Source organism: Zootoca vivipara, chromosome 8, assembly GCF_963506605.1.
Source record: "Zootoca vivipara chromosome 8, rZooViv1.1, whole genome shotgun sequence".
Lineage (NCBI taxonomy): Eukaryota > Metazoa > Chordata > Lepidosauria > Squamata > Lacertidae > Zootoca > Zootoca vivipara.
In genome coordinates, this window is record NC_083283.1 from 1,505,389 (window position 1) to 1,627,284 (window position 121,896).

The following is a 121,896-nucleotide window of genomic DNA, read 5'->3' on the forward strand; positions in this document are numbered from 1 at the left end:
CAACATCCTGCAGACCTCCCCCTCGGACCCCGAAGCGAGAAGTAGAAGCCTCGAGACCTCGCCCTGCTCCTGGGCATCCCTGGACTGTGGGGGCAACTTCTTCCCAAGCCCGGACCCCTCCCTGCCTTCCCCTCGGCAAGGTAGTCTGATGGGCCCCGCAACCCCCCCTGCCTTGGCCGGCCCCCTGCAGACCCCAGGTTCCCTGTGTGGCTCTCTGGTCATGTACCCCACAACGCCCATGTGCTGCAACAGCACCAGGCTACCCCCTCTGGCAGGCCATGTCTGTTTCCAGGGATTGTTGAGCTACGTGCCCCCAGCAGCCCTCCCCTGCCTCTCCTGCTGCCCCCAACCTCCCCCCCAGGCTACTTCCTGGGGCCCCTTGGCAGCCCCACCCGGCCCTCTCCCCTCCCACCCCTTCCCCTCCTTGCCCCCCTTCCTTGCCCCCCCTCCTTGCTGTGTTCATCATCAGACGCAATCGCCCCCACCCCGCTGAAGGGACAGGCTGCTCCCCTTGGAAAAAGGGTCTGGCCAGCTTCCTCCCTTGCCTTACCTGGGAAACATTGCATTTTATTCTATATGGATTTTAAGGACCTTAATATGAATGGGAGGGGCGTAATTTAAATAATAAAAGCCGTGGTGGACACCTGCACACACACCCCACTTTTTTCCTTTTATTTTGAAAGCGGGTCTCAAACCGCTGGAAGAGATTGGGGGGTCCATGCAATGCTTCAGTCGATGGAACCACTGGGCTAAGCTGGCTCCATAAATATGTTTTTAGCTGTCTGTTTTTAATCTATAAGCTGCCTGGAGTCCTGATCTGGACTCAAGAAATAGTATAAATAAATTATTATTATTATTATATTTTGTTGTTGTTGTTTGTTTGTAAAGAAGAACCTCGGGTAGTATGTGAAATTAATATGTTGTTGTTGTTTAGTCGTTTAGTCGTGTCCGACTCTTCGTGACCCCATGGACCATAGCACGCCAGGCACTCCTGTCTTGCACTGCGTCCCGCAGTTTGGTCAAACTCATGTTCGTAGGTCGAGAACACTGTCCCACCATCTCGTCCTCTGTCATCCCCTTCTCCTTGTGCCCTCCATCTTTCCCAACATCAGGGGCTTTTCCAGGGAGTCTTCTCTTCTCATGAGGTGGCCAAAGTATTGGAGCCTCAGCTTCACGATCTGTCCTTCCAGTGAGCACTCAGGGCTGATTTCCCTCAGAATGGATAGGTTTGATCTTCTAGCAGTCCATGGGACTCTCGAGTCTCCTCCAGCACCATAATTCAAAAGCATCAATTCTTCGGTGATCAGCCTTCTTTATGGTCCAGCTCTCACTTCCATACATCACTACTGGGAAAACCATAGCTTTAACTATACGGACCTTTGTTGTCAAGGTGATGTCTTTGCCTTTTAAGATGCTGTTTATATATTTTATTTTATTTTATTGCAGGGGAAGCCCCCCTCCCCCTGCAATAAAATAAGCACTATAACTGGACTTTCTTGGGTTGGTCCCTGCCCGTCCCCCGTCCCCCCGTGAAGCTGCTTCTCTGGCCTTAAAAAAATGAAAAAATGAAAAAACACCTTTATTCTCTGTCCTTTTAAGCAAGGAGATCAAGCTGCTTTTAACTCCTTGGTCATTCACAAAGTTGACAGCCAGCCTTTGCCAACCTGGAAGGGGTGGGGGTGGGGGTGGAATCTGAAAATGTCCGGAAAGCCTCAGGTTGGCCAAGGCAGGCTTTCAAGGTGCCCCTGAGCCCTGCTCCTACCCCAACTACCTGGAGGAAGGCTGGCAGGAAGCTAAACTCCTTTTTCTCGCCCTCCCTGCCCCACTGCGACAATCTCTCATTGTGGTGAGCTTCTGGGACCAAGCTTCTCTTCGTGCGCACACCACGCACCCAAACAAGACACCATGCCTGGTTTTGTGAAAAACAATATCCCTTTTGTTTCCTCCTTCTCTGGCCTTTAAGCAGGGAGAGTGAGCCGCTTATAACTTTTTATTTTACCTTTTTCTGAGCATTTCCTGTGTTTGGTGGCCTAGCTGCATTTTGTTTGTGGTTAATTGCAAAGGAACGGGGCTGCTTGGGGCCCCAACATTTATTTGGAGCTCAAGGTGGCATGCATACTTCTCCACTTCATCCTCACAACAACCCTGTGAGGTAGGCGAGGTTGAGAGGCAGGGACTGGCCCAAGGCTGCACCCACTAAGCTTCATGGCTGAGTGGGGATTTGAACTCAGATCTCCCAGGTCCAAGTCCAACACTGACCACAATACCACATTGGTGCTCGTCCAAAGGTTGGCCTTTGTTTTGTTTTGTGCATGGACTGCTAAAACTTTTTGAACATCCCTGTTGCTGTGTTCCTTCAGTTCATATTTTTGCAGGCTTTTTTTTTTTACTTGAGCAGGTGGTTGGATCTTAAAGTGGACATACCCCCACCTAGGCTCCAAGGGGGTGGGCAACTTGTGGCCCTCTAGATCAGGCACCCCCAAACTTTGGCCCTCCAGATATTTTGGACTACAATTCCCATCTTCCCCAACCACTGGACTTGTCAGCTAGGGATCATGGGAGTTGTAGGCCAAAACATCTGGAGGGTCGCAGTTTGGGGATGTCTGCTAGATGGACAACCATAAATATCATCCCTGACCATAGTCCTTGCCTATGTTGGCTGGGGCTGATGGGAGTTGAAAATGTATTTTTCAACAACAAAGCGGTGCTTATTCCCATATAAATGTGATTACCGCCAGGGTTGCAAAAGCAATCGCCATTTTATTCCTAAATAAGAATATAAGAGCCTGCTGGATCAGGCCAATGGCCCATCTAGTCCAGCATCCTGTTCTTGCAGTGGCCAATCAGATACCCATTATGGGAAGCCAGCAAGCAGGATTCGAACACAGGAGCGCCTTCCCTTCCTGTGGTTTCTAGCAACTGGGATTCAGAAGCCTTGCTGCCTCCAGGGGTGCAGGCCGAGCAGACCCACGATAGCCTCCTCCTTTGTGAATTTGTCCAGTCCTCCGTTAAAGCTATCCAAGTTGGTCACTGCATCCTGTGGCAGGGAGTTCCACAGTTTAAGAAGGGCTTTCTTTTTGTGTGTCCCAAACCTTCCAGCATTCAGCATCATGGGATGTCCTCAAGTTCTAGCGTTAAAAGAGATAAAATCACCTGGCAATTAGTATGGATTGTACGGTTATCTAATCCGTCTGTGTCTTAGTTAATCACATTGGACGTCTCCATTTTAAAAATTGGTTTCCTGAAACCGCTTCGCCCATTTCTCATTGTGAACCCTGAAATTTGGGGTCCCCTCCGAACCTGTGCCAATGTTCTTCAGCTGTTTTGTAGGGTCTGGTAGCGTGAGCACAGTGTTTTGTAGGGCCCCCTGGTACTCAGACTGGAGTCCTAGGGATCCCCCAAACCCGACCCAATTCACTCCGAACCTGTGCCAAAGTTTTATAGTCGTTTTGTGGTGTGAACCCCATGTTTTGTAGGTCACCCCCCAAGAAAAACCAACTGATACTCAAAGCAGGGGTATTTTCATTAACTACAAACCGCAGAATTTGGGATCCCCTCCAAGCCTGTGCCAACATTTCTTAGCCATTTCGTAACAACTTGCCTGCTATTTCATTTGCTTCCAATGGCAGCTTCCCCCCACCCCACCCCATTCCACATCATAGAATCAGAAATGTAGAGTTGGAAACAGTCATAGTCCAGGCATCCCCAAACTTCGGCCCTCCAGATGTTTTGGGATTACAACTCCCATCATCCCTGACCACTGGTCCTGTTAGCTAGGAATGATGGGAGTTGTAGTTCCAAAACATCTGGAGGACCGAGTTTGCCTATGCCTGATCTAGTCCAACCCCCTTTCTATGCCTCCTGCCCCCAAACCAGCTCTGGATATCAGGAGTCTCAGGCCAGGAGGCATTGAGCTGGTCTTGAAACTCCACAGTTTGTGAGGCAGACACCCACAGAGTCGAGACACAGGGCAGAAGAAGGGGGGGCTATGTTTCACTTTATTGTCCTGGTCAGCATCCAGGAGAAGCAGGAGGGAGAAGGGTCCCTGAGGGGGGAGGGGGGAGGGAGAGGCAGTGTGATGTATGTGACTTTAAGTGTGGAATCTTATTGTTGTTGTTTAGTTGTTTAGTCATGTCCGACACTTCGTGACCCCATGGACCATAGCACGCCAGGCACTCCTGTCTTGCACTGCCTCCCGCAGTTTGGTCAAACTCATGTGCATAGCTTCAAGAACACTGTCCAACCATCTCGTCCTCTGTCGTCCCCTTCTCCTAGTGCCCTCCATCTTTCCCAACATCAGGGTGTTTTCCAGGGAGTCTTCTCTTCTCATGAGGTGGCCAAAGTATTGGAGCCTCAGCTTCACGATCTGTCCTTCCAGGGAGCACTCAGGGCTGATTTCCTTCAGAATGGAGAGGTTTGATCTTCTTGCAGTCCATGGGACTCTCAAGAGTCTCCTCCAGCACCATAATTCAAAAGCATCAATTCTTCGGCGATCAGCCTTCTTGATGGTCCAGCTCTCACTTCCATACATCACTACTGGGAAAACCATAGCTTTAACTATACGGACCTTTGTTGGCCTGGTGATGTCTCTGCTTTTTAAGATGCTGTCTAGGTTTGTCATTGCTTTTCTCCCAAGAAGCAGGCGTCTTTTAATTTCGTGACTGCTGTCACCATCTGCAGTGATCAAGGAGCCCAAGAAAGTAAAATCTCTCACTGCCTCCATTTCTTCCCCTTCTATTTGCCAGGAGGTGATGGGACCAGTGGCCATGATCTTGGTTTTTTTGATGTTGAGCTTCAGACCATATTTTGCGCTCTCCTCTTTCACCCTCATTAAAAGGTTCTTTAATTCCTCCTCACTTTCTGGTGGAATCTTATTATGTGCACCTGAATCCTATTAGCTGGGATACAGGTATTTGAGTGGTAACCTGTTCCCCGCCCATTCATTCATCTTCTGCATTTCCTCCCTTTCCGGGTGATTCTTTAATAAACTACGACTGCAGTTTAGTAAAGACTGTTTAGCAGCGTTGCTTCCTCATTGCCGAAGTCCAGGGTTTCCCGGAGACATTGCAGGCAGGAAGAAAGTCCAGCAGCTCCCCTTCAGTCCAAGTTTCATCCTGAACCCAAAGGAGAAAATGCGGGGGGCACGACGCCTCTCTCTCTTAAGAGGAAGCAGGGCGGCAACACGCCTCTTCCTGGCTTCCAGGGAGGGTGGCAGGTGATGTGGTGCTGTCACATAAACGACCTCGGTCCAGTATACCTGAAGGAGCGTCTCCACCCCCATCGTTCTGCCCGGACACTGAGGTCCAGCGCCGAGGGCCTTCTGGCGGTTCCCTCGCTACGAGAAGCCAAGTTACAGGGAACCAGGCAGAGGGCCTTCTAGGTAGTGGCGCCCACCCTGTGGAATGCCCTCCCACCAGAGGTCAAAGAGAACAACAATTACCAGACCTTTAGAAGGCATCTTAAGGCAGCCCTGTTTAGGGAAGCTTTTAATGTTTGATGGATTTCTGTATTTTAATATTTTGTTGAAAGCCGCCCAGAGTGGCTGGGGGAACCCGGCCAGATGGGCGGGGTATAACTAATAAATTATTATTATTATATATTATTATTTGGACATTGTTGGGCAACCGTCCCGGAGTGGTCACAGAATCATAGAACTGCAGAGTCGGAAGGGACCTCAGGGGCCATTTAGTCCAACCCCCTGCAATGCAGGAATCCGAAGCACCTGCTTTTCATGCAGAACGCCCTAGGTCCAAACCCTAAAGCCACCCCCAGGTATACCTGAAAGAGAGACCTGCCTGAAACCCTTGGAGAACTGCTGCTGCTGCTGCTGCTGCCGGTCAGTGCAGACAATACTGAGCTATGTGGATCGAGGCTCCCCTGGCTCACAAGAAGGCAGTGTTCCTAGTGGTCAGAGCCATGAGCCAACTGCACCTGCAGGGAACCCTGTGTGCCACCCCTGTGCCACAGCTCCTTCCAAGCTCGAATCAACAGAAATCGGGGCATGGCATCCCCAGAGTTGTGGGGATGATTGTGAGTGCAGCAGCAGCGGGAGGACACAAGAGGAGCCTGCTGGATCAGGCCAATGGCCCATCTAGTCCAGCGTCCTGTTCTCACAGCAGCTGAAAAAATGCCCGTGGGAAACCTGCAAACAGGATTCGAACACAAAACCGTCACTCTTCCCTCCTGCAGCTTCCAGCAGCTGGTTCTCAGAAGCATTGCTGCCTCTGGCTGTGGAGGCACAGCAAAGCCCTCCCGGCTAGTAGATATCAATAGCCTTTTCCTCCTCCATTAATTTGTCCAATCCTCTTTTGACACCATCAGAGCTGGCCATCACTCAAGACAGACGGATGCCAACAAAGAAGTCCTTGTCAGGTGACCTGAGAGTTGGTTCAGGACCCTTGTTCCCTGCCCAAAGCTTACAGTGAGATCTCCCTTTCGGGTCGACATCATAGAATCATAGAATCGTAGAGTTGGAAGAGACCACAAGGGTCATCCAGTCCAACCCCCTGCCAAGCAGGAAACACCATCAAAGCATTCCTGACATATGCCTGTCAAGCCTCTGCTTAAAGACCTCCAAAGAAGGAGACTCCACCACACTCCTTGGCAGCAAATTCCACTGTCGAACAGCTCTTACTGTCAGGAAGTTCTTCCTAATGTTTAGGTGGAATCTTCTTTCTTGTAGTTTGAATCCATTGCTCCATGTCCGCTTCTCTGGAGCAGCAGAAAACAACCTTTCACCCTCCTCTATATGACATCCTTTTATATATTTGAACATGGCTATCATATCACCCCTTAACCTTCTCTTCTCCAGGCTAAACATACCCAGCTCCCTAAGCCGTTCCTCATAAGGCATCGTTTCCAGGCCTTTGACCATTTTGGTTGCCCTCTTCTGGACACGTTCCAGCTTGTCAGTCTCCTTCTTGAACTGTAGTGCCCAGAACTGGACACAGTACTCCAGGTGAGGTCTGACCAGAGCAGAATACAGTGGTACTATTACTTCCCTTGATCTAGATGCTATACTCCTATTGATGCAGCCCAGAATTGCATTGGCTTTTTTAGCTGCTGCATCACGCTGCTGACTCACACAGGAAAAGCCTCCGGTCCAGGTTCCTGTGTTTTCACAGCGGCGAAGCTAAATCTAGTTAGCCCATCGAGGAGAAGGAAAAATCAGCCAGCCTGATTTGCAAGAGCGATTAAATAGAGCCTAAATTTTGCCCAGGGTGCAGCTAATCCGTATTAAGTCATTCTGAAGGTCTGCAAATGGGGGGGGGGGTTGGGGTGCCGAGATTTGGGGGTGGGGAATGTATGCATTCAGACACGCGCATCGAGATCCATGCTTGCTGGGTCAGGGAGTGGGCTGAGATAGGGGCACAGCTCAGAGCCGGCCGGATCCACCTGGCTCTGCTAAGAGATGGTCGGAGAGGGCCGCCCCCTCATCTCACCACGGCTGCTCCCCAAAACTGTTGGAAAGAAAGAGGGGGGAGACCGGACAACTCCTCTGGGTTGCAACAGAGCATCCTCCATTATGAAGGAAGGACCCAGCACAGAACCTCAGGAGTGGGAAGAGGAGACCATTGAAGGGCGAGGCACAGGGAGGGCAACACCGCAGGGTCGTTGTGGATATGACAAGCATCAAAAGCAGGGAAGAGCTCAAAGGACAATGGCATTGCAAAGCAGGAGCACGGCTGGCTGAACTACAATCCTAAAGCAGCCTTCCTCCACCTGGCGCCCTCCAGCTGTTTTGGGGATGTGGCCCCCATCAGCCCCAAATGGGGCTGATGGGGGCCACATCCCCAAAACAGCTGGAGGGCACCAGGTGGAGGAAGGCCATCCCAGAGTCAGTGCAGGGCTGCTGTCTGTCATCCGAACCCCCGGAAAGCTTTGTAGAAACTGGTGCTCAGGTAAAGGGGGGGGGCAGAGGGACGCTTTTCCGATCTCCGGCCCAGCCTGCTTGGGAGAAGAAGGCTTGTCTGTTGAAGAGGAGGCCTGCGCCCCCTGTCATTGCACTTGCTCCAAGTCCTTCTCTTCCTCACGGGGTCAAGGGCAGCTCAAACCTCTCGCTGGGCAGAGGAGTCGATGCGCCGGGAGGCTGGGCCAAGCTCCACTTTGCAGACGCGCTGGGCGAACTTGAGGGAGCAGATAGACTCGCCCACGTTCTTCTCCAGCGGAGAAATCTGCAGGGCAGAGAGGAAGGGTTGAATGTAAGGGCACAGGAAGAGCCTCCGGTCCAGGTTCCTGTGTTTTCACAGCGGCGAAGCTAAATCTAGTTAGCCCATCGAGGGGAAGGAAAACTCGGATCCTAAACCTACGTTGCCTTGCGGCTACCTTCACGTGTGAGAACGCCTTCGGAGTAAACCCAAGGAGAAATCTGTACCCACTGTCTTGCGTGAAGAAAAGGCTACAGGAGTAAACTCTACACCAGGCGTGTCCAACAGGTAGATCGTGATCTACCGGTAGATCACTGGATGTCTGTGGTAGATCACTGGTAGATCGCTGGCTCCCCCCAAAGAAGCTCAATAAGTTTTGTTTCTCCCCCCAAAAAAGCTCTACAACTTTTATCCGGAACCCAAAAAAACAGGGCTTCCCTTCCTTAAAAAAGTTCAACAACTTTAACCAAAAAAGGGGGGTAGATCACTGCCAGATTTTAACTTTGTGAGTAGATCGCAGTCTCTTGGGAGTTGGCCACCACTGCTCTACACTATTCCAGAGTGGAGTCCCCAAGGCCTTTGGATGACACCTTGTACGTATGGCTCCTTCTGGCAACTCCTGCAGCCCAACTGAGAGGGAGGTCTTGTCGTCTGGGCAGCCCAGGACCTCCAGGCACATTGCCCAGGCTTGTGCCCCCAGGATGCGGCAAACACAGCAGAGACAATGTGGGTGACAGCAGTTTCAGCCACAGCAGGTGCTGCAACAGTCCAGACAGGATTCAAGCACAAGCGCATCATTCTCCCCTCCCTTTGTTCCTGGCAACTGGCCTAGCTCCCTGTCAGAGACCAGGCTGAGGATTACAGCTCTGATGAGGAATGGTGAGAGCCTCCCCCTCCCCCTGCTCCTGACCAGGATCCTGAAGCTGCCCAGGAGCAGTGGCGCAGTATAGATTTGGAGCAGTGGTTTGCGGAGGGGCATAGTTCTGAAGACAAAAGTTGGGACAAACTGGGGGGTGAAAAACAAAGTGAAGAAGAACAGGAAGAGAGAGAGAGAGCTAACAGACTCTCTCGCTCGAATGTGTCCAGCCTATCAGTCCAAGGTCACGTAGAGCAGATAAGGGGGCTAGGTTGCGAGACCAGGTTGCAAGACGGAAGTGACAGGGGCGACTAGCGGGGAAGAGGGGGGAAACCTTAATTGGGAACACCTTCATTCTGAGAATGGCTGCTTTGCTCTTTTGCTGTGATTTAAAGACTCTTTAACTGGTAAGCGACTTTTTTTCGCTTTGCCATGCTTATCTATGGCCGGGGGGGGGGGGGGGAAGCCTATGGGATGTGATACATAAGTAGCATTCAGTCAAATACAACATTTCTTGATTTCCTAGAGTGGACATGCAAGGGGATGTTTGGTCCAGCCAGTCGAAACTTCCTGTTTCCTCCTGGGCTGGAGCATCCTTCCTTTTGCATGTGACTAGAGTTGGGCGTGACCTTACCTGTCCAGGTAACAAAAAGGACAAGGCAGGAGCCATCTTTCTCTCTTTGACTTCCTCCGCCTTTGGAGCAGCTTTTAGCTAGAGATGCTCTGTTGGCTTTCAGCCAACGCAGGACACTGGGACTATCTCCATATGGGATAGACCCATATGTATATATATTCTTTGTAACTAAGTCTGCCTTCCGGGATCCAACTGTGAACTGATGATGTGAGTAAACTGTTTTCATATACTTTACACAAGATTGTGGCGTGTTTATTCTTTTAAGAGGGAAATAAGGGAACTTACCAGGAATCTGATATTAAGAGCCTTAAACAAGCCTGCAACCAGCTACCTGCTGTAGGTTTAAAAAGGGGAATGTAAAGCTGCTAAGTTATAGAACTTGCTAGCACAAGTTAGGAAGGATATTAATAAACAATATATCCTCTCCTGCCTCCCTGAACATTCCCACAAAGGCGAGTCCCCAAAGCCTGACACTCCCTCTTGACCCCTATGAGAGCAGGATGCTGGCCTAGATCCAGTTGGTTTCTCTTCTGACTTCTTTGCCCTTCATTGTGTGCCTGGCATGGCTCTTTGCCCACCTTGCCCTGCCCTGCCCTCTGCTCTCACCTGCACCATCATGATGGTCTTGCTGCCTTTGCCCAGAGAATCCTGCAGCAGGTAGGTGAGCTTGGAGTTGCGGAAAGGAACGTGCGCCTGCTTGGTGCGGAGGGCCTGGATCACCTCTCCCAAAGCCAGCAGGGACTTGTTGATGCTCTGAGCCTCCTTCAGGCGCTCTCCCTGTGCGCCAGACTTCCACACCCGCTCCGAGCCGGCCAGGTCCACCAGATTCAGCTTCCCTGCAGCAGAGGAGGAAGGAGGAGGACTCATTTGTTTGTTATTTCCTCTTTAACACATTCACAGGGTGAAATAAGACGTGGAAAGAGGGACAAATAGAAAAAGGGGAAAGAAGGGAAAAACGAAATAGCAGCCTCCATCTCTCCCCACATCCTTGCATCTCCCACCTTTGACAGGTGCCCCGCCCCACCCCAAGGAGCTCAGCAGCCGCCGACAGGGCAGGTTGATAGATACCTGTGACTTGTCTTGCCCAGCGATGGAAAGAGGACAAGATGCCGACAAAGGCGGACTGGCAGATGAAACTACAAGGCTATGCAGAAATGGCTAGGTCAGGCATCCCCAAACTTCGGCCCTCCCGATGTTTTGGACTACAATTCCCATCTTCCCCGACCACTGGTCCTGTTAGCTAGGGATCATGGGAGTTGTAGGCCAAAACATCTGGAGGGCCGCAGTTTGGGGATGCCTGGACTAGGTTGACTGGGAAAATCAGAAATCAGGAGGACCAAAACTTCAGTAGAGAATGGGACGGATATAGATTGTATTTGAAAGAACTCTGCAAACACTTGAAATCTTTGGCAGGCTTAGAATAACTCTTGCAACGTTATAAAGACTTTGGATACTTTGGAGGCCTGTAATTCAGATGAACTATAATATGCAGCTGATTAAAATATTTAAAGGACCCATGGAGGGGAGGAGGGAAGTCCTAAGATTCGGAGGAATCTTGTTTTATTTTTGTTAAGTATGCGATTTATCTTGTAAAACCAATAAAAATTATTTCAAAAACAAACAAACAAACAAACCCAAAAAAGATACCTGTGACTTGGGTGCCACTGGCCAGCTCAGTGCCAGTGATGTTGACGGTGAGGAGGGCGTGCGAGCGGGAACTGCGTTCGTTCATGTTGGTGGCGTACGTGGCCCGATTCCGCTTGCCCAGCGAGAGCATCTGGAGAGGAGGCAAAAGGATGGAGAGCCACTTCAAGCAGGAATTCATGTGGGAATGTTCAGGGTGGCAGGAGAGGATATATTGTTCATTAATATCCTTCCTAACTTGCGCTAGCAAGTTCTATAACTTAGCAGAGTTACATTCCCCTTTTACATGCACAGCAGATAGCTGGTTGCAGGCTCGGTTGAGCCTCTCACTTATATTATACAATTCTGTCTGTCTCAGATTGAATTGTAGGTTCCTGGTAAGTTCCTTCTGAATCCCTCTTAAAAGAATAAAGACGCCACAATCTTATTCAAAGTCAATAAAAGAAGTTTACTCACATCAGTTCGCAGTTGGATCCCTGAAGGCAGATTTAGTTACAAATATGTACATGTGGATCTACCCCATTTGGGGGAACAATCCCAGTGCTTCTGCTAGCTTGAGAAGCTAGCAGAGCAGTCCTAGCTAAAAGCTGGTCAAACAAGGAAGGAAGTGAAAAAGAGGGAGGTGTGCTGTGTGACTCGTCCTTTTGTTACCTGGACAGGTAAGGCCACGCCCACCTCTGGTCACATGCAAAAGGAAGGATGCTCCAGCCAGAAGGAACAGGAAGTTTCGACTGGCTGGACCAAACATTCCCTTGCATGTCCTCTCTAGCATTACAAGGAATGTTGTACTTGACTGCCTCTCATGGATCACATCCCACAATTAATTCACTGGGGCAAAACCCACAGGAAAAGTAAGGGTGCCCCCTGGAACACAGAAGGCTCCCCCTAGATGTTGCAGCCAGGATCGAAGGCAGTCTCCCTCTGGATGAGGCCTTGGTCTCCTCTAGGTAGAGCCCCACCCCTGGGCTCATGCTCAGCTTTGCCCCTTTACAGGTGCTCCCAACACTGATGTCCAGTCCAGCTACCTTTTTGATCTGGCGGAGGCTGTGCACCTCCACGCTGGTCAGTCCTGGCACGTGCAATTGGCCACTCCCGTCCGGATTCAGCTTCACATCCAGTTTCTCTTGGGGTTCCCTGGCAAGGAGGTCCCTAGAAAGAGGGAGGAAGAAGAGGCGCTAACACAGTCCTCTCGCTAGGTCCTGACAGGCCTGGGGTGCCGCTGTCTGGTGAGAAAAGTCTTCTGCCAGGAGAAGATAGAGTGGGGTGGATTTCTTAATTTCTTACAGGGACAAATGCAAGGTCCTACACTCAGGCAGAAAGACCCAGATGCAGGAATATAGGATGGGGGATACCTGGCTTGGCAGCAGTGCATGGGAGTAGAGGATCACAAGCGTTACGTGAGCCAATAGTGTGATGCTGCAGCAAAAACGGCTAATGCTATTCTTGGCTGCCTCAACAGAGGTCGAGTGTCCAGATCAAGGGAAATAATAGTCCCACTCTCTTCTGCCTTGGTCAGACCACACCTAGAATATTGCGTCCAGTTCTGGGTGCCACAATTTAAGAAGGGTGTTGACAAGCTGGATCGTTGGCCTAGCAGGGTGGTCCTCCTGTGGCGCAAAGGGTCAGTGAGTCTGGCTGTTAAGCAGAAGGTTGGCAGTTCAAGCCCACCCACGAGTGGCTGTGGGCAGAATTCCTGCATTGCAGGAGGTCAGACTAGAAGACCCTCAGTGTCCCTTCCAACTCTACATTATATGATTCTCCTTTTTGTTTAATCCCCACAACAACCCTGGGAGGTAGGCGAGGCTGAGAGAAGACAGTGACTGGCCCTGCCCCCAAGTCCAACCAGTGAGAGCTTCATGGCCAAATGGCGATTTGAACCTGGGTCTCTCCCAGATCCTAGTCCAACGCTCTAACCACTACACCGCGCTGCTTCTCTCTCAAGGGCAGGATCCGCATTCAGGGGCGCCTCTCACCTGATCACCTCGTTGTATATCTCCACCATGCTGAGGCTGACCGAATACTTCCAGGCGTCACGCTTGGCCTCCATCTCCTGGTAGAGGCCCTGCAGCGCCCGCTGGTTGATCCCGGGGTTGTCGGAAACACCCTGGAAGCAGAAAGACCCTGAGGGTCCCACCCGAAGCTCAGCATGCAGAAGGCCCCGGGTTCAAGTCCTGGCATCTCTGGGGTGTGTGTGTGTGCTGGGAATCTCCCCAGCCTGAAACTCCACTGCTGCCAGCCAGTGTGGGAAATACTGGATTAGATTGATCAGTGGTCCTACTCAGTACTGTGGTACCTTGGTTCTCAAATGCCTTGGTTCCCAACCACTGAAAACCCGCTAATAAGTGTTTCCAGGGCACCTGCACCAATCAGAAGCCACGCCTTGGTTTTCTAGCATTTTGGAAGTCAAGCGGGCTTCCGGAACGGATTAAGTTTGGTACTTTTGTTTTTGCTATTTATTTTGCATTTTTTGTTTTTGAGGCTTCTTTGATTAATTTGTTTTTGTGACTGTGTGGAACCCAGTTCAGCTCCTGAATGATGGATTGTGTGACTGCGGAAATGGATAAAAGCCCCCCATCCAAACAATGGCTATCATCAGTGCAGGTAAGGGAAAAATAATAATTTTTTATTTTTATCATCTACAATACTGTCATATTTACTTTATAGTACAGTGCATTGATTATTGCTTTCATTTTATGGATCAATGGTCTCATTAGATAGTAAAATTCATATTAAATTGCTGTTTTAGGGGTTGTTTTTAAAAGTCTGGAACGCATTAATCCATTTTGCATTACTTTCTATGGGAAAGCATGCCTTGGTTTTGGAACACTTTGGTTTTGGAATGGACTTCTGGAACAGATTAAGTTTGAGAACCAAGGGATCACTCTATATCTCCCAAGACGAAGAAGCAGCTAAAAAGAGGTTGTTGTTTTTTAAGGGAAGCAGTCACCCTTTGACTCCCCATTTGTCAATCTGTCACTCAAAGAAAGGACTCAAACTGTCACTCAAGAAAGGAGATTCCAATTAAACATTTGCAAGAACTTTCCAGCAGGCAGGAGGCAGAGCTGCTTGGCAGTGGGATGGACAACCTCAGAAGGTGGTGGACTCTCCTTCATGGGGAGTTGGGTTAAACCAAAGTTGGATGGCCACCTGCCAGGGATTCTTTGGCTGTGATCCCTGCACTTTGTGGGGTTGGACTAGATGACCCCCAGGGGTCCCTTCCAACTCCACAATTCTAGGATTGTAGGATTGTTGTAATGAGAACCTTGGAAACCCACTAAGGAGCTCCACATGTCTTCTGCCCAGCACCTGCCACAGACTGGCAACCCAAAAGGAGCGTGAGAAGATGGTGGCTTCATGAAGGCATGGGAGGGAGGGACAAGGCTTCTTGGGTGAGATCTGGACTGGGCAGCTGTCCCTCTTAGTGCCCCAGGATACGTGCCTCCGCCTAAGCACCAGGGCAAGGGCAAAACTCTCCCTCCAATGAGAACCTTCAACTTATCCTGCTGCACATTAAACCCAAGGTGAGAGGAGATAGGAGAGCCATCTTCACTTGGAAGGTGGAGCAAGCTCCTCCTCATCCTGGAGAGTAGTGACTAGTGGGGTGCCACAGGGTTCTGTCTTGGGCCCAGTCTTATTCAACATCTTTATCAATGACTTGGATGATGGGCTTGAGGGCATCCTGAGCAAGTTTGCAGATGACACCAAATTGGGAGCGGTGGCTAATACCCCAGAGGACAGGATCACACATCAAAATGACCTTAACAGATTAGACAACTGGGCCAAAGCAAACAAGATGGATTTTAACAAGGAGAAATGTAAGGTACTACACTTGGGCAAAAATACAGGATGGGTGACACCTGGCTTGAGAGCAGTACATGTGAAAAGGATCTAGGAGTCTTGGTAGACCACAAACTTGACATGAGTCAGCAGTGTGATGCAGCAGCTCAAAAAGCCAATGCAATTCTGGGCTGCATCAAGAGGAGTATAGCATCTAGATCAAGGGAAGTAATAGTACCACTGTATTCTGCTCTGGTCAGACCTCACCTGGAGTACTGTGTCCAGTTCTGGGCACCACAGTTCAAGAAGGATACTGACAAGCTTGACCGTGTCCAGAGGAGGGCAACCAAAATGGTCAAAGGCCTGGAAACGATGCCTTATGAGGAACGGCTTAGGGAGCTGGGTATGTTTAGCCTGAAGAAGAGAAGGTTAAGGGGTGATATGATAGCCATGTTCAAATATATAAAAAGATGTCACATAGAGGAGGGTGAAAGGTTGTTTTCTGCTGCTCCAGAGAAGCGGACACGGAGCAATGGATTCAAACTACAAGAAAGAAGATTCCACCTAAACATTAGGAAGAACTTCCTGACAGTAAGAGCTGTTCGGCAGTGGAATTTGCTACCAAGGAGTGTGGTGGAGTCTCCTTCTTTGGAGGTCTTTAAGCAGAGGCTTGACAGGCATATGTCAAGAATGCTTTGATGGTGTTTCCTGCTTGGCAGGGGGTTGGACTGGATGGCCCTTGTGGTCTCTTCCAACTCTATGATTCTAGGATTCTAAGCTTGTTTACTCCTGCTCTGGAGGGTAGGACTCGAACCCATGGCTTCAAGTTACAAGAAAGGAGATTCCGACTCAACACCAGGAAGAACTTTCTGAGGGTTAGAGCTGTTAGACAGTGGAACAGTCTCCCTTGGGAGGGGGTGGACTCTCCTTCCTTGGAGGGTTCAGACAGAGATTGAATGGCCCCCTGTCAGGGATGCTTTAGCTGAGATCCCTGAATTGCAAGGGGTTGAACTGGATGACCCTTGGAGGTAATAATAATAATAATAATAATTAATAATAATAAATTTTATACCCTGCCCATCTGGCTGGGTTTCCCCAGCCACTCTGGGCCGCTCCCAACAGAATATTAAAAGCACGAAAAAACATCAAACATTAAAACAAAAGCCGCATTTCTGATTTAATCAGCAAAATCCAAGTGGTTCGCTTTACAGGCTGCATTTTACATGGTGGGGAGGTGTCATAGATGCCTCCTTCCTCACTGGGTCACTAGAACCTCCCTTGCACACTGAAAACTGACATTTCAAGGAGAAAAATTGAGCCTACCCCTCTCCTAACGCCCCCCATACACATGGATCCAATTTGCTCTTCTTCCACACTGGATACAAGCCTATAGCTACAGTCTAGCACTAATGTCCAGAAGAAGCATTATACTTGATTCTGCTGAAGTCATAAGGAGCCCCTCATCTTTGGGGAATTCCTCTCCGGGGGCAATTTGGTTTCAGCACTGCTATTTCTGCTATTTTAAAAAATAGAGAAGCTATTGGGGCAAACCATCTCCTTCCGAAGAGACCACAGAGACAGAACTTCTATGTGTGTCTATATCTGAAAGGAGATGCACAGCCAAACTCTACGGTTCTGTGGTTCCAGGAACATGCAGAAGTGCCCATCAACCCGCCAGGTGAATTAATTCAGGCGCATTCGGTGCAAGAAACCCCCTTGCTCGGGCGTGCCATGCACGTCGGTTGCATGTGCCCCAATTCCCCCGAAGTGGAGAAGGATTTGCGGGTGAGCAAGCTCCTACCTCCATGGTGTAGGTCTTGCCAGAGCCTGTCTGCCCGTAGGCAAAGATGCAGACGTTGTATCCATTCAGGCAGGCCATGACCAGCGGCTCGATCTCCAGGAAGACCTGCAGAGGGGGCAGAGAAGGAAGCCGGCAGAGTTGAACGAGGGGCGCCCGAGCCAAGCGCACAGGCACAGGCGCACAGAGGCTGTGAGGCAGAGGGAAGGAGGTGCAGTGAGGGCCAGTGAGGACGTGAGCGGCGGGTCTGTCTGTGCTGGGGCGGAGTGAGGGAGTTTTACCTGCTGCTGTGGCAACCAGGAACTCGGGCTGACCAGCGGCTCCCTGGGAGGCACCTAGACATTGAGGGGTCACAAAGCAGCGACGGGAGGGTCAAGCTGTGTGCCAAACCAACAGAGCGCCTGGATCCCAGGAGAGAAAGCACCCCCTCTGACCTTGAAGACGATTCCCAGGCGTGCACACACAATGTCCTGTCCCAGAAGTGGCATCTGGGTGACGCAAGGCACTCCCAGGCCAACCGGCTGCCGTGCCACTTAATTCCCATTCCACGTTTCTAAGGAATCAGTCCACCCAACCTTCGGAACTCCCTGCCTATTGACAGCAGGCAGGCCAGGGGCGTAGCAAGGGGGCGGTGGGGGCGGTCCGCACCGGGTGCCACCCTGGAGTAGAGTGCCACTTGGCGCCTCCCCCCCCCCCCGCGAGCGAGCAGCCAGCCACCGCCCTGTAAAAAGCCTCGCTCAGCGGCTGGCTGCTCACTCACTTGCTTGGCTGGCACACGCTTTGCTTCTTCCTGCTCGGGAGGAGGCGAGGGGCGGGCCAGGGAGGCCCTCCCTGGCCTGCCCCTCACCTCTGCCCGAGCAGGAAGAAGCAAAGCGTGCGCCAAGCAGGTGAGCGAGCAAGCTGCGGAGAGAGGCTTTTTACAGGGTGGCAGGGCAATGGCGCCTCCCAAGCCGCCCCGTAAAAAACCTTGCTCCGCTGCTTGCTCGCGGTTTGCCAGCGGTGGCGCTGGAGCACCGTCACTGGCACCCCGCTCCATAGCATGCATGGGCTGCATTGCTCCGTAGTGTGCATGCGCAACAGTGCAGCGCATGTGCACTACAGAGTGGGGTGCCTTCAGCTGGGGCATTTCCCCACGTTCTGGTGTGTAATGAGAGAGGAAGGGAAACCTCCCGCTATCCACATTCTCCATGCCGCATAGAATTTTATAAAATTCTAGCTGAAAAATCCCACACGCTGCACGGGGGAGTCGTTTTCCCCACCACCACCTCATCATTTGGGTTGCTCTTTTCTGAACCTTTTCAACATCCGTTTCGAGGCGAGGCAACCAGAACGGTGCAGAGCATTCGAAATGCTGTTTGACAGGGGGACGGACGACCTCAAAAGACAGTGGCGTCCCCTTCGTCAGAGGTCTGATGGCCACTTGCAGGGGATCCTTCAGCATGGCAGGTGGTTGGACTAAATGACACCCCCCCCCGAGGTCCCTTCCAACTGGGCACTTCCAGGATTCCAACATAGCCCCCCCCCTTCTGTGGCTGCCACTCAGCACCTGCTCACCACGCTCAACTGCAAAGGCCCCGAATCCTCACCCTCCACTGTGCCAAGTGCCCGGTCTCCACATGCCGCTTTCCGAGCCAGTGGGATGCTGAGATCCTCCTCGTTTTGAGGAGGGAGAGGAGGCGCACGGAGCATCAGACAGAGGCACGCTCCGAGGGCAGGGGGTCCTCACCTCCTCCTGGGTGGCCTGCGGCAAGAAGACCTTGTCCAGCTTGAAGGTGCGTGCCTTGCCTTTGTAGGAGGCCGTGACGCAGCCGTCGTCTGCCGGGTCTGCAGCCACCGTGGTTCCCCCTTCCCCTCCCTGCTGCTCATCCTGGCTCAGCGGCTTCAGTCGGCACAGAACCCGGATGTTTCCTGCGGGGAAAGGTGGGGTGTTCAGGGAACAGCTGCACCATCGACATCACCACCCATTCGCTTGCATGCGCCTTCTTCCCCACCAAACAATGGCGATGGTGACAGCAGCAGTTGCAGTTTTTAAAGTGCTGTCACGGGACAATCCATTCCCGGCCTAATCCATTCGCCGTTGAGCCACAGCTCAATTGCGGCTGCCTCAGGGGCGAAGCGTGCAGACGGAGTTGGCCGAGTGATTGGAGAGGGCGAGAACAGCGGCCTGGGATCCACTGGACCCATATTCAGAGATCTTGTCTTTTTCCTTTTTTTACTGTTAAATTCCTTAGTAGCCTTGTTCTTTTTCAAAATAATAAATTAGTTTTTCAGTTTAAAGTTTTACAGTCAACTATCCAACAACCAACATAAAAACAAGATTCCCAAGAATCCCCTCAATTTCTCTCCTCCCCTTTGTGGGTCCTTTTGTTAACCAGTTCCTCCTGCATCTTTTATAATAATCCAAATCTTTTACATCTCCATTATATCCAAAATTCACCATTAAACTACAAGTGTTATGCCAATCCTACTAATGATTTTAGCTGTTTGCAATGGTTTTTAAGATAAATGATAGATAGATAGATAGATAGATAGATAGATAGATAGATAGATAGATGATAGATGATAGATAGATAGATAGATAGATAGATAGATAGATAGATAGATAGATGATAGATAGATAGATAGATAGATAGATGATAGATAGATAGATAGATGATAGATAGATAGATAGATAGATAGATAGATAGATAGATAGATAGATAGATAGATAGATAGATAGATAGATAGATAGACTGTGGCATCTTTATTCTTTTAGGAGAGATTCAAGGGGGTCTTACCAGGAAAATATTAGGACACATTTCAATCTGGATGAGCCAGACTGAATTGCGAATTGTCTTAAGAAACTCACACAAGTTTGGAACTAGTTTCCTGCTGTGTAAAGGGGAATGTGATGCTTTTGAATGCCAGTTGCTGCGAACTGCAAGAGGGAGAGGGCTCTGATGCTTGGATCCTGCTTGCAGGTGACAATAGGATGCTAGATTAGGTAGCCCATTGGCTTGATCCAGCCGGCTCTTTCCTAATGGTCCCTTGCCTTTTCCCCACAGCCTCCACACGCTGGTTCCTCCCCTTCCCCCCTCCCCACCTGCCCACCCCCTGCGCCCTCCCCACTTGCGGGCACCGCACCTTTCAGCTCCAGGAGTTGGTCGTGGTACTTCTTCCGCAGCTGCACTTCCCGCTGGTACCTCTCTTCCAGCAGGCGGTTGGCGTGAGACACTTCGCCAATGGCTGAGCACATCTGGGGGCGAGAGGAGGGAGGGTGGGATTTCGGTACCAGCGGGGCCAGCGCCACACGCCTGATCACAAAACCAGGAAGAACCAGTTGAGAGGGAATCTAACGTCTGAAGTGGGAAATGACTCCAGATAAGGTGCAAGGAGGGTTCCGCATGTACAGTAAAAGAAAAGGGTTGAGTCAGTGTTTCAAAGACTGCAGTTAGATGAGAGATGAGGGGGTGACAGAAGGGGGTTGAGGAGAGGATGAAAGTGCCAATATATATTTTGCCTGTATTCCTTGCCTATATAGTATTATAAGCACAAATGGCTCCATATACTTGACTGTAAAGGAAAGCAACACATTATACTGTATATTGAGTGGGGGGGAGGGGTTATATATTTGTCCTAATGGAAAGTGCTTTTAGACACTTCGGACTCTGCCTGGTAGTGCATTTCTGAATAAACCAGTTGAGAATTTGGTGAAAGCCTCTGTTCTAGGACTCTCAAGGGGAATTTCTCCCACAGAGGCAGCTCCAGAGCTCTGTCTGGGCCTTGTCCTGTCTCCCTCCCATCCTCCTCCACCTTTTCACAGAAGCACAGAGCTGGAAGGGAACCGGGGGGGTCATCTAGTCCAACCCCCTGCGATGCAGGAATTTCAGTTGAAGTATCCCTGACAGGTGGCCACCCAGCCTCAGCATAGAAACCTCCAAGGAAGGAGAGTCCACAGCTTCCCGTTCCACTGTTGAACAGCTCTTAGCATTGGAAAGGTATTCTTGATGTTTAGTTGTCACTTGATTACAAGCTGTGAGCACGGGGTTGGTCTAGATGACCCTTGGACCCCTTCAAATCCTATGATTCTAGGATTGTATGAATTCATTGGTCCTCCTGTCTGGAGTAGCAGGAACCCAGCTTGTTCCATCTTGCAGGTGATGGGCCTTCAGATATTTTAAGATACCTCTCAGATCATCCCCTTGGTCTTTTCTCAGTTTTCCTGCTCTATCTCCCAGTGGGGGCTGGAGACAAGCCAATATTTGCTTCCTGGCTTAGCAAACATCCCAGGCCAGGCCACCAGGATCCCGCACTGAGCAAAGGATACCCAACCTTTTTGTTGGCTACCTCTTGCTTTGCTTCGTATTTATATGCTTACTAGTGTCATTCAGCCCGTTTAATAAACGGGCGCTAGAACATCCCGCTTCGTCGGGGCGCTCCGCTGAGCCCATCTGGCCAGCGGGCGCCCAGGAGAAGGCCGCAATTCTTCTGAGGACTGCGAGGGAAACGGTAGGCAGAGGGGTGGGGGTGGGGAGAGCATGCGCGTGTGTGTGCGCGTCAAGTCTCTGCGTCCAATCCCTGTGTCCGTGGGGCACATGCGCAGTAGCGCGGACACAGGGACTGGACGCAGAGATACTTGCACTTTATTATATAGGATAAGCAGTGCTTTTTTTCTTTAAAGTATGTTTAGGGGTACTCTCATTTTGACTCAAGAAAATCACCATTTCATAGTTCAAATTGGGAAACATAAATACAGTAAATAGACAAAAGCACAAAGATTCACAAAATGTTCAGGGGTGTGCGTACCCCTGTTGTCCCCCCAGGGAAAAAAAGCACTGCTTATAAGCTTAGATTTTCCCTCCCCCAATTTTTTAAATTGGTTTTCATGTTAAAGCAAGAACAAATAAGCCTAGAGTTTATGTGTTAGACAGATCCTGGATTTATTCTGTGTCTGCCCCATTGCTGATTTTTGCCATTTTTAAATTTGCCAACATGTTCTGTATTTTGCATAAATTCCCTGGGCTCTGTATTTTGATGCTTTGAATGTTTGCCACAGCTTGTGGTAGAAGAGAAGCATCACTCTGGTCTGTCAGTCTCAATCCATCGGCCCAAGCAGCTGCTGGTCCTGCCGCCCCCCCCCCATCCCATGCCATCACATAGACTAAAGAGCAGCCCCCCAAGACCCCCCGCTTGGAGCCTCCGCTGCTGCCCCCCCCCCCCGCCCCTGAGCCTCACCTGCTGCCGAGCCTCGTTGAGGGCTGCCTCGTAGCAGTCTGCAAAACTGCGCACCTGCCCGCGAAGGCTGCCATAGTCCGATTTCATGCCCCTGAGGAGAGGCTGGAGGGTGTCCAGGCGCTGGCGGACTCCTGGAAGGGGAAAGGAAGAGAAACATTGGTGTGCGATGTTCATAGACTGCCCTTCCTTGGAGCAGCAGCGTGCCGTGTATTGACCTCACAACAACCCTGCGAGGCAGACTGGCAGGCCAAGAGAGAAGGCCACACGGGGCAAGCCATTAAAACTGGATTTCCAGCACCCAAGCCCTTATCTTCTCTAGAACCTGGATGTAGTGTGGAGTGGCAGTGGTTAGAGTATCAGACAAAGGACCTGCGAGAGAAAAGAGATCAAAGTGGGATTATTGGTTCATTTCTCTTCTTATTTTTTATTGTGTGCTTTGTGTTTTTTATTTTGTAATGTCAATGTTGTGGACCGCCCCGAGTTCTACGGATGAAGGGCAGTACACAAATCAATCAATCAGTCAATTAAATTCACTGGGTGACTTCAGACCATCACACTCTCTAAGCTTAGCCTACCTCGCAGGGTTGTTGTGAGGATTAAATGAGGAAGGGGTTCCTTGGAGGAACAGGTGCAATGAATAAATATAATCCTTACCCAGTTCCCCATCTCTTGCCCCAGCCCACAGTCTGAAATGGTTTTTGGGGACACACACACACCCCAGCCAAGACCTTGCTCCCCATCCCAGCTACCTGCCAGCTGCTCTCGCAGGTGCTGGAGGTGATTCTCAGAGCACTGAGAGGCTTCCCGGATGGCCTGTTCCTTCTGCGCCTCCAACTGGTTGATCTCACCCAGCAGCTCCCGACGCAGACCGGCAATCTCAAAGTCATAGTCGGAGATCTGCCAGGGAGAGATCCCGCGTGAGAATCTGGGGGTTCAGGGGACACAGTGCAAGAACCACACAGATCAGGGATCACAGAATTCTAGCATTGGAACAGGACACGCCCCCCCCCCCCCCCGCCCAGGTAGGGTTAGCTAATGCCATTGAAGACAAGATGGGAATTCAAGATGACCTTAGAAGATTGGAGAACTGGGCGCAAGCTAACAAAATGAATTTCAGTAGGGACAAATGTCAGGTTTTGCACTTAGGCAGGAAGAGCCAGATGCACAAATATAGGATGGGGGACATCTGGCTTACTAGCAGTACCTGTGAAAAGGACCTAGGAGTCTTGGTGGACCACAAGCTGAACATGAGTCAACAGGGTGATACAGCAGGGGGGAAAGCTAATGTTATTCTAGGCTACATCAACAGAAGTCTAGTGTCCAAATCAGGCACAGGCAAACTTGGCCCTCCAGCTGTTTTGGGACTACAACTCCCATCATCCCTGACCACGGGTCCTGTTAACTAGGGAGTTTGCCTATGCCTGGACCAGATCAAGGGAAGTCATAGTCCCACTCTCTTCTGCCTTGGTCAGACCACACTTGGAGTACAGTGTCCAATTCTGGGCACCACAATTTAAGGAGGATGTTGACAAGATGGAAGGTTCGCAGCGGAGGGCAACCAAGATGATCAAGGGTCTGGGAACCAAGGGTCTGGGAACCAAGCCTGATGAGGAACAGTTGAAGGAGCTGGGTATGTTTAGCCTGGGAAAGAGGAGAGGATATGGGATGGTCGTATTCGGATACGTATCTTCAAACTTCAAGAAAGAAGATTCCACCTAAACATTAGGAAGAACTTCCTGACAGTAAGAGCTGTTCGGCAGTGGAATTTGCTACCAAGGAGTGTGGTGGAGTCTCCTTCTTTGGAGGTCTTTAAGCAGAGGCTTGACAGGCATATGTCAAGAATGCTTTGATGGTGTTTCCTGCTTGGCAGGGGGTTGGACTGGATGGCCCTTGTGGTCTCTTCCAACTCTAGGATTCTATGATTCTTCATTTCATTACCTTGTGCTTCAGGCTTGCTGTCATCTCCTCGGAGCTCTGCAGTTGCTCCGTCAGCTGTTGGCACCTCTCCGCCTGGGTGTTCAGCTGCTCCATCAGGGCGCGGTTCCGCTCCTCGGCCTCTGCCACAGCCCGGAGGCTACGGGGGGAGTCCACCTCCACCGTCTTGGTGATGTACTGCGGGGTGGGGGGGCAGGGGGAGCTAGTCAGGGTCTGTGATGAGATAAGACCCTTTCCTCTGCAGGGTGGGGGAATGTGGACAACAGACAGGCAAAACACAAGTAACTGGGTGTTGTCGATGTTCATCACTATTCCAGGGACGGACTTTTCCCTCCTGAGCGAGGACGAAAATGGGCACCTCCTCCTAAATATTTCGTATTTTCACAATAATTCTTTTTAATGCAGCTGCTTTTTATGGATCCTTTCGGCAGGTACCCATATAAATATAGGTTTTATTCTTATCTTTTTTATTTTAAAATTTACCTATTTGGTTTTTCAAATTACAATTTTACAATCATATATCCAACATAAAGACAAGATTCCCGAGAATCTCCTGGACTTCCCTCCTCCCCTTTGGGGGGCCTATTGTTAAACATTTCCCCCTGCATCTTTTACCGGTACTGTATTATAATCCAAATCTTTTACACTTCCGTTATATCTAAAATTCACCATTAAACTACAAATGTTATTCCAATCCTATTAACGATTTTAACTGTTTACAATGGTTTTTAAGATAAATTATAATTTCCCCCCCATTCTATATTAAAACTTTGGTCTATCCTGATTTCTGAATCTTCTGGTCATTTTTCCAATTTCGACAAAAAGGTTTTTTACTATAATCAGTGCTTTTCTTCTAGAGAAAAAAGCGCTGGTACCATGTACCCTTGAATACCCCCCCCCAAAAAAAACCACATTATGATGCTGCCCGCTTGACTCGGCACTTTGTGCGGGGCAACAGCCCACACAGCCCTAAATCAGACGCTGCCCGTTCTATCCTTTGTCCTCCTCCTCTCTTCCCCTCTCTGCCACTTCTCCTTCCTTCTCCCAGGAAAGGGCCCTTCCAACAGGGTGAGAAGAGCAGAGACTCGGCCTCTCTCCTGGGGGGAGAACTCTTTCAGAACCCCACCCACCCCCCAGCCCTGGGAGTGGCGCTTGCCCTCTAACAACTGGAAAGGGGTCCTTGAGAGAAGGGGCTGTTGAAGATTCATTCCCCGTGTCTGCTGTCATGGGATTGTAGTTTATCACATGATGGTGTATGTTTTCATTCCACAGTGGGAAGTGACGAAGACAGGATGTTTGTGTTACCGTGTTTCCTGAAGTGGGACTTTTGTCCTTTGTCCTTTCTCTTTCTCTGATGCTAGAGAGAGAGGGAGCCATGTTGCAGTGCTCCATGTGTGTTTATATGTAAATAAAAGTAGAAGCAAAATAAAAAAATTCCTTCAGTAGCACCTTAAAGACCAACTAAGTTTATATTTTGGTATGAGCTTTCGTGTGCATGCACACTTCTTCAGATACACACGAAAGCTCATACCAAAATATAAACTTAGTTGGTCTTTAAGGTGCTACTGAAGGAATTTTTTTATTTTGCTTCGACTCAGACCAACACGGCTACCTACCTGTAACTAAATAAAAGTAGATTAGCCAAAATGCTGAGTTGCTGAGCTCTGTTATGCAACTGCGCAAACTCTGTGGATCCGTAAGTGTGCTGATGTTTCTTGGCATCAGTCGCTGTGATGTTCGGGCTGGAGAAAGCTTTTGAAGCTCCCGATTGACCGGGAGGGAGGGAACATGCCAGCCGGGCATGTATCTCTGCCAGGGTCCTACTTGTGTGTAGGAGATCCTAAGAGGGACGGCACTCACCTGCACTTCAGGGGGCCGGCTCTTCTGCGCCTCCAGAGAGAGCTGGAGCCCTCGCAGGCGTTCGTCCAGGTGGCGCACCTCCTCCTCCTTGCGCCACTGGAGCCGGTCCATCTGCACCTCGAGGGACATCAGCTCTTCCACCTTCTGCTGCAAGGTGGCCTCCAGATGCTGCACTTTGGTGCGGAGGTCCTCGTTCTCCTGGGAAGAGCAGTGGGGGAATGTTCAGGGAGGCAGGAGAGGATATGTATATTGTTTATTAACGTCCTTCCTAACGTGCTAGCAAGTTCTATAACTTAGCAGAGCTTTAACATTCCCCTTTAAACGCACAGCGGGTAGCTGGCTGCAGGCTTGTTTAAGCTTTTCAATATAGATTCCTGGTAAGATCCCTCTTTGGCCACCTCATGAGAAGAGAAGAATCCTTGGAAAAGACCCTGATGTTGGGAAAGATTGAGGGCACTAGGAGAAGGGGACGACAGAGGACAAGATGGCTGGACAGTGTTCTCGAAGCTACGAACATGAGTTTGACCAAACTGCGGGAGGCAGTGCAAGACAGGAGTGCCTGGCGTGCTATGGTCCATGGGGTCACGAAGAGTCGGACACGACTAAACGACTAAACAACAACAAAAGATCCCTCTCAAAGAAATAAACACGCCACAGTCTGATTTAAGATATATAAAAGTACAGTGATACCTCGGTTTAAGTACACAATTGGTTCTGGAAGTCCGTACTTAACCTGAAGCGTACTTAACCTGAAGCGAACTTTCCCATTGAAAGTAATGGAAAGTGCATAAATTAATGCCTTATGAGGAACGGCTTAGGGAGCTGGGTATGTTTAGCCTGGAGAAGAGAAGGTTAAGGGGTGATATGATAGCCATGTTCAAATATATAAAAGGATGTCATATAGAAGAGGGTGAAAGGTTGTTTTCTGCTGCTCCAGAGAAGTGGACACGGAGCAATGGATTCAAGCCACAAGAAAGAAGATTCCACCTAAACATTAGGAAGAACTTCCTGACAGTAAGAGCTGTTTGACAGTGGAATTTGCTGCCAAGGAGTGTGGTAGAGTCTCCTTCTTTGGAGGTCTTTAAGCAGAGGCTTGACAGCCATCTGTCAGGAATGCTTTGATGGTGTTTCCTGCTTGGCAGGGGGTTGGACTGGATAGCCCTTGGGGTCTCTTCCAACTCTATTTTTCTATGATTCTATGAAATCCGTTCCAGACGTTCCGCGGAGTACTTAACCTGAAGCGTACTTAACTTGAAGCGAACTTTCCCATTGAAAGCAATGGAAAGTGGATTAATCCGTTCCAGACGGGTCTGCGGAGTACTTAAAGTGAAAGTACTCAAACCGAAGCATGCTTAAACCGAGGTATGACTGTAGTTTACTCACATCATCGGTTCACAGTTGGATCCGTGAAGGCAGGCTTAGTTACAAATATGTAGTACGTATGGATCTACCCCATATGGGGGTTGATCCCAGTGACTGCAGACTGGCAGCCACTGCAGTTGACATGACGAAAGGAAGATGGAGAAGAAGAGAAAAGAGAGAGAGATGGCTGCGTGCCTTGTGCTTTGGTTACCTGCACAGGTAAGGTCACTCCCACCTCTAGTCACATGCAAGAAGAAGGATGCTCCAAGCCAGGAGGAAACAGGAAGTTTTCGACTGGCTGGACCAAACATTCCCCCGCATTTCTTCTCTAGGAAAACAAGGAATGTTGTACTTGACAGCTACTTACTTACAGGTATGTTTCACATCTGGCAAGCAGGAGGGTTAAGGACTTGAGGAGAGCGGGGCCTGCTGGATCAGGCCAACGCAGGACCCGTTCCGTGACTGCAAAGCATTTAAAACTGCTTTTAATGTTGGGTTTTAAGTTGTTGCAATCTGCCCTGGCGAAGGATCAGTGTAGGGACACCAGAAGAGCCCTGCAGGATCAAACCAGTGACCCACCTAGTCCAGCATCCTGTTTTCACAGGTCGGCCCCAACCAGATGCCTCTTCTGGGAAACCCAAGGACCTGAGCACAAGAGCAATTCTCCCTTCTTGCAGTTTCCAACAACTGGGATTCAGACATATGACTGCCTCCAACTGCAAAGGGAGAACACAGCCATCCTCACCATTAGCCATTGATGGCCTCCTCCTCCTCCTCCTTTAATTTGTCCAATCCTCTTTTAAAGCCATCTAGGTTGGCGGCCATCACTACTTCCAGTGGGAGGGAGTTCCACAGTTTAACTCAGCACTGTGCAAATGAGTTCTTTCTTTTATCTGTCCTGAACCTTCCCGCATTCACAGACCCTCCAAGTGTCCCTATTTTCCATGGTCAGTCCTGGATTTACAGAAGCCGTCCCAGTTTCTGATTTGATCCTGGAATGAGCTGCTTTTCCTTAGGATGTCCCTATTTTCATTGGAGAAAGGTTGTATACCGTAGTTACTTGCTTCCTTGGCTTGGAGATTGCATAACTCCTGAATAACAATCAATCAATCAATAAAAATATTATAATGCTTTATACCCTGCCATCTGGCTGGGTTTCCCCAGCCACTCTGGGCGTCTTCCAGCAAAATATTAAAAGACAATAATTCATCAAATATTAAAAGCTTCCCGAAACTGGACTACCTTCAGATGTCTTCTAAAAGTCCGATAGTTGTTTATTTCTTTGACATCTGATGGGCGGGCGTACCACAGGGTGGGCGCCACTACCAAGAAGGCCCTCTGACTGGCTCCTTGTAAGTTCACTTCTCGCAACGAGGGAACCACCAGAAAGCCCTCGGAGCTGGACCTCAGTGTCCGGGCAGAATGATGGGGGTGGAGATGCTCCTTCGGGTCTATTTTGGTTGCCCTTTTCTGATACGGCTACCAATGCTTATTTTAAATACCGCTTCTCAAAAAGTCATTAATCACCTGCCAGCCTTTCTTTGCGAGAGCTGACGCTTTAATAAACAAAGAGCCTTTTTTTTGCCAGAGGTATTTTTAAAGCTGTACTTGAGTTTGTACACTTTCCAGTTCTCCTCGCCCGCCCTCCCACCAGCAGCAGAGATGCAGAAGGTGAGGCTGGGCAGGTGCCTCTTCTGCACTCCAAAGAAGAAGACACCTGCTTCCCCTCCACCCCCAGGTACTTCCTATAGCACATCGGTTAGCAGCTTGCTACCCGGCCAGCTTCAAGGTGAATTCACATAGCCCTAGGCAAATGCAGCCCTAGACACATTGAGGATGGCCTGATTCCTTCTGCTCTGCCTCAGCATAGCTGTCAACTTTCGGGTTTGAAAAATAAGGGATTAGCAACAGCCTCACCTGTCCTGGGGACAGTCTACAAGCCAGGAAACCGGCGGGAAACGGCGCTGGAGTAAGGGAAGTTCCAGCACCCCCAAAAGGGAAAGTTGACAGCTATGTTCAGCCACTGGGGTCTTCTGATGGGGGAAGGGGGCTTCTGGTGGCCCCACATGCAGCCCTGAGGTTCATCAGCCCTTTACCAGGGGCCAAGTCTCTGGCCTGCCAGGTCCTGCCCTGAGGAACTCCTTGCCAATGGAGGTTCGGCAGGGGTCATCCCTGCTCGTTCTTGGATGTCTTCGGAAAACTTCACTATTCAGACAGACCTTTTCAAAGCACAACACACCTTGAATGACAAATGTGTGGGATGTGATACATAAGTAGCAGTCAAGTACAACATTCCTTGTTTTCCTAGAGTGGACATGCAAGGGGGTGTTTGGACCAGCCAGGGGAAAACTTCCCGTTTCCTACTTGGCTGGGGCATCCTTCCTCTTGCATGTGACTAGAGGTGGGCGTGACCTTACCTGTGCAGGTAACAAAAGCAGAAGGCACGCGGCACCCTCTCTCTTTTTGACTTCCTCTCATTGTTGGAGCAGCTTTTTAGCTAGAGATGCCCAGCCAACAAAGAGACTATGGTATCTCCATATGAGATAGACTCACATGTATATATCTGTAACTAAGTCTGCCTTCTGGGATCCAACTGTGAACAGAATGTGAGTAAACTTTTATATACCGTATATTTTAAATAAGATTGTGGCATGTTTATTCTTTTAAGAGGGAAATAAGGGAACTTACCAGGAATCTATATTGAAAAGCTTAAACAAGGCTGAAACCAGCTACCCGCTGTGTTTTTAAAGGGGAATGTTAAAACTCTGCTAAGTTATAGAACTTGCTAGTGCAAGTTGGGAAGGATATTAATAAACAATGTATCCTCTCCTGCCTCCCTGAACATTCCCACAAAATGCAAGTCTGGAAAGGACAAAACAAGAGAGCCACCTTGGTGCAGTGGTTAGAGTGTTGGACTACGACCAGGGAGACCCAGGTTCGAATCCCCACTCAGCCACGAAGGTAACCTTGGGGGTGATCTGCTGCCTCTAGGGTTGCCATATTTCAACAAGTAAAAACCAGGACACCCTGAAAATTGTTGTGCTTTTTTTTTAAAAAAAGGAAGACCCTTGCAGGGTTATTGTGGGGATTAAATGAGGAGGTGGGGAGGAAAGGGGGTCTCTCACCTTCACCAGATGTGCAGGGGGCTGTGCGGAGACAGTGGCCAGCTGCTGTAGGAGCCCCTGGGTGATATTCAGGCTCTGCTTCAGCCCCTCGTTCTCCACCGTCAGGTTGTGGATCCTCTTCTCCGAGTCGGTCACACCCTGGGGGGTGGGAGACAAAAAAAACCGTGAGGGTTTCCTTTACGAACGGTTTCCCACCACCACCTCTATAATTCCAGAATTATAGAACTGGAAGGGATCCCCAAGGGCCATCTAGTCCAGCGTTTCTCAACCGCTGTTCCGCGGCACACTAGTGTGCCGCGAGACGCTGGCTGGTGTGCCGCGACGTGCGGCGACGAGAAGGGCGATTTTGCAGCTGCAAACTCCACCTCCCTGGGCGTCCTATTTCTTCGCCCCTTCTAGTTTCCACGGACCAATCAGCTTTCATTATTTCCATTTTCCCCATGCCTCACGTGACAGGATCATCCCAGAATCCTTTAGCCAAGATGGCAGCCCCCAGCAGCTAATAGTGCCGCACGTGTGTCTCTTTTTTGGAAAATCGAGCGGACTTCAAGTAGCTACTTTTAAAATATTCAATCTCCATCATTCAAAAGGTAAAAGGTAAAGGTAAAGGGACCCCTGACCATTAGGTCCAGTCGTGACCGACTCTGGGGTTGCGCGCTCATCTCGCATTATTGGCCAAGGGAGCCGGCGTATAGCTTCCAGGTCATGTGGCCAGCATGACAAAGCCGCTTCTGGCAAACCAGAGCAGCCCATGGAAACGCCGTTTACCTTCCCGCTGTAGCGGTTCCTATTTATCTACTTGCATTTTGACGTGCTTTCGAACTGCTAGGTTGGCAGGAGCTGGGACCAAGCAACGGGAGCTCACCCCGTCACAGGGATTCGAACCGCCAACCTTCTGATCAGCAAGCCCTAGGCTCAGTGGTTTAACCACAGCGCCACCTGGGTCCCACAAACAAACTACAAACAAAGGTAGTTTGTTGCTAATTCACGGAGGCATGAAGACCAAATCGTCCTCTCACAAGTCCGAGAACACGCACAGGGTAAGATACGGGACGACAGGGTCGGGTGGGGTGGATCAGAAACCCGGATCTTTTAAGAACTCGGCAGCGCTGACCCGCCGGAAAGCAATATTTGGCAAGTGTTTCTTGCAATATTTGGCAAGTGTTTCTTACAGTCATAATTATAATATAGGGCGGCACAGAGTTAATTTTTTTAACTTTTTAAATGGTGGTGTGCCTCGTGATTTTTTTCACGGAACAAGTGTGTCGTGGCCCAAAAAAGGTTGAGAAACACTGGTCTACATCCCAATTCCAAAGAAGGGCAGTGCCAAAGAATGCTCCAACTACCGCACAATTGCGCTCATTTCACACGCTAGCAAGGTTATGCTTAAAATTCTACAAGGCAGGCTGAGGCAGTATGTGGATCGAGAACTCCCAGAAGTGCAAGCTGGATTTCGAAAGGGCAGAGGAACCAGAGACCAAATAGCAAACATGCGCTGGATTATGGAGAAAGCTAGAGAGTTCCAGAAAAACGTCTACTTCTGCTTCATTGACTATGCAAAAGCCTTTGACTGTGTCGACCACAGCAAACTATGGCAAGATGGTTGGACAGTGTTCTCGAAGCTACGAACATGAGTTTGACCAAACTGCGGGAGGCAGTGCAAGACAGGAGTGCCTGGCGTGCTATGGTCCATGGGGTCACGAAGAGTCGGACACGACTAAACGACTAAACAACAACAACAACAGTCATTTAGTCGTGTCCGACTCTTCGTGACCCCATGGACCAGAGCACACCAGGCACTCCTGTCTTCCACTGCCTCCTGCAGTTTGGTCAAACTTATGTTTGTAGCTTCGAGAACACTGTCCAACCATCTCATCCTCTATCACAGTGTTTCTCAACCACTGTTCCGTGGCACACTAGTGTGCCGCGAGACGCTGGCTGGTGTGCCGCGACGTGCCGCGACGAGAAGGGCGATTTGCATTGTCACGTGCCTGGCAGCCGCCAATATACAGCACTGACCCGCCGGAAAGCAATATTTGGCAAGTGTTTCTTACAGTCATAATTATAATATAGGGCGGCACAGAGTTAATTTTTTTAACTTTTTAAATGGTGGTGTGCCTCGTGATTTTTTTCATGGAACAAGTGTGCCGTGGCCCAAAAAAGGTTGAGAAACACTGCTCTATCATCCCCTTCTCCTAGTGCCCTCCATCTTTCCCAACATCAGGGTCTTTTCCAGGGAGTCTTCTCTTCTCATGAGGTGGCCAAAGTCTTGGAGCCTCAGCTTCACGATCTGTCCTTCCAGTGAGCACTCAGGGCTGATTTCCTTCAGAATGGATACGTTTGATCTTCTAGCAGTCCATGGGACTCTCAAGAGTCTCCTCCAGCACCATAATTTAAAAGCATCAATTCTTTGGCGATCAGCCTTCTTTATGGTCCAGCTCTCACTTCCATACATCACTACTGGGAAAACCATAGCTTTAACTATACGGACCTTTGTAGGCAAGGTGATGTCTCTGCTTTTTAAGATGCTGTCTAGGTTTGTCATTGCTTTTCTCCCCTTCATGGATCAATGCCTTGTCGTGGCGAAGGGGCTTGAATAACTCAGAGAAGCTATGAGCTATGCCATGCAGGGCCACCCAAGATGGACAGGTCATAGTGGAGAGTTTTGACTAAACGTGATCCACCTGGAGAAGGAACTGGCAAGCCACTCCAGTATCCCTGCCAAGAAAACTCCATGGACAAAGACAACAGGCTGCCCCAATACGCAGGCTCAATTCTCCCCTGCCCTGAGTGCGAGGGCCACGGGGGGAGAGGCGTCTAGCTCTCCTTACCGTGCCCATGCGAAGCCGTTCCAGCTCCTCCTCACGCTCCTGGATCTGTTGCTTCAGCCCCTGGATCTGATGATGAAGGAAGAACAGGAAAGTCATCGTCCCTCTGCCCTACGCTCCCTCCATCCCCACTCTTTGGGCAGAGGCAGGAAGCAGACCTGCCTCATCTCGTCAGGGTCTCCTTCGTCATAGAATCAGAGAATTGCAGGGTGGTAAGGGATCCCTAAGGGTCCTCTAGACCAACCCCCCTGCAATGCAGGAACTGCAGTTCAAGAATCCCCGCCTCTCTGGGGTGCAACCAGCTGAACAAAAAGAAGGCAGAGTCCAGCCCTTGTGGCTAGTAGCCACCAATAGTAGTAGTAGTTGTAGTAATAATTATTATTATTATTAATAATAATAATAATAATAATAATAATAATAATAATAATTTTATTATTTATACCCCGCCCATCTGGCTGGGTTTCCCCAGCAACTCCAGCAGCCCTCTCCTCCTCCATGAATTTGTCCGATCCTCTTTTAAAGCCACTTCGGATGGTGGCCACCACCGCCTCCTGTGGCAGGGAGTTCCACGGTTTATCTGCTATGCAAAGAAGCCCTTTCTGGATGGGCTCCATTTCACAGCTGCCGGAGCAGCTAGCTTAGCCAACGTTCAGGGGCAATGAGAGCTGCAGGGCACAACGGCACCCGGAAGGCGACAAGGCCCTTCCCCTGGCTACTACCCCCAACGCCACCCCAGACCTCACCTGATGGTGGAAACTCCCGGCCAGCCGCTGCTTCTCTCTCTCCCGCACTTCCGCCTGCTGCCGGAGGCCTGTCACCTCCTCTGACAGCCGGCTCCTCTCGCCCTGGAGGGTGCTGATGGATTCCACCAGCTGGTGCACCCCAGCCGAGGCCACTGGGTAGAGCAGGCAGGCTGAAGGCAGCTTCACACCTACGGCAAAGAAGGAGAAGGGTTCTGCGTGGGACAGAGCCCCTGGAGATGCCACCACACGGAGTCTTAGGATCCCCAAGAGTCATCTAGCCCAACCCGCGGCAATGCAGGAATCTCAACGGAAGTATCCCTTCCCCTCGGATGGAAGCTCGTTCTGCCCGGACACCGAGGTCCAGCGCCGAGGGCCTTCTGGCGGTTCCCTCGCTACGAGAAGCCAAGTTACAGGGAACCAGGCAGAGGGCCTTCTCGGTAGTGGCACCCACCCTGTGGAATGCCCTCCCACCAGAGGTCAAAGAGAACAACAATTACCAGACCTTTAGAAGGCATCTCAAGGCAGCCCTGTTTAGGGAAGCTTTTAATGTTTGATGGATTTCTGTATTTTGGTGTTTTGTTGGAAGCCGCCCAGAGTGGCTGGAGGAACCCGGCCAGATGGGCGGGGTATAAATAATAAATTATTATTATTATTATTATTATTATTATTATTATTATTATTAGCTAATTTTATCCAGGCTTATGCACTCTCCAGCTTGTTTTGAGATAAGAACAATCCCAAAATTTGAATTGTGGAAGTCAGCCTCAGAGATTATTCCTCCGAAAATACGTGTGGGAGGCATTTATTGAGGCATTTGCTAATTAACAACACATGCTGGGCCCTAAAAATTGGATTGTTGAAATTATATCAATCTTTACTTCCTCATTTGTTGCTTTTCCTATAAAGCGATACAAATTGGCAGGGGAGCAGGGTGGACCTAAAGCAGCCCCGACAGATGGGCCACACAACCTGTCAATTATGTTATTTAGTTTCCTGTCAATCATGCTGCTCACACACACACACACACACACACACACACACACACACACAAAATGCAGAAGCACCTTAGATGAAAACTAGCAGAATATTGCAAAATATGCAGGTGGCAGAAAGGGAGATCAGTGCCCCACCCAGACCCTCCAATATTTCTCTGATGAAAATAGGAAAAACAGGACATTTTGGGATCAAATCAGAAACCGAGATGGCTTCTGTAAATGCGGGATTGTCCCTGGAAAATAGGGACACTGGGGGGGGGGGGGTCCTGCCACCTAGGGTGGATCTTCACACAGGAAAAAACACTATAAATAAGTCATAATAACAAAATTTTAAAAACTCTATGTAAAAATCACATATATAATTTTTCTGCTCTACACTGCCATCTGGTGTTGCATGTTTATAATGCATTTAAAATGCTGCTTTTTCAACTAATGTGGCTGAGTCCCTGCTGTGCTTGGGGAGGGCACCTGGGCTCACCTTCGTGCATCTTCTCCAGCAAGCCTTGCTGCTCAGAGATGATTCCTTCCAGGCTCTCAATGAGGCTCAGCTTGTCCTTCACCCGCTGGCGGTAGGCCCTCTTCAGCCCCCTCAGCTGCTTGCGGCGGCGACTCTCTTCCTTGTGCAGGCGGGAGCGATACTCGCCGGCCTGCTCTTGCAGCTGCTGCATCTGGGCATAATGCTCCAGGAAGGAGAGGAGGTGGGAGATCACCGAGAGGAGAGGGGACTCGGGAGGCTGCTGGGGGAGGAGGGAGCAAGACCCAAGGAAGAGAGCAGGGTGGGAGACAAGAGAAAGGTCATAGAAACAGCAACATATTATAGAGAATCATATAACTCTAGAGTTGGAGTGGAACCCAAGAGTCATCTAGCTCAACCCGCTGCAATGCAAGAATCGCAGCTAAAGAACCTTCAACAGGTGGCCAGCCAACTTCTGCTAAAAAAATTCCAGCGAAGGAGAGCCCACCACCTTCGGAGGGAATCTGTCCTACTGTCAAATAGCTCTTACCACCAGGAAGTTCTTCCTGATGTTTAGTCGGAATCTCCTTTCTTGTAACTTGAAGCCATAGGTTCGAGTCCTACCCTCCAGAGCAGCAGAAAACAAGCTTGCTCCATCTTCCATGTGACAGCGCTTCAGATATTTGAAGGTGGCTATCCTATCCCCTCTTAGTCTCCTCTTTTCCCCAACTCCTTCAAGCGGGTGGCGCTGTGAGTTAAACTACTGAGCCTAGGGCTTACCGATCGGATGGTCGGCAGTTCGAATCCCCGCCATGGGGTGAGCTCCCGTTGCTTGGTCCCAGCTCCTGCCCACCTAGCAGTTCGAAAGCACATCAAAGTGCAAGTACCTGTAGATAAATAGGTACTTCTACAGCGGGAAGGTAAACAGCTGCTCTGGTTCGCCAGAATCGGCTTTGTCAGGCTGGCCACATGACCCAGAAGCTGTATGCCGGCTCCCTCGGCCAGTAAAGCAAGATGAGTGCTGCAACCCCAGAGTCGGTCATGACTGGACCTAATAGTGAGGGGGCCCTTTACCTATCCTATCCCCTCTTAGTCTCCTCTTTTCCTACGCCCCAATTCCTTCAAGCGCTCCTCATAAGGCTTGGCTTCCAGACCCTTGATCATCTTGGCCGCCCTCTTCTGCACACCTTCCAGGTTGTCAACATCCTTCTTAAATTGTGATGCCCAGAACTCCAGGACTCCAGATGTGTGTGACCAGGGCAGAATAGAGTGGGATTATGACTTCCCTTTATCTGGTGATGCAGCCTAGAATAGCATTAGCTAGTTTTCCTGCTTAACCTGTGCTAAGCACGTCTTCTAGTTAAACCTCCTAGATCAGGCATCCCCAAACTGCGGCCCTCCAGATGTTTTGGCCTACAACTCCCATGATCCCTAGCTAACAGGACCAGTGGTCGAGGAAGATGGGAATTGTAGTCCAAAACATCTGGAGGGCCGAAGTTTGGGGATGCCTGTCCTAGATCCTTTCCGCACGTCCTGCTGGCAAACCAGGTGTCCCTCTTCCTATATTTATCCATCCAATCATTCATTTTAACTCCATATTTAATTTAATGTTTTTCACAAGGCCACTCCCCACCCCCACCCCGTTCCACCACCACAGAACAGAAGTGAAATGGATTTGGGGTGGGGGGGACTCACCTTTCCACTGACTGGGTCTTTTTCCCCAAGGAGGGCCTTTGCAGCAGCCTCCGTCTTGAGGGACCGGAACTCAGTGAGCGGAGTCGGGGCGTCCCCCAACCCAAGGCCTTCCTCCTCTTCTTCTTCTTCTTCCTCCTCTGTATTGTTGCTTCTGTCGCTCTCTGAGCTGCCTGCCAAGAGACGAGACCCCTGGCCAGGGATATAAAACACCAACCGGCAGCATCCTCTCTCGGGGGGTGCCCCGTCCATTTTGGTCCATTTTGTTCCTGGGTGGGGAGAGACTAGGGGAGTGGCTGTGTCCCAACCCAAGACCTGGGGAATGAGCCCAGCAGCACAGGGTCTCTCCCAAGATGTTTGGACAGCCAAACTCCTGAGCTGATTCCAGAGTCACTGCACACTGGACAGGACTGTTGCCCTATTCATGATGAGGATGATTCCATCCTTAAACGGTGGGATGTGATCCATGAGAGGCAGTCAAATACAACATTCCTTGAAATGCTAGGGAGGACATGCAAGGGAATGTTTGGTCCGGCCAGTCAAAACTTCCTGTTCCTCCTGGCTGGAGCATCCTTCCTTTTGCATGTGACCAGAGGTGGGCATGGCCTTACCTGTCCAGGTAACGAAAGGATGAGTCACGCAGCACACCTCCCTCTTTTTGACTTTCGTCTTCATTTGACCAGCTTTTAGCTAGGGCTGCTAGGCTAGCTTTCAGCTCGCGTACGCACGGGGATTATTCCCCCATATGGGGTAGATCCACATGTACATATTGATAACTAAGTCTGCCTTCAGGGATCAAACTGTGAACTGGTGTAAGTAAACTTCTTTTATTGACTTTGAATAAGATTGTGGCGTCTTTATTCTTTTAAGAGGGATTCAAAAGGAATTGTATAATAGTGAGAGGCTAACGCGAGCCTGCAACCAGCTATCTGCTGTGCATGTAAAAAGGGGAATGTAACTTTGCTACATAAAGGGACTTGCTAGCGCAAGTTAGGAAGGATTTTAATAAACAATATATCCTCTCCTGCCACCCTGAATATTCCCACATATACAAGGCCCCGTTAGGGAGGACAGGAAGACTTTGGGACTAGCCAACCATTCTGGGCTACCCTAACTTCTGCTGCTGGGGATGGGGGGCGGACAGGGAGGGGTCCGGGTGACTTACTGTCCAGTTCACTCAGCTCCTTCCAGGGGTCTTTGCTCAGGGCTTTTTTGGTCCTCCTTGATTGCTCCATGGAAAAGGCTTTGCAGTCCTACGTGGGGTGGAAGCAGCAGGAGACAAAGCACAAGACCATCTTTTAAAATATATGGCAACAGGAAATGGAGAGTCTCTCTTGGACCTCTTAGACCAGCGGTTCCAACCTTTTTTTGCCCATGCCCCACCTATCTCTAAAATCCTGACCCGCCCACCCCCACCCCCCTGGTGACATATTATTCAAAAAGTGAACTCCTTTTTATAATATTTTTATTGATTTTCAAAGATATAAACATACTGTACAACATAAAACAGGACAAAATCCAAATATTGAGATTACGCTGAACCTTCCTGACTCCCCCCCCCCATCCCTTCCGTGGGTCCTTTTAATTCTATTTTCGACTGCATATCAGTACTTCAAAAAGTGAGCTCCTATTCACGTGGAGGAAACCTAAAAGGCCATTAACTGTTAATAACTCATTCTCGAATTGCCCCCCTGTAGGGCGTGTGCTTCAGGTTGGGAACCACGGTCTTAGATGGAAAAGAAGAGCAAGGAATCTCTCATGCCTGGACTGAACACTGGGAAACATCAGCAGAGCGAGGAATAAATGGGTATTACTCTAGAACATCAGGCTATTATGAAGAAGACTTGCTGGCACACCTAATGGATGGATAGTTAGAAGTCACTTTTACTTATCTTTCCTTTGTGGGAATGTTCAGGGTTGCAGGAGAGAATATATTGTTTATTAATATCCTTCCTAACTTGCACTAGCAAGTTCCTTATGTAACAGAGTTACATTCCCCTTCTCATGCACAGCAAAAAGCTGGTTGCAGGCTCGTTAGAACCTCTTACTATTATGCAATTTAATCTGCCTCAGATTGAAGTCTATGTTCCTGGTAAATTCCCTTGAATCCCTCTTAAAAGAATAAAGACAGCACAATCCTATTCATAGTCAACAAAAAGTAAGTTTACTCACATTCAGGCTGACTTTAAGCCTGAAGGCAGGCTTAAAGGCTTAAAGTGACAAATAGCAACATGTGGATTTACCCCATATGGGGGATAATACCTGTGCTGCTGTTGGCGGAAAGCCAACAGAGCAGTCCTGGCTGGAAGCAGACGAAAGGAGAAAGTGCTGCGTGACTCGTCCTTTTTTTACCTGGACAGGTAAGGCCACGCCCACCTCTGGTCACATGCAAGAAAGGATGCCCCAGGCCAGGAGGAACAGGAAGTTTCGACTGGCTGGACCAAACATTCCCTCGCATGTCTACTCTAGCATTACAAGGAATGTGGTACTTGACTGCTACCGTGGATCACATCTCACATCTTTCTACCTTGTTATTTCTCTTATCTTTCTCTCAGTATTCTGTTCTATTTTATCTTACTGTATGACCACCAACCTGGGTGGCTTTTAAAAGAGAATGAGACAGATTCGTGGAGGCAGAGAGGGCTCTCGATGGTTACTAGCCAGGATGGCTGTGCTCAGCCTTCACAGTTGAAGTCAGCAATGCTTCTGAATCCCAGTTGCTGGAGACCCCAGGAGGGGAGAGTTGCTCTTGTGTTCGAATCCTGCTTGCAACTTTCCCTTTGGCTGGCCCCCGTGAGAACAGGATGATGGACTAGATCAGGCATCCCCAAACTGCGGCCCTCCAGATGTTTTGGCCTACAACTCCCATGATCCCTAGCTAACAGTACCAGTGGTCAGGGATGATGGGAATTGTAGTCCAAAACATCTGGAGGGCCGAAGTTTGGGGATGCCTGGACTAGATGGTCCCCTGGCCTGATCCAACAGGTTCTCCTTCTGTTCTTTGCAGGGGCTACCGGCCTTAGAGTTGTCCGTGAGGTGTGTACATGAGGAAATCATGGTGCTGGGAAATAACTGGCGACGCCTGGCCTCACCCTGCCTCCACCCCCAACGCCAGCTTCTCTAGGATTTGTGCCCATTCCCAAACAATTCCCACCCACTCCTGGCTCCGACGCTTCATTTCTCCCACAATTATGGGCCCTTTCCTGGCAGTGATGCTCCGATGGGCTTCTGCCAAACCAACCGTCACTCCGGGCAGCGAAAGGAGCATTAGAAATGGAAGCTGTCACAAACACAAACACCCCTCCACTTTCCTTGACAGAATCAATTGCTCTGTCAGTGACAGAGGTTGTGGGTGGGGTGGGGTGGGGGTGTTCCTCGCTCCTTGTATTTAAAGTCAAAGCAGAGGCGGTTGTGAATTTGCATGCATTTAAATGACAGGATGCATGTAACAGAGGAATGGCCCAGAGTTCATTTACACACACACACACACACACACACACACACACACACACACACACACCAGCAGACAGGCCTCAAATGCCCCCTTCCGATCAGCCGGGGCTGCCTGGCCACCCTAGTCGGGAAGCAGCTCCGTTTCCACGGCAACAGGCGCCATGGAAACCGCATCACTGAGCGATGGGCCTGTTTGTCAGAGGCCTCTGCCTGTGGGTGAGATATATCGCTCCTCTCCACACATGGCAAGCAACTGACCGGCATCTGCCCCTCAGGGGTGCAACAGAGATGTGGGAATAAATATTTTAAAGGGAAGGGAAATAAAGAAAGGTTGTTTTCTGCTGCTCCAGAGAAGCGGACACGGAGCAATGGATTCAAACTACAAGAAAAAAGATTCCACCTAAACATTAGGAAGAACTTCCTGACAGTAAGAGCTGTTCGACAGTGGAATTTGTTGCCAAGGCGTGTGGTGGAGTCTCCTTCTTTGGAGGTCTTTAAGCAGAGGCTTGACAGGCATATGTCAAGAATGCTTTGATGGTGTTTCCTGCTTGGCAGGGGGTTGGGCTGGATGGCCCTTGTGGTCTCTTCCAACTCTATGATTCTATGATTCTAAAGAGGTCTTGCAGGAACAGCGACTGTCGAGCGGGACTGACTTAAGGGGTCAATTTGAGCCTGGCTTAGCAGCACTTGGCTCTGAAATCTTTTTTTTATGCCAGTAGGAGATATTTTTCTGTCCGAAGGCCGCATTCCCTTCTGGGAAACCTTTCGAGGGCCGTGTGCCAGAGGGAAAATGGGCAAGGGAAGGAATATTACCTTTGTACAGTGGGCTAGTTTCTACACACACTCTCACCCTTTTGTATTCTCCTTACAGACGGGCACAGGGTATTATCAGCACATTATCCAAACAGGCAAAAATATTTGCGGGGACAGGCAGGGCCAGTGAATACAGTGGTCAAAGGGTCAGATAAGGAGGCTTGGGCCCCTGGGTCGGAAGTTCCCCACCTGTGCAGTAAGGCTTGAGACATCTGAGGCACGAATAAAAAATGGTACCTCTGAGCATGCACAGAGAGTACCTTTCTCCCAACACTGAGTAGCAACAAGCAGCTCCCAAGCATCAGACGCTACGGTCACTTCACACTTTATTGGACTTCCTAGACGGAAAACACTTGAATGTAAGAAAGAATAATATGAAACATACATGCATGGGGTTGTTTTTAAAATACATGTGATAATGGTTACATATGTCTGTTTACATGTGCAAACGTTCTACTCTGCAGCAGTTGTGTGTGATAAATCCATAGTGCGCGCAGAGCATGCCTGAGTAGGTCAAGCATTCGGGTGACAGAAACGAGGCATTTATTGACTGCTTGAGTTGCAGGCTGCGTCGATGACACCCAAAGGATTGGTTGAGGCAGGTCCCTGAATGTGGCCTTCCAGGCAATTATCATTTACCGTATATAATTTACTGGTATTTACAGTGGTACCTCGGTTTAGGAACGATTTGGTTTACAAACTCCGCAAAATTGGAAATAGTGTCTTGGTTTGAGAACTTCACCTCGGTCTAAGAACAGAATCCGAATGGTGGAAGGGCACCGTCGGCGGGAGGCCTGATTAGGGAAAGCACGCCTTAGATTAAGAACGGCTTCGGTTTAAGAACGGACTTCTGGAACGGATTAAGTTCATAAACCGAGGTACCACTGTATTTGATTTCTTTGGCAAATTCCTGGAGGAGAGAGTTGTCTGGCTGGCCATGGCGAGAAAAGGATGCTGGACTAGATGGGCCAGTGGCCAGATCCAGCAAGCTCTTCTTAGTTTCTTGCCCTTCCTTCACCCTAAGGACCCTGGGCAGGTTGCAACAGATTAAAATCCAGTATTAAAAGCAGTTTGAAATGTATTACAGTCACAGGACTGAAGGATACTGACAAGCTGGAACGTGTCCAGAGGAGGGCAACCAAAATGGTCAAAGGCCTGGAAACGATGCCTTAGGAGGAACGGCTTAGGGAGCTGGGTATGTTTAGCCTGGAGAAGAGAAGGTTAAGGGGTGATATGATAGCCATGTTCAAATATATAAAAGGATGTCATATAGAGGAGGGAGAAAGATTGTTTTCTGCTGCTCCAGAGAAGCGGATATGGAGCAATGGATTCAAGCTACAAGAAAGAAGATTCCACCTAAACATTAGGAAGAACTCCCTGACAGTAAGAGCTGTTCGGCAGTGGAATTTGCTGCCAAGGAGTGTGGTGGAGTCTCCTTCTTTGGAGGTCTTTAAGCAGAGGCTTGACAGCCATCTGCCAGGAATGCTTTGATGGTGTTTCCTGCTTGGCAGGGGGTTGGACTGGATGGCCCTTGTGGTCTCTTCCAACTCTAGGATTCTAGGACAAGAAACAGAAATCTCAGGTGTCAAAGAGTATTGCCATGGACCCCCTTTCCTGCTGTGTGATGAGGAGGTTCCCTATAACAGAATCATAGAACTGGAGAGTTGGAAGGGACACCCAGGGCCATCTAGTCCAACCCCCTGCAAATGCAGAAATCTTTTGCCCAACATGGGGCTCGAACCTGTGGCCCTGAGAGTCTCATTCTCTACCGACTGAGCTATACTCTGCATGCAGTCATTTCTTCCTGTCGCTGCTCCTCTGCCTCTCTCCAAAACAGCCATTAGCTATTCCCCTTCAAGAGACATAAATAAGCCACGAGCATCACATTCTCTGGCCTGTCAACGCCGCCGACAGAAATCCTTTCCCTCTGAAGAATCCCAGCCCTTTCTGTTCTTCCCCCAAAGTGACAGGACTTCAGGGTGGAAAAGAGACAGCTTGCAGCATGTCACATCCTGCAGAACTTTTATATCCCCTGCAGCTCTTCCCAGAAGCCGCTCACCCCTTCCCTGCCCGCTGGTAGTTGGCACGGCTCCTTGCAAGAAGACCCAGTTTCCATCACTCAGCCTCCGCAACTGACAGACAATGGACCATGACAAATGTGCAGACCTTTGGATGAACTCGCGCATGCGTGAAAGGAGTTGGGGAGATCTGGTTCCCAGGGAGAAAACGACATTCCCAACCCAGGGAGTCAAGAGGGAGAAAAGGCACGGATGGGAGACTGAGGATTTGGGTGGGTGGGCAACCAGTAACAGACACAAACACACAATACACCCCTCCATTTGTCCCATGACACTGAAAATCAGGCTCTGCTTGGGTGGGTTAATTGCATGTTCACCCAGATTATGTCCACAGCGACTCATACCGCACTGGGTATGTTTAGGCTGGAGAAGAGAAGGTTAAGGGGTGATATGATAGCCATGTTCAAATATATAAAAGGATGCCATATAGAGGAGGGAGAAAGGTTGTTTTCTGCTGCTCCAGAGAAGCGGACATGGAGCAATGGATTCAAGCTACAAGAAAGAAGATTCCACCTAAACATTAGGAAGAACTTCCTGACAGTAAGAGCTGTTCGGCAGTGGAATTTGCTGCCAAGGAGTGTGGTGGAGTCTCCTTCTTTGGAGGTCTTTAAGCGGAGGCTTGACAGGCATATGTCAGGAATGCTTTGATGGTGTTTCCTGCTCGGCAGGGGGTTGGACTGGATGGCCCTTGTGGTCTCTTCCAGCTCTACGATTCTATGATTCTAAGTATTTGGTTCCACTCCACACAGGAGAATGTCCCGCATCTAGTAATTTAGTTAATTTTGTGGAGATTTTCATTTTATAACGTATATAAAGCCAAAAAGAAACTGTTGTAACAGATGAAAATTAAAAGATGAGTAATGAGACTGTAAAGTAAAATAAGATTGAGTCCCATTGAACATGGGTTAAAATATCAAAGTAAATAATATTAGCATTATCTGATTATCGAGTCTGGCTCCAGATCTCCTGCGTCTAGCAACCAGCTCTCTATTCCATGTCTCCTAAGATAAACCGGGGGAACCAGTTTATCTGCATTTTCAAAGTATGGGAGGCAGTGTGGTGTAGTGGTTAGAGTATTGAAATAAGACCTGGGAGAGAGCTGGGCTCAAATCTGCACCCAGCCATCACAAAGCTCACTGGGTAACCTGGGCGGGGGACCAGCCACTGACGGAGTGGGGATTTGAACCCAGGTCCAAGGCTCCATCAACCACTTTTGGCCATGAGCCACGAGGAGAGGCTTGTTGATCAGCAAAAGACAGTAGCAAACCCAAAGGCTCACGAGGCTGCCAGCTGCTTAGAAATGGGCACAAACACCTGAGCCCAAGGCCAAGGGACAAAATGTCAGGGTGACCCCCCCCCCAGCACCCCCAGGCCTCCAGTCTGAAGGAGGGCAACCCTGCAGGGAACGAGAGCAGCCCATCGAGCAATGCAGCAAATAGCGGAGACAGGAGCATCTTTGCAGCCGCCTGCTTGGAGGCAGAAATGGGCAGGGGGCCAGCGGTCCCTGGCAGGGCGTCTGCCTTGCAAGAGGAAGGTCCTGGGTTCAAGCCCCGCGGGCATCTCCAAAGACAGAGGGGTGAGGGGAGGGGGTGAGACGCCTGCCTGAAATCCAGGAGAGCCGTCGCTGCCAGTCCGTGCGGGCAATACTAGGGGGACCAACTAACTACTAAGGCAGCTTCCTATCTGGCTATGGGCACGGAAGGGAAAGGGGGCGGAAGGGAGCTCTTTCCCTCCCCAGGGCTCTTTCCTGGGGGGTGGGAGCTAAGCCCTGAATTCACTCTTCCACCCCCGTCCTCCAGCCAGGCTGGCCTGGGCACAACCCGATGAAGAAAGGCACAGTCCTGACCTTGCCCCCCCCCGCCCACCGCTGGCACGCGCTGGTTCTATGGCAGGGGTGCCAACTGAAATAAAATATGGAGGGGGCAGACAAGCCCCGCCCCACCTAATCCACACGCACGCCATTTAAATGTCAATCATGCACGACAATTGGGGGGCAGTCAAATATTTTATTGGGGGGCGGCCGGCAAGGGACCTCGGTGCGGGGTGCGACTTGGAGGGCGAAGACACCCCCATCTGGATCCAAGCCCCCCCCCCCCACAGCAGGCACCCCTCCGAAGGACGCCGGTGACATCCACAGCGCCACCCGCGCGATGCCAGGCTGCCACCCACCCGCGCCCCCTTCCCTCCTTTGCCCCGCGGAACGCCCAGCCTCAGGAGCGGTGCCTTATGGTCTTACCTGGGGAGCGCCGTTCTGCCCGTCGGGGGGCTGCTGCTGCCCCCTTGCCCCGCCTTCTTCTTCTTCCTCCTCCTCCTCCTCGCCGCCATCCTTCTTGAAGAGGGTGTAGAAAATGTAGACCAGCAGCGAGTAAAAGGCGTACATGGGGGCTCTGTACTAGCAACCGGACCCCCAAATCCGCGGCGCCCACCTGGGGAGGGAGGGGACCCCCGCCAAACCCCCGCGCCCCCCTCAGTCAGCTCCGCTCAGCAACAGCAGCAGCCGCAGCAACCACAGCAGCCGCAGCGGAGCAGGAGGAAAAGGAGGCGGCCCAGGCGGCTGGAGGTGCCCCGCCCTCCGGCCCGCCGCGCCCCGCCTTCCGGCCCGCCGCAGCCTGAATCGGAGTCCCTGGGAGGGCCGGACCAGGCGGGAGCGGCGGGCGGGCGAGGGGGGCGCGGCTCCTCCTCCTCCTTCTCCTTCTCCTTCTCCTTCTTCTCCTCCTCTTGCCCAGAAGATGCCACCCCCGTCGGAGGCAGGACTGAGCTGCCCGCGAGGATGGCACCGGGGCGCATCCCCGGGCCGCCGCCGCGCCCCCCGAGGGCTCCCCTGCTTCCCCACCCCAGGCCAGGAAGCAGCCGGGAGGTCTCCGCAAGCACCGAGTGCCGCAGTGGTGGGGCAGCTGCTCTGCAGGCAGAAGGACACACGGGTTCGGTCCCCAAGGGGTGCCCGGCTTGCGGGTTTCCTATTCGGGTCATCTGCTTGGCCAGGTGAGGAAAGGATGCTGGTGCAGGTGGGCCAGTGGCCTCATCCAGCTGGATCTCCTGCTGTTCTTAACAGAGGAGGAGAGGGCTGGCCGTGGCTACTACTAGCCAGAATGGCTATGCTCTTGTCTCCATAAGTGGCATTCTGAGTGCCAGTTGCTGGAAACCAGGCGGGGGGGGGGAAGAGGGAGTGGCTCTTGGGGTTGGATCCTGCCTGCAGGTTTCCCATAATGGGGATCTGGTCCACAGATGCCAACCAGAATAAAATATTGGGGGGGGGAGAGATAAGCCCCACCCCACATAATCGATTCCAAGATGCAGCACACACACACACACACACACACACACACACACACACACACACACACACACACCATTTAAATGGCAATACCCATCAACTTGGGGGGGGGGGCTCAGCATCAGCCCCCTCAAATGATTTATTGGGAACCTCGACCCCTAGGAGTTGGCTACTGTGAGAAGATGGGTGGGTCAATTGTGTTCTTACATTAACTTTGGCCATAATCTGGGATGTTAACCTCCCTGAGTCTGGCCAAGTGGGGTCCAAATAGCACCTTGCCTCTGAAGGGAAGGGTTTTCCAGGGAAAGCAGGCACCCTGGTTGGCCCCTGTGAGACCAGGATTCTGGACTTATTTTATTTTACAGTATTACGTTTGTATACCATCCTTCACCTGTAGTGGAATTTGCTGCCAAGGAGTGGGGTGGAGTCTCCTTCTTTGGAGGTCTTTAAGCAGAGGCTTGACAGGCATATGTCAAGGATGCTTTGATGGTGTTTCCTGCTTGGCAGGGGGTTGGACTGGATGGCCCTTGTGGTCTCTTCCAACTCTAGGATTCTAGGATTCTATGATCTCAAGGCGGTTCACAACATAAAAATGCAATATAAAAAGCAAAAGCAAAAAACTTAGTAAAAATAAGAACAACAAACTGATAACATCTCCTCCCACAAATGCGTTTAAAAAGGGTATAAGATGCTAATCAGCCCAAGGCCTGGTTGGAGATGAACGTTTTCACCTGGCGCCTAAAGGTGTATAATGAAGGTGCCAGGCAAGTCTTCCTGGGAGTTGTTGTTGTTTAGTTGTTTAGTCGTGTCCGACTCTTCGTGACCCCATGGACCATAGCACGCCAGGCACTCCTGTCTTCCACTGCCTCCCGCAGTTTGGTCAAACTCATGTTCGTAGCTTCGAGAACACTGTCCAACCATCTCGTCCTCTGTCGTCCCCTTCTCCTAGTGCCCTCCATCTTTCCCAACATCAGGGTCTTTTCCAGGGAGTCTTCTCTTCTCATGAGGTGGCCAAAGTATTGGAGCCTCAGCTTCACGATCTGTCCTTCCAGTGAGCACTCAGGGCTGATTTCCCTCAGAATGGAGAGGTTTGATCTTCTTGCAGTCCATGGGACTCTCAAGAGTCTCCTCCAGCACCATAATTCAAAAGCATCAATTCTTCGGCGATCAGCCTTCTTTATGGTCCAGCTCTCACTTCCATACATCACTACTGGGAAAACCATAGCTTTAACTATACGGACCTTTGTCGGCAAGGTCTTGTCTCTGCTTTTGAAGATGCTGTCTAGGTTTGTCATTGCTTTTCTCCCTCTTCCTGGGAGAGGATCCCACAAATAGGGAGCCACTGCAGAAAAGGCCCGGTCTCGTGCTGCTACCCTCCGGACCTCTTGCAGAGGCGGCACATGAAGAAGGGCCTCTAGTGAGGATTAAAGAGGCCAGGTCGATTCATATGGAGAGAGGCGGCCCTTGAGGTTTTGAGGTCCTGAGTCGTTTAAGGAGCACTTTGAATTGGACCTGGAAATAAATAGGCAGCCAGTGAAGTTGGGCTGGTGCAGTGACAGCACCGTTTATGGCATTGTCATTAGAGACCTGGCATGGCATAGTGGTCCGTGTGTTAGGCTAAGACCTGAGAGACCCAGGTTCAAATCCCCACTCAGCCCCGAAGCTCCCTGGGGGACCTTGGGGGCCAGTCAGTGCCTCTCAGCCTAACCTACCTCATGGGGTTGTGGGTGGGAGGGCGTTGAATGAGAAGCAGGTGGAAGAACCATGTAGGTCACCTGCAGCTCCTTGGAGGCAAAGGTAGGGTGCCAACAGGATAAAAGAAACCTGAAATGCCAGGATCTGTCCTTTGCATCTCAACATGCAAGCATCTCAGACAGAGGGTGCAAAGGGTCCATGCAGGCTCCCTAGTGGGACACCTGCTTGGCATGCAGAGGATGTCGCTGCACTGCTGGAGAGCTGCCTCTCTCAGCTCCGGCAATGCAGAGGCTGCTGACGGCGGCAGAATCTCGTAGGCTGGTCCTGCTGGGGGGAGGAAGCAGCCCCTTCACTCCTGCTGCAAAGATGGAACCAGACTTGGCAATGGCCCTATAGGAAAGAGCCTTGGTAGCTGTGCTTTGCATGCAGAAGGCAGCAGATCCAACCTCCTGGGAGTGAACAGCTTGCAGAATAAGAGAACCAGAAGGACATACATTTAAAGAAGATTGGAAAACGTTTATTGAATATACTGGAAATAACACTGTACAGCTGAAAACGCTGGCAGCATTCAGATAAATTCAACAGTGTGAACAAGTTTTAATGGATGCAATAATGGGATAGTTTTTGTAAAATATGCAGGGATTTATGATATGTACAGTGGACCCTCTGTTTATGAACACCTCGGTTTACGAATTTTCAGTTTACGAACGCCGCAGACCCATCTGGAACGGATTAATTCACTTTCCATTACTTTCAATGGGAAAGTTCACTTCAGTTTATGAACACTTCAGTTTATGAACAGACTTCCGGAACCAATTACACCCATGCTTTGGGTTAAGTACGCTTCAGGTTGAGTACTCCGCGGACCCGTCTGGAACGGATTAATCCACTTTCCATTACTTTCAATGGGAAAGTTCACTTCAGTTTATGAACGTTTCAGTTTATGAACAGACTTCTGGAACCAATTGTGTTTATAAACCGAGGTACCACTGTAAAATGAACCATGGAAAGGGAAGAAGGGAAGTCATTGATATCTTAAGGATGTAAAATGAGTATTTTAATTTGTAAAACAGAAAATTTAATAAAAGCTAGACAGACAGACAGACGGTAGGTAGGTAGGTAGGTAGGTAGGTAGGTAGGTAGGTAGGTAGTAGAGATGATAGATAGGTGATAGATAAGATAGATAGATGAGAGAGAGAGAGAGAGAGAGAGAGAGAGAGAAAGCTCATACCAAGAACAAACTTAGTTGGTCTCTAAGGTGCTACTGGACAATTTTTTAATTTTTAAAATATATTTCTACTGCGTCAGACCAACACGGCTACCTACCTGAATCTAGAACCTCCTGGGAGGGTCTTCATGGAGAGCCACTGCCAGCCACCATGAGCTGGATGGACCCAGGGTCTGACTCAGTGCAAGGCAGTTCCCTCTGTTTCTAACCTCTCTGGCAAAATTTCAGACCCCAATGACATTCACAGGGGTGTTTTGTGAAGCTGGTGTTTACTTACCCTTGTCAAGACAAAGAGTAGTTCCTACAGGCAGAATATGAATAATCCCCATGTGATAGGAGTCAAATTGCAATTTGAACCTCTCAGGCAGAAAGAACAAAAATATTCTGTTGCTGCACATTGTCACCAAAGCAGCACCCAGTTAAACTGTGGAACTCCCTGCCACAGGAGCAGGCAGTGATGGCCCCCAACCTGGATGGCTTTAAAAGAGGATCGGGCAAATTAATGGAGGAGGAGAGGGCTATCGAAGGCCACTAGTCCATAGATCCTGCATGTGGGTATTCCTTTGGGGCATCTGATTAGCCACTGTGAACACAGGATGCTCGGCTAGATGGGCCCCCGCTGGCCTGATCCAGCAAGCTCTTCTCATGTTCGTCTACACCTGGCCCTGATGGCAGGTAACACACAAACTCACCTGTAAACTTATCTCAGCCTAGAGGCATAATATTCCAGGGTCCTGGACCCAGAGCCACAGTGGGCCACGAGACTGAATGCCGCAACCTTTGATTCCCAGGAGGAATTAGCAAAATACCACTGGGTTTCAATTTGGGTAGAACAGAGATTTGTTTATTGTCAACTGCCAGAATGGCGGTGCAGAAAGGGACAGCTGTGCAGGACAAGCAGGTAACAGAAGGTAAACTGGTTTGCAAAAAAACCCAGTTTGTATCAGGATTTGGCAGGCCAAGGACGCTGCTAGGTCCTTCAAATGCTCCCAGCACAGGCCTGTGACACATATGTATGTATAGTGGCAAATTGAGGTTGACTTTTTGAAGGAAAACCACCCTGGAAGCAAAGTCAAAAAAATAACGAAATGTAAGTTTAGAAAATAGGAGATAAGGGGCAGGAGATCCAGAGTCCATTGGCAAAGACCCTGGGCTTGTGGTTCTTGCATTGCAGGGGTTTGGACTAGATGAGCCTTGGGGGTCCCTTCCACATCTATAACTCTGTGCCCTTGGTCCAAGCTGCTTCCTTGGGGATGGGGAACATCACCTTGATCTGGGACCCTTCGAGCTGGAGGGCACAGCCTTGCCACCCTCATCTGGCTCAGAGGAGGACCCCTCGCCAATCTTTCTGCAGCGCTGAAGAGGGGAAGGCCCACGCCAGAACTTGGCTGCCTGTGTAAGGCTAGGCTTCCGCTGGTGCTAGCTCCCTGCAGTCGGACATTTCAGCCAGCAGAGCCCCCTGGAGCTGTCCAGGGTCCTGTTCTTGTCTGACCTCAACAGACTGCCTGTCTCAACCACAGTACTGGACAGCAGCCAGAATTCAGAATCACACCTCTGTCTGAATTGGCTTATTTCTGTAAGATGAGAAAGAGGCTGAGGCAAGGAATCTTCCTGCAGGCTTATAAGAAGCAGAACAGGAGTCTGGTACAAAAGACAGCCAGGTCAGGGAAAGGGGAAAATGTCAAAGGGCAGGCAGCCACCTGCTCAGAGGAGAGGAAAGAAGGGGTCCAGTTTCCTGAAGATCATTGTGATCTGAGAATTTAGGGGCATACGAATGTTGTTAAATAAATGAAATGAAATGCCAAGCAAGCCTGGACTTCCTGGAGTGCGGCCCTTGCAAGCCAGAGAAAAAGGGAGCTATTTTCTCAAGTCTCCGCTGCCGTTCCTGGCTGTTCCTGGGTCTTCATCTTCTTCCTGCCGGGCTTTCGGTATCTGCGGAGAGGAATGGCCAAGTCAGAATGAGGGGCACAACTCAGCCATGAGGCATTTTCGACAGTAACTCCCGCAGGACAAAACATGCCATAATGACTTCCTTTGATGCCTAGGACACCTTGGAGCAGACTCCCAAACTTCTTAGGGTCAAACCCCCACCCCACCCAAAATGCATCCTTAAGAATAGGGGTTTGCACAATCCACTAAGGAAGATAACAACACAGGGAAATTAAAAAGAGCTGCAAATTAATTGCACATTTTTTCCAAAATCCAATTAAAGCGATCGGGTTTGCTTATTTCAACAAAATGGATGGGCTTGATCCAGGGATACCAGCTTGATAGACAAGGCTGATAGTCGTGACCTCCAGAGCCCCCTTGCCCCCCCAGGTGCCCCCCCCAAGTAATCCCACCACCCTCTACAGGGCCCCTACCGTCCACTTTGGGAACTGCTGCTCCAGAACTAAGTCCTTTCCCCAGACTCACCGCTGTGCCTTATGGAGAAGATGCTCCACTCCTGGCCTTCAACCAGCTTGCTGCCCTCCAGAGGTTTTGCACTACAACTCTCATGCTGGCTGGGGCTGGTGGGAGTTCTAGTCCAAAACCTCTGGATGGCGCCAGGATGGGGAAGGCGGCTCTGCAATATCTCCCCCTCTGCAATATCCCTTTCAGAGCCGACCAGAGCCTCACCCGCCTCTCTAAAAATACATACTGCAGAGACATAGAACAGTGTCGCAATGATCATTTGGTGGTTTGTTTGTTTTTGTTTTTAATTGAGTTTATATACTGCTCTATACCCAGAGGTCTCAGGGCGGTACACAGAAAAGATCACAACATATACATTCAGAATAAAAACAACAATGCAATAACACGTTCCGCCCCGCTCCCCGCTCCCTGAAAAGAGCCACATTTTTAAAAGACATAGGATGTAAAAGAGATCAACCAAAGGCCTAGTTAAAAAGGAACTTTTTTGCCTGGTGATCAGAAGGTCGGCGGTTCGAATCCCTGTGACGGGGTGAGCTCCCGTTGCTTGGTCCCAGCTCCTGCCAACCTAGCAGTTCGAAAGCACGTCAAAAATGCAAGTAGATAAATAGGAACCGCTACAGTGGGAAGGTAAACGGCGTTTCCATGTGCTGCTCTGGGTTGCCAGAAGCGGCTTTGTCATGCTGGCCACATGACCTGGAAGCTATACGCCGGCTCCCTTGGCCACTAATGCGAGATGAGCGCGCAACCCCAGAGTCGGTCACGACTGGACCTAATGGTCAGGGGTCCCTTTACCTTTACCTAAAGGTGTATAATGAAGGCACCAGGCAAACTTCCCTGTTGAGAGCATTCTAGAGATGGGGAGCCACTGCAGAGAAGGCCCTGTTCTCATGTTGCCACCCTCTGGACCTCTCAAGCAGGAGGCACACGAAGAAGGGCCTCAGAAGACAGTCTCATGGTCTGGGTAGGTTATTATAGAGAGAGGCGGTCCTTGAGGTATTGCGGTCCTGAGCCGTTTAAGGCTTTATAGGTCAAGACCAGCACTTTGAATTGGGCCTGGAAATTACTGGCAGCCAGTGCAGTTGGACCAAGATTGGTGTAACCATCGGTCAAACCACAGTGAGCTACTTGGCCGCTGAATTCTGCACTAGCTGGAGTTTCTGAACCATCTTCAGAGGCAGCGCTACGTATAACGCATTGCAGTAATCTAACCTTGGGGTTAGCAGAACATAGACAACAGAAGTTAGGCTACCCATGTCTAGATAGGGGTGTAGCTGGGCCAGCAGCCAAAGCTGATGGAAGGCACTCTGGGCCACTGAGGCCACCTGAGCATCAGCCAACAGCAAAGGACCCAGGAGGACCCCCAAGCTATGAACCTGCTTCTTCAGAGGAAGTGTAACCTCATCAAGAGCTGGCGAAACTCCCAGCCATTTTGTTCCTCCTTCCAACCAATTATGCCTCCCCGCCTGCCACGGAATGCTGTGCTGACTTCTTTACTGAGTTCACCACCAAAAAAAAAGCCCCAGAGCCAATTCTGACCACCCAGTTGGGTAAAGAATTTAGGCTATTTTGCTCCATCCCAGCACTGCCAGTGACCCCTCCGGTCATCATAGAATCGTAGAGTTGGAAGAGACCACAAGGGCCATCCAGTCCAACCCCCTGCCAAGCAGGAAACACCATCAAAGCATTCTTGACATATGCCTGTCAAGCCTCTGCTTAAAGACCTCCAAAGAAGGAGACTCCACCACACTCCTTGGTAGCAAATTCCACTGCCGAACAGCTCTTACTGTCCGGAAGTTCTTCCTAATGTTTAGGTGGAATCTTCTTTCTTGTAGTTTGAATCCATTGCTCCATGTCTGCTTCTCTGGAGCAGCAAAAAACAACCTTTCTCCCTCCTCTATATGACATCCTTTTATATATTTGAACATGGCTATCATATCACCCCTTAACCTTCTCTTCTCCAGGCTAAACATACCCAGCTCCCTAAGCCGTTCCTCATAAGGCATCGTTTCCAGGCCTTTGACCATTTTGGTTGCCCTCTTCTGGACACGTCCCAGCTTGTCAGTATCCTTCTTGATACTGACAAGCTTGATACGGACATCCCTTTGCCTCACCCATCCATCCATCCCTCCCTCCCTCCCTCCTTCTATTTGCCTTGCAACGGTCAAGGGGCAACTCCTCCCTCTCCTGCTCACCTTGCGCGCCCGCTTCTTGACCTGGAAGAACTCCACCATCCTCTGCTGCTTCTTGCTGCCCTTCGTCACGGGGCCAGGCGACTGGGGCAGGGCGCTCTTCAGGCAGGCGGCCTGCCACTTCTCCAGTCGGCGCCGAACCCGGGTCTCACTGTGAAGCAGGCGCTCAGGTCAAAGAGGATCACAGAATTGTAGAGTCAGAAGATGAACCCAGGGGTCCTCTAGTCCCACCCCCTGCAATGCAGGAACTTCAGCTAAAGCATCCATGACAGAGGGCCACCCAACCTCTGCTTGGGAACCTCCAAGGAAGGAGAGTCCACCTCCTTCTGAGAAAGAAAGGCGGCAGATTCAAGGGAAATAGAGGGGAAGGCTGGGGAAAGTGGCCAAAGAGGAGGCTGGCCTTTTTCGCAGGTTGGGGCATGTGCAAAAGCAGAAAATTCTGCTGGCTAATAGGAGTTGTAGTCCAGAAACATCTGGAAATAAACGATAAATTGCAAGAACTCAGGCCAAAAGAAGATGGATTTCAAATAAATCTTCACAAGGTTTTATTGGTGTGATGCGGAGTTTAAATGGGAATCAATCCCAACGTTGAAGGCAAATAAAGGTAAATTCCAGTAAAAATCAGGACAAGGCCCTGTTTGCAAACATATTTGGTACACTTTGACCTGTGAATCTTTGCTGACGAAGAATAGTCGAAACAGGGCCTTGTCCTGATTTTTACTGGAATTTACCTTTATTTGCCTTCAACATTGGGATTGATTCCCATTTAAACTCCGCATCACATCAATAAAACCTTCTGAAGATTTATTTGAAATCCATCTTCTTTTGGCCTGAGTTCTAGCAATTTATCGTTTATTTCCAGAAACATCTGGAGGCAAACTCCTGATCTATATCCTGACATCTATGGTCCCTTCACTCCTTCCTTTGCTACACCAAACAAGCACCTTGCAAGAGCAGCCACACTCACGCCTTGTGATGTGAGGTGAGAATATCCTCCGGAGAATATTCTCGAGAATATTCCCTGCTAGAAAATTCTCCGGAGAATATTCTCCACAAACTGTAAATTCTAATGTAAGAACCAGTTTTCCAACCCACATTTAAAACACAGGGGTCAGCAAACTTTTTCAGCAGGGGGCCGGTCCACTGTCCCTCAGACCTTGTGGGGGGCCGGACTATATTTTGAAAAAAATATATGAACGAATTCCTATGCCCCACAAATAACCCAGAGATGCATTTTAAATAAAAGGACACATCTACTCATGTAAAAACATGCTGATTCCCGGACCGTCCACGGGCCAGATTTAGAAGGCCATTGAGCCGCATCCGGCCCCCGCGCCTTAGTTTGGGGCCCCTGATGTAGTAAATAATAAGTCAAGCTGTGATATTGCCAGTGTGAGTAATGAATAAGGTTTTTTTTTTAAAAAAAAAATCCAGTTACATTTCTTTGGTATTGTGTCATTCACCATTGGCAGTTCTGAAATGCGAACTACCGGGTGTGTGGGTGTGTGGGTGTGTCAAATAATGTGAATTCACTGCATTGCCCCATTGAATAAAAGTATCTATACAGTCTGTGGTTGCCATCTGAACAAGTTTACCCATGAATAAACATGTATATTAACTAATTATATCATTTTCAATGCATTAAAATGTTATCCTTTTCAATGCATTAAAATGAATGTTCTGTTTTAAATGAAAATTCTCTAATATTCTCATTAATCGAAATATTCTCCAAAAGATTATTCTCGAGAATTTAACACCACTACTCACGCCATGCGCTTCTCATGCGCCAGGAACTGCACCAGCCCCTCCACGTCAGGCTCCCGCCACTCTAGCACCACCTGACTCGGCTGGGCCACCTCGGGGTGCAGGAAGAGCCGCCGGGTCTCCTCCAAGGGCCAGTTTTCAGGCCATGGGTGCTTCTGCAGAGAATAGGATTTGCAGCATTAACCTGTAAGAAAGAAAGTTACCTGCCCTTCGCCCATCAGCCCTGAGCTGCAGCAGCTACAGCAGGCATCCCCAAACTTCGGCCCTCCAGATGTTTTGGACTACAATTCCCATCATCCCTGACCACTGGTCCTGGGATCATGGGAGTTGTAGGCCAAAACACAGTGGAGGGCCGCAGTTTGGGGATGCCTGAGCTACAGCATGGGTAGGCAAACTAAGGCCCGGGGGCCGGATCTGGACCAATCGCCATCTCAATCTGGCCCGCGGACAGTCCGGGAATCAGCGTGTTTTTACATGAGTAGAATGTGTGCTTTTATTTAAAATGAATCCCTGGGTTATTTGTGGGGCATAGGAATTTGTTCATTTCCCCCCCCCAAAATATATATATATATATATATATATTCCAGCCCCCCACAAGGACTGAGGGACAGTAGACTGGCCCCCTGCTGAAAATGTTTGCTGACCCCTGAGCTACAGGAACCATCTTAAGAACATAAAGATGAGTGTGCAGGATCAGGCCAATGGCTTAGAATCATAGAGTCATAGAATTGTAGAGTTGGAAGAGACCACAAGGGCCATCCAGTCTAACCCCCTGCCAAGCAGGAAACACCATCAAAGCATTCTTGACATATGCCTGTCAAGCCTCTGCTTAAAGACCTCCAAAGAAGGAGACTCCACCACACTCCTTGGTAGCAAATTCCACTGCCGAACAGCTCTTACTGTCAGGAAGTTCTTCCTAATGTTTAGGTGGAATCTTCTTTCTTGAAGTTTTAATCCATTGCTCCGTGTCCGCTTCTCTGGAGCAGCAGAAAACAATCTTTCTCCCTCCTCCATATGACATCCTTTCATATATTTGAACATGGCTATCATATCACCCCTTAACCTTCTCTTCTCCAGGCTAAACATACCCAGCTCCCTAAGCCGTTCCTCATAAGGCATCGTTTCCAGGCCTTTGACCATTTTGGTTGCCCTCCTTTGGACACGTTCCAGCTTGTCAGTATCCTTCTTGAACTGTGGTGCCCAGAACTGGACACAGTACTCCAGGTGACGTCTGACCAGAGCAGAATACAGTGGTACTATTACTTCCCTTGATCTAGATGCTATACTCCTATTGATGCAGCCCAGAATTGCATTGGCTTGTCTAGCTGACTTTGAGCTCTCGAATTTCATCGGCACTCCTCCCCACCTCTCACACTCTGTCCTACAGCACGGTTGCTGCCTCCCTGCCATGTGGCGCCCAGTGTGGGTGCACCGATTGCGCCACCCTAAAACGGCCTCTGCTTCTGGTACAGCACCCTGCTCTCACAGTAGCCACCCAGGTGCCTTTGAGAAACTTGCAAGGAGGATCTGTGCCCAAGAGCATCTTTCCCCTCTTGCTGTGGTTTCCAGCAACTGGGATTAAGAAGCATGGCTGCCTCTGGAAATGGAGGCAGAACAGAGCCATCAGGAATAGTAGCCATCAGGGTGGATAAAAATCAATGATGAAAAAAATAAAATAAACCTCCCTTACCGTGGTGCCTGACTTAAGGAAAATTTGGCCCTTCTGTATAGTATTTTTATCCATGCACAATATGCCCATTCATAGTACAGGTATAAAAACCATACTTGGCAGGGAATGTTTGATGGGTTCAGGGATATACAGTATTTTTAATAAAGAAAATTAATGAATAAATGAATAAGAACACCCCTGTGATTAACAAACTAGTACTCGGTCCAGTATACCTGAAGGAGCGTCTCCACCCCCATCGTTCTGCCCGGACACTGAGGTCCAGCGCCGAGGGCCTTCTGGCGGTTCCCTCATTGCGAGAAGCCAAGTTGCAGGGAACCAGGCAGAGGGCCTTTTCGGTAGTGGCACCCACCCTATGGAACCCCTCCCATCAGAGGTCAGAGAGATAAACAACTACCAGACTTTTAGAAGACATCTGAAGGCAGCCCTGTTTAGGGAGGCTTTTAATGTTTAATAGATTATTTTATTTCATTTTTCATAGAATCGTAGAGTTGGAAGAGACCACAAGGGCCATCCAGTGGTCTGGATGAGGCAGAGGAGAGGCAGAGGAGCAGTGACAGGAAGAAATGACTGCATGCAGAGTATAGTTCAGTCGGTAGAGAATGAGACTCTCAGGGTCACAGGTTCGAGCCCCATGTTGGGCAAAAGATTTCTGCATTTGCAGGGGGTTGGACTAGATGACCCTGGGTGTACCTTCCAACTCTCCAGTTCTATGATTCTGTTATAGGGAACCTCCTCATCACACAGCAGGAAAGGGGGTCCATGGCAATGCTCTTTGACACCTGAGATTTCTGTTTCTTGTCCTAGAATCCTAGAATCATTGAGTTGGAGGAGACCACAAGGGCCATCCAGTCCAACCCCCTGCCAAGCAGGAAACACCATCAAAGCATTCTTGACATATGCCTGTCAAGCCTCTGCTTAAAGACCTCCAAAGAAGGAGACTCCACCACACTCCTTGGTAGCAAATTCCACTGCCAAACAGCTCTTACTGTCAGGAAGTTCTTCCTAATGTTTAGGTGGAATCTTCTTTCTTGAAGTTTTAATCCATTGCTCCGTGTCCGCTTCTCTGGAGCAGCAGAAAACAACCTTTCTCCCTCCTCTATATGGCATCCTTTAATATATTTGAACATGGCTATCATATCACCCCTTAACCTTCTCTTCTCCAGGCTAAACATACCCAGCTCCCTAAGCCGTTCCTCATAAGGCATCGTTTCCAGGCCTTTGACCATTTTGGTTGCCCTCTTCTGGACACGTTCCAGCTTGTCAGTATCCTTCTTGAACTGCAGTGCCCAGAACTGGACACAGTACTCCAGGTGAGGTCTGACCAGAGCAGAATACAGTGGTACTATTACTTCCCTTGATCTAGAATGCTATACTCCTATTGATGCAGCCCAGAATTGCATTGGCTTTTTTAGCTGCTGCATCACACTGTTGACTCATGTCAAGTTTGTGGTCTACCAAGACTCCTAGATCCTTTTCACATGTACTGCTCTCAAGCCAGGTGTCACCCACCCTGTTTTCTGTTGGGAGCCGCCCAGAGTGGCTGGGGAAACCCAGCCAGATGGGCGGCGTATAAATAATAAATTATTATTATTATTATTATTATTATTATTATTATTATACCTGAGCACTGCAGGCAGAGTGCAGGACCTGCTCAATTCTCTTGTGTTGCTGCAGCAGCGGCAAGGCCTTCTTGGGGCCAAGGCCCCGGATCTTTTCGCAGTAATCGCAGCCCAGCAGGATGCAGAGGTCCACAAACTGCATTCAGGAAAGGGCCAGGGATGGGGAGAGGAGAGGAGAGGAGAGGAGAGACACCCATGGCACATGGCACAGCGGGATGAACAGCTGCTCCCAGTTCTGCCTCTGCAGACTCAGCCTCTCCTCACAGCGGCAGGGGAAGCCTTGTGGGCACCTGGGGCGGCACGGCGCCGATAGGGAGGGATAGAAGGCACCCACAGGAATGGCTCGGTAGGGCCGTCTTAAGCCCATCCAGCGCCCTGGCGCTAGGTCCCTCCAGCGCCCCCCTCCAGAGCCTCTCCAAGGGCCCGGGAGTGCCAAGCGGACCGCGGCAGCAGCGGGAGGCCACCTCCGAGGACTCCGGGCTGCGCCTCCTTCTCGTTTCCCCAGCGCTGGGTTCCGCTCAGTCAAGCTTCGCCACCAGCGCGCGCACCGCGGGACCAACAAGAGCTGCTTGGGCGCTGTGCGCGTGCTGGTGGCGAAGCTCGACTGAGCGGAACCCAGCGCTGGGGAAACGAGAAGGAGGTGCAGCGCGGAGTCCTCGGAGAAGGAGAGAGACACGGCGCAGCCTCTCATCTCGTGGAGCGCAGTCCTGGCCAGATCGCCGGAACCCTGCGCTCACTTGGCGCCCTTCCAGCACCCTCCAGCGCCCGGCGCCGTGGTTCTCCACGCCACTAGCCTCTATGGCTAGGACGGGCCTGCGGCACGGGTTGCGTGGCACCCATAGGGATGGGGCAGGGCACGCCATACCCACAGGAGTGGGGTGGGGCGTGCCATGGGGCCTCAAGCTGCCTTCTGGCGGTTCCCTCATTGCGAGAAGTGAGGTTACAGGGAACCAGACAGAGGGCCTTCTCGGTAGTGGCACCCGCCCTGTGGAACGCCCTCCCAGCAGATGTCAAGGCAAGAAGTAACTATTTTACTTTTAGATGACAACTGAACTGTTTAGGGAAGTTTTTAATGTTTAATGCTGTACTGTTTTAATATTCGGTTGGAAGCCGCCCAGAGTGGCTGGGGAAACCCAGCCAGATGGGCGGGGTATAAATAATAAATTATTATTATTATTATTATTACTTACATTGGGGGGGAGGCAGCGGGTGGACAGCGTGGAACCTCCAGGCGCCCAAGAGGCGTGGCTCGGGCACACTGCAGGCACCCAACATTTTATCACCCCCTCGAGTAGGAAGACCCGGAGCGGACCGCACCTACTGCACCCCCTCTTGCTACGCCCGTGTCCTCACCTGCTCTTGCGTTAAGCCCAGCTTTTGCAGAACCACCGGCAAGGAGATCTCTTCCAGGTCTCTAGAGGAGATAAAAGAAACCAGGCAGAATCCATTACGACCCCAGGGAACAAAGTCGACCCGCCCTCTCACCGCACAACGGCCAACCACAGATTCCTGCATTGTGACACCAGCACTGAGGGGGGGTTGGACTATGCAAGGCAGAGACCGCCCCGACCAGGGAAGAATGGCGAATCAAGATGATGGACTCTGCCGAAATGGGAAAACTAACTGGGAAGCTCAGAGAAGAACTTCTAAAAAAAGAATGGGAAAAGTTTATCATTGATATACAAGACCATTGCAAGTGGGTTAAAACATGGGCAGGATTTGAAGCACACTTGTAAGTAATTGAAACTATGGACAATTTTGTTGTTGTTGTTTAGTCATTTAGTCGTGTCCGACTCTTCGTGACCCCCTGGACCAGAGCACGCCAAGCACTCCTGTCTTCCACTGCCTCCCGCAGTTTGGTCAAACTCATGTTCGTAGCTTCGAGAACACTGTCCAACCATCTCGTCCTCTGTCGTCCCCTTCTCCTAGTGCCCTCAATCTTTCCCAACATCAGGGTCTTTTCCAAGGATTCTTCTCTTCTCATGAGGTGGCCAAAGTATTGGAGCCTCAGCTTCACAATCTGTCCTTCCAGTGAGCACTCAGGGCTGATTTCCTTCAGAATGGATAGGTTTGATCTTCTTGCAGTCCATGGGACTCTCAAGAGTCTCCTCCAGCACCATTACAATTTAGAAAGAAAAATATCTGGATAAATATTGGATATTGACATGCAGTTGTAATTATTTTTACTAGGATGCATGGAAGGGATGGGGAGAAGATTCAGAGTAATCTGGTTTTGGAATTGATGTTTGTTGTATGTTTAGATGTTTTTTAAAAAATCAAATTAAAAATTATTATATATGTATAAAAGAAGGGGGTTGGACTAGATGACCCTTGGTGTCCCTACTACAATTTCATGATTCTACGACCCCCTGTCCCATTCAATGGCACCACCCACCACAGCAGTCCGGTATCGGGAAGTTTGTATTGCTCGAGGTTTTATTATGTTTCTATGTATTGGAAGCTGGGGCAACCCAGCCAGATAGGCGGGGTATAAATATTGTTGTTGTTGTTGTTGTTGTTGTTGTTGTCAGAGGCTACTCATTACACACACCACATGAAAAGGTGTCATTCCTAGAAAGCACCAGCTTATCCCCATTTTGGGTCTTGCAGCAGACTCGCCAACTTTTTAACATGCCGGGAGAGCGAGAGATATATGTAACGACTTTGCAAGGTTTTGGAAGATCACTAAAAAAACCTTCTTAGAATCATAGAGTTGGAAGAGACCACAAGGGCCATCCAGTCGAACCCCCTGCCAAGCAGGAAACACCATCAAAGCATTCTTGACATATGCGTGTCAAGCCTCTGCTTAAAGACCTCCAAAGAAGGAGACTCCACCACACTCCTTGGCAGCAAATTCCACTGCCGAACAGCTCTTACTGTCAGGAAGTTCTTCCTAATGTTTAGGTGGAATCTTCTTTCTTGTAGCTTGAATCCATTGCTCCGTGTCCGCTTCTCTGGAGCAGCAGAAAACAACCTTTCACCCTCCTCTATATGGCATCCTTTAATTAATATATTTGAACATGGCTATCATATCACCCCTTAACCTTCTCTTCTCCAGGCTAAACATACCCAGATTGATTCCAATCTGCTGTTATTCCATTTTAATAAAGGTTTTACTGACTTCTGCTATTGTGGTTCTTGCTGTAAGAGTTTCATTACTGGTAGATTCGTAAGCCACCTTGGGAAGGGGCAACAGGAAGCCAACATTTGCAACATGAAGCGAAACTCAGATGGTTGAGAAACTGGGAGAGGAAACAGCTGCTGTATTGTGTTGGGGTCAGAGAAGGCGGAAAGAGGAAACATAAGGATTGCTTTGTTTCAAAATCTGCCACTGTTACAGGATACAGAAAGTTTCTCTCCCTCTTTCATAACGCTAGCAGGTCACGGATATCCAATGAAGCTGAATGTCGGAAGATTCAAGAGATAAAAGAATTCCTTCGTGCCATGCACAGTTAAACTGTGGAACTCACTCCCACAAGAAGAGCAATGAGTGCCAGATGGAATGGCTTTTATAAGAGCTCTGGACAGATTCATGGAGGGCAAGACTATCAGGGGCTCCTAGCCAAGATGGCTTTGCTCAGCGATGCTATGGAATACCAATTGCTGGAAAACAAAGGAGGGGAGAGTGGCTTTTTTGCTCAAATCCTGATTGCGGCTTTTCCATAATGGGCATCTGGTGGGCAGTGGCGTAGCAAGGTCAGGGGGTACCCGGTGCAGAAAATTTCTTATCAACCCCCCCCCCATTGAATTATATATTTTTTTTGCCTGCAAATATGGTTTGACTTTATTTCATATTTTTGGTGTGAGTCAGAGTAGATGACTACACCTGGCTTGAGAGCAGTACATGTGAAAAGGATCTAGGAGTCTTGGTAGACCACAAACTTGACATGAGTCAACAGTGTGATGCAGCAGCTAAAAAAGCCAATGCAATTCTGGGCTGCATCAATAGGAGTATAGCATAGATCAAGGGAAGTAATAGTACCACTGTATTCTGCTCTGGTCAGACCTCACCTGGAGTACTGTGTCCAGTTCTGGGCACCACAGTCCAAGAAGGAGACTGACAACCTGGAACGTGTCCAGAGGAGGGCAACCAAAATGGTCAAAGGCCTGGAAACGATGTCTTATGAGGAACGGCTTAGGGAGCTGGGTATGTTTAGCCTGGAGAAGAGAAGGTTAAGGGGTGATATGATAGCCATGTTCAAATATATAAAAGGATGTCATATAGAGGAGGGAGAAGGGTTGTTTTCTGCTGCTCCAGCGAAGCGGACATGGAGCAATGGATTCAAACTACAAGAAGGAAGATTCCACCTAAACATTAGGAAGAACTTCCTGACAGTAAGAGCTGTTTGGCAGTGGAATTTGCTGCCAAGGAATGTGGTGGAGTCTCCTTCTTTGGAGGTCTTTAAGCAGAGGCTTGACAGCCATATGTCTGGAATGCTTTGATGGTGTTTCCTGCTTGGCAGGGGGTTGGACTGGATGGCCCTTGTGGTCTCTTCCAACTCTATGATTCTATGATTCTATTGAGCTTTTTTGGGAAGACAGAGTTGCTGAGCTTTTTTTGCGGAGGAGCCAGCGGGCGGACCATTTTGACAGCAGGAAGCCTGCGCATGCCAAAGCCATAGCATCTCTCACAGACGTTGTCACCCCCCCTACCCGCCTTGCTCTGCCCCTGCTGCCCCCGTGAGAACAGGATGCTGAATAATAATAATAATAATAATAATAATAATAATAATAATTTATTATTTATACCCCGCCCAACTGGCTGGGTTTCCCCAGCCACTCTGGGCGGCTTCCAACAGAAAAATAAAACACAGTAATCTATTAAACATTAAAAGCCTCCCTGAACAGGGTTGCCTTCTAAAGGCCCTTCTTCTGTTTCTTAACTCAGGCTGCCTCCCAAACACCCAGCCCATAACAATCCACTACGCTCCAGCTTCCACAATGAGTTTCAGGCCTCAATCTTGCTTGGAATGGACACACCCTGCCCCCCGGAAACCTTTCCCACCTGCTCTCTGCCTCAGACCTGTGGGAGCTGGGAAGGCACTCTGCACATGCCCAGAGTCTTTACTGCTTCCGTTCGCACCCAGAAGACTCACTTGTTCTTGGAGTTCAGATGCCGCAGGAGAAGCGAGCTTCCGAAGGGCAGCGCATCCATGTCCTCCGTGGCCGTGCACCAGGCATGCCCGGACTTCACCAGAGCTGCGCAGGTCGCTTCTGCCTCAGCTGGCGCCTAAGAGGGAGAGAAAAGGGAGGGAAGCAGGAGGGGGGAGGGGGTTAGGCTGGATGACCTTTAGGGGTCTCTTCCAACTCTACAGTTCTATGATTCTATGAGAGGGGGGGAGTTAGAAAGGTTCCCTCTCACATAAGTACATACCGTATTTTTCCATGTATAAGATGCCCCCTATTGTTGGGTACTCCAAATTAAGAAAACACCCCCTCAGCACTACCTGTGTATAAGACGCGCCCCAATTTTCAACAGAATTTTTTTGTAAAAAAACCTAGTCTTATACATGGAAAAATACGGTAAATATGTGGTGTTGGATGTAAATAGGTGAACATGGAAGCATAGAATTGTAGGGTTGGAAGGGACCCCGGGCGGTCATCTATCCCAGCCCCCTGCAACGCAGGAGTCATTGCGTACCTGCACATAGGGAACCCCCAAGTAACCCAGCAGCCTCTCGAAGTCTCTTCTCGGCAGCCATTGCGGGGGCTCGCCCACGGCAGGATCTGAAAGGTGCAGGAAGAGGGTCTGGGGGTGGGGCTCTCCCTGGCGAAGCCCCCACTGCCCACCAATAAAAGGGGCAGTGACCCCCAAGTAGGGGAGTCTGAAACAGTCTTACCTGCAGCTTTCCTCTTGGCTCCAGAGACTGTGGTGCGTTTCGCCAACTGCAAGGGGAGTGGAGACAGAAAGAAAAATTACGCAGGACTGCTTCTCCCTTTCCTGGGCCCCCAAATGCGCCCTAATTCTTGGGACACCCGGTGCTCTAAGCCTGGAGGGCTGCTGCCAGCCAGTGGAGACAACACAGAGCTGCTGCTGCTGATTTTATTATTTATACCGCACCCGCCTGGCTGCATTGCTAGTTAGTCCAAAAGTCTAATTTCAGTAGAAGGCAGCTGGCCAGGTCCCTAAAACATTGTTATTTCCTGGCAGGACAAATTTGACAGGAGGGCAGTCCTGCCCGTCCATCGCCTGACGTCACAGTGACATCAGGCCATGCTGTGCTTTGAAGGCCCGATTGCTGCTCCTTCAAAGCTCTGGTATTCAGAGAGCAGCGCTGGGAGCCGGGAGGAACTCCTGATGGGTGAAATGGCTCCCTGCATCTTGAACAAGGAACACCTGGGAGGGTGAAGCCCTGCCCTTACCTGACCACATCAAACGCCAGGAACGGGGCCTTCTCTGCAGGGGCTTCCTGTCTGTGGAATGCTTTCCCCAGGGAAGTTCGCCTGGCGCCTTCACTATATACACCTTTAGGCGCCAGGCAAAAATGTTCCTTTTTAACCAGGCCTTTGGTTGATCTCATTTACATCCTATGTTCTTTTAAAATGTGGGGGTTTGGGGGGGTCATTGGGTTGTTATTTTTATTTTGATGGTGTATTTTTGTGGTTTTATATTTTGATTTCATTCTGTGAACCTCCCTGAGACTTCCGGGTAAAAAAGGTAAAGGTAAAGGGGCCCCTGACCATCAGGTCCAGTCGTGTCCGACTCTGGGGTTGCGGCGCTCATCTCACTCTATAGGCCGAGGGAGCCAGCGTTTGTCCGCGGACAGCTTCCGGGTCACGTGGCCAGCATGACAAAGCTGCTTCTGGCGAACCAGAGCAGCGCACGGAAACGCCGTTTACCTTCCCGCCGGAGCAGTACCTATTTATCTACTTGCACTTTGATGTGCTTTCAAACTGCTAGGTGGGCAGGAGCTGGGACCGAGCAACGGGAGCTCACCCCGTTGCAGGGATTCGAACCACCGACCTTCTGATCAGCAAGCCCTAGACTCTGTGGTTTAACCCACAGCGCCACCTGGGTCCCATGAGACTTCCGGGTATAGGGCGGTAAAAAGGTAAAGGTAAAGGGACCCCTGACCATTAGGTCCAGTCGTGACCGACTCTGGGGTAAGTTGCACGCTCATCTCGCATTATTGGCTGAGGGAGCCGGCGTACAGCTTCCAGGTCATGTGGCCAGCATGACAAAGCCGCTTCTGGCAAACCAGAGCAGCACATGGGAACGCCGTTTGCCTTCCCGCTGTAGCGGTTCCTATTTATCTACTTGCATTTTGATGTGCTTTCGAACTGCTAGGTTGGCAGGAGCTGGGACCGAGCAACGGGAGGGAGCTCACCCCGTCACAGGGATTCGAACCTCTGACCTTCTGATCAGCAAGCCCTAGGCTCAGTGGTTTAGCCCACAGCGCCACCTGGGTCCCCATAGGGCGGTATATAAATTCAAATGATGATGATGATGATGAAATATTTTTATAAATAAATAAAGCAGCCTGGAGGTAAACACGAGGAGGCTTGCTGGGGCTGGTTCCCCCCGTGGGCCAGAAGATCCCCTGTTGCAGACCCTGCCCCAGTCCAGAGGGTGCTTTTGGCTGCAAAGGGGGGAAGAATGTGCAGTTTCAGATGAACAGCACCCTGAAATGTGGCAAAGTCAGGCCGCAATAGGAAAGTGGGGTGAATGTGTGTGGGGGGGGAGAGACTTCTAATTCTCTCCATGGTCAATGTGGTCCCTGCCTGCCTTTGCCGGTGAGACTCCCCCCCTGGCCTGGGTCAGTGTTTGGGTTTCATCTTCCCAGCCCACCCGGGATCCTCTCTTACGAACCACTCTCTCCTTGAGCTCCGGGGGTTTCCCATCAAAGACGAAGACGGGCTTGATGCCGTTCTCCAGGAGGTGCATCGTCCGGTAAAAGAGGCCCTGCAGGGCACTGGAACAGAAGACGGGGCAGTGAGCAGGTGGCAGGGGGGAAAGGCAGAGCGAAGCGCCCCCACGGAAGGAGGCAGGGATGCAAAGGAGTCGGGGGTGAGCAGGGAGACCTTGGCAGACCTCAAGCTCAAGCCCTGCCAGTGCAGATGTGCATCGCCATCGCGGGGGAATGGACCAGGAGACAGTGGGGGAATCACAGAATCTTAGAGTTGGAAGGGACGCCCGAGGGTCATCCAGTCCAACCCCCTGCAAGGCAGGAATCTCAGCTCAAGCATCCAGGACAGATGGCCCCCCAACCTCTGCTTAAAAACTTCCAAGGGAGGAGAGTCCGTCACCTTCCGAGGGAGACCGTTCCACTGTCAAACAGCTCTTACAATCAGAAAGTTCTTCCTGGTGTTTAGTCGGAATCTCCTTTCTTTTGATGTGAAGCCTTGGGTTCGAGTCCTACCCTCCAGAGCAGGAGAAAACAAGCTTGCCCCCTCTTCCACGGGACACCCAGCCCTTCAGATATTTGGAGGTGGCTATCCTATCTCCTCTTGGTCTCCTCATTTCCAGGCTAAACATATTCAACTCCTTCAACCGTTCCTCATCAGGCTTGGTTTCCAGCCCCTTGGTCATCTTGGTCGCCCCTCCTCCGCACTCCTTCCAGCTTGTCAACATCCTTCTTAAATTGTGGTGCCCAGAAATGGACACAGGACTCCAATGTTGGGTCTGACCAGGGCAGAATAGAGTGGTACCATTGCTTCTTTTGATCTGGACACTAGACTTCTGTGGATGCAGCCTAGAATAGTATTAGCTGTTTTTGTTGCTGCATCTCAAACCATGACCCCTAGATTGACTAAGATCCATAGATCCCACACTGGCACCGCAGTTCAAGAAGGATACTGACAAGCTTGAACGTGTCCAGAAGAGGGCAACCAAAATGGTCAAAGGCCTGGAAATGATGCCTTATGAGGAACGGCTTAGGGAGCTGGGTATGTTTAGCCTGGAGAAGAGAAGGTTAAGGGGTGATATGATAGCCATGTTTAAATATATAAAAGGATGTCATATAGAGGGGGAAGAAAGGTTGTTTTCTGCTGCTCCAGAGAAGCGGACACGGAGCAATGGATTCAAACTACAAGAAAGAAGATTCCACCTAAACATTAGGAAGAACTTCCTGACAGTAAGAGCTGTTCGGCAGTGGTATTTGCTACCAAGGAGTGTGGTGGAGTCTCCTTCTTTGGGGGTCTTTAAACAGAGGCTTGACAGCCATCTGTCAGGAATGCTTTGATGGTGTTTCCTGCTTGGCAGGGGGTTGGACTGGATGGCCCTTGTGGTCTCTTCCAACTCTACGATTCTATGATTCTAAACTGGGGGCATCAGTTTGACAACGAGCTGGAACAGTAATTGCCCAGGAAACAGCCTGCTTAAAGCAAGAGTGAGAGGGGGGGGGACTTGAAATACCTGAAAGACTCACTGACGTCATCTGGGGATATTCTACCTGTGGCACCACACCCTGCAAAATATCACAAGGTGGTGGTGCAACATTTTTCACTATTATCCCTGTACTGGGGGCATCAGGCTTTTCCAAACCCAGATGATCGGACCCTAGTTTACTGTATGGGCTTTGACAACCTGAATCTCCGTTTTTATACAGTTTGAAACCAACATAAAAAAATTCCTTCAGTAGCACCTTAAAGACCAACTAAGTTTATATTTTGGTATGAGCTTTCGTGTGCATGCACACTTCTTCAGATACACAGAAGTGTGCATGCACACGAAAAGAAGTGTATCTGAAGAAGTGTGCATGCACACGAAAGCTCATACCAAAATATAAACTTAGTTGGTCTTTAAGGTGCTACTGAAGGAATTGTTTTATTTTGCTTCCACTCAGACCAACACGGCTACCTACCTGTAATTTGAAACCAACAGTTTTACTAGTTCCACGCTGTATTGTTGTTTTGATGATATTTCTATATTTATTTATGAAAACCGCTTGATTGTAAAACACCTCAAAGTGGTTTACAGAAAGAATATAAAACAATAAAGCCATCAATAAGGGGAGGGGAGGATATGGAACAACTGAGTGGTTCAAAATTGGGAAAGGAGTACAACAAGGTTGTATATTGTCTCCCTGCTTATTTAACTTATATGCAGAATTCATCATGCGAAAGGCTGGACTAGATGAATCCCAAGCCGGAATTAAGATTGCCGGAAGAAATATCAACAACCTCAGATATGCAGATGACACAACCTTGATGGCAGAAAGCGAGGAGGAATTAAAGAACCTTTTAATGAGGGTGAAAGAGGAGAGCGCAAAATATGGTCTGAAGCTCAACATCAAAAAAACCAAGATCATGGCCACTGGTCCCATCACCTCCTGGCAAATAGAAGGGGAAGAAATGGAGGCAGTGAGAGATTTCACCTTCTTGGGCTCCTTGATCACTGCAGATGGTGACAGCAGTCACGAAATTAAAAGACGCCTGCTTCTTGGGAGAAAAGCAATGACAAACCTAGACAGCATCTTAAAAAGCAGAGACATCACCTTGCCGACAAAGGTCCGTATAGTTAAAGCTATGGTTTTCCCAGTAGTGATGTATGGAAGTGAGAGCTGGACCATAAAGAAGGCTGATCGCCGAAGAATTGATGCTTTTGAATTGTGGTGCTGGAGGAGACTCTTGAGAGTCCCATGGACTGCAAGAAGATCAAACCTATCCATTCTTAAGGAAATCAGCCCTGAGTGCTCCCTGGAAGGACAGATCGTGAAGCTGAGGCTCCAATACTTTGGCCACCTCATGAGAAGAGAAGAATCCTTGGAAAAGACCCTGATGTTGGGAAAGATGGAGGGCACTAGGAGAAGGGGACGACAGAGGACAAGATGGTTGGACAGTGTTCTCGAAGCTACGAACATGAGTTTGACCAAACTGCGGGAGGCAGTGCAAGACAGGAGTGCCTGGCGTGCTATGGTCCATGGGGTCACGAAGAGTCGGACACGACTAAACGACTAAACAACAACAAGGGGGGGAGGAGAGAGCAGCAATAAGTTAAGGCAAGCATCCCCAAACTCGGTGCTCCAGATGTTTTTGGACTACAACTCCCATCATCCTAGTTAACAGGACTACTGGTCAGGGGTGATGGGAATTGTAGTCCCAAAACATCTGGAGAATCGAGTTTGGGGGTGCCTGAGTTAAGACTTTGGAAAAGTTAAAATCGCAATAGGCTAAAAGCAGATTAAGACTCACACCCGCTTTCTAAACATCTGGGAAGACTTGTGTAAACCAAAGTATTTTTAGCTGGTGCGGAAAAGAGTGCAGTGACGGCACCTTCCTGATATCAATAGGCGGGGAGTTCCAAAGTGCAACTACACTAAAAGAGCGAGTTCTTCCAAAGAACATGCGTACATGTCTTCCAAAGCAACTACTCCAGGGGTCAGCAAACTTTTTCAGCAGGGGGCCGGTCCACTGTCCCTCAGACCTTGTGGGGGGCCGGACTATATTTTTTTGGGGGGGGGTGAACGAATTCCTATGCCCCACAAATAACCCAGAGATGCATTTTAAATAAAAGGACACATTCTGCTCATGTAAAAACACGCTGATTCCCGGACCATCCGCGGGCCAGATTTAGAAGGCGATTGGGCCGGATCCGGTCCCAGGGCCTTAGTTTGCCTACCCATGAACTACTCTGTTCCAAACTTAAAAATAGAAAGCGTAATGCTGGTGGTCAACAAAAGAGGTTTAAAGACTGTCTCAAGGCAAATCTAAATAAAAATGTAGTATACTGTTGTTGTTGTTGTTTAGTCGTGTCCGACTCTTCGTGACCCCATGGACCATAGCACGCCAGGCACTCCTGTCTTCCACTGCCTCCCGCAGTTTGGTCAAACTCATGTTCGTAGCTTCGAGAACACTGTCCAACCATCTTGTCCTCTGTCGTCCCCTTCTCCTAGTGCCCTCCATCTTTCCCAACATCAAGGTCTTTTCCAAGGATTCTTCTCTTCTCATGAGGTGGCCAAAGTATTGGAGCCTCAGCTTCAGGATCTGTCCTTCCAGGGAGCACTCAGGGCTGATTTCCTTAAGAATGGATAGGTTTGATCTTCTTGCAGTCCATGGGACTCTCAAGAGTCTCCTCCAGCACCATAAGTATACTGTAAACACCAACAACTGGGAAACACTGGCTTACAAGAACTCCAACTGGAGAACAGCCTTGACCAAAGGTGTCATGGCCTTTGAAGACACTCGAACTCAGGACGCAAGGGAGAAACGTGCTAAGAGGAAGACACGCTTGGCAAATTCACACCATGATCACCTCCCGCCCGGAAACCTATGTCCTCGCTGCGGAAGGACATGTGGATCCAGAATTGGCCTCCACAGTCACTTACGGACTCATTGTTAAAACTGTGTTTATGGAAGACAATCTTTCTCGGCTACGTGTGACCAAAGCAGAAGACATGACTTCAACAGTTTAACAGTATTAAGTGGCTTACAAATGCTTTTAAATCAACAAACATTTTTTTTTTAAACTTGCTTGCAACTTCTCACCTGATATTTTGCCCATGGCGGTTGGTGATCTTTGGCATAGCCGTGTGGAACTGGTAAATAGCGACAGAGACATCCATCGCCACCACACGCCCTGAGCCAAGCAGGAGAGAAAAGAACTTAACCATTATTCTACAGTATTTGCTTGTTCTGTTTCGATCCCACATTTGTTTTCCAAAGGAGCTCAAGGTTGCGTATACATGGTTCTGCCCCCATGACAACAACCCTGTGAGGTAGGCTTAGGCCGAGAGGAAGGAAAGGCAGAGGGGAATGGTTCTGGCTGCCTCACCTCAAAAAGGAGATTGCAGAGTTGGAAAAGATTCAGAAAAGGACAACCAAAATGATCGAGGGACTGGAGAGACTCCCTTATGGAGAAAGGCTGAAGCATTTGGGACATCTTAGTTTGGAAAAAGGAGAGTTTAGAGAGGTGGCAGCATAAGTTTATAAAAATTAGGAATGGAATGGAGAAAGTGGGCAGACAAAGTTTTTCAAGTAGCATATAAATTTTAGGAAATAAAATAAAATAGTAATACTTGTTCCAGGAGACAGTCTAAGGACAAGAAGGGCTGCTTGTGGGCAGTGCCTGGATAGGAAAGCCACAGGGGACCCCCATGTACCCCACTCTGAGCCCCACGGTGGTGGCATGTAAACAGACAAAATAAATAATACCTTCCCATCAGTCAGAAATTCTGGCTCCAGACCCGCTTCTCTCTTCGGATGCCATGCACCCTCTACATGAGGCTCCTGCGCCCCACACAGCCAAGCCAGAGCACATGGGAGTGTTTTGGGTGCAGGAGCAAGGGACTATGAATTGGCTGGCGGGAAAGGCACTCTGCACATGCTCAGATTCAGCCCTGTTGTAGGAGCTATGAATCGGCTGGAGGAAAAGGCACTCTGCACATGCTTAGACTCAGCCATAAGAACCGAAGAAGAGTCTGCTGGACCAGACCAGCGGCCCATCTAGTCCAGCATCCTGACCTCACAGTGCCCAAACAGATGCCTCAGTGGGGAGCCAGCAAGCAGGATTTGAGCATAAGAGCACTTCCTCCCCTCCTCCAACTGGAATCCAGAAGCATTTACAGTCTCCAGCTGCAGGGCAGAGCCTGAATTTGTCCAACCCTCTTCCAACCCATCCAAGTTCCTGCGGCAGCGAGTTCCCTAGTTCAGCTCCAGCTCCCACAGTTGCCCAGGAGATGCTATGACTCCGCCAGACCAAAAAGGCACTCTGCACATGCTCCGAGCCGCTCCCCTCCCCCCACCCTGGCAAAGCTTTAACTTGCACCAGAGACCCAAAGGTCATCCAGCCCAAGCGGCCGCAATGCCCGCGATCCTCTGGGAGAGGCACCCCCAAACTCGGCCCTCCAGCTGTTTTGGGACTACAACTCCCATCAGCCCTAGCTAATAGGAACAGTGGTCAGGGATGATGGGAACTGTAGTTCCAAAACAGGTGGAGGAGAGGTGGGGGTGCCTGCTCTGGGAGATCCGGGATGGGCGCAAAAGGCGGCGGCGGCGGCGGCGCTCACCCCGGTAGTCGTCCAGCTGGACGGAGCTCACGGCGTCCGGCGCCTGCTCATGGATCAGCTTGGCCAGCCCGGCGATCCCCATGGCCGGAGCCCCGAGCGCCCCTCCGGCTCAGCGCGCTGCCGCTGCCTCCGCCGCCCTTCCTTCCCCGGGGCGGACGGGGAGGAGGAGGAGGAGGAGCCCGGCCAGCTGGAAGCGGGAGCGAGCCCAGGCCGGAAAGGGGCGCGCCCACCTGCCTGCCTTCCAGAGCCGGCAAGAGTGCCTTTGAGCACGTGCAGAGTTCCCCCCCCTTGACGTTCTTGCAGCCGCGCAGTGCTTTCCATTGAAACTCCCCTAATAACGACTCTTATGCAATGCTTTCCCCCCCCCTAAAAAAATATGTTTAGGGGTATATACAGTACTGTCATTTTGACTCGAGAAAATCACCATTTCATAGTTCAGATCGGGGGAAATAAATACAGGAAATGGACAAAAGTACAAAGATTCACCAAATGTTTAGGGGTATGCGTCCCCCCAGAAAAAAACATTGTTCTGATGTTTTGTTTTTTTACTATGTACCCCCCCCCCACCATGAGAACTTCGCTAGCGGAGCGGCATTATAAACCTGTTGTTAAATTTCTATACTGCCCTGCATGCGAAAGCTATAGGGTGGTTTACGGTATAAAAGCACAAATATGCATACCGTAGGAGCAATCGAAAATTATAACTGTACTCGTAGCCAGATCACCCTCAGCTGAAATATTAGTATGTGGCTGCAGCAGGTCCCTTTTTGCTTCGTGTTGAAGAGGGGCAGATGAGCAGCAGGCTGATCCAGGCAAAGGTCCCTGCCCCGAGGAACGGACAATTGCCAGCTTTTTCTCCGTATTTTTGGGGTAGGGAGGGGAGTTTTTCCCAGCGAACTGCTCGTGTTAATGTTCATTTTTTATCTTTGGTAATTCAGGATCGCACTTCCTCATTGCAGCCGGTGAGCCGGGTTGCGGTGGAGTTTTTTGAGCAGTGCAATCTGGGGCACGTCTACTCAGAAGTAAGTCCCGCTGACTTCCTCGGGAATCCCTCCCGGGTAAAGCGTGCCCACTGGACTCCTCACACTAGTTACAGGTAGGTAGACGTGTTGGTCTGAGTCGAAGCAAAATAGAAAAAAATTCCTTCAGTAGCACCTTAAAGACCAACTAAGTTTTTATTTTGGTATGAGCTTTCGTGTGCATGCACTGCACACTTCTTCAGATACACTGAAATATTTCAGTGTATTTCAGTGTATCTGAAGAAGTGTGCATGCACACGAAAGCTCATACCAAAATAAAAACTTAGTTGGTCTTTAAGGTGCTACTGAAGGAATTTTCCTCTCACTTAGAACACCCAAGGAAGCCAAACGCATCTTCCTGATGTTCGGCGGCGCCTACGTTTCTTGTCGCAACAACGCTCACTTTCCTCTAGGGATGGGTGCTACTGCGCGTGCTCAGTCCCAACCGAGACTGCCCAGTAGCGGCCATTGAAGCCGCTGCCCTTTTTCCTTGCCCTTACTAGGAAGGCCCAATCCAAGAAGGAGCGCGGGGGTTTTTTTTAGCCTCCAGGGACTGCTCAGTAGCTCTAAAAACAAGTAAAGAGAAAGGCCGAGAGTCTCTCCCGACAGTGACGAAACCTCCCAAGGGTGGTTTTGTTTTCCCCCAAGGGGAAAAGAAAGCATCTACGGTTTCTTCCTGCCTCTCTAGCCTGGCGCACTCTATGGCTCTTCCTTCTTCCGTTTTCCTCTCAACGGGCCGCCCGGGGGAGAAACGGGCCGGGTAGGGAGAGGGAGACTCGCGAAGGGAAGCGTGGGCCGGGCTGGGCTAGGCCGGGCCGGGCACCTGGAGGCCGGGGGAACCCATCCCTCTGGCCTCGGGGCTTTCCTCCCTTCTTTTCTTTTCTTTTTTTGCAGGACTTTCGCTCCCTGGGGACTTGGCGTTTAGGAGACGCGACACAAAAGGAAGAGGGGTCGGGAGGGAGGAGGAAAAATGCAAACTTAGACGTTATAGGGTTTTTAAATTATTATTTCATGTGCACCAGCGGTTCCCAAAGTGGGGTTCTCTGGAGAGGGGGTGTGTGCTAAGAGGCAAGGGGACCCAGTGCCGCTTTCAAATGGTCCAACTTGCTATTTAGGAGATGTGACACAAAAGGAAGAGGGCCTGGGAGGGAGGAGGAAGAACGCAAACTCAGACCCTAGAGGGTTTTTATAAAAAAAATTCATGTGCACCAGTGGTTCCCAAAGTGGGGTTCTCCAGAGAGGGGGACACGCTAAGAGGCAAGGTAGCGGTCAGCAGAGCGCTGGACATGAGACGGACTGCTGGACTTTGAGAATCTAGGTCAAGTTCATCCATTGTGTCGAATCAGTCTTGTCGTATTTATTCATTCAATTTCTTTGCTTCCCGTCATCCGAGGATCACGGGGCAGTTTACAACGTGGAAACAAAAAATACATAACATAGAAGCAAACAAACAAAAAAAGAAAGTAAATAGTTTTAATTGGCCTTTGAATAAATGTGCAATAATTTGTTGCTGTTTCTCGTTTTTGTGTGTTGTTATCCTCCTCACTGCACACTTCTATTCTGAATGAAGCTTTTTATAGGGCTGGATAGGAAGCGCTAGGGGTGAGTTTATGGAACCAAGTTTGGGGACCACAGGTGTATGTCACACACAAATGACCACAAAGTCCAGCACCTTTGCTTTACCTTTTGCCCAACTTTTCATTAAAAGTCGGGTTTTTTCCTGCTTTAGCAATATGCCACCATCTTTCTAACCAGGTTATCAGTTTTTCATTATGTCTTCAGCCCCATACCTGAGCCCAGGTGAGCAGCGTTCAGGCTGAACCTCTCCCCCCCCCCGCCCTCAATCTTGGTGGAAGTGCTGGATACTTGGTGACTTGTCTGAAATTGTCTCCTGGTTATGAGATGCAGAGAGCAAGAGCTTCGCCTCTGACACCCGGCTTGCTGATTCATTGTCTTGTAGCTCGATGCCCGCGCAGCAGCCGTGTCTCATCCTGACTCCTGGGCTCCTTAACCTGCACGCTCCTTCCCACTCAGGAAAAAAGTCGCCATGGCAGAGTGAGTGTCTCAGAATCAAAGCAGCTGACCCCCTGGTGCTGCCGCTTGCTCCCTTCCAAGGAGCAACAGTGGAACCAGACTCCCTTGGGACTCCTTCCTTGGAGGTTTTAAAGCAGATCCAGTGGTACCTTGGTTCTCAAATGCCTTGGTACTCAAACAACTTGGAATCCAAACACTGCAAACCCGGAAGGAAGTGTTCCGGTTTGCGAACTTTTTTCGGAAGCTAAACATGCTCCATTTGGAGCGTTACTCTTTTGATTTGAGTGCCACACTTCCGTTTTGAGTGTTACACTGAGGTCTGCCTGTTTGTGCTATTTATTTTGCGTTTTTGTTTTTGCGGCTCTTTTTGTTTTTGTGACTGTGTGGAACCCAGTTCAGCTACTGATTGATTGATTGATTGAGTGACTGCAGTACATTGTTTATTGCTTTCATTTTATGGATCAATGGTCTCGTTAGATGGTAAAATTCATGTTACTGTATATTCCGGCATATAAGACGACTGGGCGTATAAGACGACCCCCAACTTTTCCAGTTAAAATATAGAGTTTGAGATATACTCGCCATATAAGAAATATGACCCAGCGTATAAGACGACCCCCGACTTTTGAGAAGATTTTCCTGGGTTAAAAAGTAGTCTTATACGCAGGAATATACTGTAACTTGCTGTTTTAGGGGTTGTTTTTAAAAGTCTGGAACGGATTAATCCGTTTTGCATTACTTTCTATGGGAAAGCGTGCCTTGGTTTTGGAACGCTTTGGTTTTGGAACGGACTTCCGGAACAGATTAAGTTTGAGAACCAAGGGACCACTGTATTGGATGGTCATCTTCCATGGATGCTTTAGCTGAGATTCCTGCATTGCAGGGGGTTGGACTAGATGACTCTGGGGGTCCCTTTAAACCCTATGATTCTTAGGAGGCATGACATAATCCTCTTTCTCTCTCTCTCTGCCTTCCCTTGCAGAGCCTCGGCCTCTATACCTGGCTGGCCTGATGAGGTGACCGGTCTGCTCTCCAACCTCCTGCTGTGTGTCGTGTCCCTGGGCTCCGCTGTCCAAACCTTCCAGGTAAGAAAGGGGTGGAGCTTGATTTGGGGAGTCACCTGGTGTTTCTGCTTGCTGGCCTGTCCTCTTGGGTGCTGGGCCTTTGCTAGAGGGGTTTTGGATTCAGGCTGACAAATAATTGCTCTCTGTGACAGGGAACCTGGAACCTGCCAAATTATTATTATTATTTGCACATGCACACCCGGCAAATGTAAAATCTGCATGTGGAAACAGGGCTTTGCGCTCCTGGATGTGCAAAGGTCTGCTTCTCGCTCCTCCTCTTGAAACTGCGTTGCCAACCAGGGTCACTGGGTGGGTTCTTGCTTGCAGAGACCAAGCTAAGAAGCTGCAACAGCTAAATATAATTCCCAGCGCATTTGCTATCAAAGTCTGAGCTCCATTCGCCGCCTACTTCCTCTCTTTGCAGATCAATCGAGGGACCTCTGCCGGGTTTCTCCTCCAGGCCCTTGTGCCTCTCCTGGATATGGCCACCCACCTCACTGCCCCCCCAGGGCTCGTTTTGGAGGCTGCCCGCTGCAGCCCAGACAACACCTGGGTCTCCACGGTGGTGGGGCTCCCCCTGCTAGCCTTCGGCTTCCACTGGCTGAACGGGGACCGTGCCACGGCGAACGCCCTCTTGGGGGGCGCACTGCTGCTGCTGCTGGCCGGCAGCTCGGGCCACTTCTCTGAGGAAGGCAAGGCCATGGTGGCCCACTCAGTCACCTCTGTGGTCTCCATCAGCGTCCTGATCGCTTCCATCTTCACCGGAAACGCCTGCGGGATTGCGGGCAGCCTCTTGGTGGGCACGGCTGGGGTGCTGGCAGGGACCCAGATGCAGCGGCTGCTGGTGCTCCGGAAAAGGGACGCCGCCTGCTGCCTCATGGCGGTGGCAAATCTGGCTTTGCGATGGGCTCTGCAAGCACAGCACCGAGAACTGGACTGAGGGTTTGGGGACTGCGGGCCAGGGGGTCTGGCGGACGGCGGGGCCATCGCAGGATCAGGTGAGGCAGAGGAAAGGCTGGCCACTTCTGTTGGGTGCTGCAGAGAGGCTTGGGAAATGGCCTCCAAGAAACTCTTCAGGGAAAGGTTGCTGGCAACTCCTGCCGCATTGCAAGGGGTCCTGGGGGCCGCCCATCTCAGCCAGCCAGCTTCTTCCTTCGCAGAGCTTGCTGGGTTTAGTGGCAGAGCCCCCAGAGTAGCCCGACACTGAGCTGGCAGAGATGTGCAAGGACTGCTGCGCCCTTGCAGTGTGGGAGGCACCACCCAGCACTGCAAATGTCAGAAATCCCACTGCTGACACCAAAGATGCCCGCTGGTTTCCTTCGCCCGGTCCCTCGGCGCTTTTCTTGGTGCACTGGTCAGGAAGCCAGGCCGAATGTGAACGGGTGGAAGTTATTAACTCAAGATTTCATTGCAGCAACTTGCAAAGGTGCTAGGTGTGTCACAGCTCTGAAACCAACAGGCTACTGGTTAAAAGGGCTCTCATGCCTCTTGTTAGCCATGCCCGGGACTGATCAGCCAGGCAGAAAAAGCCAGGCATTCCCTTCACAGCTCCTCCTGGTGGGCCATCAAACTTGGGGGGCTGCCTTGACTGTGACAAGTCACCAGTTGTCCTGTGATTTACATCAGAGGGCCCTGGGGCTCCGTGTGCAACCATCTCTCATATGGGTCTTGCTGCCTGGTAGGGAGTCAAGGTGTAAACATTGCGTTCATTGGAAAGAGAATGAGTGTTTGGACTCGGACCTGGGAAACCAGGGTTCAAATCCCCGCTCAGCCATGAAGCGAACTTGAGCCAGTCACTGCCTCTCAGCTGAGCCTACCTCGCAGGGTTGTTGTGGGGAGGAGAACAGCCATGTACGCCACCTTGAGCTCCTTAGAGCAGGGTTGTGACAATGTCCTCCCAGTGCAGATTTCCAAGCACAGAAGTGATGGAGGACGGGGTGCCGCTTGGGACCTCTGTCTCCCCAGATGAGGCTGCTAACTGCCTGCTTCCTCTGCCACTCCAGGCAACCTCAAGGGCCATAGCTGCCAAGTTATCCCTTTTTTAAAGGGAAATTCCATTATGCTGAATAGGCTTCCTCGCGAGAAAAGGGAAAACTTGGCAGCTATGTCAAGGGCCCTTGGCTGTGCTTCAAGCACCTGCATTTCACGGTTCACAAACACGGCGTGTTTGAGCTCGGAGGAGAGGCAAAGAATTCTCGTGGCTTCAGGCAAAGCTGTAAAACTAAAAAACAAACAAACCACAACCCCACATAAAGAGCCAAATAAAGACCTGATGTGGAGTGTGCAACATTCGCCCTGCTTCTTGCCCTCTCCTGCCGGAGACAGGAAACTAGGCTGGGTCACAGAAAGGCGGCCGTCGGGGCCAACCTCTTTCCACGCCCCGGGAAGCTTAAGGCCTCTTCAGCAGCTCCTGAAGCAGAAAGGGCGGCCCTCTCTGGACATCGGCCTTGTGACTGGCATGTGACTGCCAGGGCAAGGATCTCTCCGGGGGTCCCTCGGAGGAGGAAGCCTCTTGCCAAGTGGGCAGCTGACTCGGCTGGCGCGAGGACAGACAAGGTAGATGAACAGCTGCCCTGGCAAGTGTCTCAATTGGTGGAGGAGCTGGGTTGGGGTGGGGGTGCCTATTTCTGACCCTGTTTTGCGGGGTTCTGCCAGGCTGTCCCTCGCCCTGGCAGAAGGGGGGTGCTCTCAAGTCCAGGGTGTGTGTGTGTGTGTGTGTTTCTTTGGTGTTTGGACCAAGGATCTGAATACCAATAGGGGCAAATGTAAGGTTCTACACATAGGCAGGAATAATCTAGATACGCATGTCTCTTTTTCTCTTCTCTTTGGGGATCCCTCGTAGCCGAGTAAGATTGTCTTCCATTAACAATGAGTCCGTCAGTGACTATGGAGGCCAATTCTGGATCCACGCGTCCTTCCACAGTGGGGACATAGGTTTCCGGGCGGGAGTTGATCACGGTGTGGATTTGCCAAGCGTCTCTTCCTCTTAGCACGTTTCTCCCTTGCATCCTGAGATTGAGTGTCTTCAAAGCCCATGACACCTTTGGTACACACACATATAGGATGGGGGACACCTGGCTTAACATGTGAAAAGGATGTAGGGGTCTTGAGTGTACCACAAGCTTAACATGAGCCAACAGTGTGATGCAGCAGCAAAGAAAGTTAATGCAATTCTAGGCTGTAAAAAGGTAAAGGACCCCTGGACAGTTAAGTCCAGTCAAAGGCGATTATGGGGTTGTGGCGCTCATCTCACTTTCAGGCCGAGGAAGCCGTCGCTTGTCCACAGACGGCTTTCCGAGTCATGTGGCCAGCAGGACTAAACCGCTTCTGGTGCAACGGGACACCGTGACAGAAACCAGAGTGCACTAAAACGCTGTTTACCTTCCCACCGCAGCGGTACCTTTTTATCTACTTGCGCTGGCGTGCTTTCGAACTGCTAGGTTGGCAGGAGCTGGGACAGAGCTCGCCCCGTCGTGGGGATTCGAACTGCCAACATACTGATCGGCAAGCCCTAGGCTCTGTGGTTTAGAGCACAGCGACCTTACTTTTTACCTTCTAGGCTGTATCAGCAGATGTCTAGTGTACATCCCACCTGAAGTTCTGTCTAGTCCTGGGTACATTAGTTTAATATTATTATTATTATTAACAAGTTGGAAGGTGTCCAGAGAAGAGCAACCAATATGCTAAAGGTTCTGGAAACAGCCTTATGAAGAGCGGTTGAAGGAGCTGGGTATGTTTAGCTTGGAGAGTATAAGACTGAGACGTGCTAAGATAGTATCTGAAGGGCCTTTACAGAGAAGATGGAGCAAGCTTGCTTTCTGCTGTTCCGGAGGCTAGGACCTCACCGAATGGGTTCAAATTGTAAGAAAGGAGATTCAGTATCCTTCTTGAACTGTGGTGCCCAGAACTGGACACAGTACTTCAGACCTCACCTGGAGTACTGTGTCCAGTTCTGGGCACCACAGTTCAAGAAGGATACCGACAAGCTGGAACGTGTCCAGAGGAAGGCAACCAAAATGGTCAAAGGCCTGGAAACGATGCCTTATGAGGAACAGCTTAGGGAGCTGGGTATGTTTAGCCTTGAGAAGAGAAGGTTAAGGGGTGATATGATAGCCATGTTCAAATATATGAAAGGATGCCATATAGAGGAGGGAGAAAGGTTGTTTTCTGCTGCTCCAGAGAAGTGGACAAGGAGCAATGGACTCAAGCTACAAGAAAGAAGATTCCACCTAAACATTAGGAAGAACTTCCTGACAGTAAGAGCTGTTCGACAGTGGAATTTGCTGCCAAGGAGTGTGGTGGAGTCTCCTTCTTTGGAGGTCTTTAAGCAGAGGCTTGACAGGCATATGTCAAGAATGCTTTGATGGTGTTTCCTGCTTGGCAGGGGGTTGGACTGGATGGCCCTTGTGGTCTCTTCCAACTCTACGATTCTATTATTCTAACTACTGTATATTGATATTCATGGAGGAGAAACCAGCTGCTGCAAACCTCCAAAGGGGAAATTGCTCTTGTGCTCAGATCCTGCTTGCAGGCTTCCTGGAAGAGGCACCTAGCTGGCCACCCATGGAAAAGGTAGCCAAAAATGGAGTTTCACTTAAAAAAAGGTTACGTGTGTCATTTACCAACCAGATCTTTTTCTGCACACGTTTTTGCCCGCTGTGCCTTTCTGTTGAATGCCCTTCAATGTTTGCTAAAGAAATCTGCACTGAATGCCATGCAAAGTTTGTGCTGGCGGAAGCCTTTGAGTTGTTTATTTTTCCATTTCCCAGCCAGTGGTTTTTAATCTTCACATTTTCACCTGTTGTGGCTTTAAGTTTCTTAAAGAAACCTGCAGAGAAGTAATCCTGCGCTGATGATAATAATAATAATAATAATAATAATAATAATAATAATAATAATATCATTATTTATACCCTGCCTATCTGGCTGGGTTTCCCCAGCCATTCTGGGCGGCTCCCAACAAAGCATTAAACATGCAATAAAACATCAAACACTAAAAACTTCCTTAAACAGGCTGCCTTCAGATGTCTTCTAAAAGTCAGATCGTTGTTTATTTCCTTGACATCTAATGGGAGGGCGTTCCACTGGGCGGGCGCCACTACCAACAAGGCCCTCTGCCTGGTTCCCTACAAACAGCCACTTGGGACCTCTGTCTCCCCACTTTTTGCAGTGAAGGGATCCCCAGAAGGCCCTGGGCGCTGGACCTGTGTCCAGGCTGAACGATGGGGGTGGAGACGCTCCTGCAGGGATACTGAGCCGAAACCGTTTAGGGCTTTCAAGGTCAGCGCCAACACTGAATGAAGCAGTCCAATGCATATAAGTAGGCATCCTTCAGTTCAGTTTCTGCGCCCCCTTTGTGGGGCCGCATTGTAGGGGGCTGGACTAAATGACCCTTTGGTTCATATTCCAACTCTACAATTCCATGATTCTTCAGGTACTTCCCATTGCATGGACCAATTGTGCCCTTTAAAGCTTTCCGACATTCTAGTCCTCTTAAGGTGGCTCAGCCTCTTCTCCCCCCTTGCAGATCTTCAGGGATTTTCTGACCCCATTACCCTGTATTCTGATTTGAGTTGCATACAATATGCTAGAATATTTCCAATTGCCTCCCAAACTTTTAGGCAACTGGGAGGATAAGAGATGAGAGCCTTTTCCCCCCATTAATTGACAGATGAATCTCCTGTGCAAAGCATCTTATACTTTGACTGCCTTGTGAACTTTTGGCCCTCTTGTGCAAGAAAGCCTTGAAATCAAAACCCAATTTCTACAACCAACCGAACACAGAAGAGCCGAAAGTCATATTCCTTCTGGTGTATTTAATTTTCTTTTGCACCTCAACTGTCCCGTTTCCACATAATGTTTTCAATATATTAATGCGTTCCAACGCAGCGGTAGGTGATTTTTAAAGATGACAATACGCTTAGTAACATTGTCTTGCATAGGTAGCAACCCCATCCATTGCTGTACGCTGGTAAGACCTGCAGGCTTTTAAGTAACACAGAATCCCATCAGTTAATCACCTGCCTACCTGATGAAGAGTTCTGTGCTACCCAGAGACATGCATTGCCAGAATTCGATACAACCGCACATGTTGGAGATTGTGCCGTTCAAATAAGCGATCTAGGTGAGGATGACGTACATGAAATTAATATCCTGTTTTAAGAGGTAAATCAGGGTGGTGTTTGTTTCCTTAGCAGTGTGGCTAGTTTTCATTTTAAGATTTTGGTTGGGTTGCGCTGCCCGGAGCAACTGTGACTGTAGCAGGCACCTTCATGCCAGATAGGAGTTGCCACATTTTAAGAAATGTGGAAATTAAAGTGATCCAACTTGGAACGAGCTCTTCTAACTAGCTTGTGTCTGGATCTGGGCTTTGCCTCTTTCAGCAAAGGGGAAGTGTAATGGATTCCTCCTCCTCCAAACAAGAGAGGGAGAGAGCAAACAGTTATTTTCCTCCTTGGACAAACCCGGTCACATTTCCTCCTCCTCCCCTTCTTCTTCCTCCTCCTCCCCACAGCTGAGCCGTGGCAGCTTGAAGATCTCCTCCTCTCGCTTGGCCAAGGAGCATCTCTGCCCGCCAAGAGCGTGCCACCCGCTGCTAGTGAGGAAGCCTAGCCATGGCAGCAGGCACGAGGAGCCCCAGGTTCAAGATGATCCTCCTGGGGGACTTTGGGGTGGGGAAGACCACGCTCTTCCATCGGATCAAGCTGGGGCGTTTCCTGGAGGGGGACCACCCGCCTGGCCAGCACAGCTACACGTGCGAGAAAACCCTGCCCCTGAAGCTCAACAGCAGGAACTGCCAGGTCCAGGTAAGGGCCCGCAGGGGCTCAATTTCCTGGGGGCCACATCCCTTGCTGTGGAAGCTGCGATCTTTACCTTGCTTCTCCTGCCTGCTGCTCTGCATTCCCCCTCCCTCCTCAGAAAGGAGGAGGCGTGGGGCTGTTTCTGTCATGGGAGAGGGGGATATAGGGTCTTGTGTGTGGGGGGTGAATATTAAAAGAACCAGCTGGGTGCCTAGATTCAAAATTTGGGGCTTAACAAACTCTCCAGTGGGAGGGAGCCCCCCCAGCAGCAGAGTTTAAACTCACAAAGTTGGGGACCCTTCCAGCTTGATAATTCAATGATTCTATGAATTAAACCTTTTTGCATATCCTGTTTAGCCCACTTGCAAAGCACCCCCCTCTTTCCACCTTTCTTGCAATGAACAGACCACACACTGTTAAGTAACTTTAAAATGCTTTACTTACAAAACATTCCAAAGGTCCGATTCACGCAGTATTCCAAGTAGCAGCAAGGAGAACGTAGGCAGAATACTCTAGGATAGAAAATACAGAATATAGTTCCAAACACATGTTCTAAGCTTTGGAGCTTGCTCAGACGCATCCCCCATGGTGGGTTACATGGTGCGGAGAAAAAGTGAGGCACAGGAAGAGAAGGCTTAACTTCTTCACTCATTGGAGAAGAGGGGCATGACCTAACTGAATCTAGGAACGCAGTTCTATTGTCTTAACCCCTTCATGTACCAACTAGTACTCTTGCATGTTTGACTGCAATTTTCCATATTTATGGCACCCAACCTCCTTTTGAACTTCCTGCATTGGGAGTCCTGAATAAATCCTAGCACTGAGAGGTGAAGGTTTTCTCCTCCTCCTCCTCCCCCCCCTCCTATTCCTGCATTGCAGAGTGTTGGACTAGTTAACCCTATGGGATCCTTCGAACTCTACAGTTCTATGATTCTGTTCCCCACACTTCACCGGCACGCCCCAGGGCAGGTTACAACAATTTGAAATTCAGAATCAGAAACAGTGAAAGCAAATTGCTGTCACAGGAATTGGGTGGGTCCTGAAAACACACACCTCAGGTGCCAAAGATCAGGGCAGAGAGGTGTGTCTTCAGCATTTGCTGAAAGCTGCATAAGGAAGGTGCCAGGCACGCCATGTGGGGAATTCCACAACCCTTGAGCTGCCTGCCAGAGACTCCCTTTTCTCAGGCAGCCATTGCCCAGATCTTGACAGGGTCTGCAGGAAATGAAGCAGGAAAGAAAAACGACAGAGGGTCGTGTCATACCTGACTAGGCCATCAGAAAAACCCAGATCAACCCCCCTCTAGATTCCAGTCGGTCTCTCATAAGATTGCCTGAGACATTTCCTGCAGCAGGGAGTTCCCCTGTTGGGAGCTCTAACACCGCCTGCTCTTTTGACCTGCGCAGATTTCCCTGTGGGACACGGCTGGGGAGGAGCGCTTCCTGTCCCTGAGCAGGAGCTACTACCGGGACGCGGATGCTGTGCTCCTCGTGTATAGCCTGCAGCACCTCCTCTCCTTCGACAGCCTCTTGCACTGGCTGTACCTGGCCAGGCAGTACTGTGCAGATGGTAAGTGAGAAGGCAGGGGGGAAGGAAGAGTCCTGGGGTACGAGGGGTCGGTTGCCACTTCCCGCCCCTCCACCTCTGTGCCTGCGCCTTGATCAGCAGCCTGACACACAGAGGCAGAATCATAGGGTTGCAGGGCTGGACGCAATGCATGGCACATTTATTCAATTAAAAGTATTTTAGTTGATGAATTCAGTAAAACGAATGAACTTGATCCAGTCGTACCGTGGTAGTCATTCCCACCTCCCTGCCGTACCCTGTCATCGCCAGCTGTTTTTGAATTACAATGTCCATCATCCCTAGCTAGCAGGTCCACTGATCAGGGATGGTGGGAATTGTAGTCCCAAAACACCTGGAGGCCCAAGTTTGGGGAAGCCTGGCTTAGGAAATCTCACTGACCACCAGGAGGCAGTACTGGCCACTCTGAGAAGCATTGTCCTAAATCAGGCATAGGCGTTTTGAGATGTTTTGTAGTCTCCAGATGTTTTGAGACTACAATTCCCATCATCCCTGACCACTAGTCCTGTTAGCTAGGGATCATGGGAGTTGTGGTCCCAAGACATCTGGAGGGCTGAGTTTGCCTATGCCTGTCCTAAATCATAAGAGCTAGAGAAAGAAAAATAATCTATTTTTCGGGGTATAGTATATCACTATAACAGTTAACAATTACAATCCCATATATACCTATCTCATATTATCCAAATGGATATATCGTTATTTCTGATACACTTATTTAACTCTCCCTTTTTAAACCTACTGTGTTCCAAATTTCATTATCCTTGTCCATGCATAGTCTACATCAATAAGCATATTGCTCCTAGGTGGCAAGTGTCGTCGGGTACCTTCAACCCATCGAATGAATGGAGCCTTACATTTCTCTTTCCAGTACGGCATTATCAGTCTTTTGACCATAGTTAGGGTATAGAGAATCAATTTATGTAATGGATCCAAACTACAAGAAAGCAATGGATTCAAACTACAAGAAAGAAGATTCCACCTAAACATTAGGAAGAACTTCCTGACAGTAAGAGCTGTTCGGCAGTAGAATTTGCTACCAAGGAGTGTGGTGGAGTCTCCTTCTTTGGAGGTCTTTAAGCAGAGGCTTGACAGCCATATGTCAAGAATGCTTTGATGGTGTTTCCTGCTCGGCAGGGGGTTGGACTGGATGCCCCTTGTGGTCTCTTCCAACTCTATGATTCTATGTTCTCCAGTTGTCAAATTCCGTATAGTAGGTATGCAGTTGAAAAGAACAGTAATCTCTGAAAATTTTAGTCATATAATCCACTACTTTCTCCCAAATCTTAATAAGTATAAGACATTGTAAAAGCATGAGTTTTAAATGAGCATTATCCTTATTACATCTCCCACAAAATGCAGTCTTAGGCAGTCCTTTTCTATACAAACATAGTGGAGGTCAATAAATTCAAAACATTATTTTCCATTGTATAAGTCATAATTTAAGGTCCATTTACCTTTGCTACAGAAGTGAAAACACTCTCCAATTGTCTAGGCAACACAGCAACCACAAATTCTTTTTCCATTCATTTCTTAACACCTGCCTATCAAATTGATTTATTGATAACAAATATTTATAAAAAGTAGTTGTGGGTGGTGGTTTCTTGTTTTAATGAATTTAACCAGTAGTGTCTCAGCAGTCTCAGAAGCTGAAAACGCTGCTGGTCCAAACAAAATGGTGAACAAATGTTGGAGCTGCAAATATCCTTCCTACCGTACATTAACTGGCCACCTCCTGCCCTGCCAGGGGCTCAGAGCCTTTAGCCCCAGCACCTGTTCTCAGATCCTCCTGTTCTTTCTCCCCCCTGACACCCTTGCCCCCGCCAAGCCAATCTCTTCCTCCTGGGCAACAAGAGTGACCTGGAGAGCTGCGTCCCCGAAGAGAAGGCCGAGAGGTTTGCTGTGGAGCACGGCGCGTCCGGCAGGTTCAAAGTGTCGGCCAAGACAGGTAACACGGGGGGGGGGGGGTTACCTCGTCTTTCTGGCAGAGCTGAGAGAGAGGGTGATGCAGGTGAGGTTGGCGTAAATTCCACTGACCCACCAAGCACAGAAGAAGGAGGAAGGGGCTTGAAACGGGGGGAGGGGCCGGCAACGGCGGACTTTCAAGGGCCGCATTCCTTTCGGGACAACATTGCAGGGGTCACAGGCTTGGGAACAGCGGTTGAGGCCAGGGAGCCGAATGCTGGGTGATTCAGGACAGGTAAAAGATATTATTTCTTCACGTGGTGCAGAGTTAAACTGTGGAACTCCCTCCCACAGGAGGAGGCAGTGATGCCCGCCCACCCAAAGAAGGTTAGACGAATTAATTGAGGAGGAGAAGAGAAGGTTAAGGGGTGATATGATAGCCATGTTCAAATATATGAAAGGATGTCATATGGAGGAGGGAGAAAGATTGTTTTCTGCTGCTCCAGAGAAGCGGACACGGAGCAATGGATTCAAACTACAAGAAAGAAGATTCCACCTAAACATTAGGAAGAACTTCCTGACAGTAAGAGCTGTTCGTCAGTGGAATTTGCTACCAAGGAGTGTGGTGGAGTCTCCTTCTTTAGAGGTCTTTAAGCAGAGGCTTGACAGGCATATGTCAAGAATGCTTTGATGGTGTTTCCTGCTTGGCAGGGGGTTGGACTGGATGGCCCTTGTGGTCTCTTCCAACTCTACGATTCTATGATTCTAAACTGGGGGCATCAGTTTGACAACGAGCTGGAACAGTAATTGCCCAGGAAACAGCCTGCTTAAAGCAAGAGTGAGAGGGGGGGGGACTTGAAAAGCATATGTCAAGAATGCTTTGATGGTGTTTCCTGCTCGGCAGGGGGTTGGACTGGATGACCCTTGTGGTCTCTTCCAACTCTATGATTCTATGATTCTAAGAGGGGTACTAATGGCTACTAGCCAGCATAGGTGCCAACTCCCCGGGTGCCCGAGCACCCACAAAATTCCTCATGAAGGGACCAGGCACCAGTGTGCCAGGGCCATGCACACTGCACAGCACCCACAGCCCTGGGCACCCACGGGCGCGAGGCCAGGTTGGCACTGCTGCTAGCCAGCATGGCTCCGCTTGGCCTCCACACTTGGAGGCAGCCATGCTTCTGAAGACCAGTTGCTGGAGGCCACAGGAGGGGAGAGTTGCTCTTGTGCTCGGATCCTGCCTTTGGGATCTGGCTGGCCACTGTGAGGATACTATGCTGGACTGGATGGGCCTGATCCAGCAGGCTCTTCTTATAGATGGGGATATGACCTAGAGTCTCAGAAGCCAGCTAGAGAGTCCTGGAAGTCCAAAGTGGTTCCGCTCCTTCCTCCTGGGCCGTGTTCAGAAAGTGGTGGGGGGGGGATGAGTGTTCAGACCCCTGGGCTCTCACTTGTGGGGTGCCTCAGGGTTCTGTCCTCTCCCCCATGCTTTTTAACATCTATATGCAGCCGCTGGGAGAGATCATCAGGGGGGTTGGGCTGGGTGTTCATCAGTATGCGGATGATACCCAGCTCTACCTCTCTTTCAAATCAGAACCAGCGAAGGCGGTGAAGGTCCTGTGTGAGTGCCTGGAGGCGGTTGGAGGATGGATGGCGGCTAACAGATTGAGGTTGAATCTAGACAAGACAGAAGTACTGTTTTGGGGGGATGGGGTGGGCAGGTGTGGAGGACTCCCTGGTCCTGAATGGGGTCACTGTGTCCCTGAAGGACCAGGTGCGCAGCCTGGGAGTCATTCTGGACTCACAGCTGTCCATGGAGGCGCAGGTCAATTCTGTGTCCAAGGCAGCTGTCTACCAGCTCCATCTGGTACGCAGGCTGAGACCCTACCTGCCCGCGGACTGTCTCGCCAGAGGGTGGATGCTCTAGTTATCTCTGGCTTGGACTACTGCAATGCGCTCTACGTGGGGCTACCTTTGCCTTTGAAGGTGACCTGGAAACTACAATTAATCCAGAATGCGGCAGCTAGACTGGTGACTGGGAGCAGCCACCGAGACCACATAACACCGGTCTTGAAAGACCTGCATTGGCTCCCAGTACGTTTCCGAGCACAATTCAAAGTGTTGGTGCTGACCTTTAAAGCCCTAAATGGCCTCGGTCCAGTATACCTGAAGGAGCGTCTCCACCCCCACCATTCTGCCCGGACACTGAGGTCCAGCACCGAGGGCCTTCTGGCGGTTCCCTAGTTGCGAGAAGCAAAGTTGCAGGGAACCAGGCAGAGGGCCTTCTTGGTAGTGGCACTCGCCCTGTGGAACTCCCTCCCACCAGATGTCAAAGAGAAAAACAACTATCTGACATTTAGAAGACATCTGAAGGCAGCCCTGTTCAGGGAGGTTTTTAATGTTTAATAGATTACTGTGTTTTATTTTTCTGTTGGAAGCCGCCCAGAGTGGCTGGGGAGGCACAGCCAGATGGGCGGGGTATAAATAATAAATTATTATAAATAATAATAATAATTATTATTATTATAAAAAAGCAATTACCGTGGTGAAATTTACTTTTGCAGCTCTGTTCACTTTTGCCTCTGGCAATTGTCTGGCTGCTTTGCCAGCACTTCTTTCCTTGGATCCCTTTGACGCCTCCCAGCGCTTTCCATTTACAGCAGCTTTCTGTTTCCACATCCGCTGAGGCTCCCCTTCCTTCCTTCCTTCCTTCCTTCCTTCCTTCCTTCCTTCCTTCCTTCCTTCCTTCCTTCCTTCCTTCCTTCTCCAGGTTCTTTAGCTTCTTATTCTGCTGATGGGCAGGCATTTTCAAAGATGCCAAGTCAGCCTCCTAAAATCGTCACCGAGAGTCAGCATAATTTTTCCAAGCAGCTGGCACAAAATGACACAGAGTCCATTGTTGTCTGATCTTCTCTTTGCCAAAGTGGGCGAGGTTAGCAGGGCCCAAATTAACAGTTTAATCATAGAAGCATAGAATTCTAGAGCTGGAAAGGACCCCCAATGGTCATCTAGTCCAACCCCATACAATGCAAGAATCAGAGCTAAATAATCCTTGACAGATGGGCATCCAACCTCTGCTTAAATACCTCCAAGGAAGGAAAGTCCACACCTTTTGAGGGAGTCTGTTCCACTGTCAGGCAGCTCTTGTTGTCAGAAAGCTCTTCCTGGTGTTTAATTGGAACCCCCTTTCTTGTAGCTTGAAGTCATTGTTTTGAATGTTTCAAGCTTGCTCCATCTTCTATGTGACAAATTTGGAGATGGGTATCATATCTCCTCTCAGTCTCCTCTTTTCAAGGCTAAACATACCCAGTTCCTTCAACCATTCCCCATCAGGCTTAGTTTCCAGAACCTTGATCAGGCATAGGCAAACTCGGCCCTCCAGATGTTTTGGGACTACAACTCCCATGATCCCTAGCTAACAGGACCAGTGGTCAGGGATGATGGGAATTGTAGTCCCAAAACATCTGGAGGGCCGAGTTTGCCTAGGCCTGACCTTGATCATCTCATTCGCCCTCCTCTGCACACCTTCCAGCTTGTCAACATCCTTCGTAAATTGTGGTGCCCAGAACTGAACACAGGACTCCAGGTGTGGTCCGACCAAGGCAGAACAGAGCGGAACTACGGTATCACTTACCTTGATCTGGGCACCAGATTTCTGCTGACGCAGCCTAAAGCAGCATTAGCTTATTTTGCTGCGGCATCACACTGTGGCCTCTTCTCCTCTGGGCTCCATTCCCCCGGCCCCAGCATGCAATTAGGCAGAAGCCTGCCGGTTGCTCAACCTTGCTTTAAATAGTATTTATTAGCTTGCACCAGTCTTGCGTGAAGCCGTGGGGTTTGCAGCAGGTTGGGTAGGTGCAAATTATCCGCCCGGCCGCCAAGCAAGGTCACGAAGGGCCTTCAAGCCAATCTGACAGGCGGAGGAAGGTTGGGGTGGGGTGATGGTTTGCAAGCGTGCCAGCCAGACCTCTGGAGGAATGTGCATATCTCAGGGGGTTGAGATAATGAATGGGTGCGCAGCAGCGGGTTCTATTTCTGGACCAGCAAGCACCAGCAGAGGAGGGCGCCTTGCTAATATTAAGTAATACAGTAGTCAGCTTTCCTGGCACAGGGCATTGGGAGGGGCCAGCAGTGCTGCTATTATTGTGGCACCACCCAGCCCATCAAAAAGCCTCCCTCCCACCTCACCTTCATCCACAGCCTCGGTGCCTTTTGAATCCCCTGGAAAGTGTTAAGCATTGCAGGACCCCGCCTTCTGATTAGTAATGTTAGTATTCATAATAATAATAATAATAATAATAATAATAATAATAATAACCTCCAACACACATTAAAATACATTAAAATATCACAGATTACAGTGGTGCCTCGCAAGACGAATTTAATTCGTTCCGCGAGTCAATTTGTCTTGCGAATCGCGGTTTCCCATAGGAATGCATTGAAATTTCTTTTTTTGCCCATAGGAACGCATTAATTAAATTCCAATGCATTCCTATGGGAAACTGCGATTTGCAAGAGGAATTTTTCGCAAAACGAATTCGTCTTGCGAGTCACCATCAGATCGCAAGACGCATCCGTCTTGCGAAAAAATTGTCTTGCAGGGCATTCGTCTTGCGAGGTACCATTGTATATTCATAGCCCGCTTTTCTGTCAAGTCAGGATTCCAGGCAGCTTCCAACGTTTAAAAATAGTTGGAATATGAAATTTTAAAAGCAATGAAAACAAACTAGGTAAATGTTGAAAGCACACCAGAACAACTTCAGAACCAGCAACTAAAATCCAATTTGCCCTGATGGCAGACCAGTGGTCATCTGCACCTTTGTTTCCAAAGGCCTGTCTGAACATGAAGGTTGTGGAAGAATAAGGGACGCAGGTGGCACTGTGGTCTAAACCACTGAGCCTCTTGGGCTTGCCGATCAGAAGGTCGGCGGTTCGAATCCCCGCGACGGGGTGAGCTCCCGTTGCTCAGTCCCTGCTCCTGCCAACCTAGCAGTTCGAAAGCACACCAGTGCAAGTAGATAAATAGGTACCGTCGTGGCCGGAAGGTAAACGGCATTTCCGTGTGCTCTGGTTTCTGTCACGGTGTCCTGTTGCGCCAGAAGCGGTTTAGTCCTGCTGGCCACATGACCCAGAAAGCTGTCTGTGGACAAGCGACGGCTCCCTCGGCCAATTTGGGAATTCACAATTGACAATTTAGGAACAGCCACAGAAAAGGCTCTTTCTTGTGTCACCACCATCCATGCCAAGAGAAGGTGCCCACCCAAAGATTTTGGTACCCAGGCAGGTTTGTATAGGGCGATACGATATTTCAGGTCGCCAGGGTCCAAATTCTAATCATCTTGATGGGAGCAGGTCTGCCTAGCGATGATGACAGATGTCATTGCCCTCTTGCAAGAGCTTTCCTGACCAATTTAACTAATGCGCCCAAATTCCTCTTCCTCATTTGCCCCTCAAGGTCTTCTGTGGTGCTTCCTGCTCCGTGAGTGCTGTGCTAAGATGAAGCAGCTCAGATTTTTAGTTGTGGAGAGGATAAAAGAGGTTTGGCCCAGGACACACAGCTATGGAGACAGGACGCTGCCTGATATTTACTCTGAGAAAAGTCCAATGGGGGGGGGGGGTCTTGCACCCCACTAAGCGTTCCTAGGATTGCAACTTTAGATTGACAGTGGTATGCAGCAGAGCAAAGGCACAAAGGCCAAGCATGGCTTGGAAAGTGGCAGTTTCACTGGGCCAATTACAGTGCCTTTTCAGAGGATACCGGCTTATTTATTTGTCGCATTCCCACCCCACCTTTTTCTCTCTCCAAAGAACTCAAGGTTGTGCCCATGGTTCTTCCCCCTCCTTATTTAATCCCTACAACAACAACCCTGTGAGGTGGGTTAAGCCGGGAGAAAGCAGAGACCGGCCCAGACCCCGTGACCTTCCTTCATGTCTGAGTAGAGATTTGAACCCAGGTCATCGTCTGGCACTCTACCCACTACAATATACTGGCTCTCCAATGTTTTGGCACCTGTGCGCCTGCCATGGGCCTGGGCTCCTTTGGGATGTACCTGTAACAATCAGAATACGTGCAAACAGGAGACTTGCCTGCCCACTGCCTGGCCTTGTTCCTCTCTCGCTCTCCCTCCTCCTCCTCCTCCTCCAACCTGGCCCAGGCTTCCTTCTCTCCTCCTCTCTTCCAGGTGAGAATGTGGATCGGAGCCTGCAGGAGATGCTGGAGAGGCTGTTCCTCAGGAACGAATTCCAGCACAGCAGCCTCCACCTCCCGCTGCAAGATGCAGGCTACTACGGCCGATGTGGATGCTGAGCGGTGGGAAAGTTTAGAGGATGCTTCAGAAGCCTCATGCACCAGGCCATTGGTCCCAGGTAGCCTTTCTCTGTGTGTCTGCCGCATATCGGACCGGGACATTTGCCCCTTCCTTGGAGACGGCTGGGCTATAGCAGCCGCCTAAGTCTGACCTGAAGGGTCTCTGCAGCCTGCAACATATTGTGCTGTGGGGCTGGTACCCTTGGCTGGACATCATCTTGGTGGGCCAATGAGACTCCCTCGCTTCACCTCCAGCAATGCTTCTCTTTGGAGACCTGTGGGCCATTTCCTGCAGGTTGCCCAGCTGATGAACTGACCCCACTGTGGACACACAACCAACTTCTGGGAACTGTGGCTTCTGAGCTACTATGGAATCTGGGGGGGGGGTTGCATGTGTGAGGGTGCGATCCTTGGCCTTTCCCCACGTCCTGCCGGTGTTCCAAACAAGGTAGTACAGTACATCATACTTGCTCTCCTCCTCCTATTCCACACTTTCTCTCCTTAAGAAGAGTCTGCAAGATCAGGCCAAATGGGGACCAGCTTGTCCAGTATTCTGTTCTCACAGTGGCCAACCAGATGCTCATTTTGGGAAGCCAGCAAGCGGCACCTGAGAACAAGGGTAAAAATAAATTTTATTATTATTATTATTACTGCTACTACTACTACTACTACCCTCTCCCCTCTTGTGGTTTCTAGCAACTGGGATTCAGAAGCATGGCAGCCTCCAACTATTCCCTAACAAGAATAATAAATAGCAGGTTTTGTCCGTGATGTCTTCCCATCACTTGAGAGCCAGGTCGCTTCTGAGATGCCCCTTCTTCCTATGAAAGGGGCTGATACAAATTCTGCTGAGGGTTGTTGCTATCAAATTTAAGCTAGCATCATCAATGCATGCAATGTTGTGCAGACTTCAGTTTGTGCAATCGGACATCCCCCTCAAAATTGACTGGGGGAAGTCAGTATAAGCCCTGGAACAGCACAAACAGGGAAGGGGGGGGATGGCTCTGCCTGGTGAGCTGAAATGCTTGTGGAGGCAGAATGTTTATATCACAGCGTGACACTGAATTCCACCCTTTGGAGAATCCCACCCTATAAACCTGCATTTCTAGCATGTTGGACACAGCAGAATGCTTAAGCAATGACTTTGTGCTCCACTTGAGGTATGCAGGAAAGGAGGAGTTTATGGCTGTCTGAGGAAGGAGGTACTTTGCAATAGTATGGCATTAAGATAGACATTTTCCCCTTTTGCGGCCAGAGCATGACTCGGCAGTCTCACTGAAAATCCAAGTAAAAATGCTTTAAATTATGCTGGAAGGCCCCCAATTGTCTTTGATTTGCTACTTCTTAAAAGACAAGGGCTCTGTGCCTTCATGGCTGCATGATGCCAGGTAGAAGCCAACAGCTGGAGCTTCTCTAGGCTTGGAGATGTCAGCTCTGAGGCAAGAGCTCCCTCTGACTTCTGCCTGCAATGATTTCTACAGAATACTCAATACAGCGCCTATTTCTTGTTTGTACTGCAAATAGGAGCAAAGTCAAGCCTAAGAAAAGAACAGGTAGCACATATAAATATTCATTTCTTCGAATTTCCCTGAACAAGGAACAGATGAGGGTTCTCCTCTCCTACCACTGAGCCCTAGAGATGGAGGTTAATTGGGAGAGGGGAAGGGGGCAGACCCCAGAGAGTTTATGTGATAACTATCCTGCCAGGCTGCGGCTTGCAATCTGCACTCATAGTCTTCTTAATATAAATAAATAAAAATAAAGGTGCTCCTGCCCACCTGGTGATTCAAGCCCACCCCTTCGCTTCGTAGGAGGCCAGGCAAATTTTAGGAGGTCTGGCAACCCCAGGTCCAAAAACTGCACGACAAATAAATGTTCCTTTTCTTTACCACCCTGCTGCTTTTTTGCTCAGACTTCCAGTTGCTTTGGGGGGGGGGCTTCCATTTTTGTTGCATTCTCGTTTGCAGCCTACTACAGAAACCAAAGAAGGCGAATATGAATTCCTCCCCCTTTTCAGGTGCACAGATAAAAGTAAAAGGAGGCAATACAAAGGACTGACAGCTGGAAATTCAGAAAAGAGAGCGCACACACCTCGGTGATGGCAAATGGTTGCCTGATTTAATTTGTGAAGCTGAAGGTTGGAAAATCCAGGGCAGGTCAAAGGAGGCACTTCTTCATGCCTTATGTGGAACGTTTTAGAGAGTTGGGTATGTTTGGCCTGGGAAAAAGGAGACTGAGAGGACATACGCTAGCTAGGCGCCTTCAAATATCTGAAGGGCTGTTGTTATAGGAATTCTAAGGTCTCATATATAAATCATATGTTCATAAATGTACGTACAAGGCAAACACACATGCATAAGTATAGCGTCTGAAACTGTACAGGAGAGCAACCCTGAAGGCATTTTGACTCTCCCAAATTGACCTCAAATATTTCCTTGCAAGGAGGAAGGAAATGGGAAAAGCTTTCCAATTGTCTTTGGACTGTAGGAGCTTACATCGAATACAGTCTGGCAAGTATCTGTTAATCTGAGCAAACTATCAATATATGTAAGAGATTCAGGAATGGCCAGGATGCCCAGGTAAAAGCATTCAGTGACCATTAGTAGGTATCCTGGCAGACACGTTTTCTGCTATAGACCACCCCTTCAGTGATGTATGTATGATGTTTTGGGGGGTGGTCTTGATCTACAGGGGATGCAATTTCAAAAAGTCTATATAAGGGCTTGCACACCATTGTTCTGGGTCCCTCCTGCCTCCTGTGTGTGGTTGTGAGCACCCTGTTGCAACTGTTTAATAAAGATCAGGCTTCCTAGCCATTTTGCTTCTCAGTATTCTCTGGTTGGCCTCTGTTATTTTCTCCTACCAATAGAGAACCTATTTAAGGGCTCTGTATGGGTTCTTAGATACCCCGTAAGGGAAAAGGAGCAGTATTTTTTCTTAGAAAAAGAAAAATGTTTAGGGGAGCTTTTAATCTTTAAGAAATTAGTGTATTTTAATATTTCTGTTGGAAGCCGCCCAGAGTGGCTGGGGAAACCCTGCCAGATGGGCAGGGTATAAATAAATTATTTATTATTATTATTATTATTATTATTATTATTATTATTATTATTATTATTATTAGAACAGCTGTCATACGGAGGATAGAACATGCTTGTTTTCTCCTGCTCTGGAAGGGAGGACCCAAATTCCCAGATTCAAGTTACAGGAAGGGAGATTTGACAGTAAGAGCTTTTCGTCAAAAAGGTGGTGGCCTCTCCTTCCTTGGAGGTTTTTAAGCAGAGGTTGGGCAGCCATCTGCCACAGATGCTTTAGCATTTTCCTGCATTGCCGGGGGTTGGACTAGATGACCCTGGGGTCCCTACAAGTTGGTGGGTCTATTCTATGCTTCTCTGCAGGCCAGCTCGCTTGCAGAATAGCTTAGGAGCAAAATGTCCCCAGCTCTCATTCCTCAAATTGCTGGATCCAGAGTTGCCTCCCTCCCCTGAGAAGCCCAGCCTGGCTCTCCCAGAGCAGGTGGGCCTAACTCAGCTGTTACAGTATCACGCTTTCGGACTACAACTCCCATCAGCCCCTGCTGCGCGAGGTGGGCCGAAGAGTCGTCGCCCCAAACAGCCGGAGGACTACAACTCAAATCGGCGGACGCTTCTGGGAAAGCGAGTCCAACGGCACTCAGGCGCTTTGGTCTTTTGTGCTGCCCCAGCGGCGGCTCCTCCTCCTCCGCGCGTAGACCCGCCCTCCGCGAAGGGCCATTGGCTGAGTCGGAGGGGCGTTCACCGAGAGCAGCCCGGCGCCTGTCCGTCTCTCTGGAGAGCGGGGACGGGATTGGACCGGAGAGCCTGCCCATCTCGTCCCACGCCTACGTCGCGCCATTGACGGGCGGTGGGTTCCAACGCCCCCTCGCTCTGATTGGGCGGGCGTGTCCGCGAGGGGGCGGGAGGAGGAGCAGGGCGGGGGGAAGAAGGAGCGGAGCGGACAAACAAAGATGGCGGCGTCTGAGGCGGCCGAGGCGGGCCTGGGGACGGAGGGCTGAGCAGCCGCGGCCGAGCCAGAGCGTCATGTCGGGGCCAGACGAGCGCGAGCCCGGCGGGGGGGCGGCGGCCGGCGTCGTGGCCGCGGGCGCCGGGGTTCCTCTGGCGCTGGGGGAGGCGGCGGGGCCTGGCCCGGGGGGCGCGGAGGAGCCGGGGCCGCCGCTCGGGGCTGGTGGGGCGGGCGCGGGGGGAGGCGGCGGTGGCGGCGGCGGCGGCCTTGCCCGGCAGGGCCAGCCCGAGCCCGGCGGCGACCGCGACTCCGACGCGCCACCCAAGAAGCGACTGAAGCTGCCGGGCGGAGCCGAGGGAGGCGGCGGCGGCGTCAAGCTGGAGGAGCGGCTCTACTCGGTCCTCTGCTGCACGGTGTGCCTCGACCTGCCCAAGGCCTCCGTCTATCAGGTGCGCCCCGCATCCTCCTGCTACACGGGTACACGCGGACACGGGTCCTCTTCCCACGTGCCGTGTTCCCCCCCAGGCAGCCCCCCCGCAATGGTGGCATTCGGAGGCGCGCACGGGGGTTGCATCCCGCTGAACCTTTTGCTCCGGGGCGGGAAGGGTCACCTGGGTGCAGGTGTTCGTGTGAACGCGAAGGTAAGCGGGAATCGCCCCTGCCGAACGCGCAGGAACGCAGGCAGCAGCGACCTTGTAGTGAGCCAGGCCCGTACCTGGCTCAGTAGGGTCTCCACCCGTCTTTCCCAACCTCGGGGCCCCCGGGGGTTGTTGGGACTACAACTTCCTAGCCAGCAAGACCCGTGGTCGGCGAGGATGGGATCTGTAGTCCAACAACTGCTGGGGACCCGAGGTTGGGAAACGCTCGGCAGGCAGCAAGGACTCTCTCCCAGCCTTATCTGGAGGTGCCATGGAGATCGATCCCGGCACCTTTTGCGTGCAAGGCATGTGCTGCTGAGCTTTGGCCCATTCCCCTAATGCATGAAACGGCCGGTGTCGGTCCATTTCAATACGCTTGTTTCAAACTTGTAGCCTCCACTGCCCTTGGGTTCGGTTAGGGCTTTTGAAAATACACGAGGGGAGAAATGCAAGGAAATGCTTGAAACGGGAGGGGGAGAGAAAACCACACTTTAAAAAAATGATGTTAAACCAATGCTTCCTAAGGAGCATCACTTACTTAATCATGCGGGTGGGTTGTCTCATAAGTTAAGGTGTTTAGCTGATTATCCTTGCCTGATTGGTAAAATAGTGGTGTGGACAGTCCCCTTCTCTTCCTCCCCCACCCTCTGCCCCTCCTTCAGTGCATATTCTGGGTGGAATAGCCAATATCATGGCAGGTAAGTACAGAAGTAGGGAGGCAGTAACCAATTGAATCGGGGAGATGTGCTTGTGGTGTATGTTCTCGCATTGTTCTTCCCACCCTCTTGCACAGAGTGAGTGTCCATATATTTTCCCCTCCCTATTATGCTGTATTTCTGTAAGCCATGCTGGAGAGATCCCTAAAAATGGAAACAATTACCTAGTTCTGCAAATCAGACACGCCCACCTTGTTTTGCTTTGTCCGAGATCTCCATTTATCCAGCGTTTGGGCAGGGTCACCCCATCCCTCTTTCTGTGTGCTGCTTGCTTCTGACCCATTAATTTAGCCTCTCGGGTGGCAGGTTTAGCTGCTGATCTTTCAACCTGTGGTATAACTTGTTCTGCTCATAATTGTTGCTCTGAGCTTCCCTTCCCCTGTGTTAATAATTTATTTGCTCTGAGTTTTTTTGGAGGAAGGGGGGATGTAAGTCATAAACTAGGAGTGAGAGTTGTTGGGATGTAAATGGTGGACTAGGAGTGAGCCGTTGTACAACTCCACTCATCTACAGGGACTCCCTTTGCCCTGAAGTCAGGTTCAAGATTACCACCATCTCCTGACTCTGTTTTATGGTAATGTTCAAAGTGCTGGATGGGACTTCTCAGTGTGTTGATTCTTCTTGTTGCCACTGGCTCTGCAAGTCTCATCTGCTGTGATTCCTTACTTTGCTTGCATATGACTACTGATGAGAATCCCTCTGTGCTATCTTTATACCTAGTGAATGTGTGCATGAGTATTGGAAGGAGAGCAGCCTGGCAGCTATAAAAGAGAGGCAGTCTCTTCTCTTTCTTCTCTTTGGTGAACACTCGTAGCCGAGTAAGATTGTCTTCCATGAACACGGTTTTAACAATGAGTCTGTAAGTGACTGTGGAGGCCAATTCCGAATCCACATGTCCTTCCACAGTGGGACATTGGTTTCCGGCTGGGAGATGATCATGGTGTGGATTTGCCAAGCATGCCTTTCTCTTAGCACATTTCTCCCTTGCGTCCTGAGTTCGAGTGTCTTTGATAAAGGCTGTTCTCCAATTGGAGCGCTCACAGGCAAGTTTTTCCCAATTGTTGGTGTTTATACTACATTTTTTTAGATTTGCCTTGAGACAGTCTTTAAACCTCTATTGTTGACCACCAGCATTACGCTTTTCATTTTAAAGTTTGGAATAGAGTAGTTGCTTTGGAAGACGATAATCAGGCATCTGCACAACATGACCAGTCCAACGAAGTTGATGTTTGAAGAATCATTGCTTCAACACGGGTGATCTTTACTTCTTCCAGTACACTGGCATTAGTTCGCCTGTCTTCCCAAGTGATGTGTAAATTTTTTTGGAGACACCATTGATGGAATCTTTCGAGGAGTTGGAGATGGTGTTTATAAGTGGTCCATGTTTCACAAGCATACAGTAAGGTTGGTGATGATCCAGCGAGTGAGTAAGAGAGGCAGTCGAGACACATTAAGGGACAGTGGTGAGAAGATTGGGAAAGGTTCAGAGAGCTTCATTTAGCCTACAGGTTGAATGAATTTTACAGGAACTGGGTTCCTACTTTCCTATATGAGAAAGATCTGCTTGTCTTTCTCTACAGAATTAGAGATACTATCTTCACTTTTAAAACTGTGGGTTGCTTCTTCCTTCTCTTCTCTTCTCTTCTCTTCTCTTCTCTTCTCTTCTCTTCCTTTCTACCTACTTCCAAAGATATGGCAGACCAAGCCCCCACCTCCTGTACCTAAATAACATCCAGACTATAACTTCCAAGTAGTTCCCCCCACCTTACAAATGCAAAAAACTTCCAGAATTAGCTGCAAGGTACTAAAATCATCTCAACAAAATTAAGCGTCGGCACTTATTTTCAAAGAAGTTAAGGGATGTTGGAGTTCTGATCAGAAATGGAGAGGCCAGAGAAGTTGTATGGACATTGTTAAAAGTCCCAGATCCTCTTACTGGAGGAGGAAGTCTGGTGTGTTGTGCTGGCTGACAGATGTGCCTTGCAGTTCTGACCAAGAGAATGCTCTGGGCTTCCTGAGCTCCATGCATAAATTCAGGTACTGCTACCAGATGATGCTTTTTGCCTCTCTGTTTTGGTAATGAAGAGCTCTTCCCTTAAGCACTTATTTAGCGCCTGCTTCCTCCCTCCCATTTTTGTGCTCCATTTAATTCCTGCAAACATTTTAGGGTAAAGAAGCCACAGAGGATTCTTCAGGCAATCTGTGCAAACAAATCAACAATTAAATGGACTTATGTCCAGTTGTGCCTCTGTTGTTGGCTGCTCAGCTGCATGAAAGCCTCCTGTTCTCTCCCCTGCCCTCCCCCCACAATGTTTGCACTTAATTGGTGCAGAACAAGGACTCGAACTAAAAGAAGCCAAGTGTGAACCAGAAGCATGGAACATGTGACTTGCAGCATGTGACTTGCCTTAGTTAAGTCCCTAAATGCAAAGGTCATCGCCTTGGTGATGTTACACTTTGGTGGTTGCGCCCTAATAATATCTGCGCAGTGTTCTCTGCCTCACTGTAGAATAAAGAGATGTCAGATGTCCCATCTCCATAATTCCTTGCTGAAAAACGGGGCAGGAATTGCATTGCATTTTGGGAAGAGCAAGATTAGTGTTAGCTTTACCGGTTTGAAAACAAGCTCAAGATCCCAGGGAAGAAAAACAGCATTGTTGGTTCCAGCACTATGAGGAGAAGCACACAGGCAATTAAACTCTGGCAGTGACAATAATGGAAGCATTTTGTGTTAATACAGTACATATCTGTGTCTGAAGTCCAGGGGTTGTTGGAAACATATGAGGCTCCATGTTAAATGAGAAGCTTCAGCCGATAGAGAATGCAGTTGCTCGTCTCAGATACCGAGAGATGTGCATACAGTCAGCCTATTTTACATCAGTTATAACTGGTTGTCAGTTTGTTTCTGGACCCAATTCAAGGTGCTGGTCTTGATCTTGAAAATCCGTGACCTTCAAGGGCTGCCTCTCCCCACATGACACATGCACACCCACCCCTGGTAGGTGAGATCTAATAAACACTCTGCTTGCCATCCCAGCTCTGGCAGGTCAGGAGAATGATGACTAGAAGCTGAATCTTAAAGTTTATGATCATGGTGCCAAAGCTGTGGCACTTTCAAAGCCAGTCTAACAGCTGTCTTCTCAGAAGGACAGAGGAGAGAGAGGCGGGGAACCAGCCTATCCATTGCACCATCAGCCACCTGCTAAAGTTAACTGGCTTTCCTTTCTAAGGTTGTCTGTCACCAACCACTGTGTGGGAAGGATCCTGTTGACTTGTGTCTTGGATTTTCTTTTGTTTTTTGTTTATGCATTTAGATGTTGATCGTAAGCCACTTTCGAATATCCTGAAAGGCAGGACACAAATAATTACTGTATAATAAATTCTGGAAAAGTTCCAGTACCCGCTGACCTATTATTCCTGATTCATGATGTACAACTTTTATGTTTTTTTGTTAGTTTGTTGCAGTGTGTTAGTAAAGGGTTTGTATAAATATTTTATTTAAACTAATAATAATAATAATAATAATAATAATAATAATAATAATTTATTATTTATACCCCGCCCATCTGGCTGAGTTTCCCCAGTCACTCTGGGCAGCTTCCAACAGAATATTAAAATGCAATAATCTATTAAACATTAAAAGCTTCCCTAAACAGGGCTGCCCTCAGATGTCTTCTAAAAGTCTGCTAGTTGTTTTTCTCTTTGACATCTTTGACTAAGAATAATTGCCTCGTTTTGCCATTCTGTGGTTTGAGCCTCAGAAGTAAGTGCCATAGATTTGTAAATAGTTGTTTCCACTCTTTTCCATACAACATTTTCCATACAGTTGGGGAAGCAAGTAAAAGCTGGTGTTCTCTTTCCACACTGGGGGGAATGTAACCTAAGCAGCAAAGGATGGCGGCTGGAAGTTGTCTGTGGCTGCTCCAAGCCCAGGAATGTATTCTTGCAGCTTAAATTGAGAAGACTGGGCATGAGCTGTAGCTCAGTGGTAACAGTTCATGCAAAAGGTTCCTCCCTCGCCTGTCTGAAACCCCTGGAGTCTTGTCTACTTCACAGTATAGATCTAGTTGCCCTTGAACTGAAGTCTTCAGCCTTTTCAGACCCAGGACCCATCTTTAGTCCAACCATACATTTAGGGAAGTTTCTTTTTAACTGCCTGTTTACCATATATTTATATGCTGCTGTTGCTGTTGTGTGTTCCCACCTTAGAAGAAGTCGCAATGCAGCAGTGGGGTGTCCTGACCCACCAGTTGACGACCAGTGCCCAGATTGTGGAGCAAATAGCTGAGGAGAGGAAGAGGGTTTTACCGCAAAGCTTCTTCCCATGCAAATTGTGCAACATACCTGTAGTTCAAAAGAAGCAGCTTAGAAACAGGAAGAGGCTAGGCCCTGAGAGTGTAAACAATTTGTTGCAGGATACAGTCCTGGCTGGTAGGTAGCCTTGAGTGCTTTAAGTGTTCAGGAAAACTTGTCCTTCCCGAAGAGCTTCGGTGTCAGAAATAATTATGTAATAAGTACCATTTATATAAATCATACTATGTTGTGCAAATGCTTGGGAAGATTTTGTATTCACAGCAGCCCTGAGAGCTAGGTGGTTGCAAATAGAAATGCAGTATGCAGATAATGGCATATTTTGCAGGCAGCAGAACTGAGGCTGAGAGACTTGCCCATTATAGTCCAGTGTATCTCTTGATCCTGTCACAGAGTAGGGGTTTGAGCCCATGTCTTAATGCTGCAGGAGCCTACAGGTGTTGTCTAGACTCAGAAAAAGAGGAGAGAGGTTTCTTGAGTGCCTTCAGCTTAGGAAATGGCAGAAGCACTTCTACTGAGTTATTCCCTCCCCCAACTAAGGGTTTGCTACAGTAGTAAGCATAGGCCTTGACAGCTGTGTGGGCTTGTTGAGAGGTTAGTTTGTCAGGACTTGGCGTTTCATGATCATATTGCATTCATCATTTTTCTCGGAAATGTTTCTAGGAATTCTGCCTGCCGCAGCTCTTGTGCTCTGCTTTGCTGCCAGGTAGATTGATTCAGGGCTTAGACTGAACTTCCAGGAGGTGACTGAAAGGTCTCCCAGGCTGCCAGAAGCATCTGTAACCTTGCATGAGTGTCTGAAGGGAATATGTCTTGATAGACAAATGTAGTCAGCCTCTCCTTAACTTGACATGTTACTTTGATGAGTGCAGTTCTTGGCATGATGTGTCTATCCTTCTTTACTTGGAGTGTGTGTGTTTTATGCCCCATTTTCCTGTCCTTGTTGTATACCCAGGTCTTCCAGCTGCCACAGTCTCTTTCCAGGCCCATCTTTCCAGGCCCACGCGCAGTTGATTAGTAAATGAAGAGGAGCAGCTAAAGGCAATGGGCTCTCTGACAGTTTTATTTATGTTACTTGCCTCCTTCCCCTTTCTCCAAGTAGCCTACAGCTGGCATTTTAGGCACTCTATGTGGTAGGTTGGGCCAAGGGATAGTGACTTGTTGAAATCATCTGAGTGAAGTTTGAACCCGGGGTTTCTACATTAAAACCCCTGACTACACCTGGGTGGCCTAAACAGAGCTATTGTGTGCCCCTGCTTTCCCCCAGCCATACTGTGATGTCAGATCCTGCCTGGCTCTGTTAGTGATGCTATCCCTGGTGACTTCATCCTGTTGAGAGGTTGTGTGCCTCTGCAATATACTTGACCTTCTTTACTCTCAGTAGCTGTTGCCCCAGAAACGCCATACCTCTTGTCTGATGGTTGCCAAGATGCCTCTTTGAGAATCCTTGGGTGAATGGCATCATGCCCACCCTGCTAACTTAATGGAGTATACTGTATGAGGGTCAGTCAACGGAGGCTCAGTCCACACTGTAGTCCAGCAACATCTGGAGGCCAGTGGGGTCATTAGCCAAGCTTGCTCTAAAGAATCAGGTTTGTAGTTTGGGGGTGCTCTTGGACCTAGTACTGTTGCTGGATACAAAGGTGGCCTTCTTTCATCGCCTTAGGGCTGTGATTGATAGATCAGCTTGATAGAAACGGCATTGCCACCATTACCCACATTCTGTCATCACTGTTTTGGAATACTGCAATTCGTTATGCATGCGGCTGCCTTTAAAAAAACCCTCCAGGCGTTTCAGTTGGTTCAAAATAGGCATCTATGATGGTGAATATTATGCCCGCGCTCTGTCATCTGCACTGGCTGCCCATTCCTGGACCCATTTCATAATGCTGGTATTAAAGTCAGAAACAGGTTGTGGCCAAGCAGTGCCTCCCTCCGCCCATATATGCCCACGTGAACCATAATGTCGTCTTCTGAGGCCCTTTTCTGGATGTCTCTGTCGGATGAAAACCTTTCTTAATTTTCCAAAGCTTTTTAGTCCTTCAGTTTTAAAAATGGATTGCCTTTTTTTAAAAAAGATATTTGCAATACTGTTGCTTTTGCTTTGGCCCTTGCTGTGGCTGTTTTCACATGGTTTTATCCTTGTATTTTATGGTTTTAACCTGGCTGGCTAACCCATGACCCTTGATATATTGGTGGACTATCATTCCCATCATCCCTGACCATTGACCATGCTGATGGGAGCTGCAGACTGGCAGCATTTGGAGGGGCCACTGTTTAACCTGTTTTGTGAACCGCCCAGAGAGTGCCTGCTATTTGGCAATGTAGAAATGGAGTTAGCAAATACATAAAGGCTTTGTTTACAGGTCACTTGTGAAATCTTTGCTGCACCAGTGTTCCTGTTTAAGGCAGAGTGTGTGGTGATGTGTACATTTGGTACCAAGGAGGATTTTTACTTATCGCTCTAGTTTCTCTCCCTTTAATGAATTCCTGGCCAATATAGTCGGGGGAATTCATACTGGTCTTTAAATTGAGCGGAAAGTGGTTTTGTGAATATTCAGCCCCTCTGCACAGAGTTATTTATTTGCATTTGTCCTGCAGGTCTTGTCCCTTCATTTTACTTCAGTCTACAGACCACTTGGTTTGGAGCAACTGCTTTGGGGTGTTTTCTGTTACGATGTTACCTACTTAGGAGAAATGGCTCCTTGCACAGGACGCAGGTGGGGCCCTCCATTCCTAACAGAGAGAAAAAACCAAGTTTCTGTTCTGGAAGTTGTAGAACATTGGGGATATAATGATGGAGAGCTAACTGAATCTAGAGCCCCTTTGAGGTTCCCTTTAAGGTGGTGGCAAAAAGATATCTGTCTTTTCTGTCACGAGTATATTAGTGTGGCGCCTTCAGAGTTAGCAGTGACCTTAGGCAGGCAGAGTTTACAATGCTTGCATGGTCTAAGCCAGGCATCCCCAAACTTCGGCCCTCCAGATGTTTTGGACTACAATTCCCATCATCCCTGACCACTGGTCCTCTTAGCTAGGGATCATGGGAGTTGTAGGCCAAAACATCTGGAGGGCCGCAGTTTGGGGATGCCAGGTCTAAGCTATTTATTTTCTATCTGTGCTTGAAGAAGAGACCTGTAAATTGACCAGCACGATACTGGGCCAGAGGGAGATGCCTGCTGAAGTTGCTCAGACTAAAGCAGTGTTTTTCAGTGCTGAGTCCCCAAATGTCAACTGCAACTCGCATTATCCCCAGGCAGCCTCACCAGTAGTCGGGGATGAGGGCAGTTGTAGACTTAACAATGCGTTAGAGGTTTTCTTACAATCAAGTGGTAAATAAATTCCAAGAGTAAGAAATATCTCCCAAGGAAGGGGGTATGGCTAAGGAAAAAGCAGAGTTCAGGTATGTTTGCTTTTTATTTAATTTTTTTTTAGTAACGTAAAAGGCATTACAGTACACAACTCTGATTTCTCTGCACAAGTGCCAGCAGACATTGATGAGTCTCTGAAGGAAGAAGGAAGGCTAAAGGAATCCAAGATGGAAGCAGTTGGCCGGGTGCTGAATAATTTTGGTCCCTTCCGTCCAGCATTCGTGTATAACTGCACTTTCACTTAGCCTTGTATGCGACATGAGACAAACTGGTGAAAGAGGCAGTGAAATGACAATCTATGGCTTTTCATGCCCCCCCCCCAAACTCTTTATTGGCTGAGATTTATAGGTAGCAGTAATTCCAACATTTGGACTCCCATCACCCTAGCTTGACAGCCACTTCCTGTGTTGATGCTAAAGTATAATTGCTTTGTTTTTCTCTAATTTGGGTTATGAAGCACCATGTGGTGTTTTGAGTGAGAATAAACAGGAAAAACCAGGCTCTTGTTTCCCAAGCCACCTGCCACCGCCTCATCATGAGGACTCGGAAAGACAGGTCTGTTAAATGCAGGGCGCAATCGTGCTTCCAAGGCCAAAGCCTTGTCTATTAAAAGCCCCATAAAGGGATGATTAAGGGATGTTCTTTTGGTTGCTATCCTTCACCTGGTTTTGCATCGGGGCAGAAAAGTAAATAGAGTGATGTTTGTGCAATAACATTGCTGTGATATGAAAATAGCATAAAATAGTGACTGAGTAAAAGGAGCTCCTTGGAAGAAAAGGTCGTATATCAATGCAGTACATTAAATTGATTAGTGCCTAGACTCACGGTAGTACCGGTAGTTTGCAAACCTGCCCTCAAATTCTGAGTGGTGGGATTTTATCCATGTGCAAAAACTCTCCAGGCTCAGATTGGAAACTGCTAAATATGTACTGGCCTATGTAGTAAGGAGTAGTTGGGAGTGACAGCCTATTCTAGAATTGTCTCAACCTCCTGTAGGTCTTAACAGCACAGTCCTGTTCACATTCACTCAGAAATACGTCTCACTGTGTTCACTGGGGCTTCATCCTAGAGAAGTGTGTCTTTGAATTGCAGCTGAAGTGTAGGGTGGTCTACACAGATCACTTTCCTTCTTTGAGCAAGGTCTGTATCTGATTGAATGGGAGGATAAACGCATTTGAGATGGGGCTCTTTAAGTTGGCAAGAAATTAAGGAAGGTGGATAAAGGAGGCACCTCTGTTATTGAATGTTCTGCACTTGACTAGATGACTCCAAGCTGTATGTCCAGTGACTTTAAATAAACTACCTGTTGAGACTGTTTGCCTGAGGACAGCAGGCTTGCCTAGCCTGAATGTATTTGGCCGATTTGAAAGCACAACTATTTTTGGACAGGGTTGTACAGTCTTTCTCGCCTCATTTGCAGCTTACAAAATCACCTTCAGGTCCCTGAGTTGTGTGGTGGGCTGAGAACATGGTGCTCTGCATTTTTGAAAACAATGCTTCTCGGGTTCTTGCTCTGGAACACTTTAAAATTGGATCTCCTTGAGCTTGCAGAGTGGCTGGGTCTGAAGCAAGTATGCTGGCCTTCCATAGAGAGGAGAACTGTATTTCTGTCCCCGCTCTTTTTCTCACTAGAGGTGGCACCCCCTTAATTTTGTATTCTTACTCGGGAATGCAACAAATGGGCTTATTGAGCAAATACATTTTTTAAAAGTGTAGAGAATTGACAAAAAAATTGAATGGGGAACTGTTTAGGGATGTTTTTCATGTTTAACGCTGTATTGTGTTTTTAGTATTTGGTTGGGAGCTGCCCAGAGTGGCTGGGGAAATCCAGCCAGATGGGCGGGGTATAAATAAATTATTATTATTATTATTATTATTAGGAAGAATGGAAGTATAAATGACATAAGCTACGCAGAACTCAAGCATGACAGGGGTTGAGTGAATCTTCTGCAATTCTAGAAAACCTCTGAAGTCCTGGTTTTCCTTTTTCTCGCAGTGTACAAACGGTCACTTAATGTGTGCTGGGTGCTTCATCCACCTGCTGGCAGATGCCCGGCTGAAAGAGGAGCAGGCCACTTGCCCCAATTGCCGCTGCGAGATCAGCAAGAGCCTCTGCTGCCGAAATCTTGCCGTAGAGAAAGCAGTGAGCGAGCTGCCATCGGAGTGTGGCTTCTGCGTGCGTCAGTTTCCTCGCTCTCTTTTGGAGAGGCATCAGAAAGAAGAATGCCAGGACAGGTAAAGGGCTCTTCTTGCCATTTACCTAAAGAGTTACTGTTGAATCCAAGGCAGTTTGCTAGGATGGGATGGGATGGGATGGGCAGGTCTTGGAATGGTGCCGACAGGGAAAAGGGGCACTCCATCTAGTCATCAGTGAAGTTAGGGTTCTGTGCTTAATATGCATTGTACAAATCAGCTTTTGCAGGAACGCTCTTGGTGTGTGTGTGTGTGTGTGTGTGTGTGTGTGTGTGTGTGTGTGTGTGTGCTACCCATCTTATGGTTCCATCGAAAACTGTAGGGAGGTAGTGATGAAGATCCTGGTGCTGATTATGAGCATTTATGTCGCTTACTACATAAAATGCCTCAAAGCAACTTACAGTTATAAATTCATGCAGAATACAATTTTTTAAAAAATAAGATTGAAAAGATAAAAGAGCATTAATGATTAAAGGTGTTCATACTTCAATAACACCAAAAGGATGACTCCTGCCCTGCCCAACTGTAAGATGAAAAGCCAATACAAGGCTTAGGAGATCATCATACCAGAGGGCCCCAATTAAAAGCCAAATGCCAGGGTAAATAGGCATGGCTTTGTTCATGATGGTTTCTCCAGTTTTGAAATGGACCCACAGGTGCAAAAAGGTTGGCAGCCCACGGTTTAGGGTGCCAGAGCAGGTGGTATAAAGACCAATGGCCTTGCCTTGGCCACGGGGGCGAGAGGAATGGTGATGGTAAAGATGACTTTAAAATGTCTGGTCTTGTTCTTCAGCGATGAAACATTTTATTTGTGTCATATCGACAAGCCCCTTCCTGGCGATGAAGGCACAGCTTTTCTGTTCTGATACCTGTTATTAACATCTGTGCTGGGAAGCTGTGGTCAGTGCAGCAGTCCTGGGGGAGAAAAAGGGGTCTGGTAGTTTGTGAATCTTTCATATCAAGGGTTGGAATTCCAGGGTCCTTTTCTTTGTGTGTCATTGCTGCACATGGTGCCACCCCACCTCCATCTGCCCTGGCATCCTCCCTGAAATAGCTGCTCATTTGAGTTTTGCCCTCCTTTCGGCTTGCAGAGTTACTCGGTGCAAGTACAAGCGGATTGGGTGCCCCTGGCAAGGCCCTTTCCACGAGCTGACCGTACACGAGGCAGAGTGCACACACCCAACCAAGACGGGGAATGAGCTGATGGAGATTCTGGATGAAATGGACCAAACGCATAAAAAGGAGATGCAGCTGTACAACAGCATATTTGGCCTGCTCAGCTTCGAGAAGATTGGCTATACAGGTAATTGCTGGGATTTGATCAGGCTGTAGATAAAAAGAGCTTTTGTGATTGATGCTGGGTTGCTTATTCCCTGCTTTTCCCCCTTGGTACATTAGTGCCATTTGTCTTGATGGTCGTGTTTCTCTTATGCAACATTTATTAATTTGTTTTCATTAAATAAACATGCAGCAACTGTTCCTCTAGATCAGAAGAACGAGACTTTGCTGATCAGACAGGGCTACTCAGACATGTCTGCCCCAGGAAACCTCCTTGTCCACTTGAGAGTTCAGGTTTAAGGGTGAACCTGTGTGTGTGTGTGTGTGTGTGTGTGTGTGAAATGTTTTACATGATGCTGAGGGCCTGGGAAGAAAAGTGACCGGGTGTGGGTGTCACAAGCTGCACGATCTGTGCACAGCTTCTGGTCCCTGAGCCACACGCTCAGAGGCTATCTTCTTGAGCAGAACTGACTGCTTCTTTGGCATTCTTCCTTTGCTGATTATTCCACTGTGCAGCATTGATGTGTCGCGTGGAAGAAGAACCTTTCATAGCTGCAGGTAAGGCATTGTAGTTGCATTTGTGGGGCTGATGAGCCAAGCCTCAGACTAAGGCTTAAAACCAGTGTTGGTTCTGCTGCTTTGTATGGGGTTGGGGACAGAGGGTCGGACGGACAGACGGACGGAGTTTTAATATTGAGTGCCCTTTGTCAGTCATCGAGTTTGGTTGGGAATCTGGTGTATTAATACAGTATCCATGTTACTTAGGTTGTAAACTTTACATGAAATCTATTCTTTGCGAAATGAAGTATTATTGCACCTTCCAGCTTAGGTTTTGATTACTATTCAGAGAGTTGGTTGTTCATGTGGTTGCTATACGTATTTTGAAAACTTTGGGAGTTTTCCACCCAACCCCTTCTCCAAAGAGGTTGAAACATTGTCATCCTTTCCTGATGTGGAGCCCTTTCCTGGTTTTCTTGACCTAGCAGCAAAGTGTTTTTCCCCTTAAGTGTGGGAACCATAAAGGTAAATCTTCAAGGTTAGGGAGGAAGCTGTCATTTTACCCTGATAGAACTAAACTGCTTTTCCAGGTAAGCCTCTGACTCCATTGGTATGACTCCTGAAGTAGCCTTGGCAACATGTTCAGCATAATGTGTGGAAAAATCGCTGTTTCTTGATTGGGGGTGGGAAAATAGATACTGAAACCTCCTTTGTTTTGCTGTAAATGTTCACCTTTCCTGCAGAGAGGACCTGAATGAGTTTAACCTGTTGTCTCCAGTCCTGAGAAGTAGTGGATTTTCTCTGTTGCCCCAGCAACTGCCGCAACCTGCAAAGAGGATTTTGCTTGTCTTGGCTAAGTTAGAAAAGGTGCTTGGAGCTTGAAAAAGCAAAGCCGACAATACGAGTCCTGGTGAACTTGGGATATGGAGCAAGGTGGCCAGCTGCCTCCCTCCTGAGAAGCTCATTGCTGTCCAGGCAAAGCAGCCGGAAGTGGGGGTGGCAAACAGTTCAGTTGGACACCCTGGTGGTGTCAGATCTGAGAACAGTAAGGAAACGGCCCTGCTGATGGGCTAGGCAGTGCCTGCATGGCAATGCTGAGGGGAAGGGTGGTGGGTTCAGCCTGCACAGGTTGAGAGCTGGCTGTTGAGGGTAGCGCTCACCTGCCCAGTGTCCTTGAACACTGTGCAGCCTCTGCCCATGAGAGAAGAGGGGTGGAGATCTTCCTCTGCTTTAGAAAAGAGGCGGCCTCTGTCCAGAGAGGCTGTCGCTGCTTGACATGGAGAGATCAAAAGTGCTGAGTCGGGCTGATTGTGTGGCTTGAATAACTCCATCACCTCCTTTGTCCAGGTGTTGCTGCCGTTCCCTGGAAACACCGAAGAATGCAAAAATGTACACAGAGGTTCCCTGTCCCTGAGTTTCTGTGAGATTCCATGGGTTTTGTACACCAAAGACTTTTAAAACACTGAGCCAACAATCTTGATATACTTGAACAAAACAAAGCACTTCGTTGCACTGTGGACTCTGCTGGAGAAGGGTTTTAAGAGACTGACACTGGACTTGTGCTAAATTGGATAGAGCTTTCAATGATTCAGTGTGCTGTTCTCTGTCTTTATGTATCTAACCCCAGGATTTTCTGCACTATGTGAAAACCTAAAGGCTTCTTCTTCACACACACCCCACCGCCTGTTTCTTGGTTCGCATTGTGGTGATACGTAACTCTGCCATCTACAGATTTGTATTGTTAATGCCAATAAAATAAAGGTGCTGTGTTACATGAACTGCATTGTCTGACTTGGTTTTTATGCACTCGTATGTTGTTATGGACACTCATAATGAATCTGGAACCAGCGGCCTTTCCCCTGCCATTCTGAATGGCCCCATGTCTTAGCTTCGCTGCCTGTCAATGGCCCAAGAATTCTCAAGCAGGTACTTGAAGAGGCCTCCAATGTGGGTGCTGTAAAGGGTCTGGCCTTAGACCTAAAGTCTGAATTTCAGAGCTGTGATGTGATTGTGCACTACAAGCCGCTGCTGGTGGCCTCTTGAGGAAACACTCCTTATTCAGTGTGGCAGCATCGTGCAAAGAATGGAGGGCAAGACCAGAAGACGTGAAGATGCTTGGGTGATAGCCCCTTCCATGTCCTGTGATAAACGAACATGGAGCAGAAATCCTCTTGCTTCCAGACGCCTCCCATCCTGGAGTGGTGATTTTTGGATTGGTTACTCCTGACACTCCCACAGGGTTCATTCAGGCAGTGTGGCTCTAGGCAGGCAGCTTTGTAGTAACAGTGATTGCATTGTTCACATTTGAGCTTCCCTGCCGCTTCTCTCTCCCCCCCCCCCAAACTTAAGCAATGATGAAACTGTGTAGTGGTTTTTAAGTGTTAAAATGCATTGATGTTTTATCTCATTTTCTCCTCTTCCCTACTCCCCTTCCCTCCAAGAAGCCAAGTTGCTTCTCCCCCTAACTAGCTCTGAATGGCTACTCTCACCCTTGTTGTCTCCTTACGTCCTGGCAAAGAAGGCCCCTCACAGTAGCTACAGGTAACTTGAGCTTTGTTTTTTTCTGCTGCCCACTTCTCTGGTTTAACTGTGTGTTTCCTTTTTTCCCACACACCCCCAACCCCCTTCTTCTCGCTCTCTTGCAGAGGTTCAGTTCCGTCCTTACCGAACAGATGACTTCATCACCCGCCTCTACTATGAGACTCCGCGGTTCACGGTGCTGAACCAGACCTGGGTACTGAAGGCTCGAGTTAACGACTCGGAACGAAACCCTAACTTGTCGTGCAAGCGGACTCTCTCCTTCCAGCTCATTCTCAAGAGCAAGATCAACTCCCCTATGGAGTGCTCGTTCCTGCTGCTCAAAGGACCTTACGATGACGTGAAAATCAACCCTGTGATCTATCACTTTGTCTTTACCAACGAGAACAACGAGACAGACTACGTGCCGCTCCCCATCATAGACTCCGTGGAATGTAACAAATTGCTGGCAGCCAAGAACATCAACCTGCGTCTCTTTATATTCCAGATACAGAAGTAAGCGTAAGCAAAGCTTGGCTTTTCCAGGAGTGACCGAGAGAGAATGAGAGGGCCAGAGAGAAAGCGTGCACCACTCAACCAGAGTTACCTCGAACGGCTGCCTCGACCCCTTTATGATTCCACAATTATTTGATTATTTTAAAGAGAACATTTTGCATGTCTGGTATTACAACAGCTTTGAGCGGTCGCTGCCTTCCTCGTCTCTCCCCCCATCTCTGCCAGGAATAGGCGACTGGGGAATCGGCTTGGTGCAGGGTACTGACGAGGCTTGAGAGCGTCAAGCTGGCAACCACCAATCAATACATTGTGAAAAGGCTGCATCTGTCTCATGATTGTGTGTGATCTCCACAATGTAGTGTCAGGGTGGTTGGGTGGCGGTCTTAAGGTCCTTCACTGTGTCCTCCTGCCCTGGTGGGGAGACATTCTGGCTTGAATAATAGTAGCAAGAATTGGGTAGAATCTGGAAGTGGTGGGTTCTGTCTTCGATTTACTGGAATAAAACAAATGGGAGATTCTCAGATAACCAAGTCATCTTTAGAGACACCTCCCCCCCCCCCCGCCCCAGGCAAGGGGCTTTTTGCCAGTCTCCTTCTAACTGGGCTAAAATGCCACATTCTAACAAGTTATGTAGAGAGGGGAGATAATAGCGTACTGGGTGCTTTGTGGCATGAATGAGTAGCAGGCTCACCAATCTTCCATTTGTGTATCAGTAGTTCAAATCATGCCCCCCCCCAAATCAGCTTTTTCCGTACGGTTGAGCTGCTGGCTGGTGAAGAAGCGTTTGAAATGAAGTTAGGATTAATAGAAGGTTAATGATGACAAATGGAAAAGTTGCTGGCTCTTCCTTTCCGGCAGGAAGTAGCATCCTCAACATGGCTTGAATTGCACTTCATAAGGAGAGAATCCAGAGAGGTCCCAGCGTTGCCCTGTTCCTTCTGTTCCACCCCAGTCCCCACCCCACCCCACCCCCACCCATCAGGCTTGAGATCTTGACAGACTAGATAAGAAGCTGACCCACATAGAACTGACCCACATCAGTGCAGACTTCTCGGAATGCAGGGTGATTTATTCTGTCTGTTTGGGGAACTTTCCCAATACTTTGAAAAAAACCTTTCTTTCTTTCTTGTGCAAATGAGTTAACAGACTCTTCTAGTAATTATGCAATTTTACAATGTGATTTTATGTATGTAATATATATATATATATATAGATATAGATATATGGATGAGGATAGCGTGGCCGTTCACCAAATTTCAACGAGATCTACAGGGATATTTTGCTTGATGCTCTTAAACATATTTTTAACTGGGGTGGGGGGGAATTGGTGGTGGATGAAGACTGTATCATGAGGAACTATTTGGTTACATTGCACATCCAAGATGATTTTCTTCCCTCTCCTTTTGACTCCTCCCCCCTCATCCTCATGCCATATTTTATTTAAAGGAAGCTACTTTTGGTGGCAAGTTATGCTTTATATGGACTAATTGGATCAGGTATGTTTTTTAAAACGTGAGAATTTGCTGCAGGTGCTGTCCTCCTTGGGACTTATTGCTGTTAAAAGGGTAGCAAATCAGCGTTCCCCCCCCCCAATTTTAATGTCCTCCTTTCTCCCTTCAGCCTCCTGGTCATAGTGGTGGCGGGTGGTAGTCAAAGAAGCATTTTTAGAAATGTGGGGAATTAGTCTGCGATGTCCCAGGAGTAGGCTGGTCTGTTGTCACTATGACCCACCAAGCTATGTGCGGCCCACCAGCTGCATGCTGTGCTGTGCCTAGTACGTGGACACCCGTCTTGTGTTTGTCCTGGCAGGGCAGCAAAAGCTCCTGGTGGGCTGTCATACATGCTCTTGAGAGTCCCAGAGTAGGAGAATGTCTTCGTATGTGTTGAGAAAAAGTAAAGTGCCCAGGGATAACGAGAACTGAAGGTTGGCAAGCTGTTTAGCAGGGTGCTGCAGCTGGTGGCATGTTAAACTGTTTAGCAAAGGACTTGCCCCATAATATATCAATCCTGTCTGATGGGAATGTGAAGGCAGAGCTTCTTTCCTGAGCAGCATGGGTGGGATACATGGAATATCTGAAACAGTTGTGAGCTTCAGAGGAAGAGCTTTTCAGACATGCATACAGTTGTGCCTTGTTTGTTTGTTTGAGCTGGTGATTAGGAATTATTGACCAACTAGGCAGGGTTTTGGTTTTGTATTACCAGTTGAGGGTTGACTTTAATTGCAAGGACTCTGAACCAGAAACTAGTTCTTAAGATCTCCACAAAGCAGACTGCATGCTAAAGCCCCCCCCCCTTTCCAATCAACTTCTTGTAATGGGCGCTTTTGAGAATTGGCAGCCTGCAAGATCAGCCTTTGAAATGGTCTGTGAAGGGCAGCACACTTGCTCAAAACGCTTGGAACAAGACTGCCCCTTAGATGCCTGTGTGTGCATGCAACTGTCTTCCTTGTATTTGGGAATGCAAACCAGCGCTGAGCACCTTCTCAGGTATTTGGAACGAAGAGGCTGCCTCTGGGCTCAAGTGCAGAACCTGTGGATTGAGGAAGCTTGCAGCTTGTCCTGACGTGGGTGGCAGGGAACTAAAGCTCATGGATCCTTTTATTGTGGAGCAGATTTCAAGATTGCAGCCTCTAAATAATAGCCGGAATTAGCACATCACTTAATCCTTAAACTGGAGCAAGTCTAGACTTGAAATCATTCTTCCCTACCCTACTCACATACTGTGTTTGCTCTTAGAAATAAATGCACACAGCAAAGGTTTTACTTGTAAAAGGAGCTCATGTATATACTAATGCATAAGTTAAGAAATCTGCTCACCTTGCTTCCAGGGACTGGCTTCAGCATTAACCTTACTTAATGAGTAGAAGTGATATACTAAGTAACTGCAGAAGAAGGAATGCTTTCCAAGGGCCCGCCTTTCCTGCAGCCCATCTCTGGAAGGCCGTAGGAAAGCACAGACCTCGTCCTCATGTAAATGGAAAAGGCAGCATCAATTCCCACAGAGGCTAGCAATGGAAAGAAGAAGTGCTGATGATGCCTATATTCAGAGCTCCCCAGACCCTGATGTTTGGCATGCAGTCGGGTCACTTGGATGCAAGAGCGTCTTTGGGAGTAGCTCTTACCAGTTGGGTGTTGGAAGAGCTACCGTGGTAGTTAGGAGGAAGGAAGTGTTCTTAGCAGGACCTCAGAGCCCTCTCATAAGAAGCGGAACACAATCCTGGGGATGGGAAGAGAAGGAAGATGAGGTTGTGAACAATCTTGTCCAATAGGCAGTACCTCTCTCCCAAGGGATGGAAGTGTCTGGAGGAACACCAGTGGAAAGGGGGGTTTGCTTGGCATCTCACTTGGTTGTGGAAAGCAAAATGGGCTTGATCCTTGAGATTCAAAACATGGCAAACCACACGGAGCCTCTTCCTTTCCCTCCCTTTGGATCCTACCGGAGAACACCTGTCAATATTTTCATAAAGCGCCTGAGAGATGGAGGGTTGGGCAGTCACCACATAGAATGGTATTCACATTTGTTTTACTTGGAGCAAACCTGTTTAAATTAATGGGTCTGACCTAGTCATGTTCTTTAACTTCAATAGGTCTATTCTAAAACTTAGTTGGATGCTACCCATGGAGTCTTCCATGTGTGGACTTTTTCTACTGGGTCATCTCCTGTTGCTGCTTTTTTTTTAAAGAGGAATTTGTGATGTAGTAACTTTACGTGAAGTGCAGTTGAATTGTGCTACAAACAAGCTCCTTTCCAGAGTTGGGGTATCTTGGGTGTGAGTTCTCCCACCCAGACACTTCAATACATTTGGCATCTACCTCCTGAAAAGAGGCCTGCTGCCACATTCTTCCTTCCCCAGCAGATTCCTCTGCAAAGACCTTTAGTGGCTGATCATCTCAATCTAGCCAGTGGCAAAGAGCTAGCTTCGAAGCGGTTCATGGGTAGACATCATTTCCCTTTATCCTGTACAATTGAAGGCAGTTCTTCCCCCTCCCAACGGTTATTGCAAGAATCTATTATCTATTGCCAAGCTTCTGACTTCTCCAGTATTTATGGGAGGGAGGGGGCAATGTGTCAGAACAGTAGTGGCTCATGGGACAGAAGGGACCCTCCTTGTTTCCTGAGAAGCAGCTGTTCAGGCATGATTTCATCATGGCAGTGGCTCAATCTCCCTGAGAGCCAAGCAAGGGATGGACTTGGCTGCAGAGCTCTCCCTCCTCCCCTGATATGAAGAGAGCAATTGAGGCCACCCCAAGTGACAGAGTCTGTATGTAGTGAAGGACAAGCACTTTGAAAGTGGAAGCTGAGCAAGTCTTTCCAGGGCTTGACATGAGAAGCATGTTAAGACTTTCTGATCTTCTGCTGGGAACCATTTGTGTCATTGGGGTCCTCCTTGGGCATACCTCCCTGCCAGGCTTGCCACTGCCAGCATTTTTGCTTCCCTGCTTTCATTCTCATCCTCCCTCCCTCCCAGCCTCACCACCACCACCACCTCCTCCTCCTCCTCCTGGGTTGCCCTGTCCTTACTACGGGACTCTGTCCCCCTTCTACTTGGTAGCTGAGCCTTATCTGTCTAGTTCTGTGCTAGACGCCTAAAGATTGTAGCATGCTTATCCATGCCAGGGCCTGAAGGACTGGCAGACCACAAACCTCCTTACAGTATTCACTGTGGGTAATTTATTTAACTAGCGAATGTAGAATTAAAATAATTTAAAAGAAAACTAACGGTTTGTTTGCAAGATGGTATGTCCGTTGTACTTGGCCTGATTTTTCATTATTTGTGTTCCTGTTGATATTTTCTTCTTCTTTTTTGTGGAGAAAGGGGGGGGAACGGGGACCTTGGAATCCACCTGGAAGCTCCGGCTTGAAACCAGAAGAAAGTGGGAAGGGCGGTGTCAGTCCCCAGGCACTTGTATAACGAAAGGCTGCCACCCTCTCCACCTCTCCACCCTGCAGGCCGGCTAAGGAGACATGGGGCATGGGCCACAGCTGGGGGCTGCAGCTGCTCCAGCATAACAGCTTTGGGGGCACCTGGCCATAAGCTTCCGCTGCTGCTGCCTGTCCCACCTTGTGTCTTCCCCATTTTTGTGAGCACCACCCATGATACCGAAATGGCTTTTTAAAAATGAGGGATGGTTTTAAATGTTGTTGGGAATGATTTCTTTTGTTCCTTTTTCTGGTCTGCGTTTGTTTGAAGTTTCTGTATGTAATGTAGTTAAAACAAAAACAAAAAAAAGTATTGCCAACCCATGGCTGTCTGCGTATGTGTGTGTGCTTGACCCAAGCGTGGCTTCTTTTCCAAGGCGGAACCAAACTCGGGACTGGGGTGAGCATGGTCCCCTTCCAAAGGGTGAACAGGGGCCTGTGCTTATTGCATGTGGCGTGCAGCTCATATTCCGAAGCTGAACCACCATCGGGAAAAGCTCTCACTATTTGGAAATAGATTTTCTGAATTCCTGCTCACTGAAAAGGCTGGCGGCGTAAGCAGAATGTTAGACCACAGTTGTCCACACCAAGTGGGCAGCAGTTTCTGCAGCAATTCCCCCTGAGGCCTGTTTCTCATTCCCACCCCACCTTCAGCACCTCAATACTTCCTCTCAAGTATTTCAGTGTTTTCAGCACAGAAGTAGCCAGCATCCTTTTACCCCTCCCTCTTTCATTTTCATTATTAAAATTTATACAAGGAAGGGTTGTGTGCTCTGCCAAATGCCCTGCTTCTGCCCTCTATAATGGAAGATGCCTTCATGTAGAGAGGGATGCAGTAGTCCAGCCAGGAAGTTGCGAACCCGCTGCAGCAAGAGAGGCTGTGTGCGCATGGACAAGCAGGTGTGGGCTGGCTGTGCCCATGGCTGGCATGCAACCCACTGTCCATGTGAGTCCTGTAAGTCTTGATCCTGCTGTGGTCCCAAGGCTTTGGCTTGGGTTGTGCCAACGCTCTTCCACTTGCACTCAGGTCTGAAATTCCACTGTATGTGGCCCCTTAAAAAACCCGTCCCTGTGCAGCCTACTAGGCAACTCTCCTGGCTGAAATAATAAAGTAATCAAGTGCAGTGGCTCTAGCCCAGGCACCCCCAAACTGCGGCCCTCCAGATGTTTGGCCTACAACTCCCATGGTCCCTAGCTAACTGGACCAGTGGTCAGGGATGATGGGAATTGTAGGCCAAAACATCTGGAGGGCCTAATTTGGGGATGCCTGCTCTAGCTCAAGGGATGCAGTTAACTCCTTTGCAAAAACTTTATGAAGCAACAGGTTGTTTTAACTTTAGTAGAAGGCAGTGACCCCGTTCAAAGCTACAGGCTTTATTAAATTCATATACCGCCCTTCATCCGCAGATCTCGGAGCGACTCACAACATAAAAAGACAATAGGTAAAGGGACCCCTGACCATTAGGTCCAGTCGTGACCGACGCTGGGGTTGCGCGCTCATCTCGCATTATTGGCCGAGGGAGCCGGCGTATAGCTTCCAGGTCATGTGGCCAGCATGACAAAGCCGCTTCTGGCAAATCAGAGCAGCACATGGAAATGCCGTTTACCTTCCCGCCGGAGCGGTTCCTATTTATCTACTTGCATTTTTGACGTGCTTTCGAACTGCTAGGTTGGCAGGAGCTGGGACCAAGCAACGGGAGCTCACCCTGTCACAGGGATTCGAACCACCGACTTTCTGATCAGCAAGCCCTAGGCTCAGTGGCTTAACCACAGCGCCACCTGGGTCCCTAAAAAAGACAATATAAAAGCACAAAATATGTGATGCAAACAAGAAAAAACAATAAGCCCCTCCCCCCAGACTACTCCTGGGCACTGTAAATGACACTCCTTCCTTTTTATCTTCAGTAGTTTAGTTGTTCCAGTCACTAACTGGCTGAATTGTTTGGAGCAAAGATTTCAAAGAGGGTGGAACGAGCGAGGCAAGGAGGACAACCTTTTGAGAACGTGCTTTGGGAGGTCAAAGTTGGCTCTTTGCTGCAGAAGTTTTGTCCCAGCCAACATCACACCAGGAGTTCAGAGTGTTGAACATGTGAGGGCGAATAAGAATTTTAATTAATTATATAATTAATATATGTATGCATTCCTCTGCATAGGCACACTTCCCCCAGACGGATGCGCTTGGATCTCCTGCTGACAAAATCTCGCACAAACCGTATTGTAACATTTAACATGGGTTTCCCTGGGACGCATGCTTAGAGCTGCTATAGCAGCTCTTCGGCATGTGAAGATGCCCCGTATTCGAGTCCGCTCACTCCTGGATTCGCAGTGACACTATCCTGGAGCTTCTTCCCAATATCTGTTTTAACTAGAGAAGTCAGATGCTGACCTTGGGCTCATCAGCATCCCAGGCAGGTGTTTCCCCCTCTACTCTTCCCTCCCTGCTTTGCTTTATGCTGCCTTTTTAGAAAATGGGGGGGGGATTGGGGCCTGGATGGCAGAATAGAGGAGCTTCCCTTCTTGCCGTGTGCAATTCTTTCAAATAACAGAACAGTTTACAATTGTGGCTGAAAGTGGCATATTTGGGAGGAATTCTCACACTTGTGCATTTTCTCCTCTTAGAATCATAGAACTGTAGTTGGAAGGGCCCCCAGGGGTCATTTAGTCCAACCCCTGCAATGCAGGAATTAATTCAGGGTCTGTACATCCCCTGGCCAGTGTTCATTTAAAAAAACATTTTTTTTAAGTGGCCCAGACTCAAGGTGGGTGGTTTGAAATCTTGAGAAGGGAATGTATAAGGATGATGGGCAGCAAATACCGTATTTTTCCATGTATAATGTTTTCTTACCTAAAAATTAGGTTTAAAATTGGGGCTCATTTTATATACGGGTAGTGCTGAGGGGTGTTTTCTTAGGAGTCCCCCAAAAATAGGGGGCGTCTTATACATGGGGTGTCTTATACACGGAAAAATACAATATTTCTCTATTCAAACTTGCCGTTTCACACAAACAAGATGCCCTGTTAGTGG

At 49.2% G+C, this 121,896-nt stretch overlaps 4 protein-coding genes across 10 annotated transcripts; 2 read left to right on the top strand and 2 right to left on the bottom strand.

Moving 5' to 3' along the window:
• Positions 1–7,814: 7,814 nt before the first annotated feature.
• Positions 7,815–45,809, bottom strand: KIFC2 (kinesin family member C2). The gene is made up of 19 exons (XM_035124613.2): positions 45,645–45,809; positions 38,230–38,317; positions 37,068–37,237; positions 35,397–35,652; positions 33,924–34,111; positions 33,184–33,249; positions 30,353–30,490; positions 25,866–26,063; positions 24,009–24,182; positions 22,820–22,967; positions 22,071–22,201; positions 19,980–20,091; positions 18,583–18,764; positions 16,860–16,964; positions 13,255–13,385; positions 12,307–12,430; positions 11,285–11,414; positions 10,244–10,473; positions 7,815–8,174 (listed from the first exon to the last, which is right to left on the bottom strand). Exons 1-19 carry the CDS (start codon positions 45,786–45,788, stop codon positions 8,049–8,051), a joined length of 2,841 nt encoding a protein of 946 aa, XP_034980504.2. The 5' UTR covers positions 45,789–45,809; the 3' UTR covers positions 7,815–8,048.
• A 3,060-nt stretch (positions 45,810–48,869) lies between these two features.
• On the bottom strand, positions 48,870–73,947 carry LOC118089801 (flap endonuclease 1). Of its 2 annotated transcripts, none has more exons than XM_060277536.1 (11): positions 73,909–73,947; positions 71,709–71,799; positions 67,093–67,195; positions 65,123–65,168; positions 64,924–65,009; positions 64,379–64,512; positions 60,636–60,696; positions 59,284–59,418; positions 55,977–56,128; positions 54,213–54,360; positions 48,870–51,537 (listed from the first exon to the last, which is right to left on the bottom strand). In XM_060277536.1, the coding sequence occupies exons 2-11, from the start codon at positions 71,783–71,785 to the stop codon at positions 51,463–51,465; spliced, it is 1,017 nt and encodes a 338-aa protein (XP_060133519.1). In that variant the 5' UTR covers positions 71,786–71,799; positions 73,909–73,947; the 3' UTR covers positions 48,870–51,462. The 2 variants fall into 2 exon arrangements, with proteins under 2 accessions (XP_060133519.1, XP_060133518.1); XM_060277535.1 differs by lacking the exon at positions 73,909–73,947 and adding an exon at positions 73,229–73,359.
• A 1,075-nt stretch (positions 73,948–75,022) lies between these two features.
• LOC118089800 (ras-related protein Rab-19) lies at positions 75,023–96,878 on the top strand. 6 transcript variants are annotated; one of them, XM_060277537.1, is made up of 5 exons: positions 78,242–78,343; positions 83,860–84,151; positions 85,552–85,714; positions 87,555–87,674; positions 93,814–96,876. In XM_060277537.1, the coding sequence occupies exons 2-5, from the start codon at positions 83,960–83,962 to the stop codon at positions 93,936–93,938; spliced, it is 600 nt and encodes a 199-aa protein (XP_060133520.1). In that variant the 5' UTR covers positions 78,242–78,343; positions 83,860–83,959; the 3' UTR covers positions 93,939–96,876. The 6 variants fall into 6 exon arrangements, 5 of the variants coding, with proteins under 5 accessions (XP_060133520.1, XP_034980613.2, XP_034980612.2 ...); XM_035124722.2 differs by lacking the exon at positions 78,242–78,343 and adding an exon at positions 79,235–79,921; XM_035124721.2 differs by lacking the exon at positions 78,242–78,343 and adding an exon at positions 79,235–79,901.
• A 1,017-nt stretch (positions 96,879–97,895) lies between these two features.
• Positions 97,896–119,195, top strand: ZFTRAF1 (zinc finger TRAF-type containing 1). The gene is made up of 4 exons (XM_035124719.2): positions 97,896–98,365; positions 108,946–109,184; positions 110,234–110,445; positions 113,564–119,195. The coding sequence occupies exons 1-4, from the start codon at positions 97,994–97,996 to the stop codon at positions 113,953–113,955; spliced, it is 1,215 nt and encodes a 404-aa protein (XP_034980610.2). The 5' UTR covers positions 97,896–97,993; the 3' UTR covers positions 113,956–119,195.
• The last annotated feature ends 2,701 nt before the right edge of the window (positions 119,196–121,896 follow it).

Bases quoted from the DNA above. Each gene is read 5' to 3' on its own strand.
- LOC118089800 (XM_060277537.1), top strand. From the start codon at position 83,960: ATGGCAGCAGGCACGAGGAGCCCCAGGTTCAAGATGATCCTCCTGGGG. The intron at 84,152-85,551 runs GTAAGGGCCCGC...TGACCTGCGCAG, and splicing joins GCAGGAACTGCCAGGTCCAG to ATTTCCCTGTGGGACACGGC. The intron at 87,675-93,813 runs GTAACACGGGGG...CCTCTCTTCCAG, and splicing joins CAAAGTGTCGGCCAAGACAG to GTGAGAATGTGGATCGGAGC.
- LOC118089801 (XM_060277535.1), bottom strand. From the start codon at position 73,310: ATGGGGATCGCCGGGCTGGCCAAGCTGATCCATGAGCAGGCGCCGGAC. The intron at 59,419-60,635 runs GTGAGGACACGG...TCCTGAATGCAG, and splicing joins TGGGCTTAACGCAAGAGCAG to TTTGTGGACCTCTGCATCCT. The intron at 54,361-55,976 runs GTGAGTAGTGGT...CCTGCTTCACAG, and splicing joins GCGCATGAGAAGCGCATGGC to TGAGACCCGGGTTCGGCGCC.
- ZFTRAF1 (XM_035124719.2), top strand. From the start codon at position 97,994: ATGTCGGGGCCAGACGAGCGCGAGCCCGGCGGGGGGGCGGCGGCCGGC. The intron at 98,366-108,945 runs GTGCGCCCCGCA...TTTTTCTCGCAG, and splicing joins CCAAGGCCTCCGTCTATCAG to TGTACAAACGGTCACTTAAT. The intron at 110,446-113,563 runs GTAATTGCTGGG...GCTCTCTTGCAG, and splicing joins CGAGAAGATTGGCTATACAG to AGGTTCAGTTCCGTCCTTAC.
- KIFC2 (XM_035124613.2), bottom strand. From the start codon at position 45,788: ATGTACGCCTTTTACTCGCTGCTGGTCTACATTTTCTACACCCTCTTC. The intron at 38,318-45,644 runs GTAAGACCATAA...CACCCCACGTAG, and splicing joins GGCAGAACGGCGCTCCCCAG to GACTGCAAAGCCTTTTCCAT. The intron at 24,183-25,865 runs GTGAGTGCCGTC...CCCACCCCGCAG, and splicing joins GCCGGCCCCCTGAAGTGCAG to TACATCACCAAGACGGTGGA.